Here is a 144,179-nt window from a genome sequence, read left to right on the forward strand (position 1 = left end):
CACCCATCCGACGCTGCATACTTAATTCTAACTCATATTTAATTTAGGCTCTGGTTTTTTTTAAGCTATTGATTTTCTCCAGTTTCAATCGTTGGGTACCAGAGTGGCTGAATTGTGAAACTGAGTTGATAATTTGGAGAGAAAACTGTCGCCTCTCTTTTCTTAATTGTTCAGCCCTTTTGCCAGATTGTCGTTCTGATTAGATTAGCAGAGGATTGCACTGTTCTTTTTGGATCTCCCCTTCCCCACCTTAAGAACAATTTGTCACAGGATGCCTTTAAAACATCTAGGCTCTGCTTTTGAATTAAAGCAGACCCAGGGGGGCTCCACCTTGCAGCTCAGAGTATATGACCTGCAGACAACATAGTGCTTGGTACTGAATAGGATTCCTGCTCCTGAAATAAAACATGTCGGGGTTTGCAAAAATATCTCTATTGATTGGGCCGGTTTGCTAAAAAATTAAAAAATCAAAGCAACCCATTTTGGTATGAGGGAAACAGCTGGCAGGAGTCACTTTGATCCCAGTGTGTTTCTGGGGCAGAAAATGTTTTTGCACAGAGCATTTTCCTCCTCCTCCTTTTGCTAGAGAAAGGCTCAAACATGGCCTTGTTTATCCAAGGGCATGCAACACCTTGTGTTAAGTTGCCATGGCTTTGTGCAAACAAATGGAGGGAGCAAAGCTTTTGTTTCCTTCTACACCTTCTTCAGAGTTTTCTCTCTGAGGCCCGAGTGCATTCTCCAAGTTTGCTCCCATTCAAGAATTGGTTTCATCACTCGGTTTTCAGTCTGAGCACATTTCTCTGAACCAATGGCCAGCGAGTAGCTTCACCTGCATGGAAAAGTGAGGAGAAAGTCTGATTTTTGGAAGAGCTGTTGCGGGCTGATTTGAAGAGGGCCAGGGGCTGTACAGAAACAAATCCTTTCCCACGGAGTGTGCATACCTGTTGCTGAGAGATCAGGGCTATGTTAGACAACTACAACTCTTCAGCGATGGCACCATCTCCATGGTCCCAACACGAACTCCTCTTTGGAATATAGATGCCATGCTACTAATGTGGCAGGTGATGAAATCATTGACTACTAGTCTGGACTATCCATACTTCTTTGGAGATCTTTCTTCTGCTCTGGGATACTCCTGGCCATGGCTGGAAAGGCAGGTGAGCCCCGTGTCCCTGCCACCTTGCAGAAATCCCGCCTGAAGGCCGAGGAGAAGGTCCTGGATTTTGACTTCCAGCTGGAGAGCGTGCAATTTAATGAAATAGGGAGGTACGCCCTGCGGCTGACGGCAGAGAATCCTCTGGTGGAGGGCTCTGGAGCTGGGGTGCAGCTGCGGGTGAATGAGGGAGAAGTCCTTCATACAAACACAGCCACCACCGATGTGGTGGAGCAGACCAACCTCAGCGAAGTCTACATGTTTGAGAAGCGGAGGTTTCTCTTCATCCTGCCCAAAGGTAAGAGGAGCCGGGGAAATGGAGAAGAGGCAGAATCTGCCTTCAGGGGGCTAGAATGGGCATAGGGAGACAACTTCAGGAAGGGAGTAATCAAGTCTAGCATTGCAAAGCCAAGGCACTGCAGGACTTTGGTGCTTTGTGAAGTCTGGAACTGACTGACTAGGGTTAAGGAGCAGGGAGATTGAAAGATTGCACTGCAGACCCAGAGAGTAAGAGACCTCTTCTCTTCTCTTCTCTTCTCTTCTCTTCTCTTCTCTTCTCTTCTCTTCTCTTCTCTTCTCTTCTCTTCTCTTCTCTTCTCTTCTCTTCTCTTCTCTTCTCTTCTCTTCTCTTCTCTTCTCTTCTCTTCTCTCCTCTCCTCTCCTCTCCTCTCCTCTCCTCTCCTCTCCTCTCCTCTCCTCTCCTCTCCTCTCCTCTCCTCTCCTCTCCTCTCCTCTCCTCTCCTCTCCTCTCCTCTCCTCTCCCTTCCCTTCCCTTCCCTTCCCTTCCCTTCCCTTCCCTTCCCTTCCCTTCCCTTCCCTTCCCTTCCCTTCCCTTCACCCTACCCTTCCCTTCACCCTACCCTACCCTATCTTTCTTACTTCAGACACCAACCCCTGGCAGTTTATACACCAAAGCAAAACAAGATCAAACCATAATCTTGATTAAACAAAAGCAAAAAGAGTATCATAATCTCATAACGACAGCCAGTTCGATGTAGTAGTTAAAGGCACTGGAACTAGACACCAGGAGGTGTGAGTTCTAGTCCTGCCTTAGGCACAAATCCAACTTTGGGCCAGTCCCTCTCCCTCAGCCCTAGAAAGGAGGCAAGCTCAAACCACTTCTGAAAGATCTTGCCAAGAAAATAGCAGGGACTTGTCCAACAGCAGCCAAGACTGACTTGAAGGAACACACACACACGAACCCCCCCCCCCAACTACAGTACTGTTTTATCTTGGCATTCAGCTTTTTTTTCTTGAGCTAAAATGAGCAGACACTATTGGCAAACCTTGTAATAGAGACAGAGGAGAAAATCAGGTTATTCCACTACCTTGGCTGAAAGGTCATCTGTCTCTGGCTTCCATCAGGCTACCTGAACCATGTCTTCAATCGAGGAGTGCTGGAACTAGCTTTTTTGACCTCTTCCCTCCCATCACTCTTTCCTTCTGCATTTGTCTTTTGTATCAGAGGCCTGAGGGCAGGGACGATCACACTGCTCATCTTTGTGGGTCATTTTCACAGCCGTTTTAGGGGGGCAGGCAGGCTGAAGAGAAGAAGAACGATGCTTTAAGTGACAAGTGTCGCTATTGTGAGATGGGTGGCCGTGTACATTATTTAAATAAATACATGTAAATTAAAAATAAAGGAAATAGAATGAGAGTTCAGTTCTGATGGCCTACTTGCTAACTTTTGCAAAAAATAGATAGCTGTTGCCAGAGAAGGTGGGAGGAAAAGGGGGCTCCCATGATCTTCCAGCTATACTGCAGATTTTTTCTCCCTTCTGCAAAAATATAGGTTTCTGCAAAAATGATAAAAACCATGATGCCCGGCTGCGGATTGAAGCCTTGCGCCTGCACGGTTCTTTCCTGAAGACCGGCGTGAAGACGGGGGAAGCATTCTTTGCTATTTACCCCCGCACGAACCAGCCCAGGATGAACCTTTTTGCTAGCAAGGAAGAAGATTTATATCGTTATAGCGATATTATGGTGCTGCTCCGGGCTGGGACCGATGACCTGGCCATGCACTGTGGACGGTTGGCCTACACGGTATCGTTCCATGAGCACCGGCCTGGTGCCAAGAGAGAGAGACCCATCACGCCACGCCACCTTTCTCCTTTGCTACCCCGCAAGGAAGGAAAGATGCAGATGGAGGTTGGAACCACTTTCCTGACTCCCTTACACCTGTTGGGGGTCCCACCACAGACGACCCCAGGCAGTGCCTTCGAAGGACCACCTGTGGTGTCACCAACGGCAGAATTCCAGACTTGTGGGGTAAGGCGTGTCTGGCTATCGGTGTTAACCTGACCTTTTTTCTTCAGGGGGGAGCGAAGGAACATGAATCAAAGGGGAAGGGGCGGTTTTCATCTCCTCTGGGACGGAAAGCTTGGCTGTAAATGGAATGAATGCATCATTGTTAGTGTTGGATAAGCAAAGTAGAGCGAAGTCAGTGAAGAACCTGTCATGGTCTGTGGGAATGACCTTGGGAGACAGGAGGGAGAGCTGCAAATGGGACAACCGGTGTGTAAAAGGTGTCTCAGCCCACAGAAAGAGGGAGGGGGTGGGAAACATCTCAGAAGGGACCCTCCCCAGTTTTCCGGAGAGTAAAAGGAAAGGAGGGGAGAAATGCTTTCAGTCTGGCAAGATTCTGTTAATGTAACCTTAGAAGAAAGACAGAGATAGTACTCCTGGTTGTGCTTTTTGCCTGGACTACCTCGCAGGGCTAACAGACCTCTTCTGTGAGCCAATCCAAGCCAGAGAAAGACTTTCTGCCCAGAAGTCGTTTGAGCTGATTCAGAAGCCGCAGATTCAGTTCTTCAAATTGGCCTGCAGATTTGATCCAGAAATTTCGTCCTATTAGGCAATTCAATAAAATTCAATAAAGTTGATTTCAAGATCCCAATCGAATGTTCGCCTCCTGCTCCTTCTACATACAGTATCACGGGTGGCCCCAGAGGAGGTCAAGAAAGTCAAGAGGGTAGCCGTGACACTGCAGTTGAAGCCCCAGGGGATTCAGCTGTGGGACTGTGGTGGCCATTTTGTCTTTTTGGACCCCTCTGCAGATGCCCTGGTACAATCGTGCGGAATTCATTTCCTCTCTCTTTTCTTAGCACTCCCCGTACGGCCCACCCAAGTCGCAGAAAGAAGTCCCCAACAAAGGCATCCGAGACTTTTCTGAGGAGCAGCAATCTTTCTGGCCGGCTTCCTCTTCCTCCTCCTCCTCCTCGCTCACACCAGCTTTGCCAAGGAGATTGCCAAGCGATGCCAGTCTCCACTTGCCTTCTCCAGGGAACAGCCCAAAGCTAGCTTTGGCGGGATCTTTCTTGGGGTTGCTGGTAAGTCAGGAATCTGCACAATCAACCATGAAAATGGAGCATTTATCTGCTTTTGTTTGTCATCTAGATCCAAACTAGGTTCAGCCAGCAACGTCCAGAAGCTGTTGCTCCTTGGTGATAGTGCCAAGGATTCATTTGTTTTATTTATGTATGAATGAAAAAAAAATGGTTTAATTCCCTCCACTGAGAGCTTTGCAAGCCCTCAGTGGCGTATTCCAGTAGCTGTTGAAGTAAACCATGGCCCTTCAGGAAATCTTTTCGTTGCTCTGGGCTTGGGTTTAATCCAAAACGTGCCCAGGATGACTTCCAGAGACTTGCAGAAGTGTTTACAAAATGGAAACGTTTCCCATGGCTGAAAGGGAAAAGGATTCAGTGCCTGATCAGAGAGTCATTGTGTTGTCTAACTACATTGGTAGTTAAATGGAAATGGAAATGAAACAAATTCAGGTTTAATTTTTGTCGAAACAATGCCCACTAAGTTTGGAGGGTGGTCCCAGGCTGCCATTCCAAGGTGCCTGTTGCCCTTAGCCCCAAAAAAGTTGCATCTCCTACAGGAGTGTCTGTGACCCAAATAAAAGAGGGGGCAGGGCTGCCCTGGGGCAGTTGTGGCTGCCGTCTTGACTTTTTTGACCTACCTGTGGACACCCTGACCCCTGCTCTGTTTTAAACCATCTGTGTCCAACAATAACAATACTTCAGCTTATTGCTGGGTGACACTCCTGAGGAATAGCATTTTTCTCCCAAGTGTGTATGTGTGTGTGTGTGTGCGCGCACACACTTCAGTTATGTATTTTATATAGCCGTTTGCTTTTCCAAAACCATTTGGAAAAAGTCCTTGAGATCTTGAGAGAGCGCACAACTTCCATGCTCTTTATAAAGGCAACTCAACTTTGTTCAGGCTTCTCCATAAGCCTGAAAAAGAGGCAACCATTTTAAGGAATCCACTAAGTAAAGTGAAGGCATCTTTTAAGACAGTAGCATCTTTTATTTTATTTTTTTTTCCTTAGACGGAACAGAAGCTTAGAAGCAGAAGGTCCTTTAATGACTAGCAGAGACATTCTGTGCTTAAGCACAGTCTGGAGAAGTTCTGAAGGATGTACAGCCTTTGTATTTTTTATTTTATTTTATTTTACTTTCAGCCTTTGTATTTTAGGTTAATTGGATGGTTTTTGTTCTGATGCTATGAGCTGCATCAGAACAAAATGAGGCATGAGCTGGGGTTAGGATCAGTAACATCAAATTTGAGCCAACAGATGAATAATAGGGGGTTTTAATATAGTCTAATTGCTGCCCAATATATAGTTCCCTCAAAATCTTCTTTGCTTTCACTTCTTCCAGATGGGATTACTACAACCGATTCCCAAAACTTTTCACTGGTCCCAAAAGGGTTAAAATGTACATGCTTCCATATTTAAATATTAGCTTGTTTTATCTGCCAGACTGCTTTATCTGATGCTAAAACTTTTGATGATATCCATACCTGGCTGTTTGGAACTTTTGCTGGTCACAATTGTACAATTAATAAACAATGAATGAATTGTAATGTTTATGTCTGCCCAAAGTCCCAAACAGCAAAGTACGGATACAATCAAAAGGTTTAGCATAAGGTAAAACAGTTTGGCAGATAAAACAAGTTAACAGATATTGCAGAAAACCTTTGAAAACTCAAAATGTATTCCTTTATTACTAAAGACCTTGTTCAAAAGAGTTAAAAATCTGGCTGTTGCTGCTGCAATGTTAGGATTTTTATCTGAGAGTAAAAATTTAACATACTCAAAGATGTCTCTTCCTAATCTCTATTTTAATGTTTGCGCTTGGAGTTTTTACGGGATACATTTGAAAGGAAATTGATGAATTTCAGCTCCACGAACGGGGGACGAGTGTCTCGCCTGATGGTGAATGAAAACACGTCCTTGTCGTGCTTTTGTTAGAGTGACACTGATTGTGAGCTCGTAGCTGGATGGCTGAGCATGGACAAAGGAATACAAATGTTTCTTAATATCTGTGGATTAGTGTCTCTGATGGGACAGTCCCCATATTGGGAAAATGATCTACATTGTAGTGTGAAATGGCGACGTCTTTTCTTTACGCCTTTGAAGAAGGCCACTTCGTTCCATGATGGCAAATAACTCGTTCTATTTTTGCCTTGAGCTTCTTTGATCTTTTGTTTGTTCAAGCGGCATAAAGTGTAACTTCTTTTTCTTAAAATTAGCACCCTCATCCTAAGTTTAGAGCAATGTTTTAAGGAGGTGTGAAGCTGAAGTTAGCAGTGATGATCCGGGCATCTTTTATTTTTTTTGGCTTATATGAATGATTACTTTTAGTCTACTTGGAGAAACATTTGGGAATGCATAGAGTCAGCCCCAGTGTTTTCCCCAGGGACATATTGGACAGGGAAGTTGTGTGTAACACACTGAAGAGTGGGTTTCCTCCTTCCTGCTTTCTATCTCTAATATGAATCTATGTCTCTGCTGCAGCCACTAACCAAGTTAACCAAGTGACCAAGCCACAACTGAGGGTCCCAGAGAGCTCCTGGATGCAAAAGAAATAGCAATTAATTTTAATCAGGCCCTACTGCAAGGGCAAGTTAAAATCTCAGGCTGTGGTCTACTTAGAAAGAGGGCACGGGAGTGCAACCTGTGAAAATGGGGCTAAAATTTTCCCATGCTAATGCTCTGTTGGAAAGATCAACCAAGGTCACAATCTTTAAAATGGAAAGGAAAGTAGAACCCCTGGACTGAAGGAAACATGTGCTTGATTTGCTTAGCATGAATGATGACTTTGACCTTCAGAACAATTTCTTGCACAGAGCCACTGGCTTGACTTGATTTAAGAACTGGGTGGGAGTGGTTGTGCAAGAGAATTTCTTTCCCAGCCTGGGAGTGGCAGTGTGGAGGAGTGTAGACTGAGGGAAAGTGCAGGTGGAAGTTGTGCATGAACACGACGTAGGAGGTGATAGCACAGGAGAAGAGATTCACGTGGGGTTGTTCCTCCAAGTGGACATCCATGCTGAAGCGATGTAGAACCAATACATGGTTCCACTGAATATTTGTGCTATTCGGAACTGAAGCCCTCTTGGGATCAAAGGCCCACAGAATGAGTATGCTGGAGAAAAGAAGTCACATCCTTTATATTTGGGGAAATGGCTAGCAAGAAGGCACGCTAGGGTAGAAAAGGCCTGATCAAAGGGATTTATTTGGAGAAAAGAGTAAGAAGGAATACAGGGTTTGGGGGCAGATTATTCTCCCCAGATCCCCAAGTTGCACCCTGACAATTAAATGTACTGAAGTCTGAAGACATGAGAAGTGAAATAAAACAGAATAAGAGAGTTCTGTCCCACCTGAATATTGAAGGAGCTTGTGTATCCACACCTGAGCTGTCACATGTTCACTGATAACAATGAAAAACACCCACAAAAAATCCCTGTTTGCTGCCATGTAGTGAGAGTCTAAGATCAGTGTTTCTCAACCTTGGCAGTTTGAAGATGTGTGAACTTCAACGCCCAGAATTCCCCCGCCAGCCATGCTGGCTGGGGAATTCTGGGCATTGAAGTCCACACATCTTCAAGCTGCCAAGGTTGAGAAACACTGCTCTAGATATTTGCAGCCTAGATATGTCTGTCTTGGTTTAGGGCTGTTCAAATCTACAGTGTTCAAATCCCAACGAAGGTCTACAATGTTCAAATCCCAATGAAGAAAAATCTCTTGAAACTCGTAATAAGTTCAAAAAGAAGTTCATTTATTGCTGGGGGTTCTGACATGCTGCTACCAAGATGTAGAAGATCAACCAGGGTGATTTACACTGAGGTCTACTCAAAAGTAAGCTCTATTGAGTCCAATTGTTTTTCTTCTCCAGGACGGTACCTATAGGATGACACCCTTAATGCAGAGCCTCCATACTTCTAGATAAAGAAATGCATTGTAAAAGTATGGAATGGACAAGCAACTAACCAGCCAAAAGATTCCATTTAAAAAATCTCGTTAATTTCATTTCATCATAGTTACTTTGCATTCTTTTTATTTTGGCTTTTGGGCGTTGTGTTTTTGTGAAAACTAGTCCTACCTTCAATTATTTGTAACTCTTCATTTTCCTTCCCTCTTTCTGTCTTTCTGTCTTTCATTCAAAAGACTTGTAATTTCAACTATTTCCTCTCTGAACATCTTAAATTTTCAGATGATTCAGACACAAATGAATTCTTTCTCTCTATTCCCCCCCTATCCCTGCATTAATTTTGGCTTTTCATATTTGTTTTTATATTAAAAAAATAAAAATTAATAGAGGTCTTTTTGGTTGGTTTCATTTAACTTGTAAAACATGCTTTTAAATGAATGCACCTCTGCATTTCTGATTTAAGTCTTCTCTTAAACAAGTTCGTTCGTGATATGGTGATGTTTCTCCAAAACAGCATTTTTAAATTTTACTATGGAAGGTTGGCAGATGTAGAGAACCAGCAAATTTGGCATAGAACCTTCCAGCATTCCACCCATATTGATGGTTGATTGACTACAGGTCAAAAATGACCAAATGGGAGCCCTAGATTTACAAGGGAAGACATGTTGACCAGGAGCAACAACAGAAATGAACTCATTTTAATTCTCATCCAAATTTCCAATTTGCAGAGTACAACAGCTCCAATCTCCCACGTCAATATGAAACCTATAAGGTGCAATTGAATTGCCAGATAAATTAGCATAAAAGTTCTAAATTCAGATAAAATGATCATGTTTTGAAAAAGATTAACCTTTGGGGAGCAATTAAGTTAGTGGTGCGTTTGTCAAGGCAAGACATTGTAAGTCAGCTCTTATAAAGCCATCAGTGTGAAATAAAACTCCAAAGTTGATGATTTGTGATATTGCACATCGGCCATAAAAAGCGAACAATTACACATTCCTCTTCAATACATTTGGGGTTCTTCAGCTGAAGAACAAAACCAAAGCAAACATCAAGTAAAAACACTTCAATAGTTTAACCCTGAGCCTTGCTTGTAATGGACCAGAACAACCTTTTTGGCCTAAGATCTATATTTGGGCATGGAAAGCAAAACCCTCATGTGAAGTAGGGAATGGCTGTTTTTTCCTCTCACCCTGTTCTTTCAGCAACTCCCTTTCTTTCTAACGCTCCCTTCTATTTTCCTTTTCTTCCCTAGTGGAGGGGCTGATGCTTGTTAGGGTCTTGATGGCCCCACATTTGTCAGACGTCTGAACCAGGCTTGCAAACAACTTTTGAATTTAGACCAAGGGTATACACCCATGTAGTGTGTACTCCCGTGATGCTGCAGTTGCAGGTCCTACAGACTAGAAGGTTTTGGGTAATGCTTCTGAAATACAAAAGATATCAAATTTCCAATTTGAAGTTGGAAAAAATCAAAGTAAAAGATCTTGGATCACGTTGGAGACTTCTGATGAGTTTTGGGGAGAAGTGCGATGTTAGAACAGATGTTTCTCCAGACACATCTGTGTGTGTCTTTTTTCATGTTTTCTTTTATTAAAAACCTCCCCCTCCCTCCAGATGAGTATCAGCTTCAAGACATTAGGGTTATTTCAAGAGTATGTGATCTAAATTAAGACGGTGAAAATGTTAAGATGATTCTGTAACAAGCAGGTGGGAAAATAAAAAGAAAGAAGGAGAAAACAGGTGTGATAAGGAAAAAGGAGAAGAGAAAAAACGCTTTCTAGCAAAGACAGAATTGCAGAGTCAACCAACTGATTAAAACATTGGTTGGAAGTCTTTGTTCTTGCCTCTTTGTTCAAAGAAAACTCCGTCAAACATCAACAGAAAACATGGCAGGTATTTACTAGCAAAGCTTTTGTATGTTCATGGTAAACAGCAGAACAATGCTTTGGCCTGACCTATAATTAACCTCATGTTGTCTTCAGCTCTACTTTTTGGTCCTTCTTTTGTGCAAAAGAAGAAAAAAGTGCATGGACCAGCTTTGCTTTGGCTCTCTGCCATCGAAAGGGGTTGGAAGAGCGGCCCGTGGCTCCAGAGGAGTTAAACCACACATGCTGGGAAGGGGGGAGAGGGGGAAAGAGGCCTGCTTTGAAAGCTAAGGGAGATGCTGGTAGAGGAGGGCTACAGATGGAAAAAAGGGAGTGATGGATGAGGAATTTATGGGCAACGTTATGCAGTAATTGACTGATTCCTAAACAATGCCGTGGAGGTCAAATGTGGGGTTAAGCAAGTCGATGGATCAAGTCATCCAGTGTGGCAGAAAAGCAGAGCCAACGTGGATGTGGCCCAAATGCACCTTTAAGGGAGCCTCATTCATCTCCACCTCTTTCCCCTTGCCGGCCTCTTTCCTTGGTAAAGGCAGGGCCCCAATCCTTTGTGTGCATTTGCAACCCAGCTGTTTGTGCTGTTCCTCGCTTCGGTTGGTCACGTGGACCCGATGGTCTCAAGCTTTTCATTGGGACCTCATTGTACGTGTCAAGAATCAGAGGTCTTTTGCCAGAATGTGCCGGAGAGGGGAATTTACAAAGGCATTAACAAAAGAAGCAGAGGCCGGCTGAGAGATCGCTAACGAATTTTTACTTCTTCATCAAATCTGTCTAGATAATGTATTTCCAGGCACGAGCAGGGAGGCTGAGCTGGTTGCAAAGGTGCCACTTGTGGAGACAGACATTCGAAATTAGTCTCTTATTACAATGTACGAGAGAACTCTACCATGAAACAGAGACGTCTTATCCTAACCCTTCTGCACGCTGAGGAAAAGACAACTTCACAATAAATCAAATTGTGGCATGAGAGTTTTGTGCAGCAAGGTTCAAAGTCTTGGTTCCTTCAGACGGGAGGGCTGGCCCTGATACTCTCTGCTTCACCTGTCTCCCCCACAGAAGGCACATAGACCATCTTCCAATGCAAGGTTTGGTTTTCTCTTTGTTTTTGTGAATCTGAGAAATTAGCCATGCATTTTTTTCTGGTTCCCTCTCCAGAGAAACCCAGGCTGGGTACATACAAGAGATTAAAACCCTAAACTCAGATGATCAAAACACACTTCTTGTATTTACCTAATGTGGTCTGCATATTAGAAAACCTTATATGTCAATACTACAATAAGTCAATATTAAAATCAGGCTCCCCACCATCTCTCCCATGGACTCACTTTTCCTTATGGCTGGCTGAGGAGTTCTGGTAGTTGAAGTCCACACGTCTTAAAGTTGCCAAGGTTGAGAAACACTGCCTTATGGTTTTCTTAGCAAAGAGAAGAAGACTACCTCCCAGATATGCTGTAGCAGTGAAAGGTCGACATTGCCAGGGGTTGAGCTGGATATGACCTTGGAAGTCTCTTCCATCTCTTTGATTCTGGGTTTTCTACATCACCCAAAGAGTGAGAAAGCCGGCTATCGCTCAGTTAAATAAATGGCATCTCTGGAATGGATTAAGTTAATGTTTCAGTTTAAATATGTACTTAGAATTTAAGTGGATCATAAAAGGAGTCTCATGACAAACGTCAAACCTTTCCTAAGCAGAGGGATGGGATCAAAGCTGATAGATGAAGGCAGGATTTATGGGAACTTTCAGCCACTAAACCCAAGTGTTTTCGGTCCTTCTGTGCAGATATGTGAGGGAACCATTACTGCCCTTCACTGGAGAGAATTCTCTATTAGGCCCGTGATGGATGATATCCTGTCTCTTGTTCCCCAACCAGTGTTGCCTTGTTGATGGATTTCTCTAGCCTGTGGCTGTCATTCATCAGGCCTGTATTGGCCCTTGGGCCTTGGTGGGTTTGGTAAGACTCCTGGGCTGTTCAGGGATTTGTCATGAGGAAGTTGGCGTGAGGCTTGGTGGGGATGCCCGAGAGGCAAAAGCTCCAGCTATACACCAGGAAGCCCAATGGAGCTAAAAAAAACACGTCTTGGCCAAATCTATGGGCCCCGCTTTCTCTGGGCTGCTTAGCGCATAGGGAGAACAATTTGCAAGCCTTTGAATGGCCGTCAAGCCCAGGAGATGGATTGATCAGCAGTAGTTCCAGCGCTGGGATAGAGAGGATGAAAAGGCAACCACACGACCTCTTTGTAAGACTCCCCCCAAAGGCCAGCTTGAGCAAATTACTATAAAGGCTGAGTTTATGCTACACGCCCTTTCCTATATTCCAATTTTTATATACGAAAGCAGGGTGGGAATGAAGGAAGGCATAAGGAAGAACAGTCCTGCAGGTGAAGAAGAAATCTCCAGAAGATGGAACAGCGGTTAACCTGAACAGGCTGCCTGGGGAAATGCTCACTTCCCTGATGCATTGAGCTCTGGGTGGAGGGGGAGACCCCCCCGAAAGAATCAGTTGCAAAAACTGTAATACATTAAGGAAAGGTAATTATGAGGTATTCACCACCAGCTTCTTTTCTCTATAATAATCGCTCAGCTAGTGACAAATGTCTGCCCGTACAAGACACTTAAATGGGCTTAAAAGGGGGAAATTGCTTTCTTTTTTAATACATGGGGGGGGAGGAATGATTTCTATTATATAGATGATGGGATTGAGAGAAAGGAGGGGTTTTGCAGGAGCAGGGCTGACAGATGTAAGAATGGTAGAAACTCGCTGAGTGAGGCAGACAATGGGTACGGCACTTAGCCGACCCTTTTAATTATTTGCCAGAGAAATTGGGGCAATTCTGCACAAATGGGTTGGAATGAATGCCACAAGAAAGGTTACCCTGAAGGGGTCCAGAGATCACAGCTGTTTTTCTTCCTTGGATAAATGGCTTCGTTCCATCTTTCCTCGGGAACCTTCCTTTTCCCTACAGTTTACAGGGAGAGGGAGCAGCATTGCCCAACTCCAGCGCCAGGAAGCTCTAGGGAGCTCCTGAAAGAGATGGCGCAGAGGGCAACATTTTATGGAACCCACACCCTTCCGGCCATATTACACAATCCCTCCCAAGTGATTAATATGCAGAATAGCTCTCTGGAGGATGGAAGCACGAGCTCTGTGGCAGGAACGAGAATAAGCCCATCAGTGTATCATTGCTAGGTTTAGCAATCTGTAGCAACATATATGCACAACCTACTTGTGTAAAATATTACTCTTGATGCAGTCCTCCACAGCACGCCAACTTGTATAGAATCAGTGATGTAAATGAGGTGAATCGCCATCCAGACTTACATATTTCCTATTTTTCCACCTTTGGCATGAGGGAAAGGAATTTAGAAGCCTTCTGAGTGTTGGCCAACCACAGTTCAACATGACAATCAAAGCTTATTCTGTGGTTATTCCTAGGTATGGTTTCTAGAAACAAGCCAACCCAAAAAAAAACACACTTTGGTCTGTTTCAAGTCTCATTCGTATTAAGCAGAGCTTATCAGAAAGCGATTCTTGCCCCCTCAAAAGGTGAGCAAGCAACATTTCAATTGAAACAGTGGAGCAGCCAAATTTTTAAGGCCAAAGGCAGTCTTGCAAATTTTGCTGGGTTTGAATCTTTTTTCATGAGAATGAAAATCTTGACAGAGACACCAAACAGGTCTGGGATCAAAATAGGTTGAGACATGAATTATCATCATCATCATCATCATCATCATCATCATCATCATCATCATCATCATCTCCCAGTGCATGCTTTAAAAGATTTTTAAAAAATCATGAAGTATGTTGAAAACCATGACAAAGCTAACCAAATGCACTGAATGCGAGAGACAGTGGGGAGGCTGGGAAAGGAATGGAAGAGAGACATAGATGGGAAGTCCATGGGAAACTTCTCTCATAAATGGTGACTTAGCCCAGGTGACGAGAAACCTGTGAAAAAGCATTGGAAATCATTCAGAGAGGGTCTGCCTCAATGAATTCAGTATAAACGAAGGTTGGGAATCCTCTTGCAGTCTACAAGTTGATGAATTTAGCCCAAAGATAAATGACTGAAGTTGGTGTAGTTCTTGCTTTCTTGACCCTGGGTGGGCTTGTCAGTGAAACAGTGTAGTTGAATAGATGTGCACTTAGCTCTTAATTTTTTTTAAAAATAAAAAGTGTCCAGTCTACTTGAAATATAAGCATGGGATCCTGGTGTCAGCTGAACTTAAGTCTTCTTCTCACAAGCATTTCACCACCACCAAACTAGGGGACGTTATCAAAGCATTGATGGTGTCACCTAGTTTGATAATGAAACATTTATTTTCAGCCAACACCAAGATCCCAAAATTTCAACTCTGAGCTATACCATTTTTGGTGTAAGTGTGGGCAAGCTGAACAACAGAATCCCATCTCTTGCTTGGTCAGTCTCTCAATTGCTTGTCATGGTGGAAGGAACTTGAATTATTGTAGAACAGAAACATGATGGAACTTTTTAAAAATGTACATTGACATATATCCTCCAAAAGGCTCTATTCCTTGTCCTTCATTCACAACAAATGTAGCCTGCAACTGTGCTTCGTCCCTCCTTTACATATTTGCATCCTTCTACCACTTCGATTGCTAGTCAGACAACATGGTTAAATTCATCAGGAGTAACTAATTTGCATTAAATTATCTCTCCTTGGTGCCCCCAGCTATTCATCGATGCTGGCTCCAATTATGCAGCATTTATAATTGTCGTATCATCTGTTTTGTTTTCGGAGCTGGCATCCAATGAGGTCCCAGTGTTTTGCTAGCCTGTTCCCAAGACCCATTGATTAATTTTTTCTTTTCCTAGGTCAGACGCTGAAAAGGGAGCAAGCATGTCAGCCTGCTAATTGCTTTCTGCAAGAAAGTGCCTGGAAGTCATATTTTAAGGACCTGATTCTTGGCTGGTTGCTTTGAGTAATTCAGGGATTTATCCCACCTCCCTGGAGAGGGGAGAGGGGAATCGATAGAAAAATATGGCTCTGATTTTTTTTTTTTAATTTCCCTCCTGAAGTTAATTGCTTTCTGATTCATCCACACCCTTTCTTCGCCCTGTTCCAAGTGGTGGATTCCTTGATGAAATTGCTTCCTATGTTTCAAGTAAGTGGAGACAGGACGGGGCCTGCGTCATTCCAGCTATGCATTAATAGACCTTCAAATGAGATTTCACAGCCTCAAATCTGATTATTCGGAGAGCTTTGGTTACCCTAGAGAGCACAGAGGAATAGATGGAAGCCTACCCCTCCCTGCCCGCAACTGTCATGTTTTGCAAAATTGAACCGAATTGTAATGTAGGCCAGGCGACCTTGCTTTTTTTGAGAGAGAAAGAGAGAGGAAGAGAGGAAAATATAGCAGAAAATTGAGTTGCTAATATTACTTTTTGCACTCTTGGAAATAATCAGCTAAAATGAGCAATTGGAAGAGCTTAGAAATCTGTTGTAAGCCTATCTGGGGGGAAATTAACATGGCAACTTGCTATCCAACAGAGATTAAGAAAAATGTTTTTGCCACCCATTGCTATTCTATGATATGATTTGCATAGAGTTAGAGGGGTGGAAGGAACATTGGAGGTCTTGCCCAGACAAAGGGCCATCCACTTTTGTTTGAAAACCTCCAGTGATGGGCCATCATGACTGCAGGAGATAGGCTGTTCCACTGTTTCTAATGGTGAGGAAATCTCTTCTTAGCTTGAGTTTAGATCTCTCTCTATAGAGCTTCCAACCATGGTTCTTGAACTATGAAGAATAAATCCATATCCTCTTCCCTGGGATAGCTCTTGGAAGGCTGCTATCAGGTCTTCCCTCCGCCTTTTCTTCTTTAGGCTAAACATACCCAGCTCTTCATAGGATTGACCTCCAAGCCCTTCACTAACTTTGTTGTTCTCCTCGGTACTCCTTCTAGTTCCTTAGTATCCTTCTTGTTTTGTAGAGACCAGAACTGAACAATGTATTCTAGGTATGGTCTGACCCTTGCAACAAAGAGCAGAAATCCAAGGACATCTTCAATTCTATAGTCAGTCTTGATGAACACTGACACATGCTTGGTTTGCACTTGTATGCAGAATATGGGGCACAGCTCAGCTTGGTTGCATGATGAAAAAGCTCAGAACTTTCTTCCAGCATTTGTGGGACTCAGTGATAATGGTGGGCATAAACACTTAGTCTCTTAGAAGTCTTGCATTTCCCATTCTCACTCTTATTGTTGCGTTTGTAAGCTGAAAATTGGACCACTCAAATTTGGCTTGTTTTGCTGCTGAATTTTAGCAGCACAACCTCAGGGGCCTTTGAGGACCATAAACAGATGTTGGAGGCCACGTGTGGGCCAAGGGCTTGGGTTTCCCATCTTTGTGTCTTGGAAACCATTCACAAGAAGAGAAATTAGCATGCAATACAGTAAGCATCCTGTTAAAAAGGTTTTGTTTACTGGAACCCATGTCCACCTTGCAGGACCATGGACAATGAATGTCTTCAGGCTGGACAAGGCCTTTTAAGCTAGTGTGTCTAATCCAGGTGTGGTCTGCATAGCGCAGAATTCCACCTTGCAAGGGACATCTTCAGCCTATAGCCCAGCGTTTCTCAACCTTGGCAACTTGAAGATGTGTGGACTTCAACTCCCAGAATTCCCTAGCCAGCCTTGGACCCTCTACATCAGTGTTTCTCAACCTTGGCAACTTGAAGATGTGTGGACTTCAACTCCCAGAATTCCCCAGCCAGCCTTGGACCCTCTACATCAGTGTTTCTCAACCTTGGCAACTTGAAGATGTGTGGACTTCAACTCCCAGAATTCCCCAGCCAGCCATGCTGAGAAACACTGCTGTAGCCAGTCTTCATGAAATTCCTCCACAAAGCAGGAATTTAAATTCAAGCATCCCTGACAGATGTCTGTCCAGCTTCTTCCAAGGGTGCATTCAGTGAAGAGGAGTTCACTCCTCCTGTAATCATCAATTCTGTTGTCAAACTGCTCTTAGGATGATTCTTCTTGTGGTTGTTTGCAAGCTGAGATTTCCGCATCAAAAGCTGTCAACAAGGTCACTCTTACCATGCTAATGTTCTTGAGACTTTTTTTAAAATTACCGTAAAGAATTTGCAGATGGATGCAAAATTGGGAAATAGGCAAACTTTGGACAGAATGCAGGCAGAACTAATACAGATGAGTAATAGTTATTCACCCATGAAAACATTCTCAGGGATTCTGTTGTTATTAATCCCTAATCTTTTTTGCTCTCCTCTCCTTCCTTGTAGGAAACCGAGATTGCCACCATTACTGTTCAACCGCTGTCTCTCTTGCTACATGACTTATTATGGCCTTAATGTTTTTGTTGAAACCTGTCCTCTGTCTAAAGGTTCTGGATTCAGAACCCCAGCTTCCAATCTTCTTTCTTTCTTTCTTTCTTTCTTTCTTTCTTTCTTTCTTTCTTTCTTTCTTTCTTTCTTTCTTTCTTTCTTCTCTTCCTCATAACATTCAACAATCATTAACTGGCTGGAGCAAAATAAGAGCAACAAAACTTCGTCATCTTCAAGGCAAGGCCCACCATTTTCCACAAGGCGAACACGAGAAGAAGTCTGGTAGCCCCTTTTCCGACTCACAAATTTTATTCAAGGACATATGCTTTCTGAAAAAGTGCTACCAGATTCCTGATTTTTGGCTACTGTAGACTAACATGGTTGTCCTCCCGCAATGTTCACACCAAGGTAGGGAAACAAAAACACAGCAGTTGTAAACAGACCAGACCATCTCCCTGCTACTCTTCAATAGCCAGACAGATGCAAAGAAGAAACAATAATATTTGAGTATGGAGATTCCACTTTTATGTCAAAAATGCAAACTCTTTCCTCCCCTTGTTTGTGGGATCCCCCATTTTCAAGCCATCTAAAGCACCGGCATCGTCACATCCTATTGCAGCAAATGCCCCAAATCAATTATGTCATGAAGTGTTTTCTTTGGCTGTTGAGGTGATTAATACTGTGGGCTGATGCTGAGGAGTTCTGATATCACGAGAGAGGACAGAAGTGAGAAAGAGAGAGGAGAAAAAACTCTCCCTCCCTTCCCTATCTAGAAGGACTGCTTCCTATGCAATCAAAGGCCATTGTTATGAGCTGTGCACTGAAAACTGCAGCTGTGTCAATGAAAAGTGAGTGGGGATGAACAAATGCTTTATGTTCAGTTTTGCTCTGTTGCTCTCTTAACCCAAACGTCTGTTTGTCCTGTGCTGCCTTTATACACATTTGCCATTTTCTACTTTCTCAACAAGGTTTACAGGAAAAGCATCTCAGTGCCAGTTTGATACTGCCTATCTCAGACAGAAAGGCCATCCATCCATCTCATTTCCCTGCTGTTCCTTCTTACGCACGTCTCCTTTAGAGAGGACCTCTAAGTGGGAGCAGCAAGACTTTTAGCAGTCAAGGGCCACATTTAACTTTTCTTGGAGGAACGAGGGCCATGGTGAGCAGGGTGAAAATTTAGATGGTTGGGATTATATCATTCAAAGGGCAGAGCAAGGATTTTCAGGAGTTCCCCACTGAGTTGGGGGGTGGGTGGGGAAATTTGAAGGGGGTTCTATATTTTGAAAACTATTTTAAGCCAGATTTAGAACTGACACTACCATGATGACTACATGTTTCCCACCTCAAAATGATTTTTAGCACTGGTGGTTGGGAAAGGCTAGAAAAAGAAACAAAATCAAGAGAAGTATGTTGACCACCGCTGGCCTAACATAACTTTGTTCTCTTTGCCAGAAAATGGACTTTTCCCCCCTCTTTTTTGTCACTTATTTTCTGTTTGTTTTCTATCTGTTTTGGCTATATTTAGTTCACACAGGGGCTTTTCATCTGATTTTACAAGTGCCCAGGGAACCGTTGAGTTAAGAAAGCTTACGCTGCAGTCACTTCATCTTCATATTATTTTATGAGGTCTCCAGAGAAGGATAAAGCTGGTGTGTTGCAACAACTGATCATAAATCACATGTGGGGGAAGGTCTAGGTCTTGTTGAAGGAGATCTAATAAGAACAGGCAACTCCTTGCTCAGTGAAGCACATTCTGATGTAATGGTGATCAAGTTGGAGAAGCAGATCACCAAAAGTCCTGGAATTAATGTGGGGTGAAAGAAGGTTTGCTGCTGGATGGTGTTAGCCTGCCAGTTGATAAAGATTTAAATCAGGAGACTCACAACTAGTGCTGTGGCTTCCTGAGCAATTTGATATGTTATCTCCCCACTGTGATTTTGAATATGACAGAGGACAGAAATGATGAAACACTTGGGGAACTGGCATGCTGATTCTCATGAGTTTGATGTCGTTTTGATTGTGTTTCAATTAATTAAAATGAAAATTGTAGTAAACTCCCCACTTTTTGGAGCATGACCTTGACTACTCCTCTCTTGGGCCAGATGTAGACTAGATGGGACAAAGGTTCAAATCTGCAGCTTTCCAGGCATGGCTGACTCACGATTCTCTATAGCCCTAGCTAGTTTGGCAGAGTTTAGAAACCTTTTCAAGTCTTGAGTGTCATTGTGTGGTTTTATTAAGGTGGAATGGGGAGAAATAGTAATATTAATGAAAACACAGTGGATGAAATGCTATAAAGTGTTAAATTTCATGAGATTTCTGCATGCTCAGACCCAATATCTTGTCAGATTTTGATGTTCTCGTCCACCAAATCTTATGATACTTTTAGAGTCAGAACCGCAAAGTATCATAAACGTGGTGGGCGAGAACAAGATGTTGAGCTATACAAGATTTGAACATCTTGCCAGATTTTAGTCTTTATAAATAAGTATTTGTTTATTCAGCAGACCCCAACTCAGGTGGTCACAGGTGGCATGACATTTACAGATATTGCGCTGCCAAGCCACCACTGATGATAGAGTTGAACAGCATCTGAGGCATCCATTAGAAGCCACAGTGACATCAGAACAACATCACACATATCATGAGATCATCGGGCATGATGTCCTTTGTTCCTTCTGCATCCCTTGTAGATGTCTACAGTATATCTGTGGCCAACCAAGGTAGTCCTTTGCACTTACTTCCTTATGCTCCCAGAAGCAAGGCTGCATTGAATAATGTGTTTTGGCCCCTGAAAATTTTAGAGCACTGTGTCCCCTTTTCATTTCTTGACCTTCTTCCTTAACCAGTCATGCTGGAGGAAACATTTCAGACCACGTCAAACAAAAAGTTTGACTTGGAAGCATTGGCTTCCAATGATTGTCTGTCATAGCTGTCTGGGGTGAAGGAGAAATGACCCTTCCTCAGTCCATTCCATACACTTCAAACCAAACAGGCTATAAGTATTGGCAATTGGGTAGCATCCTCCATCAAGCCTCAAACAGGAGGCTCATGAGAAGCACATATCTCTGTTCGTTGTTGCCCATTTTGCTAGGCAACCCTTTAAAAGTCTTTTTAAACATAGATACTCAAAATGCCTTGGTAGTTGTCAGGGTGAGATCATGTTGGCCTCGGAAGAGTGAAGCTGATGACGTCACAACCAGTCAGTTGTGATGGAATGGACATGCTGCAGTTCAGCTCCATGGTTCAGTAGGTACATTCACTCCTTTGCCGAACCTCCACTTAATGATGGAGAAGCTCCTTAGAAGCTAGAATGGAGCAAGTCCTCTTCTCTTTTAAAGTGCTGAAAACAATCGTAATGATAAAAACTATAGCTGGGTCTCACTGTCACAAAGGCCTGAGAAAGTAGTAAGAAATTATTCTTAAATAATAGCTAAGAACCCAGAGCTGCCTGAAGAAATGGCTGATGACACGGATGAGGAGTCATCCAAATTGGAGGTGAGTTGCCCTGATTCCCCAAGATGCAGATGAATGCCACAAGAATGAGAAACTCAGGACTGCACAGTGTCCAAGGATGGAGAGAAAGGTTGCATTAGGACTACCAACAACTTCCCTGGCAGTGTAAAATAACAACTTCAGAGGTTGACTTTTTCTGGGACCCCAATAACAGGAGAAGAGAGAAAGACATGATGACATTCTTCCCCTTCTCTAGAATGTCTTTTCCCTGTTAGCTTTTGTAAAAAAGCATCTTGGATACACACAAGCATAATATTTTCAAGGAAGTTTGTTAGAGGGAACCCCAGGGCAGGAGAAGGAACATGGAGACGATTAAATCTGGGCATCTCCAAGGAGAACCAAAAGAGATGGTAGCTGTAATTGTATGACACTGGCTGTCTTCTTGACTTTTGGCACACATTCACACAAACACACACACACACACACACAAAACACAGATGCCCCTGTGTTGGGCCCAAGAAATATATGTATATCAGTCAAGTTATTTTACTAGACAGCACAGACCTGGCTAGAAACACTGGAAGTCACCTTCAAACGAAAGACTGTTGGTTCTATTAACTCAGTTTCTGCTTCTTTCTCATCTCTGACTTTTATGCACCGCCTTACTTGATGAAGAATCTTGGCACTCTTGAAGGCATGCCAACTCTTTTGGCGTAACTGGTTTGCAAAATCTTGAAAAGTGTGTATTTCAGCACATGGGTACCTCTCCGAGTCTCCTATATATTTTGCAGACATGGAATGAATTTCTCATCCGTCCCTCCATTAAGGAAATCCAGTTAATTGTAGCATGAGATCTCCCTTTTACCAATGCATGGCACTGAGAATTCTTTTCTGTTTTGCTTTTTGAACCTGGTGACTTCAGAAAAAATCAGAGCACAGAAAATCCAGCATACGAAATCGATTCAGTTTATTTTCTTGGGGAACCAAAAAGGTAGGTCCCAGATTAGAAATATAATGTAAAGTGGGGTGTCTTGCATGTGTTTTAGGATTGCACCAAAAGGACCAGGATTTTCTTCTTTTTTCTTTTTTTTTCATTCCTCTCAAAAATCAAAATTTCTGTTAATTCTTTTTTTTTTTTTAGGAGTAAGGAAGAGATATTAAAAACCCCTACCATTTTTTTAAAGGGAGGAAATTAAAAAATGGCTGCCTCCTTCACTACTGGTGGATGTATATCTGCCATTTTAATGGATAGCCATTGAAGATTTGTGTGATACATTATGTAATGACAGGGCAGTGTTAAATTATCTGGCATAAATAGACATGATCAAATATGATTAAAGGTATACCATTATGGTGGACCATTTTATATAAACTGATTTATCAAGAGTTTGTTTAAGAGTTAGGTTTAGTTTTTTAAAATAAAGCTTATTTTGCCCCCCCCTCCCCCAAATGAATGCAGACTTAAAGGTATCCAGTTCTTGGCTTGAGGCTTGAAAAACAGAAATATAGTGCATTTCTAACAGGTTCAGTGGGAATAACCTATTATATAATGGTGCACTCCAGTGTAGTTAGAGGTATATCAACAAAAAGATCTGAAGAAACTAGGTTTGATCCATTTCATAAATGTTATGGCCTCCTCTGTCTATTTCCCAAATGTCTGAACCTGCTTGATCAGTTTCGCAAATGCCTCCAGTTGCTGTGTCAGTTATGCAAAAGGTTGGTTTCTCCTGCGCTTGAAACATTCCTTCCCTCTCTCCTTTTTGCGCATACTTTAGAGAGGAGCACTAAGAAAACTCACTGATGCTTCCCATTTAAAACATGACCCTGGGAAGGAGAGAGAGAGGAAAAGATAAAGCTGGAGGCAAGAGTAAATAGAGAATATGCATTCAGCTGTTATATGTATTTATGCTTGGCTTCTTACAAATTGGTTGTGCCAAAAGGAATGATATAAATGCACATCTTTCGGAGAGAATAACGTTGCCCAAACGTTCTCAGAAGCAGTTCCACATCTAAACAGGCACCAAGAGAGAAATATCAGAGTAATTGAAGGGAACCAAGGATTTTGTTAAGTGGGAGGATGGAGAAGATGGAAGACTGAAGGTCCAAAGTAGGGTTATCTAATGAAGCTTTCAGGCATGGATATTGAGTGTGACTAGCCAAGAAGACCTTGGAATGAACCCAAAAATGGATAAGAGATGGTAGCTTTGCATCTGTGGCTTGAATATTAGGGCTTCCTTCCCAGCTAGCAGAGTATGTCCTTTGATTTTTTCAGGGTTTGCATGCTGCCCAAATAAAAGCGCTCTGAGGTAGGCATACAATAAGCATTGGGAGATTGATGCCACAATAACAAAAGAATATTAAGAAGGGCATCCTAGAACAGGTTAAAAAGTATTAAATTATGCTGCAGATCTAAAGTACCGTAAATGTGGTGTGCATATAGCTCCAAGTATACTGGGGGACCAAAAAGGGTTTTGCCCACAGTACTGAAGAGTATGAAATGGACCCAGAAGTGTCTTTATGGGAAGAGCACTCCATAACCAGGGAATCATAAATGAGAAATGTCTTTCTCCAGTGGTCATTAGTCCTTCCTCCACACCCTGAGAAGGACCTCCATAGATACTTCTCCAGGGTTGTCTAGAAGGAGGCCCTCTTTTAGGCAACTTGTGTCCTCTTCAGGTCTTCTACAAAAGAAAGTATAAGGAGAAGATGGAGACATGTTTTCCATCTCCATTCCTTCCACACTGTCCTCCTCAAGTTGATGGAGAGAAATTCTCACTGTTATAACCCAAAGGATTGGAACAGCATTCCATGAAAGAGCTCCTTTTTGCTTCGCAGACCTCCCTGTCAAATGGGAAAGACGTGGAGGATGAGGCAAGCGTGACCAACATCTCCACTTTCTTTTCCTGTCCAGGTTTTTAAAGGTCAGAAGTGTCACTGAAAATTCCCTGTGTCTCAGAAGCACTGCAATTTGCAGACAACCACTAGCCTGCCTTGGAGAAGCCTGGGACTGCTCCCCATATTGCTCATTTGTCTCCTGAAGTCTTCCCCCTCCCACTGCTGTCCTTGGACAAATTGCCATTCATCACAGCGTGTTGTCGGACAGGATTCTTGTCCCCTTGATTGCCATCACAGGAGGATTACCATGGTCTTCTTAGTCTTCTTGTGTTCAGGCAAGGGGGCTTGCCAATTAACCTTTTCGTTTCTTCTCTTGGCCTGGTGGAGATCCAGCAGGGCAAAGCTTGTTGTTGGGCCACTCAGCTCCTCTTTCACTTTCTTATCAGAGAGAGATTTTCTCCACATTTTTATGAAGTCTTCGAATCATACGTCCTTGTCTTCTCCTTAATGAACTGGCCCAGCCCTACCATCAGGCAGAGTGAGTAGGTGGCAGAAGCCAAAAATTACCAAAGGTAATAAAAGTCCTTTGGCTGTTTATTGCAGTTCCCCTCTGTTGGAGACAGAACTCTAAGCATGTCACACAATTCACCTGATTCCCCTGAACTTAATCCCCTAAACTGCTTCACATGCAGTCACATGCATTTACTTCTTTGTTATGTCCAAATGCCCGCTTAACGGCATATTTTGCAGATTTCTCTTTTTAAACTGAGGAGCAGAATGGTTTGGTAGTTTGGATGTTGTAAGTGACCTTGGGAGACAGGAGGAAGAGCTGCAGACTAGACAACTATCATGCAAAAGGTATCTCAGCCCACAGAAGGAAAAGGGGCATGGGAAGCATCTCAGAAGGGAATCTCCCTAGTTTTTGGAAAGTAAAAGGAAAGGAGGGGAGAAATGCTTTCAAACTTGCAAGATTCTGTTACTGTAACCTTACAGTAAAGGTTAATGTTAGTACTCATGGTTTGTGCTTCTTGTCTGGACTACCTTGAAGGGCTGACAGATGTTGGGCTAAGACCAGGAAATCTTAGTTCAAGTCCTTCTGCTAAAAGATGTTGGGAGACTTGGGACCAATTTGTTACCTCTTAGTTCCATCAACCTCATAGGGTTGTTTTTGGAGATGTCAAATTGGATCAGGGAGGTACTATATGTGATCCTTTGGAAGAAAGGCAGCACAGAGAGCAAATACATAAATACATAAATAAATAAATACATGTTCCTCCCTGTTTCCTTTAATGTTTCATCTTTTATTCATTTTTCTCCCAGTCAGTGCCAAGAGGATATCATGCTTTCATTTGACCACGACTTTATTAATTGCAGAACATGGGCTAACCATGGCTAGAGGGCTTCCTGGGTACTGACGTTCTTGCTCCCCTGGTGACTTACTGGAGTGCTTGTCTAGCTCAGCTCTTGCACAAGCCGTAAGATGGGAGCTTACAACAGAACCAGTCATTGTCTAAGAGAACCGGAGGCTTCGTTCTGAATCCACTAACCACTGTTGCATAATGCAAAACTTCCTGGCAAGGACACCCAAGAGATGAAAGCACTGTGTGTGTGCGTGTGCGCGCACATGATATGTAGAATGTAGCTACGGACTCCTTCAGTACATCATGAACTGCAGAGGCGGCCAGCTTTTGGTCTTACAACTCTCATTTCTTTTTCTGCCCACATCTCATCTTCTGCTTCATTGTGGGCTCCACAAAAGTGAATACTCTGTGTTATCTCTTCAGGAGGCAGGCATGATCTTTTTGTGTTGTCTCACATAACCGTTGGACGTAATCTAGATGTAATTGCTTAATGCAGTCCAGAAGCTCTTAGCCTCATTTTTATGGTTGGCTGGATGGGAAACAATGCGTCAGGTGAACACAAGATGTGGTGGAGATACTTCAACTTGAGAATTTGAGAGAGCGTCCCCTTGAACATGGCCAATTCTCTATCACTAGAGCTTTGCTTCTTGATCAGGAACTTGGGAATCCGTTTGTTTTTTGTTGTTTCAACTAACAGGTTCTGAGGCCTGAAAAAGTTTGGAAAAGGTTTCCTCGCTCCTTTTTTTTTTTTAATCAGTGAATTCCTTTTTATCTCGTCCACTGAGATGCAGAAGACCTTTTCCCCCTGCAAGGTTTGGGAGAGGGGGCAGGGCCGGGTGCTTTCTACACATGCTCAAAAGGACTGATGGCTCTTTGAATTAAAGGAGGCACACTTTGCAGGGCTCTTGGGAATGCTTGTCGATGAGGCGCTAATGAAAAGGTGATTGAGAGCATCTCTGCCATCCTTCATTTGCAAGTCAAGAAGGTTGAAACATTTAACTCTTGCCTTCCTTTTCAGTGTGTGTGTGTGTGTATTTACAACATTGTAGTTAGGATTAGCTTTCACATGAAGCAAAGCATTGCCCTTCCTTCCTTCCTTCCTTCCTTCCTTCCTTCCTTCCTTCCTTCCTTCCTTCCTTCCTTTTCCTCCCTCCCTTCTCCATCCATTTCCTTCCTTCCTTCCTTCCTTCCTTCCTTCCTTCCTTCCTTCCTTCCTTCCTTCCTTCTCCATCCATTTCCTTCCTTCCTTCCTTCCTTCCTTCCTTCTCCATCCATTTCCTTCCTTCCTTCCTTCCTTCCTTCCTTCCTTCCTTCCTTCCTTCCTTCCTTCCTTCCTTCCTTCCTTCCTTCCTTTTCCTCCCTCCCTTCTCCATCCATTTCCTTCCTTCCTTCCTTCCTTCCTTCCTTCCTTCCTTCCTTCCTTCCTTCCTTCCTTCCTTCCTTCCTTCCTTCCTTCCTTCCTCTCCCTCCATCTTCCCTCCATCTTCCCTCCTTCCTTCCTCCCTCTCCCAGAAAGATTTACACACCACTATAAATACAGCGTGTTTTACTACCCATGTTAGTAATCTCTCTTCTGGTTTGAGCAGTTTCTTTTCCTTTTACAGATTATTACAAATCAAAATAATCTGGAAGCATTTTTTGTTTACAACTTTCCTCCAGTTATGGACATGTTGAGAAAGTCAATTTAGGAGGCCACAATGGGTAATGGAAAAAAGTGTGTGCAGGATGGTTGTGGGGGAAGTAAAACTTCCCCAATGTAAAAGGTGTTTTAAAGGCAACATTCAGAAAGGAATGATTTCTGGCCATTTCTAGCTGTTGCCTTCCTTTGTTACAATGGGGGTCCTTTAGGCAGGGAATTCTGGGAGTTGCCATTCAAAACACACAGTGGTGGGCAGCAGATGACCTTCCATTATATTACATGCTAAGATCTGCCTTGAGCTAGGCTTGACTTCTAGTGACCTCACGGGCATGTCCATATAGTTTTCTTGGCAATAAAACAAAGGGGATTTGCCATTGGCTCTGTGGTTTTTGGTTTTTGACCTCCTAATTTAGCTTCCAGTCTTGGGATATCCTGGTGCTTTCCTATCCAAGTCCTGTCCAGGTCCACCCTTAGCTTTTTGAGATTAACCCAACTCAGCTAGCTGCTGCCATCAACTCTAGTCCTTGGTCTGAGGAGCTCATGAAAGTGTTCATGGCATCTTCTGCTTCCAGAAATGGAACTACAGATGTGATTGACCCCAGTGCGGGAATCTGTGGGGGTTGCTTCAGTGAGTTTGCCATTCCTTCCCCTTTTTGATGGAGGAACAGGCCTCTATCCATGGTTTTCAAAACTTTCTCTTGCTTCCATCTGGCAGGTGAAAGAAGATCCAGCGGAACCAGGACAACCTATTTTGACTTCACACACAAATGACTGGCACCTGGCAAATCCCGAAAAGGAATCCATCACCATTGTACTGCACAGTGCCTCCAACCTGCCCTCAACCCGCAAGGGAAATGTTCCCCGCCCGTACGTCATTGTGTGAGTATATTTTCCCCCAAAACTTCTGCAAAGATTCTGAATTGAGTGAAGGACCTGTGTTAAAGGATGATTGCACTAGGGGCTTAAATGGTTCTGGTTTTCATGTGGGCAAAACCTGATCATCAGATGTGTTTGTTTCTCGTTGCATATGAGCAATGAGTTGGGTCATAAATTCAGTATCCATGGGGTTTGAAACCTCAATACTTTTTATAATACCTGTAAAGGTATGTGGGAATGACCTTGGGAGATGGGGGGAAGAGATGCTGCTTAGGGAATGAGCAGATAAGAGGGGATGTACCCCACACAGCTGCATAACAGGAAGAGAAAGAAACTTGGAAAGGAACCCCCCTAACCTCTCAGGCTGTAAAAGAGACAGCAGGAGATTTGTACTTTCAGACTTGCAAGATTCTGTTAATTAGACTTACAATAAAGTAGAATTAGCCCAACTGGTCTTGTTTCCTGTCTGGTCTACCTGGGAAGTCTGACATCAGTCTTGCAAGTCTGAAAGTACAAATCTCCTGCTGTCTCTTTTACAGCCTGAGAGGTTAGGGGGTTCCTTTCCAAGTTGCTTTCTCTGTCTGTTAGGCAGCTGTGGGCTACGCCCCCTCTTATCTGATCATTCCCTAGGCAGCATCTCTCCCCCCCCGCCATATCTCCCAAGGTCCTTCCCACATACCATTACAATATCCCACGATGGTCTCTGGTTGTTTACAAATAAATAAATTCTAAATTCTATGAGGAAAAAAAAAAGTAATGATACAGACTCCCTTCCAAGGTGCACTTTGAATGAAAGCCCCAGTTTTGACTGTTGGGCTGAGATGGGAGGGGGGGAGAGAGCACAATGGCACAATTCCCACATTATGAGATTATGAACGATTGTACCTGATTTGCTTTCTGAGGTCAGAGAGAGAAATATCAGATGCTGGAGGATTTAGAGGACCCAGTGATGCTTTTGGCATTCTAAATTTTTGCACTGAATAAATAAAATTGAGCTGCCTGTAGTTTTCCTCTGTTGTGTGTATAATCAGGGCATCGTGGGACTCAATTATAGTCTGGCAGTGTGGGCTGGGTGATTAATTGAAAGGGCATTGCTGAGTTGGTTTGTGATCAGATGGATTGCTCTTGAAAGCAGGAGGGAGCTGGGGCTGAGAAACCTAACGGTTTGCAAAGCTTCCTGAGACTTCAGACGTGAGGTTGATTTTGCTGGCCCCAAAGCCCAGAACTGGGAGCATTCTGGAACCCCAGTAAAGAAGCATGCAAGCACAGAATTTTGCATTTTCAGTATGAAAAAACATCCTACTGAGTGGGGCATAATTTAGGGCGGCTTTAATGATCTGCACAGGGATAAACAAAAGTGAAAGGCAGACATTTATATTAATAGAGAATAAATATGGCCAGCAAGAAAAGTGATCTATTAAATAGTGAGGTTTGATTGATTCAGATCTTCTCTTCTCTTCTCCTGAAAATCAAAAGGAAAATAAATCAGCTCTTTAGCAGGCTAGAAGGCTACAAAGGACAGGAGAACTCACCACATTTTGAAGTAATTAAGAAGAAAGCTTCGTTTGTTTGTTTGTTTGCTGGGAACCACACTGGGCATTTTGGGAGAGAGCAAGAGCCCCCATGGGTGCGGTGATGAAATGGGAGTGTGGCCATTTCTCCCTTTTGGATTGATGGGAGACTTCTTCTTCTTCTTCTTCTTCTTCTTCTTCTTCTTCTTCTTCTTCTTCTTCTTCTTCTTCTTCTTCTTCTTCTTCTTCTTCTTCTTCTTCTTCTCCTTCTCCTTCTCCTTCTCCTCCTCCTCCTCCTCCTCCTCCTCCTCCTCCTCCTCCTTCTCCTTCTCCTTCTCCTCCTCCTCCTCCTCCTCCTCCTCCTCCTCCTCCTCTTCCTCTTCTTCCTCCTCCTCCTCCTCCTCCTCCTCTCTATTTTAGGATTTACATGACCGTCTTATGTTTCTGGCCTCAGAGTGTCATGCTGGTGATTTTCATAATTATGATTGGTATAAAAGCTAGTTCTCTCATGGTCCAAAGCAAACAACCTGATATTAAATCAGGCTGTTAACCCAAAGCAAGGAACAGAGCGTATATAAAGCTGAAAAGGCAGGAAGAAAAATGCTATGGCTTGCTTCTCTAGCTATCATGGAGAAGTGGGATTTTCCTTCTCAACAGAATTCTGCCCCTAAGCACTGAGCGGAAGGGATTCACAAAATGCAAAACCACAAGGGTTTGCAAGCCCAAACGAAAGTCTGACAAAACTTTGCACCGTTGTTGTCCTCATTTTGCGTGCACGCTGCCCAAAGCTTAAAGTGTGGTTGTTGATTGTGGTTTCCCCCCCTCTCTCTATAATGGAACTCTGAGGCTGAAATGCTGAACAGAGGGGAGATGTGTGTGTGTGTGTGTGTATGTCTGTGCATCCATGCATGCACACACATACACTTGCATCATAGGATGTTCTGACAGTCACATTCAAGGCTTTTGTGCGTATTATTTATATAACATTTGCAAAAAGATGATTGCACAGTGTTTACATGCTGACAACTAGCTGGGCTATGCCACCAAAAGCAACAAGAACAGCCACGCAACCCGCCCACCCTTCCCTCCAAAAACTAAGCAAACCAACAGAAAGTGAAAAGAAGAGAGCAGAAGGAAAAGGCATAAAGAAAGAACAAAAGAACAGTTCCCTTTGATTAGGGACCATTGCATAAACAACCCTGAGCACATTAAGAATTAATCAGATACTAACCAGATACGTTTAACTTTAGATCTTAACAGAATCTATAATAGCTCCAGTAACTGCCTGCTGCAGTTTTAGAAAGCAGTTTTCCAAAGCCCATCGTGCTAATTGCAAAAGTCTTTTGGAAGTAAACCCCTGGGTATTTCATCTTCTGTTTGTCTTGTCTTGCTTAAAAGCTGATAGGGCAGTTTGACAGATATTTCTTTTCTTCTGAAAGCCACTTCCCTTTTGTACATCAATGCGAGTCTGGGCAAGCTTTGGATGGCCAGGGGCTAGAAGTGCTCCGGTGAGTTGGTGATGTCATGCTGCAAAGAGGGCGGAGCTATGGGACATGCAAGGTGGGTGGGGGCAGGTTTTTTATTTTCCTGGGTTTTGAGAAGTTAAGCCTAAATTAGTGGGAGATGTTAGGTGAGGGGGAAGGAGATGAATTTATCACTGAAAAACAAGGCACGTTATTAGAGTGTTTTTTCTGACTCATCAACTTGGCCATATCTAGGTTCCTTTTTGGACTTTTGAGCTTTCCTTCAAATTATGCTCCTAGGACTTCATAGATAGAATGCATCTGACTTAATCTGTAAGATTCCCATGTAGCTTGTCAACCCAGAAAAGTCGTGTTTAGTTACCTTTCCTTGAGATGCTCAGTTCAGAATTACACTTAGGTTAATCATGTTGCCTAAACGCAGCCATGGTGTTGGTTCAATGGCATTGTTTGATGTCCTTTGGTTCACCTCTTGCATTTCTTGCGTGTTACCCAGCATTTTTTTGGAAGTTTGTGGTTAGAATTTTTACACTCATTGGGAGTGAGGAAGGAAGTGAGTGGGGAAACTCATTTATTTGAAGGGAGTCAGGGAGCACGTGATGAGCAATTCAACTATGGTCATCTCAGTGAAGGACCTTCAAAGCCTTGGACTGACTCCACTTACTAAGGGTGTCCACTAGATCTTCCAAGATAAGAAGGAAGAAGGTACCTTCAGTTTGTCTTGAAGAACACCTTCCAGAGCTTAGGAGTCTTTCAACATCTTTTGTAGTCCTTCAGTCCTGATTCCTGATGTTTTTATTCTTTGTCTTTTGGTTATTCTTTGGTTCCTGGTTATTTTTTGACTGTGATCCCAGGCTTGTTGTATATTTCCTGTTCTCCAGGCTCAACTCAGCTTGCTTTCCACAACCCAGCCCAGACACTAGAACCATTCTGAGATATCAAGGATTCTGAATAGTTGTTCAGTGCATCACCAGGTCCTAAAACACACCAGGACTAAAAGCAAAAGACCTTGTTTCATTCTATAGCTTATTTCTAGATGAAACAGTAAGGAAGCTGAGAGACAAATGTATATCAGTGAAGGAGAGTGCGCAGTTCCAGATCTCTTGAGCCCCTCGTCTTTGCATCTGTCTTGTATCATTTATACAGTTATGACATTCCTCTCTAAAGCCACGCTGGGGAGGAGGGGGGGAATTGCACTTGAGCAAAAATCACAGGAAATGCTTGAGTATGAAAGCAGAGCTTTTTGGAGGCAGAGCTTTTCGCAACCCAGGACTTGCCTGTAGGCACAGATGACATTCAAAACAGCAGGCGAGTGACAATGTGTGAGATTAAAACCAACAGTACTCCAAAGCAAATCACTTCCTGCTTTTGTTCCTGTCCAAGCAGAGCAAACGTAAGAAAAGAAGGATTCCCTCACCCTCCTGAACTAAAGTCTAGACGAAGTAGAGAGGAAATAACTGTGTTTTGATCCCTGGTCTGCCACAGGCTGAATAGAAACTCAGGACTGCCAGGTGTGACTGCTTTCAAAGCTATTCTAGGCCAACCCTATTCACGCTGAATCAAAGTTCCTCCGTACAGGCACAAGAGCATGCTGTGATTAGGGGGTAGAATCCTTAGGGACCACATTTTGCAATGACTCCTTGATTTTAAAATAGCACACTGGGGGAAAAGAAGAGTGAAAAACCCTCGAAGATGTAGGCAAAACAGTAAAATACTTCTTAATTCAAATTACAGAAGGGGAATTGTGTGAAACACCCCAGCTTGAGCCTCTAATCTCGGATCTGTTGTCTGTGTCCACCAGAAGATCTTCGAACTGCCAAATCTCAGCCTGTAAGACCTGAAAAATTCTCCATCTCTGATTGAAATTAGCTTATGGCATAACAGAGGGGAGAGAGAGTTGGATGTCCATCCCAGCTTGCATGCTTGGAGCTCTGGAACTCAGCCAATTTCTAGGAAACAGGTTTACTCCAATAATTTTGGCAGACCAAGGCTTCAGTTGCCTTAGTGTTTTGAATGCTTTAAATCAATGTTTTTCAAACTTGGCGACTTTAAGATGTGTGGACTTCAACTCCCAGAATTCCCCAGCCAGCATGCTGGCTGGGGAATTCTGGGAGTTGAAGTCCACACATCTTAAAGTTGCCAAGTTTGAAAAACAGATTTAAATCTAAAATATTCCAAATTCAAAGCAGCTCCTTTACAGTTGGAAAACGTTGCTTTGAATCAGAATGGTCCCAACTCTTCCGGAAAGGTTCTGAGCACAAAACAGCTCTACTTCAAGTCTCCAACAGGTATTTTGGCTCTGAAAATAAGTCAGACTTGAGCACTTTGGAAAAAGTTGGAAGAAATATTTTGAATCTGAACAGGGGGGGATTGAACTCAAAACATCCCAAGTTCCAACCAGCTTACCCAAGGCTGTTGCAACTGCTGCATTTCTCTTGCTCCACCTTGCGACAAAATTCCATCACTCTCTCTGTTTCACCATGGCAACACAGGCTGGGATCCTGTTTCCCATCCCACCTGAGCTGGAAGAGGGCAGAAAGGAACCCAGGTAGCCCGGGAGGAGGTTTGCAGGACCTTTGTGAAGTAGTCATGCAGTACGCATCAGGTGTGTTTTTCAAATACATATATTTCAGTCACCATGGTGAAGAAAGCAAGGTGGAAGGAACTCTGTTGTTATTTGAAAGGATGCTGATTTGAGCTCCAGGAGTGTGAAATGGGGCATTAAGGGGAGTGTCGCTAAGGCAAAAGGTGCCCTGGCAATGGCCTTGGAAGAGGAGAGCATCTCTAATGAGTCAGTTGCTAGGCATCTGTTACTAGCAACGCTTCCTTCTAAGCTATATCCTTTAAGCATGAGGAATTAGCAAGATGCTAATGATGAGTGGGAAGCAGGGATGGAGCTGGTGTCATCTGGAGACTAAAGATGAAACTGGTGAATATATATATATATATATATATATATAGAGAGAGAGAGAGAGAGAGAGAGAGAGAGAGAGAGAGAGAGAGAGAGAGACTCTTAAAATAACCCCTTTTAAAGACTTTCATCCTGATCAGCCACAGAAACAGGAGTGTTGATTTATTTCTTGATGAAATTTGCTTTCTTTTCCTACAAGAAAAGCAGATTAAAGATCTATTAATAATAGAACAAAAGGATCCTTTGGACCGGAAAAAAAAACTTTTAATGGGAAGACCAGAATGAAGCATCTTTAAACATCCAAGTATTTCGAATGAAGGAAGGCAAGAAGGAGGAACAAGTTAACACTACAATAACCATAGATCCTTAAGAAAAGTGTCTGGTAGTGAGAAAGCCAGGGGATACCAACTTTTATACTACCCACGCCAAGGCTGTTGATCACAGCATTGGTGCAGAAAATGCTTTGGATCCATGAGTGAACACAGTGCAAAAGTAATATGGGCTAGAAAGCAGATAATTCACCTTTCTCACATTTGAATCCTTCCATCTCTTTGTGGTCAGTAGGAACTGATGTATCTCCCTTTATGGATGAAGATGCAGACAGCGATTCCTTCTAAGACATAATTTGGTGCAACCATTTCCAAAATTTCATCTCTGTTCTAGTCCTCTGAGTGATTTCCATTCTCGAACAGCCGCTCCCTTCCTACAACCAACCAGATGGTGTATTTACTGGTTCAATAGTGCAAGTTTGCAGAGGCTCCGGGCAAACCCTGAGGCTTAATGAGACCGGATTCCCAGGGGGTTGATAGTTTTTGAAGCAACCTTCCAAGTGGTTTCTTTGACTTGCAACCTACTTGCCTTTTCTCACACGGTCTTTTCGTCCCAAGGAAAAGTCACCGCCTGATTTCTACAGGCTGAACCAGTCCAAAGTTCACAGAAGATCATTCCCCTCCATTTTGCCCAGTTCTTGAGCCAAGAATATTTCAATGTATTTATATCCCAACTATCTGCGTGAAGATTAGTTCCCTGAACACCTTACAGTGATTTTATAAGGGGCAGAGGGATGAACACAAAAACATTTGGAAAAGGTTTGACTCGGGTGATAAATGGGAAAGATACGCTCTCTTCCAACGACAGAAGCTATTTTGCCATGTCTGCTAGCCTTAACTGTGTATGTATGGAGTATCTGTCACCAAAATTGTGCAGTTAATTCCAGGGCTGAAAAAGAAGGTCAAACAACCTGAAAGTTGACATTGCAATTTTGGTCTGCACCAGAGATGGGCAATATTTCTCCTCCAAGGGCATGCTTTTAAACATTATTTAAGATGTATTTTATCCCTTGATGGCAGATGTGGGATTTAGAGCCTGTTTTTCTTCTTTTCCCAGGTGAATGTGGGTCTGGGTGTGTGCAGGTGGGTGGCCTGGATAAAGGTCTTAAGATAAAGTCTCTTTCGAGGTGCCCTGTTGGTGACTTCATGAATACACAGTTTGCAGCAATCAGAAGTGATTTGCCATTGACTTTTTCTGGTTTTTTTCCCTTTGACTTCCCACTATAGCCTACAGTTCTAGATTTTTCTGGAAGTCTCCTAGTAGGCACAACCCTGTTTAGCTCCTGAGCCCAGACAGGTTCTGCCACCTGCTGAGATGTGGTCTAGATGTCTACTTTTAATGCAAAATTACTGTATTATTTCTCAATCGTGCCATTCCAAATCAGGGGGTTAATACTGAATTTTAGGCAAGCAAACCTGGAAAACTCTAGGGTTGCAGTAATAGGCTTGGAGAGCACAGACTGATGGATTCTCCATCTCTGGTCCAGCACACTTCAGATTTTATGCATGGAGGTTGAATTGATCCCAGAGAGACAAATGAATCAGTTCCACCCTTGGAGCTAATTCAGACCATTTGATTATAATCTCTGCTAGCCCACAGTCTTCTGGCTGTTGCATAGGTTGGGTAAGATGTGTTGCTCCAAAAGAGGGTGCAACATTTCCATGCAAAAAAATTATTGACTGTGGATATCAGTGCCGAAGAAGTAGAAGACACAGAACAGCAATCTAAGAATTACACCCATGGTTTTCTAGCTTTCAGTTACGTATGTCCCTTCCAGTTCCTGCCCATCTTAATTTTTATTCATCGCTAACTTCAGTGGTCTCGACAGCATTTGGTTGGTTGTAAAAGTTGGCACCAGGCAGCTGTTCACATCTCACTGGAATGAGAAATGACTTGCACGCCTTTTGCCATATCTGTGGAATGAGGGCATTGGAGAAAATGCTGCAGTGACCTTCTACCAAAATTGAGTGTGAACAGAAAAAGAATGAGGGATAAATCAGAGATGCCAAACCTGGAGCCTTGGGAAGAATTAGAGGGTAAAGGGGTCTTCTTCTGATGCAGTATGATAATATAACAATGCTTAGATTTGGGCCTAGAACACTAGGGACTCCCAAATTACAATTCTCCATCCCATAGAATAAAGGTCGACAATCTTTGCGGGTCTAAGGTGTTACAGTGGGTGGAGCCCAGATAATGCAAAATGTGGAGGGAGGTGGAGATTGAGGAGAAGTTCGGAGAAGTTTTTTTTTAGTTTCTTAAAACTGTGGTATGGATATTTTAGGTCTTACATTACTGTCCTTCCTTATTTCCTACCTGACAATGTGGGAAGAATGTGTGTCATCAGCCCACACCAGTCTGTTTTGTAGGGTCCCTGTCAAGGTCAAGCAAGCGTCTGTGCATATGTCTTCATGTGTGTGAGAGAGATCTAGTCTGCAGACGACGGGCGGGATAAAATAAATAAAAATAACCCAAATTTAAGCACTGAATGATGGGATTGCATTTTCAAAGTCTTGAGAAGCAACTTCCTGCAAGCTCCGTGTCTTCATGCACCATCATAAGTAGATTTGCTTATGAGGTTTTTTCTTCTTCTGGGTGAAAGGCCATGAGAAACCCACAAGTGGAGTAGAAACACATGTGAACTGATCAGTGGAGATGGAAGTGCAGGGTCTATTAGAGATGCTAAAAAAATGGCATCCCGTGGTGGCCACCACTCAGCCTTGTGAAAGCTGAAGACCAGATCAATGCACACCGGGGAAAGTTGCATAGGAAGAAATACATTTCAAACTGAGTTGCATTTCAGTGTGTGTTGGGGGAGCAGCAGAGAAAACCATCACTGCCAAGCATTAGGAGAATGGCATACGAAACAGCAAATACAATCAGTGTTTATATGAGTACAAAAGAGCCCATGAACATGGGTATGTTGAGGACTTCATAATCCAAAACCAGTTTGGGAACTGTGGAGGGGTGGAGAGGGCATTAAAAAAGAGAGAATGCTTTGGAATAAGGTGGCACATGAGCAGGGTGAGATGAGTCCCCGATCTGCCCATCTCTCCTTCCCTGGGCTGCTGAGAGATGTAAGAGGAGAAGGAAGCTCCTTCCAGACTCCTGTTGTAATCATTAAGCTCAACCACTCCAGTCCAAGTGAAAGAAATCCAAGGTCATTGCAATGATTGTCTTTCTGTTTCGGTGGCCCAATTGCCGTGAAAGCAGCCGTGGTCAGGGCTATCTAGGGAAAGAGGGCGGCTGGGGTCTCATGGAATCAGGATGCTAATGCAATAATGAGCTCTTGAAAAGAAAAGGAAGCTCGTGCTCATGATTTTTAATGGAGCGACTGAGGTCGGAATTAAAATGTAGCATTTGGAGCACTGTCTTGTCAAAAAGCATTACTATAGATGCACAGCCCGTCTTGGGTCGCTTTGACCTTGGGAAGGGTGAGCAAGTGGTGGCGTGAGGGGGCTGGTGAAAACGCTCCTGGTTGGTTTCAGGCAATTTTCCCTTGAGTGTAGAAAACATAGGGGTTTTTTTTTTTAAATTCCAGTTGCACATTAAAGTCAATACTTCCCCCGCCCCCCATTGGTGAAGTCACTGTGAGCACTACAGATTCTGGTCACTCACCTAACTCCTTAAGGGAAATTTCAATCTCAGTCAAATGGATATTTTCCTTGCCATCAGAATATGGGCTTCGCTGGCTGAGCAATCGAGTATTTCATGCTCAGTCATCCAGCTCTCTGCCAATCAGCATCGTTCCTTCACTGTCACAAGAGGAGCAAAATCAATATATTTATTGGGGTCTGGCTTTTAGTGGTTGCAATTAAGCAGGTGGGAGCGGAAAGCTATGGTTGCTTTGTGGTGTCCATTTTATGCGTAGATTCTGTCATCAGCTTAGAGACATCATTTCCTTTGGCCCTTGCATCTCAAATATGCACAGATTGGCTCTTCTCTGTCTCTCGTTGGAGAACAGCTGCATTCCAACTCAGTGTTACTTCAGTGCTGGTGTGCATGAATGGCTGATCTTTGATGTTTGTTTTTGGGTGTTCATCTGCAAAGTGGCAGACAAAAAGCAGGCCATCACAAGAGGAGAATCAGTGAGGTTATTACTTGCTATGATGGCTGGGGTAATAGGTTTCTTGTCCAGTTCAATGCCTTCAGGTGATCTGCTCTTGCAATCTGCGTCTGAGATCTACTCCAGCAGAAGTGAGATTCTGTTGGCTTGAAGAGCACCTAATTGTTGAAAAACCCTGGCCATGATGTCACCACACGATGAGTTTTGCATTTTCTTAGTGTTTCCAAGAGTAAACAGGTAGCACATAGCCAACCTGGTTTGTACTCAGAAGAACTAGGACTGGGTGTAGTTAGACTTGCATGAAGGACCATCAGGAATCCCTAGGCAAGGAAGTTGAAAAACATTCCAGAAAAAAGGAACGGGCAAACCATTTCTGTGAAAACTTCATGGATGTGTTTAGGAGTTGATTTGACTTGGAGGCATCATTATCTTAGTGTTTCCAATGAACCATCAAACTCTATTCTTGCTATACTGAATTAGAACTGGGTTAGAGATTAATCTCTTGCTCTTCATTTTCTCTACCCCATCCTTTCTCTAGCCTCTTGTTTGTATATAAGGAGAGAATAGTTCCTTCTATACCCAGAATGAATATATTAGAAGAGGGAATTCAGAAGAACGCATACTCTGGGGAAAGTTCTTGCACATAAAGTGCAAACTTCAAGAAAAAGTGTGTAGGAAAAGGAATGTAACTTTTTATAATGTTCTTCAAATATGAGGAGAGGAAGGCAAATGTATTGGTATGTGGGAATGATCTCGGGTGACAGGGCAGAGATGCAGAATGGTCAGATAAAAGGTAACTTAGCCCACAGCAGGAATGCATACGGGGCAAGAGGCTCAGAAGGGACCTTCCCTAGTTTCTTGGGCTGTAAAGGGGACAGGGGGAGAAATGTACTTTCAGACTTGCAAGATTCTGTTAATGTAACCTTACAATAAAGTAGAATTAGCTCATCTGGCCATGCTTCCTGTCTGCTACCACACTGACAGCAAAGGTGTATTGAAAATGGATGCAGATTTTGGTGATGATTCTAGACATATTGATAGACTAATGCAGAAGCTACTGTAGATATAGCAGACTTTAGGATGGAACCATGAGAATGAAGCTTCAAGACCAAACTGGTCCATCTAGCCCAGTGTTTCTCAACCTTGGCAACTTGAAGTTGTGTGCGCTTCAACACTGATCTAGCCCACTCAAGATAAGTTAGTTCAGAACTCAAGCATGATATAAAGAAGCTCTACCTCCTGCAATGTGCTGCTCCCTGTTCAAGAAGTGCAAACATCTTTCTTTTTCAGGCCTTCCAAAAGTCAAGTTGCCAGATAGCCCTAATGAATAAGAGGCAGGATTACAGATCTGTCCAAGCCTGGGGAGAAGTGAGTTGTTGTTCCTCCAAGCAGTTGATGACATGTGAGAAAACCAGTTGCTCCATGTATTGCAAGATCAGGGATAAAAATAAGTCAAGATGCTCTTTGGTGTCTTTGCAGTGAAGTTGCTCCTTTGATTTAGAGAGAGAGGAATAGAATTTCTGAGCAAGCCCTATTGATCATCGCCCGCAGCTCTTCCCAACTTTTGTTCTCGGTTCAGGAAGACTTCAGCCTGCTGTTTGCTGCCCAGCTTTCTGTTGCAATTGATTCAACTGTTTGTTTGCAAGGCTACAGATATCTGCCTTGTCCCCCCAGTGGAAAGAATGGTGGGTCAGGGGACTATCCATTATTAATGCACTGGTGGTGCAGAAAGCTCTTGGGGGATAGAGAGTAGGAGGGGAGGATGCAAGATGAAAGTGGGGGTCATGTGATCAGGTGATCTGTATTTACCTAGAGGGTGAATTGCTGGCTGAGGTAACACAGAGCCAATTATGAGTTGAAATGCCAGCAGCTACACTTAAGAGGCCAGAGCAGTTAAAAAAAAAAGGAGTGGGGAGAGAAAGAATGGAAGTGAGACCAAGGAGGGGGACTAGGAAGATACAGAGAGCTGTTCCCTCTGGCTCCTCAAGCAAGCACATCATTAACACATCACGGGAGGGCGAACCTGAGGTTCCATTAAAACAGTCTCTTCAGCGATGGGTGCGGCAGCAGAAAGGCGATATCAAATGGCTTGAAAGAAACTGTCATTAAATTTTCATGGGCTGATTGCTCAAAGAAGAGGCAATCTGGGCTGAGTGTATCACAGGGGAGGTGGCTGGCAGAGGGGTCTGTGTGTGTGTAGAGATGCAAGAAGCTTTGAAAGAGACAGCCGCCCAGGACAGCAGCTGGGGAGATGTGCAGGCCTGGTTCAAGGCAAGCTCTTGACCATGGGTGGTAGGAATCATCTCACCATCTGCTATCAACAGCTCCAGTCCAGAAGACAGCAGGGGCCCAAGTCAGCCAGCTACGTCCTGTTGTTTTACCTTGGAGCGGTTGGGGGAAGCCCAGCAGCCTTTTTTTAGCCAGTAATCAGCTGCCCCAAGAAACAGATTTCTCTCCTGGACTGGATACCGGTTCCCCAAAATGAGAATTGCTAGGCTGCAATTGTTTCACAAAGAACAAGTTTCACCTATGAGTCCAGTCACATACTTTTATTTTCTTAAATGCTTTTTATGAGAGCAGCTGGCAAGTGGCATCTTAAAAGAGGTATGGCCACCTACATGAAAGAGAAGTAAAATGTGATTTAGCATCTTCTAAGAAGCTTTTTGTTACAGGATGGAATATACAATTTAAAAACACAAGAAAATTGCCTTGTTTTTTTTTAGAAGAGCTGTTTTTTCCCCCTTTCGTATATAACTGGGGCAGCATATAATCCAGTGTTTCTCAACCTTGGCAACTTGAAGATGTGTGGACTCCAACTCCCAGAATTCCCCAGCCAGCATTGCTGGCTGGGGAATTCTGGGAGTTGAAGTCCACACATCTTCAAGTTGCCAAGGTTGAGAAACACTGATATAATCTAAACTTCCTTCCTTCCTTCCTTCCTTCCTTCCTTCCTTCCTTCCTTCCTTCCTTCCTTCCTTCCTTCCTTCCTTCCTTCCTCATATGCACTGCAAGGTAATCAACTGATTTGAAACACAAATAATTAAATGACTAAGATTTCTGTAACTGCCTGTCGAAAACAGCTTGTAGACCCAAAGTTCTACTTCTCATTCCTCCTACAGACCTCTGGCTTCGACATTGTTCTGTGTTGAGGTTCTTGCAGAATTCAAGAGGAGAGCCTTACTTATGAATAAATCTTTGCTCACAAGGACTCTCGCTCTGGATTCCTCAAACCAGGTCTTCTGTTCCTCACAGATCATGAATGAGCCTTCATCCCCTGATGCTGGCTTTCTCTAGGGTAGCATGGAGGTTTGGCTTCTTCCTTGGAACCAGAAGGGGTAATTCTTCATCTTGAGGAGGTGAGACCAATTGAGGAATTGCGATCTTCCTGATCCATCTCAATGTTTTTGGAGCAAACTGCTTCTTAGGAAAGTTTGAGGTGGCATGACCGGTATTCATCACCAGGTTAATAGATTAGAGTCAGCATCAGAGGCAGTTATGATTCCTATAGATGAGCATCTTGAGTAGACAATATGGAACCAAGAGGATGGAAAACTGCCATTCAGAATTGCCCCTAAGAGCTCTGAGATGCTGGTTGCCTTTTCATGCTTGCCATTGAAGGACATAATGACCTTACCTCTATCACCCTCTTCCAGCACATTGGTCTGAAGGAAGTTGTAAGTTCTGATCTACTCTGGAGATAATTGGTACCTTTTAAGAATCTGTAGAGGAGTGCAAGGGGAAAAAAAGCATAAGCAGAGATTTACGGAAAAATTATATTTCTGCAGATGTATGGCAGTTAACACGCTCCTGGTCATGATGGGATCTGTGAATGGTTCTTGATGACTTCCCCTCCACCTCCTCTTCCTCCCTGTCCAATCTACTTGCCTCTTTCTTGATTCCTTCAGGGGATTTGTTCTTCTGTACCTGGTAACAGGCATTCATGCAACTGCCTAGTAACATGCATAATAATCACCATCTCCAGGGAGTTGAAACACTGTGGTGAGAATGAAGTGTAAATGATGGAATTGATTAGCTGGAATCAATAGGAATCCAAAACTAAAAAGCAGTCATGGCAGACCAGTGAGACCTAGGTAAAATATGGATGTTTCCCAATAAAGCATATTTATAGATTTCCTATTGCCTGCATGCAGATAGACAGGGATAAGTATAGAAAACTCACAAAGACTCATGTCCAACATGCCACACGAGCTAGGTGGGTCCATCCACGTGCTTTGCTTCTGGCTAGTCACTAAATCCAAAACTGGTCATTAGGAAAGATGCTCACACTTCCCTGGAGGTAGACCAGGAGGCACAACTTTTTCCAGGCTGAGGGCCATGCTTGGTCCATGAATGGTGTGTCAGAGTCCACGCTCCCCCAAAGCAGTTGGTGGGAAGGATCAGGATAAAATCTTCATTTCATTTCGACTGAAATTCAGTTAAGTTAATCTAATTACCCAGCAGTCAGGCACTGAATGATGTTCTCTTTTGGGTAATTTGGCAATAGCTTTGGAGGGACCACACCTGGAGACTTGGGCTGTCCTGTCACATGTAGACTTTTTGTCTGCTTTGAGGCTGGGAAACACAGAAGGGCAGAAAGAGAGTGATTCTAAACATGTTGGTGGAAGGCGAGATGATCGCTGAGCGTGCGATCCTCAAACCCCATTGCCCTTAAGCCCTGTCTGTCTTGCAGCAAGGAATGGATTATAAGGCCCGGATCTCTCAAAAGAAGGAGGAAAATAGGAGGAGGAAGAGGAGGGAATCAAGCAATTGAAAAGTCCTTGCCTCTGATCCCATTAAGAAAACTTACAGGCGCCATGTCACTAAAGAGAGTCTATTTGTCATTCCAAGGTGACTTAGATGTTGTGGGCTGGTCCTTGTGACTGAGTTTTGCAGGGGAGTTATAATGGCCTACTTGTAGTCCAGCTTTGCGTTGCAATTAGCAGAGGATGTTTGAAAACAAACTGTTCAAGGTGTTGGGTGCCATGATCGTTCGGTTCCATTTTTTAGGGTTTATTAAATTTGTACTGCAGCCTCTCCTCAAAAGAATAGTGATGTTAAAAGCAACATACAGAAAAATAAGACACAACGCCTCCTGACCTTATTGTTCAAAGAAGTGTAGAATTGGGAGGACCCCAAGGAGCATCTAGTTCTTCAGGATTTTTTTTTAGCAGAAAGAAAATATTTCAGATGCTTTTTCTCTGGGAACCACTGCAAAATTCAACCACACAAAAACGTAGGGATGAGGATTCCTGATGTTTCAGTTTCATTTAAGAAGCAAACTCAGAACTCCCAGACTTCAGGATCATTTCTTAATAGTTACATGTAGTATCTGCTTTTGGGTGCAATAATATCTCGTGTGATACTATTGCTCCTGTCCTAGAGCAGAAAAACAGTCTCTGTCCTTTTCCTACTATTTTTTGCTCTCAAATGAAGTTTTGCAAAGCATCTCCTTTTTCGCTTCTTCCCCCTCATCATTGCCCACAGGAACCTGGATGAGACACCACCCCACATTATTTTAAAGCAGACCCAAGTGTGATTGGATTAAGTGTTCTGAGTGTGTATGTGTGTAGGATAATCAGCACATTAGTAACACACTACAACAGGAAGAATCATGATACAAATGCTTGATCATCCTGAATGCTTTTCTGTAATGTTTTCTCAAGGGCCCTACCTGACAATTATAAGGCAGGGATGGGGGAAAGAAAAAGTTAATAGAAGAAATAGAAAATGAGGGTGTAATTGAGTCTTCTCCCATTTTCAGACTCGGTCTTTAAAATCCTTCCTCAGTGAAATGAAATTTAAGTGGAATAGAATAAAAGCTTGGGACTCATAGTCATAGATAGCCGGTTTCTAGGGGCTGGCCTGGAAACCAGGAGATTGTGAGTTCCAGGCTTCCCTTAGGCATGGAAGTTGGCTGGGTGGCTTTGGGCCAGCCCCTCTCTCTCAGCTCAATCCACCTTGCAAGGTTGTTGTTGTGGGGAAAAGAGGAGGAGGAAGGAGTATTAGGTAAGTTCGTAGCCTTGAGTTGATCTATCTATCTACATGATATCATCTCATCATCTCATCTCATCTCTCTCTCTCTCTCTCTCTCCCTCTGGATTATTACTATTATTATTCACAAAATAATAGACAGCAATTCTCTCATCAAGAATTGGAGGGACAATTTCTTTTTGAACCATCCAGTTTTACAATGAGAGAAGACCTTGGAACTTATTTAATCCAGGGCAATAAAACCTTGGAATTTGGAAGGACTTCTCACTACAAATATGACCGGGAAACTCAAAGAGGTTGTCCACCTTCCCAAATACAGCTATTCCCAGTGCAGAGCTGAGATTCTGAAACGTCTGACTAAAGTGGGGAATAGCCATCACTCATTTTCAGAGCACAGCTTTGCGTGCGGGAAATCCTGCATCTTAGCCCAGCATTTCTAGGTGGAGTTGGGAAAGACTTTCATCTGAAACCCTGGTGAGCTCCTGCCAATCAATGCAAATTACATTAGGGCAGTAAAATAAATTATACTCGGTAAGTTATGGTAGGGGTGCAAACTAAATTATTCTATGGATGGAAATAAATTATGCTAGGGATATAAAATAAATCTGCAATAAATGTAGCACAGGCAGCATCAGGGAAAGTCTGTGGGCATCTTTCATACTTTGCAAAATGGAATGCTGATTTGACAAGACTTCGTTCAAAAGAGCATCCATGTGCAAAGTTGTGTGCAAAGTCTCTGTTTGGGAAATTGGTCTATAAAGAAATGTTGGAGGAGCTGCATACAAAAATTAGAAATGATACCATACATAGCTGCATTAGAATATGAATGTGAGGGTGTTTATTCAGGCAACTGTGTCTATCGAAGGAGTACACATTAAGAAACTGTTCAATGGTAACTGCTGATTGTAGAAATCAGCAAAAACTATTTACTGGAAAAAATGATGGAAAAAAAAATAGGATAGAAAGCTTGGCATTGACATTTTGCTCTGATCTGAAAATCCCTAGATGATATTAGTTGAGATGGCCAATAATAGAACAGCCTATGGCCAAATTTGAATTTAGGTGTTTCCTGATTTGAAGTTCAGCCTAAGTTGGTACATGATTTGGAAGGTGTCTTTTGGACATCATGGAAACCTGCTATTCCTTAAGTCATCCTGACTTTTTTCAGATTTTTGTGAGAGGAAGTCATTCATTGAAGTTAACACAACTCTTAAAGCAACTTCAACTTTTTTGTTTTCAGTTTTATGTGGAAATTGGGTGGTTTTGATGAATAGTGGAGTGCACGCACGCAAGATCTTCTGAATCCCTTTTGAAGCATCTCTAGCCACCCCACTCATTATTTCTCTCAAAGGCAAAAGTTGACTTTGTCTCGGTATGGAAGGGTTTCTGCTCTGCTGTCTACTAGGCTCCCAAAACATGTCATATCTTCCCTTCTTCTCCATTTGTAGCAAAACCACTTCAGATGAAGACAGCAAACAGCCAACTCAGGGAGTGACCCATGTCCCTGAACAACCAACTTACGCTCCAGCCTGGGAAGAAAGGGTGACAGTGGAAATTGACTCCATCAAGGCAGGCGAAGAAGGTGAGGCCACGTTGGAAGATCTGAGAAGCTTGGTGGGAATGAATGTCACTTAATGGAAAGAAAGAGAAAAAGGGGACAATCCCCAACAAGGAGGATAGATTTAATGACAGCAGCAACAGGGGCAGCATTGGAAGCTCTTAAGGATCAGCTTGGGAATAGAGTGTTCTGGAGAAAATCTGTGTTGACACCCGCTTGATGGCACAAAATCAATCAATGGAATACAAGATTTGAAACAGCTTGTGTGCCCAGCTGAACGGAATTCAGTGGCCTAAAGACGTGATGTGGTACACAATCTTTCTTCCTTTCTGCTCTCTCTGAACCAAGCATATGAGTCTATATTTAATCATTGTCTACCCAATAGTCCTGCTTATCTGCCAGATAGGAAACTGGATCTGTTGTCTGGTGCCTCTGGGCTCTTCCCTCCTAGCTCCGTTGCCTACCTTAATGGGGAAATGATTATTGATAATTGGGGTGTTTTCCCAAGACGGTGGCCATTTGCCCTGGTGACTTGATCTTTATTGTTCCAAGCTGAGCAATGTTATGTGGGTAATCATAATAATACTAATAGCATTAGAGTTAGCAATTAGATTAATGCTAGACTCTGGCGGAATGAAGCCAGCGGCAGCCAGTCGTAGTGCTCCAGGTAATTCCATTACAGCTCCTTCTTAAGTGAAATAAAACAGTGTTTGATGTACTTTTCTACCTATCTTAGTTCCAGAATGATCGAAAGAGACAGGGCCTGTAGAATTTAAAGGTTAGGCCCCTTTGGTCTAAATCCAATTTGGGGAAGTGATTTGTATATGCAGGCCAGGAGCTGGGGTAGGGGCATCTACAGGGGAGGTCACAAAAGTCAAGATGGTAGCCATGACTGTGTGGTCAAAGCCCTGCTCCTTTAAGGGCATCTGAAGAAGCTGATTGGATGAATACTTCTTTTGTCTTTCGACATGCTTTCGACATGCCCAAACGTGTGTGGTAATGGAAGTGTTAGTATCATTGGATTTGACCCAAATAACTAAATGAGATGACTTGGAATTCTGAGAAATGAAGTCATGATGTTAATAGCTTCTTACAGACAGGGAGCAATGCTAGGAAAGCATCATGGCCCATCCCCTTTTTTAAACAGTAAGTTTTAAGTTAGATCTAAGTGGGTGAAAAATGCAAAGTCTTCTATGGGGCAGGAAAGAAGACCCCTGCTCAGTGCTGGAACCCCTCCTTTTCGAGCCAAAGATTCCAGTTTCAAATCCTGCCCTTTCAGTGCCATAGGAGGTGATAAGAAAGACTTTCCTTGGCTTAGAGTCTTGACTGTGCCCCATAAATAGAAAGACAGGTTATAAATAAAAAATTATCAAGACACCAGAACAGGGCTGCTTCAGTTCGGCCTTCAATCCATGTGGCCTTTAAAATAAATGGGCACACCACACAAAAAGGATGCCCCAAAGAGATCTCTCAGCTGGAGATTGCTCCAAAAGAAAAGATTCTTCAGCAAAAGATGTGCCAGATGCTTCTGCCCTGGTAGCAAAGGATGGGTCCCTAGGTTTAGGAAAAGAGGAGTCGAGGTTCCATCATTTCCTCTGTGATCAGAGTATAAGACGTTGTGATGGGCGGTCACCATCGCTATGATATCTAGGTTGTGGCTGAAGTCCCTGAAGTTAGTGATTGCACTCGGGAAGAGAAATGAAAAGATGGGAGGGATGTCAAAAGAGAGATAGAGAAGGGAAAGACAAAGAAATTCATGCATCGGGCAGGTGTTTGGCAGACTGTTGCTCCGTGGATATCTATTCAGCAATAGTTGCTGCGGTGACTCTGCCCCCTCCCTTCTCCAATGGGGTCACACAGAAAGCAATTGGCAACTAATGATTGAGGAAATGAGGCCCTATTCTTCTGTTGTCAAGGCAGGCCTTCCCTTTTGGACAAGGGATCTGAGGGACAAAGAATAATGGCCAGGGCGAGAACAAGACTGCTGGGGGGAGTTAATGAGACAGGCTCGCAGGCTGGAGAGCATCTCCAGACACAAAGCAACAATGTCTCCCTGCTTGGGACTTGCTAATGAGGTCAGACCTGAGCTTCAGCTGGGTACTCAGGAAGCTCACAAGATGCGGAGGCGCCTGAGCAGAAGATAACAAGGCCGGTGATGTGGTTAAGGTAGAAGAGGGCATCGGCAAGGGGCTGGGGCCTATGTATCCCTGGTTAGTCCATCACCCACTATGCCTTCCTGGTGCTCTTCCTCCATCAGACGTTCTACCAATGCTTTCTCCTTCCCCTTTTATCTCGCAATGGTGCCAACGCCTTTTTTCTCTGCCCTTTAACTTTGGGAACACCTCAGAACCCAGCATCTTGACTTCTCTGCAGGGCCTCTCAAAGAAGGGTAGGAAGAGATAAAATAGAATTTCTGGTGTTGCATAAAATTTGGAGTCTTCTCTAGGTTCTGCATGTTTCTTCTTTCTGCTCCCCAGCCTCAGGGACTGGTTGGGTGGTTTAGATGCATTTTTCATGGTCTATACAAAGTAATTCTGGAAGAGAATGCTAGATTTCCAGCACAGGTTGGCTCAGCAGAGTGGTCAGGTCATCCCAGATCAACCAATCAGAAAAAATAAGGCCCTTTTGAACTTACTAAAAGAAGTGCTATCTTGGCAGGCCAAGGAGTGAGAAAGGAGTGAGCCAATGGTCCACCTACATTTGGAGGTCTTTCTTTTTTTGTTCCAGATGAAATGGCAGAAAAAGCCTATTTCAACTAATCAAACTCTGAAACTCCCATTTTGGGTCCGCTAAAAAGAATATCCCCCCCCCCCATCATAAAAGTTTGGTTCAGCCTTCATTGTCTGGTTTGGTTTTCATATCTTACATGATTATGTGCCTTATTCATTGCAAGAAAACTTAGCTATTATGGTGTTCTATATTTGATGGTTCATTAAAAAAAGATTTTAATTCTATAATGCCCCAATTCTCTACAAAGCCTTTTTTTTTTTGCTTTAATGTATGAAGTTCATTTTTTATTTTAACAGAGCACTATTCCACCACCTTCCCTTCCCTCTTCCTCTTCCTCTTCCTTTCCTCCCATCTCTAACAACATACACAAATGTGTCAGAAAAGAAGAAAGAAAGACTTTAGATGAGAGTACAGCTAAAGGCTGTTTTTTGCACACATAAACAGAAACATTTATCTCATTTGGAGGAACTTGAAGGATTTTTTTTAGTTCTTCTGCCACAGCCTAACATAGCTATTCCCCATGGATACTTACACACACAGGATGCAAATTCCAGACCAAAAATGTATACACCATTACAAGAGAAGGCACCAACAGTTTGTCACACCTTCCTTTTCCCTACAAATAGCGCCTGATTACAGTTCAGCACCAAGGACAGAAGCTTCCTGCTCAGGGGATGATGGGGGTGTCCCCAAGGACTGAAAGCAACTCCCGGCGCTTTTCACACGTGAAGCTAAGAATAATGAATGTTATCAAGTGAACAGGAGCTCATTTTCCTCACATGGGCCTTTTGTTCCACATCGCTTTTAAAACTTTGCTTAGCAAAGTCTATCTATCTATCTATCTATCTATCTATCTATCTATCTATCTATCTATCTATCTATCTATCTGTATATATGTATGCTGGTGGAGTTGCAAACTGTCAGAAACTAACAAGGATCTGAGGTGGGTTCATGGGAGGGAGATTAATGAAAACACCAACCAATTTTGCAGGAGCTAGGGAAAGGTACAGAGGCCTGTACTTTGTTCTCTTTTTAATCTGAAAACAGGCACTCTGCTCTAATTTTTATTAGAGGAGTGTCTTCTAGACAAGGGGTATTAATCCTCCCAGCTCCATTATTTTTTGGATCTCAATCAGCTGCCACCACCACCACTGAAACCTGCAATTTATCCCCAGAGCAGGGGAAACAATATAAAAATGACCAAAGAATCCACATTGTTTTTTTCCCCCTTTTATGCGGCTAATAGCTCCCCTGGGGGAGATATTTAAATTGGGAAAATGGCATGAAGGGATGGAAGATTAAATGTCACTGCTCTGATCAAAAGCAGAAGCCTCTCCCATTTGCTTTAAAGTAAAGAAAATAAAAACAGGGAGATCTGATCAAGACTCTCCCACGTCTAGCTCGGTTTGGCTCACGGGCATTTTTGTTATGTAAAAATGACTGTCTTTTCCCACCCTTCCTTTCTCTTTCCAGATGTGTCTCTCACTATAGCTGACAAGGACACCAAGGAAGTTCTTGCAAAATACAACATTCCTGTAAAATACCTACGTCCCTTTCATCATTATCACTGTGCCCTGGTGCTGGTGAGTCCCAGAATCTACCTGTTTAGACTTTGCTTTGCTTTGCTTGTAGACTTCATGGGGGTGGGGGAGAAATTGACTAGCTGGATGGAGTTTATGGCAGTCACAGACCAGAGTTCAAAATAAAACACGTTAAAAATAAAACAAGCATGAAAACACAAACCAGGATAAGAATTACAATTGGCAGTAGATTCCTTGGTGGGCAGTGAAGGGGTGTCTAATTTTACAGGCAGTATAAAGAAGCTGGCTCGATTCAAGGAAACTCAATCCTGCTGATCTGATCACGGTACATAAAAAAGAACAGAATTTCCTGGGTGTTTTACCAGATAAGGAATTATAAAGCAGGATCCTTACAGAGCAGTATTTCTTAACCCTGGCAACTTGAAGATGGGTGGACTTCAACTCCAGCATGACTGGCTGGGGAATTCTGGGAGCTGAAGTCCACACATCTTCAAGTTGCCAAGGTTGAGAAACACTGTTATAGAGGGTTACTGACTTGCTGGTTTGAAAAAGGGGGGTTGACTGTTCAGAAAAACATTGTTGAGTAAAGCAAACTGGCCCTGTTGGGCTTCTAGATCTTTCATACATTGTTTAAATGCACTAAATGCATTTAACACTGGTAACCCATCGCTAAGAATGCCTCCCTTTGAAATCGGCTAATTTCATCTCTTAATGCTGACTTAACTGCATTCACACTTACTGATCCAATCTATGAACTAAAAGCCAGCTCTCCTCCATAATTCACGCTTCTACCGATGGTTTCAATGGAATTCTCTGAACGATGCATATGCGCCCTAAGAGGATCTGTTGGGGGAAAGTCTGCATGAAATTGGTGCACAAAAAATGCATCGTAACAAAGGAGATGTCTCGGATGGGGAAATATGTATGGAAAATGTATTCGGAACCTCATATGGATTTTTTAAAAAAATTGTGAACAGATGCAAAAGCTGGATGAAACGACTCTTAAGTTTGGGAATTGAGAAGATTTCTCTTCCCCTAGACCTCATATTCCCTGCAAAGAGCATTTGAGAACAAGACATTTTCGGTGATGGCACCTAGGTTTGGTAGAATGTAGTGCTCTGCACTGTTTTTCCTGCTTTTCAATGACAGGTTAAAATCATCCAAGTTCTCATTTACTGAGATTTTCTCTCGCAGCCATCTAAACATCTGGTCTGCATCTGCTATTTTGTTCTTGTAATGGCTTCTCTTTGGTGTTTAGATTGCAAGCTGTTTTGTTTGCTTTCACCATGAACATTAGCCATCTGGAAGCACGCCCTCTCCCCCCATCCCTGGATGGTAGGAAAGCTTTGTAGTGAATAAATAATTGTGTTGCCCAAAAATTCCTATACAAGTAGAAGGGCTCAAATGTTAGGGCAGAAGCACTCTCATTTAGCTTTTTCTTGCTGAGCTAGCTTGGCATCTGCAAAGACTTTGGGGAACAGGTTCCCACTTGGATTGTATGTTTGCATTTACACAAGGCTACGGAACGTCTCCTGAGATAGGAGACGTTCCGTAGCCTTATTTGCTGTCTTGTTTAGACTTATGAAGAACACAAGAACCTTTTCCTCAAACTTGGCAGAAGTCAGGATAGGAAAACCTTTGCAAAACAGAAATAATCCATGATAGGAAAGGATTTCAGATTTTCAGAACCGCATTTCAGATTCTGAAAACCTCAAAGTCAAAGAAACATGCTGAAGGAATCATCAATAATTCCATGTTCCTGGGGTTTTTTTAAAAGAAGGGAATAATTTTTCCCCCGTCTCGCCATTATTGCTTGCAACTATTCATATCCAAATAAAATCTTATCCTATTTGGAAGGTCTCTTCTTTGATCAACCCATTCTGCTGCCATTAAAGTAGGATTTGGGGGTGAAGCCTACACCTTTGTTCAGCAAAGGGCTCCAAATGTAATTGGTCTGTTTTACCATATTTTGAATGAACTGAAAAATGATCTGAAGAAGCTGAAAAAATGTGTTTGCTGTCTAAACAGATTCCCCCCTCCAAAATATACATTGATTGATTGATTGATTGATTGATTGATTGATTGATTGAGCAATCAATTGATTATGTGCCATCGAGTCATTTCCAACTCCTAGTGACCACACTGATAGATTTCCTCCATGATGATCTATTCCTGACTTGGTCTTTCAGGTCTTCCCAATGGTGCACTCATCACCATTGCAGCTGAATCCATCCATCTTACAGCTGGTCAAGGTTCTGAAAATCAATCTGTTTAAGAGCTCTGCTTTTCCCTTACCCTTCCCACCCTTTGCCCAATATTTATTTATTTATTTATATGTCACATGCATACAGCCGCCCCTCTCATGCAAAGCGACTCTTGTTAAAGGATTTTTGTTACAGATGTCACATGCTTTGCTTACTTTAAGAAGCTTTTGTTGCTCAGCCAAGCAAACGGTAGAGACAAAGTCCTGCCTGGCCTTTGTTTCTAACCTTTGTGGAGCATCAAAAGCATGGAAAGGAACAATTTGACATTCAAAGGTAGCTAAAGAAGCAACCTGACATATTTGCTTTTCTGCATGAGCAGTGAAAGAGAAGGGGGGAGGGTGCTGCTGGTGGGGTGTGTGTGGAAAGAGAGTGAATGAAAGGCCCAAACTGGAAGAAGGCTAAAATAGCAGTGGGAAAACACGAATGATAGGAAAGGAATAATAAAGACTCAGATCTCTCTCTCTCTCACTCTCTCCATCCATCCATCCATCCATCCATCCATCCATCCATCCATCCATCATCTATCATCCATCTATCATCATCTATCTGCCATTGTATGTACAGTATTGTTTTATCATTCTATTATTCTATCTGTATTGTTCTACAGTTCTATCTAGCACTCTATTGTTCCATTGTTTTATCGTTCTATGGTTCTATCTAAACTCCATTTATGTAAAATACATACTCTGTTTTCCTATCTTCAAATACTGCTCACTGTTTCTACAACAGCAAACTCAAGTGGTGAATGAGAAATGAGGTGAACAATTTAGCGTGTTTCAGGACTGAAGAAGTAAAAAAAGAAAAGAAAAAGGGGAAAATCTAAAGGAGGTGGTGGTGGGGACCCCATAGAATATCCCAATGAGGACTGATTTGGTCTTCAGGAGTGCCTCATGAGTAATTTCCCCAAATTTGGCTGAATGCTGGAGAAAGCTTTTGTTCCACATTGCAACGATACAACCAACAGAGAAAACTCTTGTCCCAACCCTTTGATTGTATAGGAAAAATGATCTACAGGTTTCCATTCATCCTGAAAAACTAAAATGCCTTAAAGGCAAAAAATTCTGTTTCTTGACGGCATTGTGCTGTGCAGAATGTAACTAGCGACTTCTTCTTTCTGACATTTTAAAAAATCCGACCTTTACGCTTTACTCTGTCCCCTTCATTTGCAGAGAGACTGATTTTTTTAAAGGAAAGTGCTTGTATTGATGACATGATAATGATTAGCTGTCTCGTGACGGTTCAGGAATCCATTTGGGGGCTCTGTTGATCTCAGTGTTAGCCTCCAACTACTTCTATAGGGCTGAATTGCTGGTGATTCTAACATTTATGGAAGCTTTTAAAGGCGGGTGTTTTATTGATCATTAAAAACAGGGTGATTGAAAGGTTTCTGTCCTGCAGTGCCTTGCTGGAAATTCTAAGCCATGATAATCCAGTTCAATGTAGAAATATGTAAAGAATCACTTTTTCTGAATTTTTATATAGGAGACAAATTGATCTGCATATTTCAATACAACCGGCAATGCCTTCCATTCAGTTTCACACTTCTCTGTGCTGTGACACAGTTCTTGAAAAGTTATGATGATAAAGTGGTTCAGAACTTTGAGAGGGAGGAAAAAAATGGGAAATACAACTATAGAACTGGAGGGGGTTTAGAGGCTATGTAATCCATAATCCTCTGCTTAATCTAAGAAGTCCAGAGCTCGATCATTCCCCAAATATACCTGTCCAACCTTACCTTAGAAACCTCCAGTGAGAGAGAATGAGAGTTTCTCTAGACATCCACTGATCAAAAGGGATTAGCATCAATAAAGCATGAAAGGTTTTTTGGATGTATAGGTATCTGGTACCAACCACAGTGATGAGAAAACAACAAAAAGCGCATTGTGACATCATAACACAAACTCCCGCCTTTTGTATTGTCAAGTCTATTGGCCATAGCCCTTCCCAACAGCCACACGTTTGATGTTAGCATAGTTGAAGGCCACTTTTCATGCTACCTGGCTTCCTCTGGAAATGCAAGTGTTCCTGTATTTACTTTTATACCAGACAGAGCTGTTCATGGTATTGAACTTTCTAGATGATTCTCCAGGGTAGCATAAACTCTAATGAACAACTCCTGATTTACTACCAATTACAGTTCCTTGGAGCCATCTCAAGAACAACCCAGTTTACCTTCATCTTAACTTCATATGGCTTGGTTTATTGTCTTGTTTCCACCTTCTGTTCTCTTTTCATTCTGTGGTTTGGTTTTTCCTCAAACAGCCTCGGAAGAAGGACCCAACAGGAACCAAGTTATATGCTTCCATCATTCGTAAACGCAGCCTCATCCCACGCTATGCTGGAGTGACCTACACAGGGCTGGAGGTGAGGGCCAGGTCAAGGGAGGGTTATTGGACTCATTGGGGAGATGAGTCAAAGAGAGCTTCATGAGTAAGTCAGTTGTAGCTAGACATGGGATTTTTTTAAGATGAGAAATTCCACCATTGCTTCTCTTGGAGTCAAAATGTGTGCCTTCTGGGGCATCTGTAACTGGTCAAGAAATAGTTGCTTGTCAAGCAATTTTTTATAGTGCCAGAACTTGGTGGTCATCCAAAGAAACTGAATTTCAAAGCATTATAAAGAAGAACTTTTTAAAACATCCATAATGGATAGGAATTAAGTGTACATCAATACATTATTTAATGTATGGAAATCAGATTCAGAAGACATTCCAATGATAGCCCAAGCCATCTTTAAAAGAGAGATGATGAAAAATGCTGCAGAATAAGTTCCTCATGCCTAAAAGTCATGAAAGCTACAGTAGATATTCTCTCCAGCAGCAGATGTAGCTGACCTCCACAGTCAGTCTGTTGTTATGCTAGATCCAGCCAGATCTTTTAACAAAATGTTTAAAAATGTTTGAAAGAGTAACACTGAAAGACTCTTGTGGTTCCCCTACCCCCACCCCCATGACACCAAGCCAGCAATACATTGTTCCAGATAAATGCAATTCTTTCCCCTTGTAGGGCAGCCTTCTCAACCTCCTCTCCTCCTGATGGATTGTGGGGAGCAATTCCCGGGTGGCATGGGCCAATCTGGCAGTGAATTCTGGGAGCTGGAATTCTAACTCAACAGCTGGGCACCAAGTGGAGAAGCCTGGGCTCTGGAATGAATTGATAAAAGCAAATTTGCTTCAGTTATTAATCAGCCTGGCTTTCTGTAAGGACACTGGGAAAAAACAATCTTTGCAAACTGCAGTCCAAAATGCCCACTCTGCATCTCCAGTGGAATTTAATTTGGGATCAGATTTCACACCTTCCTGGGTGTTCCAGTGCAGCCTTGGGTTCAAATATACTTATCAAAATCCATTTGTGTGTATATTTTGCAGGGAAACCTATACATGCACAGCCATCAAGTCATTTTTGACTGCTAGCGACCACATAGATTTTCTTCATGATGATCTGTCCTCAATCTGATCCTTTAGGTCTCCCAACAGCGCACCTATCCCCACTGTAACTGAGTCCATCCACTTTCCTGCTGGTTGTTCTCCTCTTCTCTTTTCTTCCACCTTTCCCAGCATCAGAGCCTTCTCCAGAGATCATAATATGTCTGAAGTAGGTTAATCTGATCCTGGTCATCTGTGCCTTGAGTGAGAACTCTGGGTTGATTTGTTTGATGATCCATTGGCTCATTTTCTTGGCTGTCCACAATATTCTCAGGAGTCTTCTCCAACACTAAGATTCAAAAGTGTCAACACTCTTCCTATCCTGCTTCTTCAGAGTCCAACTTTCACTTCTATAAGTGTCACAGGGAATAATACCATGGCTTGCATGAGTCTGATCTTTGTAGGTATAGAGACATCAGAGCATATGAATATCTTTTCCTTGGATCCAAGATTGACTCCTTGGATGATCAGAATCCAGTATTTAAGAAACCAAGTTCCCAAGATGCAGTTCTACAGGGAAGGGCTTCAGGGAATATTCCTCTCCAGAGTGCTTCAGGAATCTGTTGGTGACCTTTCTCTTTTTTGTCCCAATGTTAGGTTTTCCTCAAGGGAATCAATGAGCCTCTTTCACATCCTGATGGCAATATCAAAGCTGTTGCTAGAATAGTAAACAACATTGGAGCTTACACGTGAGTAATAGATCATGAGTAAGGAGTGTGTATGTATGCATATGTAATTAGGATTGTGTGCTAACTTCCTGAAAACCCAGAAAAGGAAATTTTAAGTTTTCTAAGAAAGGTGCCCTCTAAATGACTAGTGAATGGGGATTATTGCAATTCACTCTAAACCATTTGGTTTCTGGAGTCATATGATACAATGATCCCCTTCTAGTTTTTCTGCCCACAGATTGGTTCAAAAAGGTCAAAACTGTGTGCAGCCCTAAGTGTATCTTACAGCAGGACTTGTCTGTAATTTCTTTAATTTGGGTGAACTTGGTGGAAGTTACTTCTGAACAGCCTACATTGTGCTGCATGCATACTAGGGAGTAAGCCCTGTTGAATAGTATAGGACTTACTTTTGAGAACATGTCTACATGTCTGGGATCATGCTGCAATTAGAATCTTCTTGCCAGCAGTCAGACTGTATCAAGCGGTAGATACCAATGATTCCTCCGTGTTTTTCATTCTTTCTAAAGAAAGCAGATGGAAGCTCGGTTACCGGATGCTCCGGCAGTTCCCTTGACTGTGGTGAATTTCCCAGATCCTGTAATAGAGGATTTTGATGTCCCACGGGTCAACAACCATGGATACCCACAGGTATGAGGGAACAGGGAGAGAAAAGATCTGGTTAAGTAGTTGATGGAACCCAGGGGCTTAGAGCTGGAGAAGGAAGTGGAGAAGAACAGGAAATATTGTCCATCTCTTCCCAAGCCCTATCAGATTATGACATACAGTATGAGAGATGGAGAACAGCTTTATTGGACTTTTGGACCAGGAAGATTTTTTTTTGGAAAGAAAAAACTCTGCAATTGAACTACTAGCAAGGAAGCCTTTGTGCGGGGATAGTAAGTCAACGTTCCTTGGGCGTAACAGTCCTCATGGGATATTTTGTGGTTTCCCCACAAGTCCTCCCCACTCCAGTGAAGAACTCCCCTGCAATTGCTGGTACCTCTCTCTGATGAGGATGAACCCCATTATATTCAGAAAACTGAGCTGATCTGCTTAACACCAGCCTGGATTTTAACACTGAAATTCTAACAAACGCACAAGGGACATCCCTCAGGACTGGTGAGTCATAAGGGAAAGGGAAAAGCCAGACATGATTGTCCTTTTCATTCCAAATGGATGAAGGCAACAGTGGGCAAACCGATGCCATTGTGTTGATTTTCAAAGTTGGTGATGGACATGCTATTCCTGTGACCTTCGGAAAATGAGAAATGCCATGCAACGTTCATGTCCATCCCTAGTAAAATAATGTAATCCAGAGACTTTCTTGCTGCCCTTTGGAGCTTGAATGGATTGTAAAAGCTATGATAGGATATATATTTTTAAAGGCTGTCCACACAGGTCCACAGGAAGAAGAAAGAGCTGTAGACAATGAGTAGAACACAAGGACAGCAAGTAGCAGGTCCTAGGTTCATCTCCCAGAATCACATACAGAATGGAAAGGGTCTGATCTTCCCTTGCGGACACTGCCTACCTAAGAATATGGGAGCAATGGATTTTGAAATTCAGCTGATTTGCTCTTCCTGGTCTAATAGGATTCAAACACTGTCATGCTTTGCTTTGCCAATTTCTCCAATTTTTGCTCAACAGTTCTTGGCTCAAAAGTTGCCAAAGATGCACATAATAGGGGATGTTGCACTCGCGCTGGACTCTGCTATCCATTATTGCAGACCGTTAACATGCACTGGTGAGTTGAGGAAGCATCAGAAGGAAGCCTTGCACACTCTTCCTTCTCTCTTGCTGGGGGAAGAAGCAGAGGAAAAGTCAACAGTAACAGGCCAAGATGGAGGACGGCTTGTTCAGGGAAGAGGGATCATGGGAATACTTTCCCCCAGTACCTGTCTGTCTGTCTGTCTCTCCAATCTCTCTCCTCTCTCTCTCTCCTCTCTCTCTCTCTCTCTCCTTTCTCTCCTATTATCTATCTATCTATCTATCTATCTATCTATCTATCTATCTATCTATCTATCTATCTATCTATCATATATCACAGAATGGTATATCACATATCACTTCCCATCACCAAACCTCAAAGCAATGTTTTCTTTCAGCAGAGCAGACATATTTTATTATTTTCATCTCCCTCCTAACCACCGACACCAGAGTCTTCGCAAGCCCTCTCCCACCACAGCCTTCTGCTGAAAGGCCCCCAGTCTGATCTGTTTCCTGCCAGTCCTACCATTTCCGAAGGTGGAAATCTTCCTCACCCATTCTGAATTTCCCCATTTGCAATTCCTCCAGAGCTGTTGGAGGGTGCTGTGAATGGCACCTCCCTTCCCTCTTGGATCTTTCCTGCTGTGAAGCAAGCAGAACCCTCCAAAATGGACGTCCTTTAGTTCATGCAACTGAAGAAATGTTTCTGCTCTTCCTCAGGGAGCAGGCCTAGCCCAAGTCAAATATTAGCCCCTGGAGGGGAGGAAAAGGAAAGGAAGAAGTTTGAGAAGCTCCTGTTCCATCCTGATTTGGCTGACAGCCCTCTGGTGAGGCACGTTGCCAGCTGGAATTGGCAAAAAAGGATAGAGGATGTCGATAGGGTGTTATAAATGATTCAATGGAGCCATCTGGGCTGAGAAAATATATTCCCTTTCCTCTCTTTTTATCAATTTTGTTAAAGACCTGAAATGAAAGTTGGTTTTGCAACAGAGACAATGTGCTACCTACGGACGGGGGTAGAAAACCACCAGCCCAGGGCTTCCCTTTAGATTTCATTTAGATTTTCTATTTTGGTTGACTCAGTTGATTTTCCCCAAGCCCGATGCTTTTGATGAGGAGGAAGTCTATTGGTGAATACATTTAGCTATCCTGCTAAGAAGAGGCAAAATTGAATCACCAAGCTGGCCCCAGACCTTGAATTTCATTCAAACACGGCTTTGGTCAAGTCCTGTACATTTGTCCTTAGGAAGTCCAAGGGAAAGGACACTGATCTATGCTGATTTTGTCCCTTATAACTGTGAGGGGGGGGGGATTGATCTCTTCATTTTGGTTGGAAGAACCCCAAATGGGGGTGGAAAGGCCCTTCATAAGGGACAGTTTGTAAAGGCTCCTGTCTCTTACTCCACCTTAAAAGCAGCAAGAAGTCTTCGCTTTGGGGCTGGGGGCTGGAGGAAGAACAGACAGGAATGGGGAGAAGCCCACCCCACCCAAATGGTTTGCTTTACATACCATAAATTACACTTTCTGGGCATCAGGACTGCACTTAGCAATTGAATTACAAATTAATCCTCAGGAGGAATTGAACTACCATGGCACTCCCCCCATCCCACACACAATCTTTCTTCCCTCCCCACGTCCTTTTTGCTCAGCTGTTTAACCCTTGGGTGTCTGTGCTCAGCTGTATCCATTTGTTTATTGCAGTTCCTTTTCTTATTCTGCTAATCAAATTTCTCTGAGCAAGATCTACACTGAAATCCATTCAATTCCAGGTTTAAGGCATCAGTCAATGACTCAGTGAGGTACTATCAACCTGGATGTCCACAAGCAAGCAAAGGATTGCAAAAAGCAGAAGAAACCCTAACAACTATATACACATAACCTTGGACAGTTAAAAACCAAACAAAATGCTGATCATTACTATACTTATTCCTTAAGGCTGGAACAAATTATCTTTGCTTGTATCCACAAGTTAAAATCAGTGCCCTGGGAGTCTTGCTAGGCATTCTTCATGAAAAAGCCACTTTTGAAAAAGGACTTCCTTTTGCAATCCCCCATCTTTGCCTGCAGGAGACATTGAAGAAAGGCCTTGAGATGATATCAGGAAGGGGAAGTAGGAAATTAAAAATTTTCAGCATAGCCAATTGTGGGAATTGTCACCTAAAATATCTGGGAGACAGCAGGATGTCCACTCCTGTTATGGAGTTTGGATACAGACAAAAGTGAGGCTACATGCCTTGCCATAAGGAACTCTTTCCACATTGATTTTACTCTGATACCCTTTGAATTTTCCTGGGTTTGAGGGTGGAATAGAATCTCCACTGTTGAACTGCTCAAGAATAGGAGTTTCCGCAGCAAAGGTATAGGACAAATTATAGCAAGCCCCACCCCACCGTGATGTCACTGTGCTAGCCTGTCATTTACATGCCTGTGTTGCGACACCAACGCAGGGTGGGTCTTGCAAATTTTTCCTTTTTATTTATTTTATTTATTATTAAATTTGTATGCCACCCATCTCCCCCAATGGGTGACTCTGGGTGGCTCAATAATGATGTCATTGCACATGTTCAGAAGCCATGAAAGCCCATCTTGTTCCTTGCTTGCCAGCAAAAAAACCAGCCAATCAGCTGGCTGGTTTTCCACCAGTAATTCTCAAGAATTTGCCAAGAGATGCTGTTGCTGGTCTGTTTTTGGCTAGCAAGAAACAATTAAAATACTGTTAATTGAGTTGGGGATTTCCATCCCCTGCTTGGATTTTTTTTTTTTTTTTTAGTTTTCTGGGAATCCAATTATATCATTGGATTCACTGGCTATAGTGTGAATATCCCTGCTCCGGAGTTCATACATGTGTGAATCTGGGCTTCTGCATTAAGATGCTCTTCTTTGCTAGACAAGGTATGGATCATCAGAGACCTTGCAGTCATCAGATCTGAAGAAGTAATTCCCCAAGGTTTATTCTGCTGTTCTGCCCCTCATTTTGCTTGTGTATGACCTGGTTATCACGCTTCGTTGTTCTAGCATGTGGTTCCACTGCTTTGCATAGACTCAAAACCCCAGTGTCACTGATCTCCTAAGAGGCCATTTGTATGGTGCATCGGGAGATTAATGGCTTTATCTGGGTGAACATATCTGTTGGCTAATCACCTTCGATCATTCTGCTGTCCTGGCCTGCCTCTTTACCTGTCATTCCCCATTACATCCCCAGATAATGGCTCCCAATTCACTTTCAGTCAAGGCAGAGCTGACACAGGCTTGGGACACTGAGGAAAAAGGCAGTTGGTGCCAAGATGAACTCTTTCTCAAATTGCTACGGTCATTTTTCCACAGCCTGAAAGAGAGTCTTCCTCCTACCAGCAACCCTTGGAACACAAAGGTGGGACCTGGGCTCCCTCTTGAAGAAGAAGGAGTAATATAGGACCAACCATCCAGGAAATGCTTTAGGGCCTTTCATCCTACAGTGGTTTTCCAGGAACAGCATTTAGTGAGAAGGATAAATCTCTAGCTCTATCTCTATCCACACACACACAAATATGTGCAAATGTTCCCCCCACCCCCAACAATTACCAAGAGCCAGGGCAGACAAACTCAAAGCAAGACACATTTTATATTAAAATTAACCTCCAAGGAATAAAGGGTCATAGTAGTGATGTACAGGTAGTCCTCAATTTATGACCACAGTTGGAATTGGAACTTCCATCACTAAGCGATGCAGTCATTGAGTGAATCATGCCCGATTTTATGACCTTTTTTGCCATGGTTGTTAAGCAAATCACACACTTGTTATGCGAATCCGGCTTCCCTCATTGACTTTGCTTGTCGGAAGCCCCCTGAAAAGATCACAAATGGTGATCACATGACCCTGGGATGTGGCAACAGTTATAAATACATGCCAGTTGCCAAGCACTCGAATTTTGATGACGTGACTGTGAGGATGCTGCGATGGTCGTAAGCGCAAGGACTGGTTGTAAGTCACTTTTTTCAGTGCCGTCGTAACTTCAAACAGTTGTTAAACAAATGATCGTAAGTCGGAGACTACCTGTAATGAGGTTTTTAGAGGAGCTAGGGCCTAAAGCATAATCTCCTTTTTTGTTCAAATTTTTAAAAGCCAGAGAAATGCATTAAGCTCAACAGAGAATTGGAAAGCATGCAGAGCATAGCTTTGGGAATTCTTCGCCACCCCTGAAAATCACTCAATTCTGTGCCCCATGACTAGGAAGGGGGAGGAAGGGGGCATAGAATGGAAGAGTTGGCAACATTCTGATTCATTGCCCAACTGCCCCTCCCATAGGATTGCAAGCGAGGATCTTTTTTCCGGATTTTTTCCCTCTGTGATCCCTGGGGCCATTTCTGAACTCAATCTTTCTTTCACCGCCTTCTCCTGCCATACCGATACGGTCTCATTCTGTCTGGGTTTCAGAGAGTCATTGTGCTGATAAACAAAAGTCCTGACCATCATTTCTTTCCAACATTCCGTTGGGTCGGGAAAAAGAGCGAGGACCTATTGAGCTGAACATGGGAATGTTTGTCCTTACTAATGATCCTCCTGTGCTTCATTTTTGTGTCCCGCTACGTATATGCCGTAAACCCCAAACCTTTCATTTGTCAGCTGCTCCCTTTCATGGGCTATTATGATGGCGCTTGGTTGGAATATTGCCAAATGCCCCTTGGCCTCCATAATCTTTCCTGTAGTTGGAACAATAGAAGAAACTCATACAATAGGAGCAAGATTCCAGATTAGTTGGCCAGGGTGGCCATTACTCCAGTTTTGTAGCATTGACCTCAACAGTTCAATGGACCTCAACAATTCACTGGCATTAAAGTTGTCAGAAGACATTTGACCAGGATGTCTGTGTTCCATGCTGCCATGGGGGTTGGAGAGGGGGAGAGAGCAAGTGCAGCGGATAACCTTCAGGGTGTGCGTGGGACTAAATCACCGAGGGCTAAGATTTTATGGATTTTATGTCTCAGCCTTTTGTAAATCACTGGAACTCCTTGTGGGGCCAGAGGTATATAAATGCTATTATTAAATGAATAAATAATGATGTGGCTTTGATGCTTTGCCTAGGAAAGCTCTGGGTTGTGCATGCGTGTGTGTGTGTGTGTGTCTGTATGTGTGTGAGAGAGAGACTGTGTTCAATCAACATGCATAACCTGGTTATTTAATGAACCCATTATCTGGGTTTGTGCTACACAGGGAACCACCAACCAACCAACTGGTAGAGAAAGATTAACCAAAAAAATAAAAATAAAATCAGTACTAACCAGGAATAATAGCATGTCCTGTGGATGCAATCATAATGTTTCTATCTGCCTTTGTTAAGCATGTTGTGTGAATGCAGCCTCTGTGTTGGTATGTGTAGATACGAATGCAAGCAAGAATATCCGCAAGGACTCTCTTCCTTGGCTCATTCCCCTTCTTCCTAGTTTGGGGGAGAGGGAAGAGAATGTCTGCTTCATTTTCTAATTGTCTGTATGTTTGCCTTTCTAATATATTTAGCTTGATTACTGGGGAATGTATCGTTTAATCAATATTTGGCTCATTCCAGATTTGTGCATGCTCATTCTGAAGTCAGTTCAATCAGGTTTCAACATCTTGCTGCCAAAACAAAATAGAAAATGCACAACGATGCAATTTTTCCTGATCTACACATTTGTACTCTTAATCTTCTTCTGAGGCACATTTCTGTGTGCAGGAACTGCATTGCCCCAGTCCTGAAGCAGTGTCTGTTAAAGGACAGCAGCTTTCTGATCCGCAGAGAAGTCCAGAATGTGCCAGTTAAATCAGTTCCTATAAAATATACTGTATAGGAATGAAATGAGATCTCCTGGCAGTCTTTAAATCCTCAGGCTTCCTTGGTGCTACCTCCTAGGCTTATAAGAACATCTTGGATTCTGCTATTTATTTATTTACAGGACTTATATGGCCGCCAATCTCATACAATGACTATAGGTGGTTCACAACAATCCATAAAACATAGTTAAAAACAAAGGTGCCCTTCCCCCCAGGTGCCAGACCAAACATCCTCACAATCCAACCCCCATCCTAACCCAATGTTTGGGGGAAAAGCCAGGTCTTCACAGCCCTCCAAAAGGCTAAAAGAGTAGGGATCCCTCTGATCTCAGGTGGGAGGCTGTTCCAAAGGGCTGGGCAGCCACCGAGAAGGTGCGCCTCCAAGGTCCCATCAGATGTCAATATTTAAGGGAGGGGACCTGGGGCGCACCCACCCTATCTAACCTAGTAGGATGGGCAGAGAGCCTCAGGGAGAGGGGGTCCTGCAAGTTTGCCATATTCTACTGCGTCATGTAGAGACCTGTAGCTTTTGATCCATCTGCCTGCTGGCCTAAACTGTTAAATCATTACTTACTTGGGCACCAGTCAACAGGTTAGCTGTCTGCCTAACCAGTGGCCTCCTGAAGAGGAAAAAACAATAACAGGACCAATAGAAGAGAATATATGTAGCTCAGGGTTGAACTGTGGAGTCCTTGGGATTCTCTGAGCTTGGTTGTTTTCTTGCAAACGTCTCGTTACCTGGCTAGGTAACCTGGCTAGCACTGAAGATGTTACCTAGCCGGGTAATGAGATATTTGCAAGAAAACAACCAAGCTCAGAGAACCCCAAGGACTCCACAATAACAGGACTTTTTCACACTGTGTAGAATAAATGTGTGGAATTCATTGGGCCAAGTTTTGATAGTGGCTGATAGTCTAGCTGGTTTTAAAGAGACTATAGATAAAGCCACAGTGGTTGGGTCTGTCAATGGTTACTAGATTCAATGGCAAAGTGAAATCCTGAACTGAAGAAGTACAATGTCTCTCCTTGTTAAGGAGCAAAAACAGAAGATGGTTATTGATGTCACACCCTCTTCCTGTAGGGTTTGAGGGGGGACGGTTGGAGACATCTGGTTAACCAGGGTAAGAAAGAGAATGCTTGATTTGTTAGACTTTTGATCTGGTCCACCATGGTCCTTATGTTCTCTCTTTGAGCCATCTATGCGGAATCTGAAAAGTAGGATATTGTGCAAGTCTTTTATCTATGGCTCCCTGTGCAATTAAATTTTATGGCGAAGCTGTCTGTTATGCTGTGTAGGATGCGAAGCTTTCTTCGGTTTTATTGCCTGTTTATTTTTTATTGCCTTTTTCAGCAGGCTGTTAGAAAGACTGGCAGTCTTCACTGTGTGAACTCAACCAAGCACTCCATTAAGGTGTCTTGGTTCAACAACGATGTTCACAATCTGAGATACCGACTGAGCTGCCATCCTATCTTTTCCCAATCCTTAGGTTTCTTCACTTGGTGGGCCTCCTAAACAACCCATGTGGAATACATCCTACTTGTTTCAAGGAAGGGATGGTGCTACTGCTTTCTCAGACGATACTGCCTTGCTAATTGAATACTACAAATCAAGTACGTTCCAGTTTTGCTGTGTCACAAGGAGCTGGCATCTTCTTTTAGGAGATAGGAATTTGCTCAAGAAGTTTGCAAACTCTCCCCACACCACAGGTTATCATAAATACCAGATTGCAAGGCATGGTAGTTTCTAAGATGGGGTCCAGAGATAATAGAAGACCCCCCAGTGGCTAGATAATCAGTTCAGACTTGGTTAACAAGCTTCACTGAATGGTATCCCACCTAATGGTCCATTTGGTTAGGGATGCAAATGTTTCCAATGCAGAACATTTTAACCCCACAAGTATTTAAGATGAATTTTTGTACTTTCATCATCGGTCCACTCCTAATTCAGCCTCCCCAGGCATTGGTTCAAGGTCGAAACAATGCATCCAATAGCAACTTTAAGATCCAGAATGAAGTCTGCATGGGAAGAGTTTGAATTCTGAAAGCAACGGGTTCTGAGAAAGAGGAATAGCTATTTTTATTTGATCTTTCATCCTCCGCTGTGAAGTAAGGAGAAGCTAATAGACTTTTTATTCCTCTCCAACACTGCCAGCACCAGGAGAAGATCTGGAAGGCACATCAAAGTTTTTAGGTTTCTCCGTGCTGCCACTGACCAACCGGGTTTACCGAAAGCTTGTGGCAGATAGCAGCAGAAATGGAATTAGGGTAGAAAACCTACCCATCCAGGTAAGAATGGATAGATCAGATTATATCAGAATAGTATTGGTTTTCTATGGGTGAATTCCATCACATTTGTGCTCTCAGTCATTATCTTCCAATTGGGGTAATTTTGAGATGTATGGACTTCAACTCTCAGAATTCTTAGCAAACGTCATGTTGGTTGGGGGATTCTGGGAGTTGAAGTCCACATATCTTCAAGTTGCCAAGTTGAGAAACACTGCTGTAGACGGAAGCCATTAGAATTCTGGGAAGGAGAGGTAATCTAGTTGAGGATTTCAATACTCACTTGTTGCCAGGTGTACTACTTGTCAGTTTCTTCCTATTTTACTGATTGTGTATCAATAGCTCCTTGACTTTGTCTGGCTTGAACTGCTGACCTGTTGGATGGACTGGACAGTTCTGTCTGGCTTAGAAAGCTAAACCAGGACAGACCACTGAATTACTTTACTCAAAAGAAGGGTTTTATGTTAGCTTTCCCAGGGAACTCTCTAGTTTCAATAACTGATTGATTGATTGATTTGCTTTATTTTCCTCAGGCTTATCAGCCACTTCGGTCAAGATGTGACTCTAAGCAGCTTACATCTCCAGTCACCATAAAAAGATTAAAACAAGAAATGTACTACAAAATAACAAAAATGTACATATGTACCATGCTAAGCAGCAACACTCCAGAAAGAGAAAGAGAAAAACATACTGTAGAAGAGGTTGTCATATTTTTCTCCAAAGACCTCCTAGAACAGCCAAGTCATAATTGCATTCTTAAACCCAGTGGGGTTGGTGCCAATCTAACCTTGTGGGGTGGGGGTGGGGAGTTGTTTTCCAAAGATCAATGACCCAGCCCACCAGTGGATCTTGTCCCCCAATTTGAAATGTGGTATTTATTCTGGCTTATACCGTATTGGCAATTTAAATGACATTGATATGTCTTTGAAGAAGTCCAGCTTACAGTCTTTTGAATAAGTAGACAAATGAATGACACCCTTCATTACCAAATGAAGTTCTGCCAGACTTTTGAAGATCACTTTGTGGAGAAAAATAGAGATGGGTCCACGTTCCCCCATGCTTCTTGCAAACTTTTTGAATGTCTCCTTTTCAGGAAATGCATCTTAGATCAGCTGTCCCTTTAATCTACTCCAGCAAAGCAGTTCTTAATGTTAAGAAGGAAACTTAAACTCCTTGAATAATGAATTCTACATATGGATTGTATTAATTGACTTTGTCCTTTGCCTATTATTTCCCCAGGATACCAATATGAAAACCACGTCTGGTGGAATCCCAACTGTCCAACTTGGTCTTCACTTGATCAATTCAGAGGTAAGGTTAGGAAACAACAGTTATTAGTTCATGATGACTTGGTAGATTCCTACTAGAATGTCAAATTTCTTGGCTGCAGTCAACCCTTGGGCCTCAGGGGTCATAATCCCTATGGGACTGGAAAATTTGCAGTTCTAACTTCATATATCTCAGAAAAATGAGGGTGTAGAGAGAGAGGAGAGAGAGAGAGAGAAACTGGGCTCACACAACACATTAAACCCTAAGGCTAAGTTAAGAAAACACTTTAGCTGTGCTCCCATTACATTCCATGCCCAATGAAATAAACCATTTTATAGCTTAATGTGGTGGGTTCTTGTTAATGCCATGAGTGGATTCCCACAACAGGCCGAATCACAAACTACCCAATCTCATTTTAGCCTAGTCTCCTCAGTTTGGGAAACTCAACCAGGAAAGAGAGAGGGGATGGTGTTGAGAAAAAAAGGGAATAATGCAACAAGCATTCTGGCGTCCAAATCAAGCTGTGCTTGGAGTTCAATTCTTCTCGGGAGAAAAATAATTCATATTCAGCTGGTGCGCTGGAAACACGTCTGTTCCAAAAATCGATGCATTTCCAAGGTTGTGTGGTGCCTCTTGGCCTCAGAAAGCTATGCAAATGTGATATTTGTCTAAAAATGCATCCTTGCCATGGTAAATGCGTGGCATACTCAATGCATGTCCCTAATCCTACTGCTGTTTTGAACCTACCATCCCACTAGACCCCTGCCTGTCTCACACTCCATTGCTGGATTCAATTAAGCTTTCCTCCATCTCCTTCTTGCAATTCTGCCCAAGTGCTGTAAAAACATTAGAAACCCCAGGCGGCTGGACAGCTGACTCTACTAGAGATTGGTGCCTCCTAAATCCATTTCATGAATATAGATGATGCTTGACATGGCCTTGTAAAGCGCCTCCTCGCCCCCTTCCTCCTCCTCTCCGCACACTCACAGTCTTGAAACAAGAGAGGTTGAGAGCAATTCTTAGCTAGGAACCAGCTTCAGCTTGTCAGGCTAAATTACATTGCAAAGGATGGGGTGGAAATAAGAAAGGGAAGAGAAAAAGGTACAGGAACGACGTATAATAATTTTTCAGCCAACAACTGACCCACGAATAACAGGGCCCAACAGAACAGTCTGCAGGATGGGAGGTTGTCTTCAAGATGACCCAAGCAGCATTGTACCATTGCATCACAAATTTTACCTCTTTCCTATGTGCATGTGATATCATAATTCATATACAAAAGGGGCGGAGCTTGCCATGCAATGACACCCTTCATACCCACCCAAACACCTATGGATGCTCCTGGGAACCAAGGAAAAATCAAGTCATTGCTCCAAAGTCCCCAGTTATGTTTCTCAGCTGACTTCAGGAGCCAAGCTGTGTGGGTTGTTACTCGTGGGAGATCAGTTTATCATCAGTGGAACCAAGAGGGTTACTGAAGGTGGAGCCAACTAGATGTAAGGAGGAGACACAGATGGATATTGGTGGTGACTTATCTACCAATGGATGGAAACCAGGAGTGGGCATCCTGTTATGGATGATTTGTTAGAAGATGCCTGGGGACCTATGGCTGAGTCACTTAGGGGTGGGTCTAAAAGCAAAAGGGACACCCGTTCTCTCTCTGGCCACTCTTTTTTCTCTATGTATCAAGCCCCAGGGCGTAGGGGAGGGACAGGCCGCTCTGACTGGAGGTCTGAACTGATATGCTGCAGAGAAAATGTAGAAGGGAGATTGCTGCCAAGCTTGTAAGCCAAACAGATGCAGCTCAGACCTACAACTATTACACTGATTGCAGACCTCCAGTTTTATGAGCCTCTACAAGAGGAACAATTTGGGACCCTTCTTGATAGGGATGCTTTGAGATATTCTTTACTGAAGAATCTCCTCCAGTTCTGGATTTTTATGGCCTAAATCTGAATGGCTCGTTCTCTTTCACCAAATGGATGGCCATTTCATATTATGTTGGGATAAATGGAAGTCAGTAAAACATCCAGGAGATATAGCTTACTCCACTTTTTAATCTTTGTGTGTGTGCGTGCATGTGTGCATGCCTCCAGTACATCCTTTGTAGGTTCTGGAGCTTCCTGAGATCACCCCACTGAATAATGGTGGTGTGGTTTTCTGTAGTTCCCCCCCCCCCCACCGCCGCCAACTTAGAAGTGGAAGAGTGCATTAAGCTTTGAGGAGGCTTAATGCATGTATGTATTTTAAAGGTGCACCAAAGGAAGGCAGATTGTGATTGAGTGTTAAGAGAGAGAGAGAAAAACCTTGCTAACAAGAAGGGCAGTTGGATAGGAGAACCAGTGACTGGGACAGACGGCCATCTCCTCTCATTGGATACGTTCAAGCAGAGGCTAAGAGAGTCATCATTCTGGCATGCTTTAATCTGGATTTCTGCATTCAGCAGGCAGTGGAAGGAATGCCCCAATGACTCTCTTTCGTCTGTAGGATTCAGGGATTGCATGAAAAGAGGAGGAAAGGACACCAAGCTCTTGTGATATCATGTCCAGGGATATCAGTAAATGGCCTCCACCACTGTTGTCTGTTCCAAAGATGGGAAAGAAAGGGAGCTCCTGGACACAAATGCTTGTCTGTCCCAGATGTAATGGGTTACCTTTCTTCATAGGTAGCTCCTTCATTAATGGATCTTCTGTGAGCTTCTCCACCACTTGAGATTTATCAGGAAAAGGCTGGGAGGGGCGACCTTTCTATTTGCAGTGAGCACGTTTTTCTTTTTCCAGGCCTTTATTTTTCTTCATGTAATTTGAAGCGATTGTTTAACTATTGTTTGCTTTCCTGCTTTTTAGGGTTTGATGGTTGGAGCTTCTAATTGTGTGTGTGCATTTGTGTTTGTGTGGGTGTGTTGATTAGAGTAGTATCATCTTTTTCCTCTAGGACCTCGAGATGATGTTCATAGTGCTCCTACTCCAATTTTTCCCCATACCAACAACTCTTGAGGTAGACTGAGTTGAGAGAGAATGGGGTGGACAACCTTCTGAGTTTCTGCAGCTGAAGATAGATTTGAATTTGGTCTTTCCCAGCCCTAATCCAACAGCTTCACCAATACATCCCTGCGTCTACTTTAACCACTTCATTTAAACTCCCTAATATGATATTTGAAAGGGAAGAGAGAACAGCAGCATCTACAGGACCTTGCCACGTTCATCAGAATGCTAAAAGCAGCATTATGGAATCCCGGCATAACCTTCGCCCTTGGGGTCTTGTGTACGATGTCACAATGCATGAAAAAAGGTGTGGGGCTCATGTCCCATCTGCTTACCGTGTCTCCCCCTTGGAAGCTGCTGGATGGAAAACTCAGCTATAGGAATAGTAATGAATGCCATCCTTCCTAGGATTAAACCTAGCCTATCTTCTGACCTGAAAAATGCTGAGGATCAGGGCATTAGAAGACCAACATTGCACTTGTGGGAAACAGCGAGGGTTCTGCATTCTTTGTTTCCCCCTCTGCAAAGTTTAATTTGGGCCAGGCTTAAATCTGGCAGGTTAATTCCATTGCTGTTTTCACCCAGAGCACCCCCATGATTTGGGCAGGGCTGTCTGGTGAAGCACTTTGGAGACGGGGCTGCACGTGATGAATTATTCACAGGAGAGTCAGTAAGTGCAGAATTAATCCCCTTTCTTCCAGCTGGCTGCTGCACTAAATTATCACTCCTGGTCATGCGGGAAAATGCTGCGGAATTCATTTAGCTGATTATTGTTTTGATCTCGGAACGACTGTTGGTTCTTGCTTTCCACCCCCACTGCTATATATATATATCTGAGAAGGAGAGCACCAGAAATATCAGATGATTACCTTGGCTTCTCAGTTGTCTTCTTCAAGCTTGTTTCAGCAAATCGGCCCCAGGGACAGTGGAAAAGAAAGGACACCAACTTAGAAATGAGCAGGGGCTTTTCAGATGCAGCCTACATCTAAAGGACCAGCTACAGAGACACTTGGCACCTGGGTGCAAACCATTTTGACGGGTGCAGAAAGAAAACTCAGAAAATTCATACTGGTGGAACCGAGTCTTTGTTGATCCTGGAAAGCTCTTCGTTGGCCAACTCTGGACAACGAAGGCTGTTTGCTTCTAAGGGGCTCAGCCGTTCCTCACCAGCTCTACAGATTTCTGCACCATCACTGGAACTGGATAGTTTCGGCAGTTTGGTCTAGATGTGTACAACGGGAAACAACCATCTGTGGTGATGATACAGGATCATCTGCTCCGTGCTGTGGATCCCATTTACTTATTTATTGAGAAGGTTTATATGGCCGCCCATCCTGACACACACAACTCTGGGTGAAGAACAACAATGATAAAATCACAAACAAGAAAAACAATAGCATCAAACATCAAGAAAAACCAGGCACCTGATTCATCAGTTACATCCATCCACATCTATCTATCTATCTATCTATCTATCTATCTATCTATCTATCTATCTATCTATCTATCTAAATTTTATTAAAGGTTTTTTTTTAAAGGAAGATTAAAAACGAATACAAAGTCAGAATAAGAAAGAAATCAAAGAGAAAGCTAAAAGTGCAGGAAAGGAAAAAAAAGTAAAAGAAAAATAGAAAAGAAAGAAAAATGGTACAAAGGAGCTTCTGATCTTCTTTACCACAGTTATAAGTACAATTATAAATTTACCTCTTACTCTGTGGTTACAACATAGCTCTCTTCTTTCTATAAGCTATCCCAGCATTTCTCAATCTTGGCAACTTGAAGATGGGTGGGCTTCAACTCCCAGAATTCCCCAACCACTGCTGGCTGGGAATTCTGGGAGTTGAAGTCCACCCATCTTCAAGTTGCCAAGGTTGACAAACACTGATCTATCCTGTCTAATCAAGAAAACCATAAGTTTGGTTTTTTTTCTGTTTCGTGCAAAAACCCCATAAGGGGTTTCCAGTCAGCGATAAACATAGATATTGCCTTTTCTCTGATCAAAGAAGTCAGTTTAGCCATCTTGGCAAGTTCCATCACCTTCACCAACCATTCTTCCGTGGTGGATGGTGCCGATACATCCATCCACCTCTTCATGGCTTTTTGGGTGGGCGCCTGCCAGGTCTTGGGGGAAAGGTGTTCCACCGGCCAGGGTCTGCTATAGAAAACACACGCTTCCTAGGTCCCTCTAGATGGCAACATTTGAGGGAAAGGACCAGGTCCATTGATACAACAGATGATTTGCCCCTTCTGTTAAGCTTTGACCCAGATGTTTGTTTCTTTTAAACAAACCATATCTAAATTTCATCGTGTAAAGTTAAGAAAGAGATTGGGCTATGCTAAGGATGATTCAGGCTGAAGACCACAGGGATCTTTGGAAGCTCTCTTGTTGACCTTAGGTCTATCTTTATTATCTTACCCAGAGTTCCTGAAGGAACAATGAGATACACAAATTTACCAAATGGGAAATCTAATGACTATAAAGTCAAGTTCAAATGCATTCCTGTCTCTCTGTGTTTCTTCTTTTCCCTAGTACACATTTCCAGCCATCAATGTCCTCAGCCTTTACAACAACAACAACAACAACAACAACAACATCAATAATAATAATAATAATAATAATAATAATAATGATAATAATAATATACCTGCAATGATACCTTTAATATTATTAAACAACAACATCTGCCTATCCCAGGTCCTTGGGAAGGACTCGATAGATGGACAAAAATGCCAAATCCAGGGTAAACATCTGGCTGACACCGGACTCCCAGTGACTCTGGACAGGACATTAGGTCTTGCAAACTTCTGCCCATCTCCCATTGAAAGCAAAGACTCCATAATCTGTATTTTAATTTATTTCACCCCCACACAGAGTTGCTTGGCTCAGGAACATCCACAAAGCTTTTCAAAGCCATCCAGGGGGATTAATTAATTCTAAAAGGAACAGTGATCTTAAGCCATCATTTCTTTTTTCATGCTCGCTGTCACGTTAAACTGTTTTAACATGATTCCACCCACTCCCTTCCCCGCCCCATCTTTTCTTTTCATTTTCTTTTTAAATACACAAAAGGAGAAGGAGATCTTGGCTGATCACGATGAAATTCAATATGCTGCCATGTGTCGTGGAGCTCCTTCCCCCATGACAGGTGCTGATGGATTGCTAAGTGCACGGTGGGTGACGGAGGGAAAAGAGGGGGGAGTACATAAATTAAAGGATAATGTAGGATGATGTACAGCTAGGGTGGTCAGCCCACCAGCTGCATGCAGCCCCCCAAATGGTGGATTTTTGGGGGGGGGGCGTCCTTCTGAGCTCTCCCAATTGCAATAATGGATAGTATTCTATATGAGAATAACCCTCCAGGAGCAGACCTGGGCATTCTTGAGATGGCCACTAGGTGGCAATGAAGAGTTACCATTCTGTATTGCTTTGCTGCCCTCTAGTGGTCAGACAAAGTCTTGCAGCTCACGCCTAGTAGCTGTACTTTAATAAACTGACTGCTCTGCACACATCGTGAGCAGTCCCGCCCACTTCTCCATTGGCCCCTCCCCTGCCCCATCCAACAATAGGTTGGCCTCTTCTGGTATAAAGAAGTGCCTTAAAAAATTAAAAAAAAAAAAGAATGGGATCATGAAGCATCTTTGGCAAAGCACATTTCAGATTCTCCTCGAAGTAAACCTGTGCCTTCTTATGCCAACCCTGCTTTTTCAGCTGCGGTGCAAATTGGGGAGTTCATACCTGATCCAAGGAGTTTATTTTTATTGATTGATTTATCGGATATATAAAGCTGCCCATTGCACAAATGTGACTCTGGATGGCGTACAACGAGCAACCAGTCAAAACAAAGCCGCAGCTGGTGGCTACATTGACTTCCTTGATCAGAGAAAAGACAAAATCTATGTTTATTGCTGACTGGAAACCCCTTATGGGCTTTTTACATGAAACAGAAAAAAAATGAACTCGTGATTTAAGGTTTTGATGATTAGACAGGATAGATCAGTGTTGCCCAACCTTGGCACCTTGAAGATGGGTGGACTTCAACTCCCAGAATTCCCCAGCCAGCCATGCTGGCTGGGGAATTCTGGGAGTTCAACTCCACCCAGCTTCAAGGTGCCAAGGTTGAGCAACACTGGTCTAGTTTATGGGATGTTAAAACAGCAGAGCACCCGTTGCTGTGTCTTTGTTCATATGTAAGTGCTTGTAACTGAAAGAGATTGCATGTACACCTATATAGATACATATATACATGTGGGCTCTTACATCTATTACTAAAGGTTGTTTCCTCTGCAGAATTTCGTTATTCTGAGTTGCAACCCTTCTCCTGGAACCCCATCCCTACCCCCCACACACACACACACGCACACGCACACACACCCAGCATCGTTAGAAATCGTGATTGCTGTGGAAATTATAGAGGAGCGATAGAATTACTACTGAGCGGGATCGACGCACACTGGCCTCGCTTTGTTAGACAGCTAATGAGTGGGAGACAGCGAGGCCACAGCAAAGTGGAGCGGAGAGAGAAACGAATGTCTTTGTCGAAGAAAATTTGCTGGTTTCCGCTGGCTGTTCCCAGAGGAAGTTTTGGGGGGGGATTAATTGAATTAGGGGCAGACATGGCAAGTGTCGTTGGCCAAATCTTGCTCCTTTTCATCGGAGGGGAGAGCAATCATGATTTCAGTCGATTCTGGGACCCATCTGTGTGGTCGGCTTGGCGCAGTTTACAAACGGGTCTGCGTTTTGCATGAAGTCTTTTTGGGGAGCATCTGGACCTCGTGGCCACCTGCCAGCCCAGAGCCCGCTCTTGTTGATGCTGAGGAAGGTTGGCTGAGGTCATGCTTTGCTCCACAGCTGAATGAAGTATGCAGGTGAGGAACTGGGCATCTGATACCCTGAATTCTGTGCTAATCAGCAAGAGACACTGGAAAATCTCAGATGTCTGTCTTCCTGCTTGCCCATCTTCTCCAGGACCAGAGGGAATGGAGGAGTTAGGGAGAAGAATCCAAGAAGAGGCATTTAGGCCCAAAGTCTGCAGTCCCCATTAAGACTCAAATAAGCTGTTGCTGCCTGGAGTCACGGCTTGGGAGTGGATGGGGGCCACTTTGCTGCCAGCCACATGGGGTGGCCAATTTAGCCAGTTAGCCATGGGATTATGGGAAATGAAGAAATCGTATTGGTGGGCACGGAGATGAAGGTGGGGAAGGTGCAGAATAAGCCTGGCTTTGCCCTTGTTGGAATTCTCCTTAATTAGCGGTCCACCTTTGTTTGCTAAGGACCATCTGCTGGCCATCATTTCTGATGCTGATAAGGTGCCTCCCTGATGGCAGATTCATAATGGATCTGCACAGCTATGCTTGGGGAGGACAGGCAATACCTCTAGAACCAATGAGATGGTGTTGTGTGGCTGCCTTGTCAGTGAGAAGAGGGGAATTGTGACTGGGAGATTCAATGGCAGAGGGTCTCAGATTTGGAAGAACAACGAGCTTATACTTCAACTGCCCAGTCCTTGTTTTTCTGACCCAGCAGCTGGTTCTTTCATAGACATCTGAAAAACAGACCTTTTTCAAATAATGGTTTTGCTGAGCAAAAGGTTGAGGACACCCCAGCTTTTACTGGGAAATCTATGGGTGTTCTTCCTGGAAATTTTGCTAAATAGCCTTGGTTGAGGTTTATGCAGCGAAGGGTGGTGTGTAGAAGGGGGCGAAGCCACTTTTCTCCTCATCTGATATTAAAAGACCTTGGGGTCACCCATCAAAGCAGAAGATTGGGACAGAGTAGAAGTATTTCTTCATGTAGGTTCAACTGGGAATGATGGAATGTGTGCAATAAGATAAAGTCAGTAACTTTAGTGGTAAAAGCAGGAAATCCATGCAAAATACAATGATCAAAGCCTGCTGGTCACGATAGTGTTGCATTATCTTCAGGATAGGAGGTCATTTGTCTTTCAAAACTAATTGCAAATAAATGCTAGGGAAGACCATGAAACAGATTGCCTGAGGATGGACCCAGAAGGCTTTTTATATTCCCTGAATGTAGCAAATAAGCACATTCTACTGCAGAGCTGGTGATAGAAATCAAAGTCTATTTTGTCATTCTTATCCAGTTAAGGTGATACTTCGACCTGAGTATGAAGTGCTCAGTGAAGTCTCAGTTCTTTACCAAAAAATGCAATCTTTCTACAGTCGGTTGGACTTGGAATTTTCCAACCAACTTAATAGACTTTTGTTAAGATTTAAGAATTTGTCTGGGTATGTGGATAATTTCTCCAAATATTGGAAGTGCATTTTACATAGCCAGTTTAAAGGCTCCTCATAGATTAGAAACATGTCCAAGGTTTTTAAAGCATCTTCATGGCTGGCCATTGTAATGTCTTCTTGTTTTTTGTACACAGAGGCCAGATGTATTTTTGACTTCATCAACCACAAGTGGTCTTCCCGTCCTGGATCCAAAGTTGGTGGGACAGCTTGGGACTATCAAGGAACCATGGACAAGACCATCTTCCAAAACCGAACAGAAGACCTCTGTCGTTTCAGCCATAGATGATGTGAGTGGCTTCTTTTCCTAGTTTTTTATGCTTCCCATTTCCTAGAAGCCCCACCAACAACATCATATAGCAAAGCTCCCTTCGGTTGTGAAGACAGTAGAAATTATGTTATCCTTGTGATATCTGGTTGTTTCCAAGAATAAGCACCAGAATGGGTTGCATGGAGGTAGGCTCTTAAAGCAGACACTTTAAGGGCTAATCCAACATCAGAATCCTAAAATAGTAGCTTGGATGGTATGCAATGACTGCAAAACATACAAATGCAGGATCTATACCAGATATTTAAACACAATCTGTTTCTAGAAGCCGAAATGTCATAGGTACATCCATGCTGGAGCCAGTAATAACTTGGCATCATTGAGTATATGCCAAGCTCCTTCCCTTCCCTTCCCTCCCCTACCCCCACCCCCAAGTGTGTTGGAGTCTCTTGGTCCTTTTCTTCTGCTCTTCACCTGCTTTCTCCAATTATTCAGGAAGAGATAAGAGGGAATAGATGAATGGTTGTATGGATTGGTGAACTCAAGGGAAAGAAAAATTGGTGGGCATTGGCAACCGTGACCAAGTGCAGATGAGGCCTATTTGTAGAAGAAACCCACCAAAGAAATCATGCCCAACCCCTCCTGCCCCCCGAAAAGGCCTGAAACATGTAAACAGTAAGGGATGGGTCACCCCAAAACTAATTTTAACTGTTGATGCGATTGGGATCATCCCATCAATTTGATTCAGTAAAAAAAAAGGGGTCTATGTGTAAATGCTGTGCACGTTCAAAGTCCCACAAACTGATAAATCAGTCTAAACGCCTCCAGTCTGATCTGATGCATTGAACGGATTTGGGGATGTGATTCAAAAGTGGGAATGAGACCGCATCCCCATCTAATCCAATCTTCGAATTGAATTTTCTCACGGCCCGAGAAATTCTTCTCTGACCTCATTCAGAGAAGTAACTCGGCTGCCTAGGTTTCAAGGCTTTCAGCGAGATAACAAGTATTCAGTTCTGAACCCATTTAGCCCATTCTTAGCTATTACAGCTACATTACCTCTAGACCTCAGGCCCACTTCCAGCCCATAACTGTCAGCTCCATGACCATAAGGCTGACATCAGCAAAACCTGGAGGTGGATAAAATCATTTGTCTGGGCTCCCAGACCCACCACTGGCTAAGTGAAGGCCTACATTCCATCAATGTGAATGTAAAAAACAGACACGAAAACGTAACACGGTCTTATAGCCCAGCTATTACATATCTAGGTGGACTCAGAGAAGCAGGAAGGAGTTACAGAGAAAGCAAAGAGGAGGTGGCTGTTACGTAAAGCCCTTGGAAAGGGAGAGGTTTCTACACCGCACAGAACGTCTGTTCCTCATGTTGGTCAAGCTCCTCCATGTTGCCATAAAGCTGGGTTGGCTGCAATCACTGTCTGGGTCAGACTGTAGCAGTTGCAAAGCCTAACAGAACTGGCATGATGGGAAGGCAATAGAAAGGTTGGGTGAAGAAAACAGCACGGGGGAGACCCGGAGCCATGCTGGCTGAGCAAGCGTGTTGAGGCAACAGCCAATTTGCAGCCAAATTTGGGGAGATCTTCAACAGCCCTGCGTACGCAGCCTTCTGGTACAAACTGGGATGGTGAAAAAAATGACGAAACGTGAGCCATCCAAAGCCCAACATTTCCTAGTTGTGTCCCAGCATGTAAGTCACAGATTTGCAGCATGACATCACCGATGTCCCAGATGCTTACACAACTTAGCTAGCAAGCAAGCTGCTATTGGGTACAACCTGCCATTGTAATGTTCAGTATGGTTTCCCATAAATTGCCTATATCCACCATGCATTTTTGTGAAATATATTTGGCCTCCTTTCACTCTTCTGGGTCATCATCTGATATTAGTGATGGATCACTCAGACTGAAATCTGGGAGAACTGGAGAAGGAGAGAGGGGAGGAGTGATTTTCTTTCCCAAAATGGAGTGTTTGCATGAATTCCCTAAAACTGTGTGTGCAGGCATATGGGAGGGTAGTAAAAAAGGACAGGAATTTTCCAGACACACACATGCTACTCTTCTTTAAATTACAGTTTCTTGTGATGCTTTTAGGTAGATAATTTGTATTTCCAATTGATAATGTGGCCTTGAGAGCCACATTGGTGTAGTGGTGAAGGCATCAGGCTAGAAACCTGACCATGAATTCTAGTCCTGCATGAAGCCAACTGGGTGATCTTGGGCCGGTCACTCTCTCTCAGCCTTAGGAAGAAAACAAGAGCAAACCACTTCCGAAATCTTGCCAAGAAAACTGCAGGGACTTGTCCAGGCAGTCGCCAAGAGTCAAGACTGACTTGAAGGCACGAGAAGAGAAGAGAAGAGAAGAGAAGAGAAGAGAAGAGAAGAGAAGAGAAGAGAAGAGAAGAGAAGAGAAGAGAAGAGAAGAGAAGAGAAGAGAAGAGAGAGAAGAGAAGAGAAGAGAAGAGAAGAGAAGAGAAGAGAAGTCTTGGCTTAACAAACTCAACATGGACAATTCCAAATGGAGCTTTTTAAAGTCTTACCTATTTCAACCCCCCCTCCCCAACTGATGCTCAATATTTTCACTTCTGGGGTCAACCAAGTATCTCAAATGGGCCCAGAAAATCAGGGAAGCCTTTTCAGTTCCAGCTTTGTTTTTGCAGTGAGCACGTTCATCTTTCAGCTTCTACCCTTCCTGCTATTCAAGATTTAAGGACAAAGTTTTTGACTTGTCCTCTGTCCCAATCCCCAGAGGTTTACCTTCCCCAAGAGGGCTCCACCTGCTGCTTGTTTGGTGTGTTGGGTGTGTCTGGATGGTGAGAGGGCTTGACCAAAGCAGAATTTATCTGGTTCCTTGTGAGCACAAATAGCAATGTGACTCTGCAAAGTTTCACACTGTGGCTGCATGGCCTTTTGCATTCTGGGTAAAAACAAGGGGACCACATGTCCTGTGTATACCAAGACGAAATGAAAAGCAGCCAGTCGGTGGATCATGTTCCTGAAGAGAGAGAAATGCAATGATTCACATTTAATGCTTTTAGCTGTTTTTATGGTGCTATTTTTGTTTAGCTTTGTACACTGCCCAAAGTCCACTGGAGTTGGGCGGCCAATAAATATCACCCTATCAATCAATCTTTGATCCTCTTTTCCAACTTCATGGTCACAAAAGAAGGGTGTGTGTAAAGCAAGGCAGAGTCATTGGAATCATGGCGTAGGATGAACCCCATATAGACATATGCCACGCTTCTAATCCCACTCCCCCCAAATGCTTCTTGCCCCTTCTTTTTAAGACACGCTAAATTAACATTACATATCATTTTGATTGTGTCTGCCTAAAGCACAAACCCTGGCAGGAACACGTATCTGTTTCAGAAGTTAAGGTGCAAGAATCGTAATTGGATCATGTCCCGCTGGATTGTTGGATTCTCAAGCAGCATGGCACCATCCGGCAGGCCTTCTGTGTGCCTGGCACACCATGGCCAGCAGATCGCCTTCAAACTGTGCTGAAGTTGTGAATGGCCAGGTGGACGCCTTGAGAAAGCCGGGGACCATTTCAAGATTTTTCCAAGAGATTCTTCTGCATGTGGACTCGCTTTGCAGTCTTCCTACCACCATCTAGTGGAGGATACGTATATAAACAGGAGCCATCTGCATGTCTTAGATGTTCTACTAATACTGCTTTCATCCAACCTGCCTTCCTTTAAATCTATGGGCAAGTTGCAATCCCCTGATGTCTCAGCATGCTAATTGGGAATTCCTTTCAGCTGCAGTCCCCAAACATCTGGAGTGTGATGGGTTGGAAGGTTTAAGTGATGACCTTTACCTCTTGTACAGCAACATTTCTTTTGACTTCTGCTGACTTCACAGACCTGTCCATATAGTTCTCTCGACAACAATAGAGAAATGATGGCCATTGTCTTGGCAGGCTTTTATCGACTTCCCAGTCTAGCCTACAATCCTTGCATTTTGTAGCTGTAGAGTTATCTTCCTTCCTCTCTCTCTCTCTGTCTCCTCCATCTTCCTTCTCCTTTTGTGTTATGTCATAGGCCAATTTTCTTCCATTTTTAAGAAGCCCCTCCTATTTTTCTGTATTGCCAATATGACTTGGCATTTTTCCTACAGGGAAGCAGCCATTTTGTGCTTGATCACTGGAGGAGGGAAACTAAAGGATTATCTCTGAAAGTTTGTTTTGGAGAATGGTGGCTGCTTGTAGACTCAATGTGGAATTCTCCTTGGTTAACTGAATACATTCATGTTCATAGAAACCTGTGGCAGCTTTCTTGCACAAAGTGAGTGGGAAAATGTTCTACAAATGGCTGATAGTGTCTCTTCCGCACCCTGATTTCACTCGCTAGGAGGGAGATGCGATACAAGCTCCTTAAACAAATGAATACTCAACCAAGAATAATTGGGAATAAATGAGGGCCAACCATCTTTTCTGTTTCATGGACCAATTTTTTTGAAATTGGCTTAGTATTCAAATACAAAATGTAGGGTTTAGGGTGTAGAGTTTTACCTCCCAATATACTGGATTCTTTGTCTCTTATTTTCTAAAAGTCTCCCCCAGACCTGCAAACAAAGAAAAAAAGAAAAAATGAAGAAAGGACCTGGATCCCTTCCTAGACACATGATCAAGATATTGTCTGCAATAAAGATTTGAAAGCAGTCCCGCCCATTCAGCCTTGCTTCAAAAACCTTGTTGCATTTGTCACAAAACACTTGATTGCTGAATGATGTACGGCTAATTCCACGAGCCAAACAGAGCTTTTAAAGTGCTAATTAACAGCCCCAATGAAAGAAACTCATTAGTTGTTGTTGTAGCTAACTCATTAACGAGCCTAAATTGTTTGGAGCTAATTAGAATTCTGAGCCAAGCAGGATATGATGGCCAAACCAGACAGACAGAATTGGGCAGTGCTGAATAGCGAGAGACAGACATACAGACAGAGAGAGACAGACAGGGAGAGGGTTCAGTATTTTTATTCCTTTCCTTCTTCATGAACCAAATCCACCATCACGAGATCAGTCTGAATAAATCAAATCTTGAGCAAGTATTACTAACTTACCCATTTGTGTGTGTGTGTGCCCAAGTCAGTTTTTGATTCCTGGACACTGTCCAAGTCCTGTAGTTTTCTTGACAAGGTTTGCCATTGGCTCCTTCTTAGGGCTGAGAGAGAGTGACTGGACCAAGGTCCACCAGCTGGCTTTGTGCCTAAGGTGGGACTAAAACTCCTGGTCTCCTGGTTTCTAGCCTGATGCCTTCACCACTACACCAAACTGGCTCTCTCTAACTTAGCCATGTATTGAGGTTAAATGAATAACCTAGTAGTCTTAAGGTCAGTAAAAAGCACATTTTGCATTAGCTGGCTGAGGAATTCTGGGAGTTGGAGTCCACACTTTTTAAAGTTGATAAGGTTGAGAAACACTGGTCTAGACACTTAGGTGTCAGTAGTGGGGACTTGTAAGAGCTGGATAAATGTGCTCTTTGACCATCCAAGGATCAATTAGCAGGCAGCCCTTCAGCTAAAGAATGATATATTTATTTCCTGGTGCTTCACATTCCTCCTCAAACTCCCTTTTCTGGTCCTCTGTTTCTGAAAGTATCTTGAATGTAAGGGATCATATGGCCGATGTCATTTCAGTGCCAAGCAGGAGAGACTGTGGCCCTCAAAACCTCACCAGAGGGACATGATACATTAAGGGACATGAGAATAGATCTCTTTGTATCTGGTGGATCCCCTCAATTTTTCTTTGGCCAAGCACAATACACTAGCCAAGGTGCTGAGTTTGGAGTTTTGTGCAGTCTTTTGTTATAAACCTGGGCAGCCTTCGGACTTCTGAGATCTACTAGATTTCTGAAATCCACTGAACAGAGCCACCTGGAAAACTATGAGTTGGGCAGGCAATGATGATGATTACATACCATCAAGTTGTTCTTAGTCTTTGGCTCCTACAGGTAGGACATTTTCTCATTTATTGCTCCTCCCGTTAAGCATGGTGGGGTCTGAAGTCCGTATCATGCAGGTGGTTCAAGCGGTGTCCTTTCTCAACTGCTATCTGCCATATTGTAATGCTAGGGAACCCTTTACCGAGAGAGAAGGAAGAATGCAAAATCATCTGAAAAAGGTGTGTGTGTGTGTGTCCTTTCAGCTCTTTTCTGCATCTTAGATTTAAAAGGTGGTCTGCTGATTCACCTGCTTTTGTGATTCTGGGGTGGGGAGGAGATGGTACACTGTCTGAGCCTGTATTTGGTGCCTTTGAACATGCTCAGTTAGAAGTGGTGGGAAGTCATTGGGTGATCTGCAGGTCACCCCACGGGCAGGACCGTTTGAGAAATGCAGTGCTATGAAATGCTGGTGGTGGAACTGGGTGATTTCTATTTTCTAGCATGCTTCCTTCCTCTACCTTATCTCTGAAGAACAGGCTGAACCAAGCTGACCTGAACTGAGTATGCTTGTCTGTTCAGAGAGTTACGTGTGTAATCTGACAGCTTTTATTTTCTTGCTCAGTTTCCTATCAGCATTTGGCAGCTGGGACTGTGACATGATGGTGATGGCCATCTTCTTGGCCTGCTTAAAATCACCACTTTTGAATGGGAAAGAAAGACATGGAGGGGTGGTGCATCTCTATTAAACCAGCTTCCACAGAGATTAAATGCTTTTCGTTACAATCCAATTAACTCTCAAATTGAATAGCAATGTGACAGGAGGATATATGGCATCCTTTCTTCCCAAACACCGTATATATCTCCTCCCCTCCTTGCTCATCTGCAAGACCGTTTGTAAATAGCTGGTGAGTTCACCTCTAGTTTAATCAGATAAAGAACAATTAATTACAGCTGACTTCCACCTAGGTGCGTAGAAGCAAATGAGATGGGTAATTCTCAAAGAATGCATGTTCAGACATGGGAAGGGGAGCTGATTTAACATTCAGAAATGCACCCCTCCAGGAACCTGCAGCTGTTCAGAGTTAAATCCTCAGGGTTGTATTTCTCCCACTGATAGCAAGAGACCACTCACAAGATTGGAATCTGACCCATGAAATTTGCGTTTGATTTTGGATACTTGAATCATTAGCTGGAATTAAGGAGATTTCACCAAATTCCTGTGTGGGTCAAATTCCCAAAAATGCCATTTAGCCTCATCCTGTGAGTAAGTTGGAGCCATAGCAAAATGTTGGAGTGTGCTGGGGCAGTTGCTTTTAGTCTTCTAGTAACTTTATCCCCAATACTCAGCCAACATTCCTTGGTTACTGGTCATACTCTGACTATGAAGTGATTTTGAGTTTACCCCATTTAAATCCTTCTCCCAAATATTTTGTAATTTTTACAAATGTTGGATACCCGAAATGTTATGAGACCTTCCTGCTTGGGCATGAATAATGCAGCTTTGGCAACTCAAACTCTGAATGTTGGAAACGAAGAGAAGGTTACTTAGTTCTTAATAAGAATCATGATTTTGAACACTTAAACTCCTCTCCAAATCTCAGTCCTTCAGTCTTATACAAGATCCTGTAGGCAATATTCTGCAGAGATGAGAAGCTCCTGAAATGCCAGATATTTTAACAGGGGCGATCTGTGGCCCATGTTAAGGCATGGTGCCTTATGCATGAGGCTAATTCCTAAATCTACCCAAGCAATTCACAGCCCAAGTCCACCCCTTGCCTTAAGTTCAAAGATTTGTCCTGGAATAATGGCTAAAGAAAGGCCATTGGGTCAATTCTATGATCAACCCTCATTCCTAAGCAATTATGGTCCTGTCTCCAAGGAGAAGCGTGATGGGGTGTTTGTAATTAAAGGCCATGAAAGCATAAGATTTACAGAGGCAGTGCTACCACTGAAGGCCACTTGGAGAGATTGATTAATGTACCAGATGTGCTTCAGCATTGCTTACTATGCTCCTTGGTTTCAAGAGCAAAATTGCCACCTGCCATTCTTAGGTTGTAAGCATTTGAGAAGACACTAATCATGGCCAAGTTGTCACAGGTCATCCCCTCTAGCCTGTCCTTTCCTCTTACATTTTTGTGCACATATTTTTTTTCTACTTGTGTACACACACACACACACACACACACACAGCATTTTAGGTGCGCACTGAGTTGCAAATATTGGGGGAAGGTGCAGGGTTGGGCATATAGCCATCTACCTGTTGGGAAATGCATGGCTAGAAAGTCCATATTAAAATGTGATTTAAATGTGAATTGAACAATTCTATGTGTCCCTCTCTTCCCACCAATAATATTTCATTCATTTTGGCACATTTTCTATTTATCCTCCAGTTATTTTCCAATCCTACTCCTGCATCATTTTTGATCAGCAAACACAACAGAGCTACCAATAACCTAGGAACCACGATTTCCTTCTTTGATCCACCTTCTACTGTGCTCCATAAGTTGCATTTTCTGTCTCCAAATAACTTCATCATATTCAGAAGCATCAACGTTTGGATATTTTTAGTTTCCTCTGAGATTCTTCCTTCCCCAGTCTCTGAACCTTTGTCAAATCCCTTCTTCCATTTCTTGAAATGTCCCCTAATGCAGACAGTCCTGACATACATGCTCTGTGTATTGTTGGTTTATTTCTTTAAACAAGATAAGTTACCCTTTGGAGCCATCATGTCTTGGGTGCTCTCACAAAAATGGCTATCACAGTGGGAGCTTGACCAGACATAGAATGGCACCATTGTGGAGCTTAGCAGTCACAAAACATCTGTTGTTTGGAAAAAAAGGAGGTTCAGAAGACAAAGGAGGTTGGTCCTTGCCAGCTCCTCTTCCCTCTCCCCAAAAGATGCATTTTAGTCTCTCTAGCGTCCCATCGGGTAGCTAGGTATTGATTGATTGAGTCGATGCCATAAAGTCAGTGTTGATTATTAGAGACCTCATAGATAGATTTTCTCCAGGACACTCTACCCCTAACCTGTTCCTTCAAGTCTCCCCATGGTGCCCCCATCACCACTGTAACTGAGTCCATCCACCTTGCTACTGGTCATCCTCTTCTCTCTCCTTTCAAGCTAGGTATAGATTCATTTGTAAGCTAGGGGTTGCAGCTCCCCACTATTTTTATTTTCTAAGAATGTTTGTGAGGTCAGCATGGGACCCAGATCTGTTCTCTGCTGCCCTAGATGGCAAGAGTAGAAGTGATAAGCTTAGGTTATAAGGGGAGAATCTGGCTGAACACTGAAAGCTTCCTTAACAGGATACCGGAGAAGCTGAAAATGGGAAGAAACTTATTTAGAAGAACCTTAGGGGAAGCTGAACTTAGGAGAAGTTTCTTTAGGGGAGTATTAGAAGCAGCTAAACTCTACAGGCAGAACATTAGGATAATTTTTTTTGCAGATTAACTTGGGACATGCAGAGTAACTTTTGCTTGAGGCCTTCTTGGGAGTAAGTGAAGGACCTCTAGAGTTTTGACACTGAACAAAGCAAAGAGTTGGATTTGAATCTTGAATTTGCACCTTTCACTTACTCATGGCTTACTGAATCATGGTTGATTGGATTTAGCCAATTTCTGGATCTACATGACTCACCAAGACTTCCTCTAACCACACAAGCTATGTGAGCACAACACTGACTAACATAGTTGGCTGGTTTTATGTTTCAGGGTGTTTGGGAACGTGCCCATCACATTATAGGAAGGGTGAGTGGAGGGATAGAATAACATGCTTGCAAATTCCATTATCTCTGTTTCCACATTTATTTGCACCCTGTGGTTTCCTTATCAGGGGAGAGAAAGCAAATGAGACCATGTAAAACAGTTTTCAAATTCTCACATGTTCCTTTCAAGCCACTGGGAGATAAATAAGTTCCACTGGTTGAAAACTCATCATGCTGACAGCAAAGAGTCTCAAAGCAATTTGTAAAACCAACCAACAAACAAACCAGCATAGGCAAAGACGGGGTGGAGTGTGGTGGGAGTGGGCTGAGGTGGAAAAGAATCTCCTTCCACTTCCCTATATGAAAGGTTTGTGCGAAGGCAAAAAGGGAACTTTGAAAAGCTTGCAATTACACACAGAGCGAAAATAAACCTCCAGGCTGGCTGGCAGGAAAATAAAGCTTTTTCATCCTTGGCAATAACCATCAAGGAGCAGATGTGGTCTGGTTTTTGACTGTCTTGCCTGTTTTCATGAAATGGAGTTTGGTTTTATTTCCTTATCGCTTTAGATATGGGAAGTATCAGCTCTTCCACTTTGTCTGGGGACTAATGGGGTTTAATCTTTGATGTCACTCCATAATTTTATTTGAATCCCAGTTCCAAAGGTTAGGGCACGATCTGGTTTTTGCACCTGTTCGCCTTGCTTTCATGGCTAGCATACAGAACGCCCGGGTTACAGACGACCCATAGTTAAGAACGGAGCCTATTGTAGCCAAATTTGACTTAAATACACAATGATTCAAGTTAAATAAACAATGATTTGAGTTAAATACCCAATGGTTTGAGTTCATTACACAATACAGTGGTACCTCTAGTTACGAACGCCCCTCCTTACAAATTTTTCGAGATACGACCAGCGCCGGCCCCAAAAATTTATCTCGACGTGCAAACTCCGCCTCGAGATACAAACCAGATCCGCGGCCAATTGCCCTGCTGCCACGCGGTCGCGGCTTCCTGTGGGTGAGATCGCGGTAGCAAGGAGACGTTCGGTGAGACTTTTGGGGTGTTTTGTGGCGTTTGGAAGGTTTTTGTGGCGTTTGGAAGGTTTTTGAGGTTTAAAAATAAAATGCATATGTTTCAGAACTGTTTAGCCATATTTACATTGAACCTTATGGGGGAAATTTACCTCGGAGTGCGACCAAATTCGGAGGGCGGATTAGCCGTATTTACATTGAACCTTATGGGGAAATTTGCCTCGTGGTGCGACCACATTCGGAGGGCGGAACGGATTAACCGTATTTACATTGAACCTTATGGGAAACTTTACCTCAACTTGACACCAACTCGAGTTGCAACCAGAGTCACGGAACAGATTAAGTTTGTAACTAGAGGTACCACTGTACTACTTATACAGTATTATACAATGATACTGTTCCAGATTACATACAAATTTGACTTAAGGACACACCTTGGGAACAGAATTGGTTCTTAAATTGGGGACTGGATATGTGTGTGTTCCCCATCAATCAAAACAGCCCTGTTCTTCATCTAAACATGGCCTTTCTACCTAGGCAGAGATGCACAAAGCATGTGCTTTTGGATTCTGTCTTAGCAGGATATAGTTAGCTAGTGACTAGGCTTTGCCCATCCATATAATATTTGACCTGTAAATAAATTTTCTTTTGGTTATAAAACTTTACTAATCCTTGCTCCGCTTGTATTTCTGGTCTCAGGAATGCTAATATGCACACACAGAAGGCCTCAACCTCCAACACTTCTGAGTTCATTGGAGTTACTATAGGCCAGTAAAAATGTCTGGCTTTGGTCCCCAAATCCAGTCAAGACTCAAGATTCTATCTATGCATATATGAGGGAGAACCTTTTCACCACAGTCATTGATGGGGTATAAAAAGTGCTGAACTAGATGATCAGATTGTGTAATGGTATGTGGGAAAGATCTTAGGAGATGAGGCCAAGAGATGCTGCCTAGGGAATGGTCAGATAAGAGACAGCATAGCCCACAGCTGCATAGTGGGCAGAGCAAGAGGCTCAGAAGAGACCCTCCCTAGTTTCTTGGGCTGTAAAGGAGTTATGGAGGGGCGGGGGAGAATTATACTTTCAGACTTGCAAGATTCTGTTAATGCAGAGTTACAGTAAAGTAGAATTAGTTCATCTGGTCATGTTTCCTGTCTGGTCCACTTGGTAAGGCTGACATCAATCTTGCAATTATGACTTTAAGAATCAAGATTGCTAATTGTTCATCTGATGTAGCCGAGAGAGCATAGCAGAGAAGGGAGTCAAGTAATCAAACAAAGAAGGGCTTTGGAAAAGCTTGAGACCAGAAAGGCACAAAGCTTTCTTTACCCCTCTCTTGTAATGCTGAGCTGCACTACAATGTCTCCAGGTCCTTCTGACCAAGTTGAAGGGACAGCCAGACTGAGTCAAGATATAGGAGGCTACCGAGACTGGCTGTTGAGATCCAGGTGATACAGAAAATACTTGGGAAATCAGGACCAGTTTCTGATCATCCTTTGCTACATACTTGCCCCAGATTGTTGATATCCATGCATTATGTGCTTTTCCTTCACTCCTTCTCTTGGATGTTGAGATACCCCAAGCTTTGGAATGAACACTGTCCTTGGAAGAGAATGACAGGAAATCTATTCTCTATTTTTAAGGGCTCTTACATTGAACCTGATCGTAAGTCTTCCTACTCTGACCTGGTAGAGGTGAGTACAATATATATCATTACACTTTCTGTCTTCAGCAAGGAAAGGACTGGAATTCATCCCACAGTTTTCCTCAATGGATGTATCTCCTGTCTTCTCCAGTGCTCTGTGATCAGGTCATATCCCTTGAGGGCAAACTACTTGCTTCAGCTCCAGAGGCAATTTCTTCTGTATGGGTCCCATCATGGTGAAGTTCACTCTATTGTTTTCAATTCTGAAAATGGGACATTTGAAGAAGTTTGGTAGCTTAAGAAATCCAGAGCAGCTTGTGGGTCACACTGCTCTTCCCTAACCTTGTGGCAACCTCCCACTGCCTATTGCTCTGGCCACCACGATATGATCATCTGCATCTTTCTGTATTTATAGTCCGCCCTCGAACCCACAATAATCTCCACTGAGTCAGTTTGGAGGAAAGCAAACAAAGGTAGTGGAAGGAAACTGTTCAGTACTGAGTGGGGAAGGTAATGTTTTAATTCTGAAGAAGAGTTAGAGCAAATGTTAGAGCAGTAAGGAAGTTCACTAGAGAGAGGGTTAGGGTCCCCTTCCAAGACAGACACAGTAAACATGACTGAATGGATGCCCAAATAGGGTCAATATGTCACAGAATAAAACATTTGGAAAAGTCTGGGAAGCTTCAGAACCAAACAGGGTGTTGTATCCCAGCTTCTAAGATTCAGGTGGCCCCTCCCTCATTGCCTTCTGGGCAATGAAAACCTGAGGTTCTAGTCCAGAATATTAGTGGAGCCCACTATGCGTGGCTTGTTCTATGTTTTGAGGCAGTTTTTGAGACTGAACTTTAGTTGTTATAGTTGATGTTGTTTTAATTCTGTGTTTTTTATGACTTTAATATTGTGTTCTTTTCCCCGTGTGCCTTGTTAAACATCTAGAGTTATTCCGTTAAGATGGGCGGCCATAAATATATCAAGGAAATAAATAAATCTGTGGCCCCAATGTAGGCAATCATGAGCTAAGTGGCTCCAGGCTGATGAGCAGAAATTGACTTCTTGGGTCCTGCTAACATTCAAAGGCACACTGCAGGTGGTCTAGGCCAGGGTTCCTCAACCTTGGCAACTTTAAGACGGGTGGAGCAAGGCTGACTGGGGAATTCTGGGAGTTGAAGTCCACCCATCTTAAAGTTGCCAAGGTTGAGGAACCCTGGTCTAGGGGATTGCTGTGGGGTGAAAGGAGGTCTCATCACTGGGATCTAACTCCTGTCTGCGTTGTTCTCAGACCATCCATGGCCAAGGGAAAGGTGTTTCCTCTCTCTAGCAGGCCGTCTGTGCTGTTGCCACCACCTGGTAGGCAACATTCACCCGATGTTGCTTTCCCATCACTCTACAACATCTCTGTGGTCTTTAGCTTGCAGCCTAGTTGCTAAGAGAAGCTCAGTCTGTTATAGCAACAGCTGCTACCGGAATATGCTGTCAATGCATAGTCGAGGAGGAGGAGAAGGAAGCAGATACTTACAAACAGATCCAAACTTCTGGACTGCTCTGCTCCCTATAAGAGCCTTTCTCCCTCCTTCCTCACTGCCTGCTGTAGATCCCCTCTTTTAAGTTGAAGCTCTGACAGATCTTCCTTGCTCGGAATGGGTCCATGCCAAAGTCCCCGCAGGGCATTTCAGCTGGAGGAAATGCAGACACACCTGTTTGCTTTGCTCTTCTGGAGTGTGCATGGTTCCTTGGATGTTGCCATTTGGAAATGACAGGCACCTGGCAACCAAGACAGAAGCTTGGTAATCCACTCTCGGGGAAGCAGGAGGAGCCTGGAGGAAATGTTCCACCTGCTTCTGAATGTTGGAGGAGTCTTTCATCTGGGTAGAAATTGGCTGGAGGCAGATCTGGGCTGCTTAGATTCTGCAAATGGCACTGTATTACCGGCCGTTCTCCTCAACAGTGAGTAACCAAGGACTCCCTGGCTCTTTAATTGGCACCCAGATTTCCCCCCCCCCCCCATGCAATAGAGGGATAGACCTATTCACACAAAGGAATCCCATTGAATAATGTGGGATTATGCAATTGAAGGGCCAAAACTTTCTTGCCTTAGCAGTCCATTGCCTTCCACTGTCCACTTCCATGAGCAGGTTGATGCATCTCCAAAGATCAGAAGGGTCTTCTGGAATATGGCAGCGATACAATGAGCAGAGCAATGCTTTAATAGATTCCCCAGTTTCCTGAAATGGGAATAGCACTCACATTTGACAGCTATTTGCAGAACAGAGTTAAGGTGGCATGGCCAGGTTATTGCAGCGAGGAGTGTAATTTGCTCATGCTGAGATTCTATGTTCATAAGAACCTTTTGTCAGGGGTCAGTCTGTTTGGGGAACAATAGGAGCAAACAGATGTTAGTGCAGGTCTTAATTGGAAATAGACAGTGCTTCTGGAAAGAGCAGGGATATATGTAGGAAAACCTTAGACCTAGTTGCAATTAATAAATCACTTTCTGCTTAGTGAAATCCACTGAGGTATAATGGTTATGGTAAGGTCAGACTATTATTATTCAGGTTTAAATCAACTCTCAGATTTGAAGTTTCCTGGCTTAAACCCAGTAGAAGCCACAGTGAAGCGATGTGTGTCATGGGACATCAAGCGCACATCTTCCTGGACCTGAGGCTCTGAGAACCAAACCTGCACGTGAGCATAGCCTTTCTTGGTCTCTACATTTTGCAAGTGACCACTTGCTTCCTGTTTCACAGATGCAAAAGAAGGGGTTGCCATCACATGATGCTGTAGCCAAGATCCTGCCTGAGAAACATATCATCAGGTATGTCCTTTCTCAGCCTGTGGGCTCTGCAGAACAGCAGTAAACATTGGACTCATGCAGTGATTCCACGTCCGTAGAAAGTAGAGGCTACAGACAAGCCAGGATAGTCAGCCAAGTCAGATAATCAGAACTGTAGTCCAGAAACCAAAAGAAAAGGACAAGTCAAAGAATTAGATGGATCAGAGTCCAGAAAACTGATCTGAAGATCAAGAGCAAGCTTTGAGATTGTTGGATACAGTTGATACACATTCCAATGGAAGCTGTTTCCAGCACTGGGTTATCTCCAAATTGAGAAGACTTCAAGCTTCCATCCCCAACAAAAAGCCATTTGTTGTGCATTTCACCCCCTGGCTGTATTCACACAAATGATTAGTCATTGAATTAATCCATTTGCAGGGTTCACAGAATACAGTCACTCATCAACAAGCCACATTGGTTGCATTACTCCCAGGTAGACGATTATTTCCAAGCAGCTTGTTCTTGCAAGATTGCATTTCTATGCATCTCAGTCCTTTGACCCTCTTCCTAGAGAGGCCATTGCTTCTGAGGGCTTGAACTTTGTCCCAAGGCATCTGGATCACTTCCAAGGGCCAACACTTGTGGATTCATTGCTTGTGAGTTCTATACTGGTTCTTCTTCCATCTTCTGAGAACAATCGTCTGCAAGGAGTACAAAGGATACATGTTTAGGATTGTACAGTTCTTTCTTATGAATTTTCTGTCACGTGGTCCATCCTAAAGACTAGTTCAGAAGCAACTGTGGGCCAAACTACATGTTACAACCAATACAGTTTTCTTAGAACTACAAGATCTGAGCTGCAAAACTCCAAATGAGTGCTAGATGGGCAGCCAAGATGTAAAGTTTCTTGTATCTCTTTACTGCCATCTAATGGACATTTGGACTTTTGCAGCCTGGATCTGGAATCTGCAAGTCTAAATAGGAGCTTTTTTTATTTCTGAAGAGCAAAACTAGTGCATTTATAGTTTCACATTGCACAGAACTACTGGGTGCACAATATACCGTGTATACATGGGGAAAACTGCTTGCAAAAAACTTATGCTAGGGAACACATCTTAATAAACAACAATTAATTAACTGATAAATTGATGTGTGCGTATTAGCAGAAATGGCATAGAAATACGAATCTTTATGCAGCTTTTTTTCCCTTCTGTTTTGCAAGCTGCTGAAGAAACAGATCAAAAGAAACACATGATCAGGAAAAGAAAGAACTAAGCTAAACTGAAACTGAAGGATTTGTCCATCTCTTGTTCTCATATATTCTTTGCTAATTTTGCAGGCCAGTCATTGAAGAGGTCCAAGAACTGGTAAGGCAATTATTATTAATAATAATACATTAATAATTACTATTTAAAATATTACAATATTTTCTTCCTTCCATCCTTTCTTTTATCTTTTTTTTTTTTTTTGCTTTTGAGATGTTGATCAGCATAACATATGGGCATCCATTTATTTTGCAATGAATCAGAAATGTCGACCCCTTTTTCACGGCTGCCGTGAACAACCTACAGAACGTTTTTCAAAAAGAGGGAAGAGAAAAGCAAAGTGTTTGACAAAACTAATCCTTTTCCTCTGACTTGAAAGAACTGCAGAGCTGATTAATAGCATGGCACTAATCCTGCTGTGTGTCTCGCCCTTCGAATTTGTAAAACTATAAGAGAACGTGGAGTCACTTGAAAGGTTACTTTAAAAAAAAAATGGAATAAGATGTGAAATGTTGCCCTCTGCAGCAAAGAATTAAATTAGCAGAAGGGATCTAGCAGGTTGGTAAAAAGAGATTTGAACACATGAAAATCAAGTTTGACTCAGATCAGTAGAAATGCTTGTGAAGGAAGGTGAGAAAGAAAGGGTGGGAAAGCCAAACTGAGGAGAAGAATTTGACTGAAACACTGTTGGCCAGAGTAGATATGATCAGGTTTGTTCATTGTCAGGATTGTCCACAAGGTGTGGTCAAAGAATCAAGATGGTGGCTGCAACGGTGCAATCAAAGCTGTTCGTTCTATATTCAAAGGGTTGTCCAGACCAAAAGGAAGGGTATGAAAGAACAGAGGCCTTCAAACAATTGACTCATAAGGAATTATTTGGATAGCAGATTGCACAGAAAACCATATGATCATTTGGCCCTAGTTTTCTCCTTTGGGGCGAAATGAATTTTGTCTCTTGATATCAATCGCTTCTATATTTTCACCACTTCAAAATCCACTTGTTAAGGCACTCATCAAGCTGCTTAATCTTCCCCAACCCCCCCCAACCAAGAAAAAAATACGAATGAAATGTAGGGTTTTGGAGACCCTAAATGAGGTGCTACATGTGGTCTCTGGATTACTAGTGCCTGACTTAGAAGGATGGGAAAGCATAGTTCTTCAGATGTTGGTGAGCTGAAGTTCTGAAGTTCTCTCACTATTGATCATATTAGCTGGACAGTTGGGCATTATTTATTTGTGATGTACTGCCACAATCAGCTGCAGACTCCATAAAAGCATTAAAATATAATAACGTAAACATATGAAACTTCTAAATCATTGAGTGAAACAGTCAATCAGTAATCACCATATATGGTCCCAAACCCCATCATCTTCCAGCATGAAGACTGAACTCTTCCTCTTAAATAATGATGCTGTGTCCTGATTTCTCTCCAAGAAAAAAGTAGGGAGGACATTCTGGGTTACCAACAGCCTACAAAGCAGTTTTCCCCAGTCTGGGTTGCCTTTAATTCCAGAATTCTCAGCAATGGTCATGTTGGCTGGAGAATTTGGAGAGTTGACCCTACTTCTGGAGAGTTATCCAGTTCAGAGTAGGCAATCTCAAAGCTAGAGTGGAAAACTTAAATAATCCGCTTTTCTTCTCTTGAAAGCAGCCCAGCCTTCATAAAGATTATAGACACAATGAGGTGCATTGGTCTTGACGTTGCACACAACCTCTTGCCTCTTTCTCTATTACCTTCAAGTTTTGAAGGTGTAACACCATGTGGTTGGTTGAAACCTTGGAAAAGGTGAATGGGGAAAAAGTGGATTCGGTTTAAGAAAGAAGCTACTTGGAAACTTGTTTCGACCTTATCTGCTTTCTCATCTTCCCAGCCTGTGGCACTTTTCAGCAGAGGCACAGGGCCACAGGCCAAAAAGGTAGATCCATGAAGCAGCCTGTCTGGAGGAAGGCTGTGCCAATGTCAGAGTTCTGTACCTGTATCAGTTTCTCTCTGGAAGAAACCAAGGATTTTCGCTGGGATGCTCAAGCAATGGGTCAGTATGGCCAGGGTGATCCTGCAGCCAGCAATCTTCAGCAGGCTGCTGCCTTGTCCTAAAGAACAGAAAAGGAGACATCATCCCCATAAATTCCAGGAGACCAGTCTCCTTGGTCTGTAAACAAATAAACCAGCCTTATCTCTTGTTGTCCTGTGGAAGATTTGGCCGAGGCCGAGAAAGCAGAAGGTCACCAGTTTGGCACAGGGAGAGGTCTCCTATGGTCTCACAGCCGTCTTTCCCTAAGGCTGCAGCATCAGCCAGACACCAAGTTTCCTTTTGCTGCCTTCTGCTCCTAGTAAGGGGTTACCTGCTCATTTTGCAATTTTACCTGGGCAGGTACGCTGAATTTCCCTGCTTGCCCAGAAGGATTTTGCTGATCTGAGATGGTGCTAAGCATGCAGGCTTTAAAGGAGTGCAAACCTACAGTTTAGAGCAGTGTTGTCCAAACTTGGCCACTTTAAGATGAGTGGAGTTCAACTCCCAGAATTCCCCAGCCAGCATGGCTGGCTGGGGAATTCTGGGAGTTGAACTCCACTCATCTTAAAGTGGCCAAGTTTGGACAACACTGGTTTAGAGGAAGAACAGAATTTGATCCCAAATTGGAAGAATTGGAAGAGGGTGAGAAATGCCTTTTCTGCAGCCTCAAAGAGCATGTCTCTTAATATGGATCTCTTTTTCTTTTTAGCAATCCAAATAGCAGACATATAACCCCCCAGCCCCAAATCAGGGTTAAATGTAGTGCAAAGGGTTAACCCTAGTAATTGGTGAAAAACCATCCTGCATTTACAGAGTCGAAGGACTAAAGTCAGGGGTAAATTGGCTGTTTGACTCTCTCAGAATCCATTCTAATGTTCTCATGGAGGTTTAGACAAATTTGAGATCCATCTGCAATTCTTAAGCAGGATATCTGAGGATGGAACCTCCAGAGTTGGAGGCAGTATATCTCTGAGTGCCTGTTGAAGGGAAGCAACACCAATGAAGGATACTGACTTGAAGTTCAGCCCAAGGCAGTTCTTAGAGGCCTTTGTTCAGCCACTAAGGTCCCCTGGACTTTCTCTCTGCTTTTTTCATGAGCTCTTCCTTTTTCCCATCAACCCATGTCACAAGAAATCCATGAGAGAGAGAATAATTTCTGGAAAGAGCGACAGCAGTGAAAAAAGGGGTCTCTACTCGAAAGCTCAGTTTGCATTTTCACACTCTGAGTTCTGTTTCTTTCTCTGTTTCGTGTTCTGCTTTCCAGCAACCTTGATTGTACTTACAACGCAGTTCTTTGTTCTGAGAAACAACCGATGAAGCAATATGTTTCTCTGTAGTCTGGATTTAACCATAAACTTAAGGATTAAATTAATTTTATATTGCTATCAATAGTTATTAGATGGTTCTTTTTTCCTCTTTTTATGCTGTTAATTAGCTTTCTCTCTCTCTCTTTTTGGTCATGTTTAATTTATTTTAATTTATTCGGTACTGAAGCACCACTATTTACTTTTTCCCCTGGTTGGCAACATAGTTATTTTATTTCAATAAGAACAGCAATAATGCTGTAACAACCAGCAGCCAGAGATGAGGATTGGGAAGGCTACAGGGAGGGAGAATAAGAACCAGCCCTCTAAACAGGGGGCTGGCAGACCTGTTTGAAGACAAAATTCTTGCCATTTGCTCGGCAATAACATGGGAGGAGGGATGGTGGGGGTCTAACGTAATTTACAGCTAAAGGCCAAGGCCACTTGTGCATCTGCTGGAACCAGAGCTGAACAGCTGCTTTAGGATCCAGAATGCAGCCAAGGTTAGAGGTGGAACCTGCAGGTTCTTGCTGATGTTAAGAGAATGAGGCACAGAGGTGAGAGCCAAATCAAAGCGGGGATCCCAGCAAGGCATCAGGAGTAACAGTCTCTTGCTATATTTTTAAAATTTATTTATTTAGCAAATTTATATAGTCACCCCCCTCCCAAAAAGTGACTCTGGGCAGCTTACAACCAGAACAACAATTAAAACCAAATTACAATATAAAAAACATCAGACTTAAATAACAACAAAAATAAAAAACATATATGACAACTGCAGCGAGATTATTATACAGGTAGTCCTCGACTTATGACCACCATTCAAAGTTATGACAGCACTGAAAAAATGACTTGCAGCCAGGCCTCTCACTTATAACTGTTACAGCGCCCCTGCAGTGAGATTATTATACAGGTAGTCCTTGAGTTACGACCATTCGTTTAATGACTGTTTGAAGTTATGACGGCAGTGAAAAAAATTACTTATGGCCGGTTCTTGCACTTATGACTGACACAGTATCTCCATGGTCACATGATCAAAATTCGGGCACTTGGCAACTGGCGTGCATTTATGACAGATTTTTTTTTTAATCCATTTAATCATGTCTGATTCTCGGAGACTGCCTGGACAAGTCCCTGCAGTTTTCTTGGTAAGGTTTTTCAGAAGTGGTTTGCCCTTGCCTCCTTCCTAGGGCTGAGAGAGAATGACTGGCCCAGGATCACTCAGCTGGCTTTGTGCCTAGGCAGGACTAGAACTCCCAGTCTCCCAGTTTCTAGCCTGGTGCCTTCACCACTACATCAAACTGGCCGTCTTAGGATAGGCTATCTTAGGAAAGGTTTAGGCAAATCTGTAGAGCAGTGTTTCTCAACCTTGGCAATGTTAAGATATGCGGACTTCAACTCCCAGATTCCCCAGCCAGCCTGGCTGGGGAATTCTGGGAGTTGAAGTTCACATATCTTAACATTGCCAAGGTTGAGAAACACTGCTGTAGAGGATAAAGCTGTCAGGGGCTAAGTTCCTGGGATGGCTAGATGTCTTCTCCTCAGCCAGAGCTGTTGAACATCATTGACTATGGAACAGCAGTTGAAGTGGCAATGGCTGCGTTCAAATCTTGCCAGCCAGATCCCCACTGTAATCTGCTTTGTTGCTCTAGAAAACACAGTCCTGGGCTGGATAAAGGTCTGGCCAAAAAGCGTTTGTTGGGTATTGGTGTCTCTGAGGACCCTTGGAATTTCTGGTATCCAAGAAATGTGCCGGTTGGTTTGAAGGCTTGTTTTGGCAGCGGAGCGTGAAAAGCTGGATCTAGGGTTTTGACTGCTTAATCTTCGGCTGATGGGGAAGGGTGCATTGGCCAGAGGCTGAGCGTTTTCTATCACTGTTTCATTTCTGACCCGTATGTAATGTAATGTGTGCTAGAGTCTGATGATAGAATTGAGCTTCCTTTTTGATGCTGTGTAAGTATAGAAGTTCTGTTCCAAAAGCAAGTATGTTCCACACAAGATGAAAAGATCAAATTTGTAGAAGTTTGTTTAGTGTCTCCCTGATGTTTCCCTCCCTCCCTCCCTCCCTCCCTTCCTTCCTTCCTTCCTTCCTTCCTTCCTTCCTTCCTTCCTTCCTTCCTTCCTTCCTTCCTTCCTTCCTTCCTAGGAAACAGACAATTACCGCACAGCCCTGCAAAAGATGGCGGATGACATCATGTCTTTGCGCCGTCATGTTTCCACACTGGAGGCGGAAAACAGTGCATTGAGGCGTAACCTCTCCTTGCATGAGGATGTCGGCCGGGCCCTCTTTCAAGACATTGACCTGGATGTTATGACCAAGGCAGAAATAGTCGACAGAATACGTAAGGGAATTGTCTCCTCCTGTTTTGCCCATTCAGTTGGGGGAAGGGCTCATGAAAGGTCTACTTGAAGGAAAGGAATGAAGGCACCCTAGAAGTCTTAATTTTCTTTGAAAACTTGCGTAACACCTGTCCATACAAAGAACCTCTCCCTGCAAAAGTTCACCTTGGATGCATAAACGGCAAGACTGCCAGTGTCATCCCATCATTTCTGCTTAAACAGGAACATTAATTGAATTCAGAGTGTCCTCATAGGTCTAGATTAAACCAGGATGGAAATTTCTATGGCCTACACTTCCCCCAAGGAAACAGGCCAGGTTATGAAAATAGCAAAGTTTCTGGCCTTTTCCTGTTATATTGACTGCAAGGAGACAGTATGGGACCAGTTTAATTCTTATTGAGACTTGCCAGACTGTAATGGAAAGAAGGAATGACCTTGAAGGACAGGAAGAAGAGCTGCTCTCAAGGCAATGGTTAGATAAATGAAATACGAGTCCAGGGCAGAACTGTAACCTGAGAAAATGTCTCAGACAAGACACCCCCACCCCCCAGTTATACCCCTCTAAAGGTGGGGCAGGAGAGAAGCAGATTCAAACTTGCAAGATAACTTTAAATTTTGCTTACTGGGAGTTTTGAGAGCACATTTGGAGGGTATGAAGTGGTGGAAGGATGATATACTAGGCTGGATGAACCGATGGTCTCATTTAATATAAGCCGATTGCTTAAATTCTATGACTAATATGTCAGAGAACTTAAGAAAGGGTATCCACCATTGGGTTGAAAGAAGAACTCTACCTTCAATGGAATTTTCACATTTTTTTTCTTAGTGCTTCTCAAGCACAAATTATCTTCTGGGGCTCGGGAGATGGCCCGGATGAAGGATCGGGTACAAAGACTGCAAAACGAACTGATTCGGGTAAGCATTCTTGGGGTTCTCTCTTGCTGCATCTTACATCAGTCTTGCCTTCTCCAACTTGACAGAACAACTAATTTAGTCATCGGTACTTGAGAAGGAGAAGATAGCAGTCTTTTCCTCCCATCTACTTTTTTAAAAATATGTAATACATAGGAAAGTCTTGCAGCTATAAGTAAGAGGACTCTTAATGCCTACTGTTGTGTTGGGAACTTAGTGCATATGGAAGGCTGAGTAAAAATTCTCAAAAGTCAGCTGTCACAAAAATGCTGTATGCTGGTGGGTGTGATCATAATTTCCCAGAATGCCCCAATACAGTACTCTATGGCATCTTGGGGAAATGGATGGTAACTATCAGGAAGCAGGCAGCCAGAAATCTTAGGCTACTTGCAGATGTAGAAGAAACTCCCATCACCTTTCACTGACATGTTAGAAACTAGGTAATGGGAAATACTTTTTGCCTGAAATGCTGGAGATGGACAAATGTCCATGGCGACTGGTTCCTATGAATTTTTAAGGAGAAATCCTGGCTCATGTAAGTCATCTTGAGTTCCTGAGTCTATGTCTGGTAGCCCAGAGGGAAGTGTCCTCTGAATTTATGTGGATTTTAACAAGCAAGATTCACAAATGTTGCCAATTTACTGCTTGAAGATCCTCCCATTAGGGAACGTTTGGGTGAAATCACATGGATTTTCCATTCCAGGGCAACTTGGACATTCTGGTATGGGGATCTTTCTTTGACTACCCCAGAACAATCTCAGATCCACATTTGTTCCAACTGGGACAAGTGGTCCTGACCTCAGACTGATGGATTCCTCTCCTCTCACTTTTTTTCCTCCATCAGAAAAATGACAGAGAAAAAGACTTGGTGATGTTGCAAAGAGCTCATCAACAGCAGCAGATGGTGCTTCGGAAATACCAAGCCAAGATAGCCAAGATGCAAGCCCTTGAGGATGCAGTCAGACAGCAGGAAAAGGTGCAGGGCTGCTATCTGATGCATTCAGGGAGGTCCTTAGGAAAGAGTGAGAGGGCCTCTTCTGCACAGTCACACTCATCCATTTCCACAAAAGGTAATCGAGAGGATGGAGAAGATGCTGGAAGAAAAGATGAAGGAACAGTTCAAAGAAATCCATTTTGGAGATTTATCCAGAAAGACTGGTAAGTAAGCCACAAGTAAAGCAGATCTTCTCTTATTCATTTCCAAGAGATTTGTTGCCATTCTGAACAAAATGCCAGGCAACCCATTTCTTTTCCAAGTAAAGGAGGGATTCCAGAGGTCCAATTCTTTGATAACTGAGCTGCAGTTTCTTCCCTCTTCCTTCCAGAATGGGAACAGTGATTATGACATAAAGACAACCCCAGATCTTGGAGGGGCAAAATGTCCTCTGGCATGCTTCTTCCTAGGCCCAGTGGAGCAATGCCAGTCCTCTGAAGAACCACCAGATGTCACTATTTTAATTTCACACAATGCACCAAATGTAACTTTGGACTATTATGGCATGTAATACAGCCAAGAGAGGTGTCTGAGTTACATGGGGGTCAGCCTTTCAAGACTAGAAAATCAGAGTTATGAATGCTAATACTACTTTTATTCTAAGGTTACAGTAACAGAATCTTGCAAGACTGAATGTGCTTCCCCACTTCCTCCCTTTATCTTCATGAGAATTAGGGAGGATCATGTCTGAGACACTTTCTCAAATTCCATTTCTGTCCCAGATTCAGATTTCATTTATCTGACTGTTGTCTTGGTTGCAGCTCTTCCTCCTGTTCTTCAAGGTTATTCCTACTTCCCATTACAATGGGTGCCTGTGAGCATTACTTGAAGATCTTGAACATTTACAACCGTCCAATCACCTGCAATTTGCAATCCTCAAATCCTAGTGAGGATCTTGCTTTGTTTCTTTTTTTAATGGTCAGTGGTGCTTGCAAAGGTCCTTCCTTCTTCTTTCGTTGAACATCACACATCTTACCTGTTCTCAGTCTCAGGTGACAACTGGCCCAAAGATCTCTACTCCACCCTGTTGATGGAGAACATGAGGCTACGGGATGAACTGGGGAAATCTTCTTTTCGTTCACCCATCATATTGCAGCAGCAGGCATTACCAGTAAGACTCTTTGACTCAATAACCATTTCCCTCCCTCCCTCCCTCCCTCCCTCCCTCCCTCCCTCCCTCCCTCTATCTACCCCTCTACAGTATCTTCTATTTCTTCCCTCTCCCACTTCTATCTATCATCTTTCTCTCTCTCTTCCAACTATCTATCTATCATCTATCTATCTATCTATCTATCTATCTATCTATCTATCTATCTATCTATCTATCATCTACTTATCTATCTTTCCCACCTCTCAACTGCATGTACTTATGTGACGGTGCCTCTCACTTGAAAAGATGACTTCCTATGGGTCTGCTCCAAAACACAGTCATACTCTGGTCTCCCGTGGAGACTTTTCCCATCATCTGATTCTTTTAACTGAATAGATGGGCACTTTATAACCAGGAGCCACATGGGTCTCTCATTCTATTTCTTGGCTTTCTCCTCCATCCTTGAGCCATAAATCCTGATTTATGTTCCCCCAGGAGGCGTTTTCCAGCTCAGAAAAGCTCTCGTTGATCTCAAAACTGGAGAAGGCTGAGGCACGCATCCTTGCCATGGAATGCCAGGTATGGTGACCTCCCTACCTGAAATCTTCCCTGGCATGAAGTTTTGATATGATCCATCCCCAGATGTTCTCCTGAGGCCAGAGTGAAATCCAGCCACTGTGTTCAAGTAGAGCAGTGTTTCTCAGTCTCAGCAACTTTAAGATGTGTGGCTGGGGAGTTCTGGGAGTTGAAGTCCACACATCTTAGAGTTGCTGAGGTTGAGAAACACTGATATAGAGCAGTGATTTATAACTGGTACTAACTATTAGGGTCTTCAGTTTACGGGTTTGTTGGCCTTTATCTTCTAACTTAGGTCTCCTCGTCACCCATAGTCAGCCATTGCTTTCATATTTGATGTGATCTTTGGAAATTGTGTGGGCTTTCAGACCCTAGTTTTAATTTCCAGGGCCTGGCTGACCTACTGGTTTTTGATGTCACCATGACCTGGATGGTTTTCTTCATTCTAGAACTGATTCTTCTGAATTTGCACTTCTCCAAGTTATGTCTTTAATCAACAATGCATGTATTATAAATGCTTTGTTTTAGGGGTGGCATTGGCCAATTTCAGTGTATTTTCTAATCCCCCCCCCCTTGGAATTTTTGCGGGTCTCTTGCTGATTTTAATTACTATTAGCTACCCTGTTCATTGCATCAACATTAGAAGAGTAGGGTATATATTTTAATATAAATGAAGTAACATAAATACAAAAATGCATCAGTGCCAGGAAGGGCTTGGGAAAAAAAAAGCATATAACAGTGCAGATTAATCCATGAATGTGCATTCTATTTAGGTTTGTTTCTTCGGGTTACTTCATTTTCTCTTAGACAAAAAAATGGATTTTTAGAAATGTATGTGTGTGTCTGTGTGTGTGTATGTATGTGTGTGTGTTTCTATATATATAAAATATTTATATCTGTTTGCTTTTTAGAGGATGAAGGGAATAAATCTGATAGCTAAATCAAATTGCCTGGCAATGCTCAGAAAAAAAAGTCTAAAATCATGGTTTTTTAAAGCAAAAGCAAGTTTTACTAGGATTGGTACCGCCAAATGCCCTGTGCTGGTGATAGTTTATTTTATTTTATTTATTTATTTATTTGATTTATATCCCACCTTTTTTATCCTATCCCCACCCCCACCCCATTACAATCTGTGAGGTGGGTTGTGTTGAGAAGAACGGCTGGCCCAAAGTCAACCTGCTTTAGGGAGAGCTAGAACTCACCATCTCTCAGTTTCTTGTCCAGCTCCTTAACCATATCCCTCGCTCTGATTGCCAGCCATCAAATGCTAAAGCAGGTACTGTGTGTAATAATTTGCTCTAAGTGTGTAAGCATTTCTCTTCTCTGGTACAGCTGGAGGACTCTGCCAGGAAGTGGGGGCGAGAGAAGCAGAATTACAGCACTCGTCTGCTTGAAAACGACCTTAGGTTTGACCAGTCGCCATCCTCGATCATGATTCATGATCTTTTTCTGGTGAGCAATGGACCTAAACAACAGGAGCAGTCTACCAGGGAAAGCTAGATAAGCCTTCTGGGTGCCACCCATGTGGGCAGGACCAGTCCAAGATGATTCCCTTCTTTGGGTGAAGGACAGCTTCACATTGAAGTCAACCAGACAGGAAGCTGAACCTTCCTTCAGTATTAGTGATGGGACAATGTCCATCATGGCAACATATGCCACAAAATCTGAAAACATCTATGCTACAGCAAGGGGACCATCTGCAGTTCTACCCCCACCCCCCTTTTTTACTACTGTCTCAGGTGGACATCTCAATCTGTGTTGTTGTGAGGCTGGCCCTGCCTGAGTGGCCACATCTCCTGTGGCAAAGCACATTTTCTTCCTTTCTAAAGGTGATGAGGTTGGGACTTGCCTTGATTGACACTCAAAGTGTGAAAGGACTTGGATCCTGGCAATTCTGTGGCTCAAGAATCAATCCTATTTTATTTTTTTTCCCATCAGTAAAAATGACCCTCCCTTTTGCTTCCAGTTAAATCCAGCATACCAGAGAAGATGTAAGATTACTACTCAGCCACCACAGAGAGGATTCAACAATGGGGCATGATCCTCCAAAGGGGAAAGTAGAGAATCAGAAGGGAAACAAATCAGAATTTGTAAGAATTTGGGAATGGAGACCAGCTTTTGATTTGAAGGAGAATGTTTGTTCTTAGCCCATTTACATGCCTCTCCTCCATCCACAGGATGAGAAGGAAGGGAGAGGGGATGAAGAACAGAAGAATGCAAAGTCAGGGAAGGACACACAGAAGTAGTCAATTATGGGGCCGAATCTGCTTATAGGTCAGTGTTACTTCTTAGCCACATTCGTAAGCCAAGGTTGCACAACTTTGGGTGGTGGGACTCTGAGCCACATCTGTCCTTTCAGGGGTGCCTTGTAGACCAAATTTCCAAAGGTGAAGGAATCAGGACAAAACGTGAGCAAGGAACGTTGTCCTGAATGCTTATTTTTTTTAACCAATGTGGAGATAGATGGCAAGGTGATTAATCTCTGTGTTGATAAAGGTAATTTCTGGAGGTGAACACTCCAAACCAACCTTGTTTTGTATCTGAGGTTTTTCTAAACCACTTTGCTCTTTTTTTGGATGTTTGAAAAAATGAATCCCATTGAAACCAACCACCTTTTTAATGAAGGTGTTCATTAAAGTGGAAGTATTTTTCAACAGTCCCTACCTCTCCACTCTCTCAAAACCAAAACCATTTATAGTTTCAAACAAGAGGCCCCCAATTTTCCCATTGTACATGTTTTCTCTTTTTTCCTTCCATTGGTTACAGAAAATGGCAGTTCTTGCCCAACACAGTCCATCTGGGGGTGGTCTCCATGCAGAGAGGTGGACTCTCAAGAGCCCTTTGGTGTAAAGATTTGTAGGCAATGCTGGAATATCTGTAATATTGCTATTCCTGAGAGAGGAGAAAGAGGCTGGCATTTTCCTCCCATCAGAATTGATTTGTTGCAGTATACCCAACCCTAGCTATGTCTTGGACCTTAGCCAATGAGTGGGAGCAATCGCAGGGGAAAGAAATTCCTCATAAGTCCTCTTTCTGCCCACAGTTGTGGTGGTGTAATACTATCAGCATGTCCTCAGCTCAGCCTGGTTTCAATGCATTGCTATGAAGTTGGACTTGGGTCAAAGGCTGTCCACACCCATTGGCACAGGATGTTTGGGCTGGGCCAACTGGTCCTCAGAGGGGAAGGAAGAGGAAACAGTGAATGGAGGTCTGACATCTGTTCTTCCATCCTTCCCAGAAACCACATTCACCAATACAACTCATCGGAGTGCACACCCTTTGACTTAGTTCTGGGAAACCCTGGAATTCTACCTACTACAGCAGGACAAAATATCTATTGCAAAATATATACTTCAAGTTATATACCTCTTTCCTGGGGAGATGAGCTGAATACAGGCTTCTCTGTAAAACTACCTTACAGTGTTGGTGCCTGTTTTGTAAATGTTGATGCTTGCAAAGTTAATAAAAGTTTATTTAAGAGGAAAGAGATGATCAGAATGGGGAGGAGCATCAAGGAAGGCAAGTATTGCAGAAGGGAAACCAGGGTCTGTGTTTCCTGTATTCTGAGTAATATTAAAATCATACATCAGCATTATACCTTATTGACTCATGGATAAGCCGAGAATTTTAGGTGCCAAAATACACACCAAAAATTGGGTTCGGCTTATCTGCAGATGGGCTTATCCACGAGTATATTTGGGAACACTTTTTAAAAGTACCCGTATGTCCTATATATACTCATAGATAAGCCCATCTGTGGATAGGTGGACCCTTGAACGTTTAATCCAAATACCATAAAAAAATTGATTAGGCATATCCGTGGATGGGCTTATCTACGAGTATATAACGTATCTCAGCCTTTTGAGCTTGTAACAGTAGGTGGGAATGACTTCGGGAGACAGGAGGAAGAGCTGCAGACTGGGCAATGGTCAGATAAGAGGCAGCTGAGCCCGCAGAAGGAATGGAGGCATGGCAAACATCTCAGAAGGGACCTTCCCTAGTTTCTTGGATTGTAAAGGCGATGAAGGGGAGGGGGAGAGATGTATTTTCAGACTTGCAAGATTCTGTTAATGTAACCTTATAACAAAGCTAGAACTTCTGGGTGTACTTCTTTACTGAACTACCTCGCAAGCCAGACAAAGCTTCCTCTCCTCTTCTAGCAAAAGCATCTGCTCCCACTTTTAGTTAAAACGTGGCTTGTTATTACATGTCAACTCAGGCAGTCATTCGTTTTAACCAGCAATAAGAGAACCAAGCCAGTTCCAGGCAAGTTTTCATATCCTAATTTGTTCCCTTATACATAGATAAGACTAAACACAGTACTGAGTTCACATATACCAGCAAATCATAGTTAGATGAAATCATAGAAAACAGAAGTGAAAGAGCAGGTGAACACAAGCTTGGGTCTTGTGTTGAACTATGGTTTAGCGTTATGAGATTATTTTCTCCCAGTTCTGTTCTCACTGATCTGCATTCTTAGCCCACAGTGAAGCCAATGGCCCTATTCTGAAAAGTGAGTCAGTAGCAGTCATGTTTCACTGACTTTATTATTACTTTAGTTTTCTGACTTGGCTGCAGGACACTACATTTCAAACTTTATCCAAGCATAAAGAAAAACCCTGGTTGGATACAAATTGTGGAGACATAAGCTGTAAGCAAGGGAGGTGCTGGCATCTATCCATGGTTACTTTAGCACTTGGGCTTACCATCCATTATTTCCTATGTTGGCCTAGGGTTTTAGGACGGACTGACTTTTAGGAAGTGGATAGAAGTTTTACTCGTCTGATAGAGGCACTCAATTCAGTGGTTTGGCAGGAGACTCAAAACCAGGAAAAGAACTTTTTATTTCATCCAGCCACACATAACTGACATATAATCACTCAGGAGGTTGTGATGGCCATGGCTGAGATGTCTTTAATAAAGGACTAGAGAAACTGACAGAGAAGAGGTCCACCAAAAGTTGTCCTTGGAAGCTCATTGCAGCCTCTATCTTCAGAAGTAGCCTTCTGCCATTGCTCAAGAGGAGAAATCAAGAGTTGAGAGACCCTATCAATGTCATACCTTTTTTGCAAGCTTCCCAAAGGGAGCTGGTTGGATATTATGGAAAATATAAAGATGGATGAGATGGGACATCTGTCTAGCTAGAAGCTACTTCCATCCAATGAGAAGGGATCTTCTTATGTTCTTAAATCTAATAATATCAAATCTAATAGAGTGCTACATGTACAGGAAGATATGGACAGGGAGAACCTTCTTTCTTCTTAGCTAAATTGTACTGCATGAGTAAAGAACAAGGCAGAGAGCCAAAATACCCGCTGCAAATGAGTTGTCCCAACTTTGGTTTGATTTCTATATTTAGTAAACATTTGCCATTGGGACACCATTGGACTGTGATCCATATCAGCTGGGCAGGCAACTGCCATCCTTTCTCCAAGTGTTTTAAAAAAGGGACCAGGTACTTATGGAAAGTTGTACCCAGCTCATTGATGGGAATAATGAGGCCGTAGCGTCAAATAGATTGGCTTGTCTGGAATCAGGATAAGGCCGAAAGTGGTACCGACCTCCACTCCCCTCTTCATTTCAATCTTGAATTTTTCCAGCATCTGAAGGAGAAGGAGGGAAAAGACAACAAGAAGTCACATGGGGCTGCCAAATCATGGGCCTCAAACTTCAAAACCTGTCTCTACATAGCAGGGGTTGGCCAGAGCAGTGTTCCTCAACCTTGGCAGCTTGAAGATGTGTGGACTTCAACTCCCAGAATTCCCCAGCCAGCATGGCTGGCTGGGGAATTCTGGGAGTTGAAGGACACACATCTTCAAGCTGCCAAGGTTGAGAAACACTGGGCCACAGTATATGACGTCCCTGATCTATCAAATCATGACTCTTATACGATCTTCTAAAATGGTAGCTGAGGACTTTCTCACACATATATGTGTAACACAAAGGACCAGCCCACCCTCTCAGTATTTCTACATTCTGCATCTTCCATTATGAGATGGTGGCAGAACTGGACTCACGTGGATCAAAAACAGTTGCATCTCCATCTCAGCAATCCTACGGCCAAGACACTGACGTGGCCCAAAGCCGAAACTCAGCCCTCTGAAATATTTGGAGTCCTCGGTATTAAGCCACCTTTCTGGGTTGAACTGCAGAGGTTTGGAGAAAAATCTGGAATCCCGAAACATTGCATAAAGTCCTACCTGGACTAATGTCTGTGAAGAAAAGATGGGGTGGAAAAAGGGATCAGTCAGGCTTTATGAGTTGAAGAGTTGTATCCAGACAGGGCTGAAAGTAGTATCACCAAGAATGATTCTAGCATTTGCTAGATATATCCACCCATCCTTGTCTTGACATGCTAATAAGGAGGACAAGCTTTATCTCACCTCCACAATAAGTTAGGTGATGCTAGAAGACAATACAAGTCACTGGTGGGAACATGGTCACAGGCTAATATGCACTGATTTATTTAAGCTGGATTCAGCGATACTCATAAATGAATAGTTACTCGTTCTTTATTCATAATCCTATGTTCTTCCTTGAGATGGCGGTGTCAGGAAAAAAAATAAATCCTAGCTAAGCATTGAGGCTTAGCACAAGAATTTTCCACTCCCCCTTCTCAGCTTTTGAAAAAACACTACACACAAAGGACTGAAAATTGTGATTCCACCAAGCCAGCAAAAATTGCCTGTTTAGGATAGGGAAGCAAATTGGTGATCACTGATGATCACTCTGAGAACTCTGAATTAACTGAAGCCGTTGTGTTTTTAAAAGGTAGTACAGTTCAATCAATCAATCAATCAGTCAACCCAAATCAATCTACTGCAGAATGGAGGCCTATTCATCTGCTTTCCAACTGCTTCAACATACCACAAATTATTTCCAGTTCTTTGAACTGAGTTACATCATCTGCCCGGTGTGTCTCTGGGCATTTTCTGGGTCTATATCATGAATATCAGAATGTATTCCAATAGTATTATAATATTAATAATATAATAGAAGGTGTATGTGTGCGCATGTGTGTGTGTGCATATGGAATATTAGAATGTATTCTTTCATGCAAGTATGGAATGATGTGCTGCATTGGTTCAGAATGTGGGATGCTCCTTGTGTGATCTCAGGTGAATGACTATCTTCACCAGCTTCAGAACTTTGAGGAAAGGCAGGGTTTGAAAATTGTTAAAAACCGTTGTCGTCATCATCATCATCATCATCATCATCATCATCATCATCACTGATTACTCACATTGGCAGGGATGCAGTAATTTTGAAGGGCAATCTCTTGGGTCGTATATCTCTGTAACGTCACTGCAACTGGATGGAGCCTTGGGTGAAATCAGAGGAAGAAGAGAGAGATTCATGATCTAAAAAGTATTTCTCCAGCCCAAGGAGCTCAAATCCCAGGATCGTGGGTTGCCTTTTCCACATCACTGCAATTCCCCTGGTTACTCAAAATGTACAAAATCAATACACAACTTCTCTAGATGCTCCATGCTATCCTTAATACCCCATCATCATGAATGGGAGCCAAAACTTTGCAGTTTCCATTTGTGGAATGGTCACTGTGGTTTGAGGAGAGAGGGTTATCAAAGTAGTTCTTCCCTCTCCAAGTTCTCTCCCCCCACTCCTTAATTCTTTAATATATTTATTTGGAACTCCCATTGTATTCAATGGACCTCTGCTTCCATGAAATATTTCCCTGGGTCAATGGAGTTGGCCTGCTACAGAATTCCAAAAAGGGGTTAACTGACCCTATCAGCCATCCCTAGGGAGTTAGATTCAGCCCTGAACGGATATAGTCCTACATAGGATTAAACAATAATTATAACCTATATATATTTGATTAGTGCTTTATTTTGAGTAACTCAGTGTTGGCAACTTTAAGACATATGCACTTCAACTCCCAGAATTCCCCATGCAAGCGAAGTACCATGTTACCTTAGTGTTTCTTTGATAACCGCTTTGAGGAGTGGAATGGATTTCATCATTTTCACAACATCTCCCTGAGAAGATGCTCTGGCTGCAGAGATTTCAGACCGTAGTTGTTCCTGAAGGTGTGGCACGCGAGCAAGTTCATACAGAGCCCACTGGAGTGTCATGGAAGTCTGGATGAAAATATGCAATATTGAGCAATGGGTACAATGTACCTTCTCAGCCATTCCTGCAAGAATATGTGTGTTTCCTTTAACACACAATGTTCAGGGTTCCTAACTGGACTGAAGCATCTCTGGGCCTTCTTAGTGTTTATGGTTGACCCATTTAGCAAGGAAGAGGGGCCATCTCCCTTGTTTAGCTCAGAAAGAGGGAGAAAATGTTTGGAGTTGCTGGAGGGAGAGAGAGGGCATTGAAGAACCCATAAGTGACCAGAGGAATGCATGGAGTCCCATTTAATGGCCAGCAGAATGCAAAGGTCACCCATTCCTCAAAGAGTTCTTCAAAAAACTGAATAGAACCAAAGCCACAATTTGAAGGGGACATCATGCTTCCTATCAAGAAGGAACTAATTGGTTGTAACACGGTACCAAAATCTGTCCTAGAGTTGTCCAACTTTTCTTCCACTAAGAGACTTCTGTTCTTCTTCCTCATTCTCAGAGTTTTTTAGAATGTCTAAACCTGCAGTGTTTCTCAACCTTGGCAACTTGAAGACGTGTGGACTTCAACTCCCAGAATTCCCCAGCCAGCCATGCTGGCTGGGGAATTCTGGGAGTTGAAGTCTACACGTCTTCAAGTTGCCATGGTTGAGAAACACTGATCTACAACTTAATTGGCTTTGCAGCTTCTTCTCACAGGCACCACTCCAGATTTCTTTCCACATGACCACAGGAGAAGTAAGGACTGGCAGGGCTGGTTTTTTGTTTATTATTATTATTTGATTTTATTATAGCTACCCACTTCAAAGGACTCTGGGAAACTTAAAGGCTAGGCAGCTGGGTGGATTGCAAGCAATGTGAATGGGATGAGAATGAAAGGATTTTAGTGATTTCAGAGTAAACAACATTCTTAGCTCCTTGTTCTCAGTGTTTTGAGTTCAATAGATGTTGAGATAATTGTGGGTTGCAGGGAAGATGACCAATGATAGTGTAGAAATTCCCAAAGTCCTTGGACATCATGGATCTTTAATAAAGGAACAATTTCATAGATGTCATATATATGGATAGATTGTATGTGGCAGGTACATTTTAAGAGTCTTAATGACAAGAAGCTTTCGCCTTACCGTGTCCACCCCTCCTGCCATCATCTCGGTGATGTTGGCTTTGATGTCTTCAATTGGCATCTTGTTCTGCAGTAAAAGGCTGCACAGAATGCCTCGGTATTCTTTGGCATTCTTCTGGTTTAAACAGAGATCTTGGTAGATGTTCTGTATACATTTGTCCGCTGGTGAGATGGAGAGGAAGCCATGCGCATACAAATAAATACAGATAGCTTGAAACAATAAAATCACTCTGGAAACTTGCTCACTAAGTTCTCACCAGACTAGCAACTTTCTATTCTGTCACTGGGTAAGGCCTGGAAGTATGCAGGATCACACAGCCACCAAGGGTACACTCACCATGCATGAAGATGACATCCCAAGCATTCACATGGTCCTGCCAAAACTTGGAATTGATCCTGCGCAAAAATTCTGGAGGTATGTACAACATTGGTGCGGTGGAATTAAACATCAAGGTGATGGCATCAATGAACCTCTGTGCCTCAGGGTCAATGAAATCCTGAAGAAGTCCCAAGCGGGTACCATATAGGACATTGCATACAGCTGTGGGAAGATAGAGATGGAGAAGATGGATAAAATTATCAAGACCATTTCTCCTCCAGAGGTAGAGATCTCCATCTAATTAATTTGCTGCACATCACTTCCATTTCTCAAGAGCTGGATAGGTCTGTTCATTCTTAACCAGGTTACTGTAATTGTGTATTTTCTGGGTTTGTACACTATTTTATGGCCTTGCACACTCCACTGAACCGTAAACTAAGCCAATGGGCTGTCTCTGCAGATCCAGCAAAGCATCTTCCCCCATGCACACCAACAAAACAGAAGTTAAAATTACCCAAGTATAGTATGGTGAGTAGATGAAAATGGGAGGAGGGGACAGGAGGAGAAAAAAAATACGTGGTTGCCTAATACTTGAGCCAAGCCCCCATCACAAACAGCCCCTCTCCTCCCACTCACATTCCAACGCAAAACGGAACAGCTCATGGGTGAGGTCGGCTGTCAATTTATCTTGCGGGCTGGTGCCAACCTTCATCTGCATTCTCTTGACAAAATCTTCCCCCACTTCGTTCAGGAGGGGAGCAAAGTTATCCACAATTTTGAGGGACATTGCTTCCCTGTTCAGGGCCAGGCGGTCCTGACGCCAACTGTCTCCTTTCCTGGAAAGTAAAAAAAGAAGTAAATTCAGCATGGAAGCCAGGGCCGTTTCAGTCATAATTTCTCCATCGTGTCAGCTGTTCTCCTTCAGGCTGGTGGAGAAGGAATTGTTCTCAAAAGGGGTGAAAATGTCAATGAAATGTACAGGGATTGGGGGAAGGCCTGGTATTTGTAATTTAGCAGATTCCTTTCCTTATACAACCTTCTCCTACAAAGGGCGAGGCTTCGATCCTGTAGTTGCACCGACCATCTTGACTTTTTTGACCCACTGGCAATGTGTCTATGGTTTTTTGGGCTCCTCACATTTCCATTAAACCCCAAGGGGAAACTGTCATAAAGGAAATCCTTCTATGGCATATTTTTCAGAGAGAGACAGGTGAGTAGCCAAGAGAAGTATAGAAAGAGAACTGGTGAAAACCCCAATCCCTTTGCCACTACAATAAAGTGAGCTCATAAATTGCAAAAGAAGTTCTAGAGAAATTCTAAAGTGACCTGAAGAAGACATGGAAAAATAAGATAATCTGGGGAATTAACCATTGTGAACAACTGAGTTCTGATTTCCCTCTTTCTGAATGATCTCCAGCCCCACCCTATGGGTATGGTGTGGGGTTCAGTTGCTTGATGGCAATCATCAGCAAACCTGTGGGCCAATCCTACCACGTCTTGCAGGTTCTTACTTGAGGAGCACCCCACAAGGCTTGTTACGGAAGTCCCGATAGGCGATCCAAGGGGGTACAGTAAATCTCTCCGGGTACAACCCTTCAGATTTGAATAGGATAGCAGCATCTTTTGGATCAATAATGTTGACACTCTCATAACTGCCCAGTTTCTCCCTGTGAAGAACATATTGATAAGCTGTTAAATACTGAATGGTGTCACAGGTTTAAGTTACTTAAAGTGAAATCTTGATGCAGTCCTGGGTGCCCAATTTTTCCCTGCAATATCAGCAGTATTGGGTTAAAGAATGAGAAAGAAATTCCCCGATACTTTCACAGAAGATCTCTCCAGCTTGTGGTCCACTTTGTTTTAGAAGACAGGCCTCTACCAGGATCCTTTCCTGTGTAAGCTTGGTTGCAGAGGTAGAAGAGGTAGTGTGACTAGGTTGGCAACTTGCCGGCAGCTGAAAAAATGGATAACAACATGGACAAAAACTGGTGTAAAATTGGTACCTGCTACTTATGGGCCATGATGCAAATTTAGAAAGAATTAGTATAATTTGCCTAGGAAATGCAATCCATCTTGCACAATTGAAGAAAATTGTGGTCAGATAGCAGCCTATGTACCAGCTTAGTTGTTATCAAGGAGTGTTGAAGGACAACCCAGGGTTGCCAGACTTCATCTTAGGTATTTTTTCATCTTTAAACAAGACTTGGACCTGACAGTCCTTCAAATGGAGTACATCTTCAACCAGAGGACAACTCAACCAAAGGAGGACAACATTTTGTGAAGCAGCATGGCCATCCTAGATATCTCTGACAAGGTTTGGACACAACTCAGTGGGTAGTTCTCAGATCATGAGGATCCTCTAGCAATGGTTTGGAGCAAACAACTTTTTCTCCCTTTTTAAAGAATCGTTAACTGCCAGTAGAGTCATAGCACAGGAGTAAAATGAAATCTTACCATTGTTGTCATTTTAAAAATATTCATCTTCCTCCCCTGAATCTAATGCTCTTCAGCTTACAGCTTTTAGATATTTGAAAACTGATTGCAAGGAGATACCAGGTGTGTAGGAGAGAAGGAGGAGAAGGGGAAGGGGAAGGGGAAGGGGAAGGGGAAGGGGAAGGGGAAGGAGGAGGAGGAGGAGGAGAAGGAGAAGGAGAAGGAGAAGGAGAAGGAGAAGGAGAAGGAGAAGGAGAAGGAGAAGGAGAAGGAGAAGGAGAAGGAGAAGGAGAAGGAGAAGGAGAAGGAAACAAGCAGACAAGGAATGTACAACTACTATAGGCAAGCAAGAAAGCTATCAGTCAACTGCCAGGACCACAAGCTACAGTAAGCAGCCCATTGTGGTGTGTTTCCTGCCTGGAACTTGGCCTGGATCTCAGTAGCAACCAGAAGAGGAGCAACCACGGTGAGGCAGCCCCTCGTCCCAACAAGTGCAAGAACTTTTGGAGAGAGGCGAAGGTTATATGCCACTTTACACCCTTTAAGACTTTTATTTGTTATAAGGACTCACCATCAAAGACTTATTTGCATGGCTCCATCAACCTGCAAAGCCTAGTTAACCCAGGGCCACAGGAAAGAGGAGTGCTACAATAAAGCATTTTGTACAGTTATCTGCTGCGTAGTGGTGGTATGTCCAGTCCTTGGAAAATAAAGAACCCTCACAATCATTAACCTGCAGTCCAATCTACTTCACAAGCTCATTTTTGTGGGGCAATGCTGGGGCCAGGGAGTGGTGCGTACTTAGCTTGAGCCCCTGGAAGAATGGGGCAATAGGAATCCGGCAAATAAATCATAAGTCTGTTGCCATCCGCAATCATCCGTTCTTTGTGCTCAGAGATTAAGGACTTATCATAAAGGGAGCAAACAGATGAGAAATGGGGGGGGGGGTCTTATGGTAAAACGAAACTAGGCCCCCACCGTAGATAATGAAGTTCTATTCTTTATGTCTCAACGGGTAACACAGGGGTTATAAATCCCATCATAAAACATAGATTAAAAAAAACTCTCCTAGCAAATGACATGTGGGTAGATGAAATATGGATCTATGCAATATTTGTCTTTCAGATATATAGAAAATGATAGCAGTCCTAACCTTTTATTCCCTGAGAATTGGTAGTCATAGCAATCTAACTGCACTGAGAAATTCAACTCCAAAATACAATGGCTGGGTTCACATAACAGACTAAACCAGAGACCCTGGTGGACCCCAAACCCCAACAGTGGCTGTGTTCACATAACTTCTCCCCAGCCCCAAATCAACCCAGATATGGCTTCCTATATTATCCTGGTTTGTACCAGATGCTCAGACAACGGTTGGGTTCCAACAGCACAGTGAACTACACATTACCCAGCCTTATTCCAGCCTAATCTAACATGTTTGGTTCTGGGTGCTAACCTAACCTAGCCACAAGAAATAGACCGCCTGTCCATGTTTCCTTAGACCAGTGTTGTCCAAACCTGGCCACTTTAAGATGAGTGGACTTCAACTCCCAGGATTCCCCAGCCAGCATGGGGATTCTGGGAGTTGAAGTCCACTCATCTTAAAGTGGCCAAGTTTGGACAACACTGCCTTAGACTGTAATGATTAGAGATAACAATTTCGAACAATAATTAGCAATTTAGTAGTCCGTAAATTAGTAATTCACTTTAACAATCATGTATTATTAGAAACAATAAGACTTCCAGATGCTAGTTAGTAAACACCCCAGTGGGCAATTCCCCTTGACTCTAGTACATTGCAATACAGGGATACCTGCACAGAGATAAAAAATGCTTTTCCATCTGGGTGTATTGCAAGGGCACTGAGTTCTCTGCCCTGATGTACTCCGTCAACCTACAAATAGATTTTGGAGCATCAAAATGGTCACTCTGCGCTAAGACCTTTCACCCAGAGGCTCATTAAAGGTTGTCCCCTTTGCATCCTTTTGAAGTGAAAATGCAGGGACCGAATTGGGAATGTTTGCACTCACAACAGATGCTTGCTGTATTTTAAGCCTGCCTGCTTTCTCTCTGTAGTATATTTAAGAGCCTTTGGCTATTTGATCATGGTTGCAACAGAGTTTTGGGACAGATAAACCTTCGGGAGTTTGCAGGTCTATTCTATTTCTTAGCGATAATCTGTATCTTCAGGAGATAACATCAAAGAAGAGAGATGAAAAGGAGGTAAATAAAGGGGATGCTACAACCGGTCAGGTGCACAGCCCAAGCACAAAACATTTGGTGTTGCAAGCCCCCCCCCTCCACCTTCAAAAAAAAACTTCAATCAGATTTTTAAAGAATGGTTGGAACTGATTGCTCTTAAAGGATCCTAAATGTTCATCTGGGAGAATGACTCCCTGATTTTCTGAATCAGAATGTTATTTTTAAATATTGTATGTCCCTGCAGACTAATAGAGGAATATTTAAAGCAAACGAGCAAAACGCAGTGTAGGGCTCAGAGGTGAGAAAGAGAAATGAATTATTGCAACCGTCCAGAGGAAAACCAGCTATTAATTTAGAGCAAGCAAGAAAAAACCCCCTGTTTATTAACACCTGCAAACCATCCTGATCAAAGTGATACAATTGGAACAAAGTTTTGTAGTTTGAGGAAGAAGAGTGGAAAAAGTTTGGGAAAGGAAGCAGAATTCCACCAGATCTAAGAGACCCCCTTACCTATAAATAGGACCAAAAGTTTGGAACTTGTCCACCATAATGTTATGAAGGTTGTGGAAACCATCATCCTTCCAGAATTGATATAGATTAAACCAGCTGGTTTTCCAATTTCCTGGCAAATCGCTGAACGGCTTCAGTCCTCTCCCCTGGACAGGAGGTGAACGTATCTCCCTGGCAGCTGTGTGAACTTGGAGAATGCCGGGGCTGGGTGCGTCTTCAGGGCAGAATAGGATCCGCAAATGATTGGAGATGCGCAAAGCAGGAATGAATGGACGGTGCCTGGGCAACATAGCCACACAAAGGAGGAAAAAAATGGGGAAAAAATTAAGGAGGGAGGGAGGTGAGAACTCAGAAATCTGCACTGAAGGCAAAAGTCCTTGAAAATGATATGAGACCTCCAAACTGTGATTCTTATTGTCATGGCATGGTTTGCTCAAGGATGCAGACTGTCCAATACGGTTAGTTCTGAAATCCTAGCCTATCTTCCCATCACATTTTTTAAAACATATAAATATGAGTTCACGCACACACACTCACACACAGATCACAAAGAGACTTGTTACATTTAAAGCTGTATCTCCATGTATGGCATGACTGTATTTGTGAACGCACAGTTTTATTGGCAATATTTTTTTCTCCAATGCAAAAATATATATATATATTTTCAATAGTCCAAATAAATATAGGTTTATTGTGACTCTGCTCTAAGGCAGGCTTCAGCTAGCAAAGCATTGACAAATGCTTGTTCCTTGCTAAATGAGCTCTGTGCTAAAAGATGAAAGCTGTTAGGTTACATTTAAAGCTGGCCTTTATTATAGAATATGAGCTCCATGGAGTTGGGTGCCCAACTAGTCCAACATTCTCCTTGGTGTAAAATCAGCAGTGTTGATTGTCTCTGTCCAATCTCCACTTTAATGACTCCATTGGAGCAAGACCACCATGGGGAATCATCACAGTTGTTCTGGGTCAAACACCAATGCCCCTTTCCCACAATTTCCACCCATCTCTACTAGCCTTGCACTTTTGGTCAAGAGAGGTCAACTCTGTTCAGCATAGCAACCTTTCAGCTATTTAAGACTACAGTCACGTTTCCCCTTTGGGGTCACTGGGGCGTTCACATGGGCATATTTTGCCAAGTCTTTTGTTCTGGTTTGGGTTTTTTGCAGCTTAGAGGGTTGTGTGAACCAGTTCAATGGGTTTGTTTATGATTCAGGGTCTCATGCAAACCCCCCAGATGGGTTCACTCAACGCCATTCCACACGGGACGGCTGTATCATTCTGAGACTGGCCTATCCTTGCATATTTCTCCATAGGGTTTCAGGCCACCTTAACATATCGATCCGATTCGCTTCAGAAGTAACTCCACTGTTTCCTTCTTCTCTGCCTCCAAGGGTTTGACTGATGGAGGAACTGGGACACAGCACCTTTTGTTGACCAAAAGACCTAAGTGTCCAGTAGCATTTGGGGACATATAAGAGACCTTCTTGAGCATGAAACTGAGCAAACTCAGGGAGGCAGTGAAGGACAGGAAGGCCTGGCGCAATATGGTTCATGGGGTCACGAAGAGTCGGACACAACTTAACGACTAAACAACAACAACAACAAAGAGACCTTCTTAGTCCTTCAGATGTGGACCAACCCAGCCAATGCAAAGGATCCATCCTCAGAGTGAACAGTTGTGATTATGTCCACAGCCAATCAGCCTGCAAAATTTTCTTGGACACACATAAACAAACAAAAGAGGTGTGGGGGGGGGGTTGTTTTTTTTAAATTTCTTAGCGGCAGAGCAGAACAGAGAATGAGAGATTCCAGCAGGGACAGGCTTTGGAAAACATGCCAGAAACTGAGATTTGTGTGCATGTATGAGAGTGTGCAAGATAATGGATTCTATTAATGTTGGGTTTAGATGCAGGCTTGCATGTGGACACTCAGCAAATCTATGGCAGATCTCTAACTGGATTCTGAATCCACCAGGTAGGCACTACTGACTTTTTTCCCTATGCTTATAAATCTCAACAGAGGAATATTCACCTATTCATGTAGCTGGAACCCCTGGCATTGTATAGGGTTTGGTAGTTAAAAATAAAATTCATAAGTTCAAGGCACTGGGTTTTTTGTGTTTTAAGAGCATTCTTGGTGTAACTATTGTTTTGCATGCTGAAAACAATATACTAATATGAAAATAGGCTTCTCAGCATAGTGACCAGAACAGGATCTTTCTTGTTGTGAGAATATATTTTCCACTAGAATTGTTCTGCTTTTTCTCTGTGTTTAGATGAGATTTAATATATATTTTATCTAGTCAAGGGCTTATCCTTGCTATTCAATTGCCCTATTGCCCAAGCAGACAAGCAATCATTTCTGGAGGGCAGGAACAGATAATGTTTTTTTGTACACACCCCTTCCTTTATCAAATTTGACCTCTGGATATGTTTTCAGCCGCAGTTTTAAAATATTCATTTCCCCCTTTATGTTACCTTGAGCACTTCTGCATATGCTGGCTTGTGCATTTTATTTATTACAGTCTAACCCCACCATTTTATTGGTTACTTTTCAGAAGAAGAAATGTCCCCTTAAATAAGTTCATGGTTACCCTGATCTCTAATAGCTTTGAGAATTTCCTTTACCAGGAATTGTTTTAATTACTATTTTTCTTTCCCTGAGCTAGCTATCTTTCCCTGTGCTTTTTTGTAAAGTCCCGCAGTATACTATTTCATCCTTCTTCCACACTTGAGATAGAAAGATTTCAACCCAACTCCCAAATAGCCCACCAAGGGAAAAGCAGATAACTCGGAGAAAGAAAAAGAATAATTAAAAACAAAACACAACCACAATGACACATTTTTGCCAAGGTTTGAATCACCAATCTTCTGTTCACAAGACAAGTGTTATAATCGTTATGGAGTGTGAATGTGCCCTGAGAATGCCCTGGAACTCCTACACAGCTTGTTACAGGTCCTTTAAGTGCTATTTAAGAGCTGTAACATGTTTTAAGGCTATCATGCTGTTTTTCTCAAAGGAGGTAGATCTTTTCTCTTGTTAAAAGTTGGAGTTTTGAACAGATATATTATTATCCCCCCATTTTGCCTGCTTTTCTGCCACAACCTTGCCTCTTTTTATGACTTTATCCCCTTTTTGAAATAGTCCTCTGCTGTCTCCCCCTCAAAATTGCCATTTTCAGCCACTGAAATATTAACCAGGCCCATACATTGATTGACCTCTGCATCCCAACATATTTAAAGAAACTAGTTTCCAATGAATATATTCAAACTTTTATTTCTGATAATCTTATACTTTATTACACAGACATTCAAGAAACAACTTGATCCTGCTCCTCCTCCTCCTCCAACTTTTCAACGTCAAGCACTTATTAAAATAGCAATTTTATATGTACCTAGCACATTACATACCTTGCCAGTTTTATTTACTAATTTAGAGGAATAAATAAGTTTTTATTGTACAAGACAATGGCATGGGTAGAAATTCGAAAGCTGCCTTCTGAGATGTATGCTTTCCACAAATGTTGGAGAGAAAAGCCATGGTCAAGGTATGTTTAATATCCAATTATTTTGCACTAAACTGAGATCTTTCCCTACGTGTTTAGCACAGATTCAGGATTCAGAACTGCATTAACTGAAGAAAGGAGACAATTTCCTTCCCTCTTGATGCAAGAGCACAGGGACCTCCAATGAAATAGTAGGAAGGGGATTCAAGGCAACAAAAATGCTCTGATTTCATTACACAACGGGTCCATAATTCTTGTGGTAGTGGCTACTGGTTGTTGATGTCCTGAATGGGAGATCAGACAAATTAATGGAGAAGGGGTGAATCAGGAACTGTTATCCTTGGCTCTTCAATAAGGTCTATATGCAAGAGTTGTCTCAGATGGGAGGAGCCTTCTTTGTGACCTTCCCAAGGTCACACTTGATGATGGGAATCAAGAGGCCATAGAATAAAGTAAATTGTCCTGTGTGGCATCCGGACAAGATTAAAAATGGATTCGACTTCTTCTGTGTTCTTCATTTCAATCCTGAATTTTTCCAATGTCTGGGGGCCGAGGGGTGGGAAGCAAGAAATACACAGAGTTTTCATGGCCTCACAGTTCAGATTGTAGAGACCATTGTTTATGCTAGCTGGAAATTCTAGAAGTTCTTACACTAAAGTATCTAGAAGGCAACCAGTTAGTTGAAGAAGGCTCCTGTAAATATTTTATTTAAATTAATATAATATGTCAACCCTCTCTGTACTTCACATGTAAATACTGTCGTCTTTCACTGAGATAAAACTTGGGAAGAAACTATTTCTACATGTAAGAAGAGAGAAGGTGTATCTTCACAGCAACAATTAGCCATAATATGTGGTGCAACTGAAATGACAAATCATGGTTCTCACCAACTTCTAAACTGGTAGCTAAGGACTCTCCTACTCCCTCTCTCCCACATACACACAAGACGAAAGGCCAGGACCTCCCCCTGTAATTCAATTTTGGGTCTTCCATAATGGGGCAGTGGTAGGACGGGACTCACATTGACCATGAACAGTTCCAACTCCATCTCAGCAATCCTACAGCCAAGACACAGATGTGGCCCAAATCCAAAGTTCAGTCCTCTGAAACAGCTGGAATCTCCAGTATTCAACCACCTTTCTGGGTTAAATTGCTGAGGTTTCTTTAAAAATCTGGGATCCTGGTACATTGAATGAATACCTACGTGGACTAAGGTCTGTGAAGAAAAGGTGGAGAAAAAGGGTCAATCAGGTTTGAATCATGCCTCCTTCATTTCTGATCTTTGGGGCTACAACAATAATATAACTATTTTATTTATGTTGTTTCAGATCCATTACATATCTTAATGGAATCATATTTTGCAAAGACTCTTAAAAATCAGTAGGAGTTAAATTAGTCAAGACAGGCTTACATTCCATTTAGTTCAATGTTTTGATTCGGTTGGCAGAACAATCTGGGTGTTCTCCTTGGAAAGCTCTAATATCAGTACCTCCAAGAAGTACAACTTCTTGTCAACATCCTGCTAGCTGATTAAAATAAAGGAGGCATACTGTAGATCCCATGACTGTTAGAATGCAGATCAAACGACAGGGGGATTGTAGATCCATTAGTCTTGGCTATGGACATTAGATCCTAATGCATCTAAAAGGCACTCATCTGGGGCAAAGCAGGATTAGTAATTAGACCATCTGATGAAATTCAGAAAGGAGTGGTTGTGGAGGTCACATTGCATTCCAATTCCTTGACAAACATCTCCAAAAGAAGGACACCCGTGGACTTAAAGCTGATTAACATTTAGAGCTAACGAAGCAATCCTGGTTGCCAAACATTTTTTCACTTTTTCTAGCATGCCATCTAACCCAGACTCCACATTTGTTCAATCAGTCAGGGGAGCACATCTGTTCATTATAGATTCTCAGATCTTCTGATTCTCTTTTCTGTCTTCCTCAGAGCCCTCCTGACTCCATCAGTTTAGGATTTTTTTCAGAGGGATAGGGATTAGTTGTCACATTAATACACAGCGATATGGCTGTGAATGCACAAGCAGACATGGTGGGCCCTTGGCACATGCGGAACTTGTTCCTATGTCCCAAATGCATCTTCTGGGCCCAACAAGCTACCTGCTACTGATCAAACCCACATCTTGGTTATGCCTTCTTACTGCAGTAAAAATTGCCACAATGAAAAAAAAGGGTCACTGTGTTCTCTTAGCACTCAATAAATGCAGAGCAGAAAAACAACCACAGCACAGAAATGAGAGGGAGTATAGAAAAAGAAGACTTAAAAAAGAGCTAAAGGGGGTTGGGTAATTGCCAAAAAGCATATAAGGAGTCTAGGAAGAGGTGAAGGACGTTAGGCGCTTTGCAATTAGAATTTCAAACAGCCCAACATCTGCTCATTAAAGACCAAGAAATACTAAAAGCTTTCTATTTGGATTCCAGAACCAAGCTTATTCCCTTTGCTGTCTTCAAACCCTGCTCCAGACTCACTGATACAAAACCATCTCTATTCCAGGAGGTCCATATTTTTTTCAGATCCAGTTCCTCTTTACGTCTGGTCAATATTTTCCACTTTTTGCAAATAGAAAATGGAAGTGTTTTCTTCCTTTGATGTTCTGGGGTTGGGCTAGTGGTGCACATTAAAAGAATGTTCAGCTGAAAAATGTCGTAGATGATCTTGGCCCAGCTACGATCTCACTGCCCTACCTTGCAAGACAAGAGTTGCATACTCCCACCCCTACCACCCCATGAGCTTTTGGGGAACTGTGAGTTTAAAAAGAAGGTAGTAACTTCCTTAAAAACTCATAATCACCTTATGCATCATGCTGGTTACTCACATTGGCAGGGATAAAATAATTCTGAAGGACAATGTCTTGTACTGTGTATCTTGGTAATGTCATTATAACTGGGTGGAGCCTTGGGGGAAATGGGAAGAGAAGAAAGTTATTTATCCAAAGTTTCTTAAATTTCCAAGTGAGAACATTGTCACTGAAGAAAGATTTATTATGACTTGACTGTTAAGTAGCCCTAATAGCTCAGCTGTAGAACTAGAGCTGGCGAGAAATGGCATTTTTTAAAAAAAAATAGACTGACACTGTTTTTCAGAGGAATGGATTCAGAAAATAATTTCCCTTCCCTTCGTCTTTGCTGAGCTCATCTGCTTCACTGATTCTTCAGCATATTTAGTCAGACGGTTCCCAGTGAAGTCAGCATAAGAAAATGGTGAGGGGAGTCCGAAGATTCATTCACAAATCCATCATTGCAGACATGAAAAGGTTGCTGTGCAAATAAATGCAATTGAGTTAGAGGGCAATAGGACGGTAGCTTCTAAGATAAGAAATTAGCAAGGGAAGCAGAGACTTTTAACTCTTGGTTTAAATTATATATATATGCTCCTTGGGAGGAAAGCTATGGCAAACCTAGATAGCATATTAAAAAGCAGAGACGTCACCTTGCCGACAAAGATCTGCACAGGCAAAGCTATGGTTTTTCCAGTAGTAATGTGTGGCTGTGAGAGCTGGACCATAAAGAAGGCTGAGCACCGAAGAATTGTTGCCTTTGAACTGTGGTGCTGGAGAAGACTCTTAAGAGTCCCCTGGACTGCTAGGAGGTCAAACCAGTCAATCTTAAAGGAAATCAACCCTGATTGCTCATTGGAAGGACTGATAATGAAGCTCAAGCTCAGATACTTTGGTCACCTAATGCAAAGAGAGGAGTCTTTGGAAAAGACCCTGATGCTGGGAAAGATTGAAGGCAAAAGGAGAAGAGGACGGCAGAGGATGAGATGGTTAGAGAGCATCACTGAAACAATGAGCATGAAACTGAGCAAACTCAGGGAGGCAGTGAAGGACAGGAAGGCCTGGCGCAATATGGTTCATGGGGTCACGAAGAGTCAGACATGACTTAACGACTGAACAACAACAAATATATATATATGATATATATATATATATATATATATATATCATACACATATATGTATATGTATATGTATATGTATATGTATATGTATATGTATATGTATATGTATATATATAACAAGATAATTTAAATCAAGAGGTAAGGGCCCCTGCAGATATATCATTCAGTGAAAATTCTTATTTATTTATTTATGCAATTTTTATAGCCGCCCATCTCAATCCAAATGACTCTGGGCAGCAAACAATTTCAATAATTAAAACCATTAAAAACAATTATAAATATACATGTATGTATGTATGTATGTATTAAAAACTTAATTGAAAAATCAAAAAATTAAAATTAAAAAACGTAATTAAAACCATTAAAAACAAATATATATAAATCCTATCAGTGGCTGGAAAGGGCTGGACTAAAAGACAGCACTGAGGCACTGATCATAGCAGCACAAGAACAGGCACTAAGCACCAGATCCATAGAAGCAGGGATCTACCACACTAGACATGACCCAAGGGGCAGATTGTGCAAAGAGGCTTCAGAGACAGTCCGACACATAGTGCCAGGGTGTAAGATGCAGGCAGGAACAGCATACACTGAACAGCACAACCAAGTAGCTGGCATTGTGTACAGGAACATCTGCACAGTGTATGAGCTAGACCCCCCCCCCCCAAGTCCAGATGGGAGATTCCACAGAAGGGGGTGGAGAATAACAGGGCTAAAATCCGGTGGGACTTCCAGATCCAGGCGGACAGGCAGGTACTGGCCAATCAACCAGACTTCGTGGTAGTAGACAAAGACCAGAAGACAGCGGTAGTGATAGATGTAGCGGTGCCAAGTGACAGCAACATCAGGAAGAAGGAGCATGAGAAGCTAGAGAAGGGCCTGAAGGAGGAACTAGAGAGGATGTGGAAAGTAAAAGCCAAAGTGGTCCCAGTGGTGGTAGGAGCACTCGGGGCCGTGACTCCTAAGCTGGGAGAGTGGCTCCAACAGATCCCGGGAACAACATCAGAGCTCTCTGTGCAGAAGAGCGCAGGGCTAGGAACAGCTAAGATACTGCGCAGAACCCTCAAACTCCCAGGCCTCTGGTAGAGGACCCGAGATTGAGGAAGACACGTACCACCCATAGGGGTGAGAGGGGGATTTTTTATATTTCAGGGGAATATATATATATATTTCAGGGGAAAGAACAAGAAAGGGGGGAATTCCCCTTGTTTTTCACCCATATACCCAGGAAGAACTACTTTCATCGGAACATGTGATTTTCTAATTGGGGAAGAAAACAAAATCCCATTCAGTTGCTGGCTGTTGGCAATGAACCATAAATGTGTATTTTCAAGTCAAATGTAGCTTGGACAGTAGAGACCCTCACCTGATAACCTTCATGTGAATCAGGCCCCAAACCCCATAAGCTCAGATAGTTTTTGGGCAGAATCCTGGGGATTTCCCCCAAGCATTTGGAGGACAACAATTTGGAGAGGCATTTTTTTTTTCTTCAGAAAAGTAATACACTCACAAAATAAACTCATTTGCAAGAAAATATCTGCCTTATCAAGTTGTCAGTCCTTGGGCCATCTTTATTTTGAGTTCATGGAACCTGGAATGTATAGTCTGTTGCTGTGATTTTCTAATTAAGGAAAACAATGAGAAAACCTTGTTGTAGCTTACACATCCTGGCATCTCAAGGAAATCAAGATTAGTACCAAAAATCAGGCTTACCAACAGACAGACTTGCTTGAAGAATTATGCAGGAGATAAAGATGTCAGAATGTGCACCTTCACTAACTGAATATTTTGTCATACTATCTCATTCCAAAGTAGCCTATTTTGGGTCCAAATGCCATCAGTCTGAGAAATGGGAGTGTCTTCCTCAAGTAAGGTCCAGGTATTTTTGGACTGCAGACCACAGCTGCAATCAGATTGTAGACTTTTTAGTCCAGAATGTCTGGTCACAGCTTCTTGAACAACTTAATTCATACTCTTCATTCACTTAGTCCATTCTGAAACTCCTAGTACGAACAATGCCCTCTCCCTTATGCACACTTATATTTCCTGTGGATTCAGGAATATGCCATACTGAATTAAGTCTAATGAAAACCCTCAGAAGTCTTAAGCTACTTTCTCTGGAAAGATAATTCACCAGCTCCCAAAGCAAAATAGAAAAACAGATGGAAACCAACTAAAAGAGAATCTATTTTCATTCAGAAGAAACTGGTGCCACAAAAACCATACACTGAAAGCCTTTATGACTAAATGTTGTCATTGGGGAATCCTTGATAAACTTTCAGGGACTCTAAAGTTTTTAAGAAACGCAGAGTTCCAAAATACAGTCAGAAGATCATGGTCCTTAAACTTACCCAATAGCTGGATAGTGACAAGAACAATCTGACCTGCAATAGCCATGTTTGAAGAGAATTTGTTCTATCAAAATCAGTAGTTATCATGTTTTTGTGTCATGCAGATATCACTATTGGCTCATATTTGCTCTTGACATACAATAACCCTTGCTGATCTATTGGAAAAATTCTAAATTCCAAATTCTAATGTCAGAGCTCAACATCCCAAGGAAATTATACAACCTGGGCATTCTCCCTGCAAAATCCCCTGTATTTTTATCTCTGCAGAAACTTCTCCTACAAAATCTGACCCCAGATTGAATGGCCATCCATGAAGGACCTTGGTTAAGCAAGCTTGTTGGGCTTCACATGAAGCCACCAAATAAGATGGTGTGCATGATAAGTGGTGCTGGAATCAAATGTTGGCCTTAAAAGGTTCTTTAAGGCCCACATTTGATTCTAGCACCACTTTGTGGAGCAAATGTAGCAACATCTCATCATCATCTGCCATCTGGCCTGGGGTGGGGAGGGAGGTTGTCAGAAATGGGGTTGGCTAGCCTCCTAGAGGCCTAGTGTGGCTTCCATCAGCCTCTTGGATTGATTGATTGATTGATTTTCTCCTCTTTCCATCTGTGTAGATGTGTTCGTCTTTTTATAAATTTTAATTATGTATTTATTGTTTTAACTTGATGTAAACCACCCAGAGTCCCCCATTGTGGGGAGATGGGCGGGGATAAGTCTATGTATATAAATAAATAAATAAATAAAATCATCATCATGGCAAATCCCAGACACGCAGGAGCGTAATGCCAATATCAGGGGCTGGGAATGGAAAGTGAGGAGAGAGAAGCATTAACATAGACAGCAAAAATCACACTCACCTTCAGTTCACTGATGACATTGTGACTGTCAGTCATAATGCTGAGAAACTCAGAAGGTCTTAAATGAGCTCAGTGAGGTGAGTAAAGCCATTGGTCTGAAGATCAACAGAATCAAAACTCAAGATACGTGCAACCCGTGTGGCCAGTGCTGTGAAATGAAACTTGGAGATGAGCTGGTATAGTCTTACATCTCTCTTGGCCAGAAAATCAATAACATACACAAAGAAGATCAAGAAACATCATGCAGAAGAATAGCAGTAGGGCGCAGCTTTAATCACATAAAAAATTCTCCGACAGATGAGCAACACCAAGACAAAACCCACATCTTCCACAGAATGCAGAAAAGCTTCAGGGCACTCCGTGTGCAATGGAAAGACAAAGGCTAAAGACCTCGCTCCTAAAATGAATCAGAAATTAGGAAATTTCACAACATCCTAACTTCAAAGAAATTTAACGATGTGCTAACTTCAGAGAGGTCATAAAAATAGCATTAAAATGGGAATATAAGCAGGCAGGGCATTTGTACTTTTATCTGACACTAGGTGGACCCAAAAAGTGAGATGGTGGTGGCCCTACAATTCCTCACACCCCCTTGGATAGCCACCTACAGAACAGACTACAAAAAGATCTTGGTCCCAACTGAACACTACAACAAAAGACAGAGTGAAATATAAGTACAGGAAGTCCTCAACTTACGGCCACTCATTTAGCAGTCATTCAAAGTTACGATGGTGCTGAAAAAAGGGACTTATGAGTGGTCCTCACACTTATAACCGTCACAGCATCCCCATGGTCATGTGATCACAATTTGGGCACTTGGCAACTGTCATGGATTTATGACAGTTGCAGTGTCCTACGGTCATGTGATCGCCATTTGTGACATTCCCAGCCTGCTTCTGACAGGCAATGTCAATGGGGAAGCTGGCAGGGAAGGTCACAAGTTGTGGTCATGTGGTGTCTCATTTAACAACTGTGGTGATTCACTTAACAACCGTGGCAAGAAAGGTTGTAAAATTGGGTGCGTGTCACTTAATGGCCGTATTGCTTAGCGATGGAAGTTCCTGTCTCAATTGTGGTTGTAAGTTGAGGACTACCTGTATCTGTTTGAAATCACCACTTCTGATATCAACACTATCTGACTGAATAAGACAATAAAGTAATAAAGTGAAAGTTAAGTGGGGATGGGAAAAAATATGAATGGAAATAAATGCGGAGAGGGAAGACTGCAGCTTCTCTAGCAAAGCAAAGCTATTGGTGTAAAGAACAAATGCATCTAAGAATGTATTTTTGGTTTGAGGGCTGGTTAGCTTGAAATCATCCACATGCAACCTCTCTCACACTCTCTGTTTTTACAGGAGCTGGACACATGCCACATGTTTCAAACCTATGGAGCTTTCCTGGCATCCCCAGGAATGGGGGAGGGGGAAGAACCCAAGCAATTCTTTGGTAATTATTGGGGTTGAGGGGCAGACGTCCAGCCCGTGTGGAAGGCACCAGCTGGAGACCTTTGCTCAAGAAGATCTGCCCCCTCCATCGACCCAAAGCTGGAAACTTTGCCTTAGCTAGAAAGGTGCATTTCTGGTTGCAACTACCTTCCAAAGGTAAGAATTCCATGAACACCATTGCATGCTTTGGGGTCTGGCTGCTTGGGCCACTTGCAGCTGCCTCTCCTGCCTTCTTTGCGCCAGGAGAATGCCAGATGAGAGATAAACACAACCCAAGTGGGCTCATAAAAATACTGCAACAACAGCCAGCCTCTGCAGATTTTATTTCCGCTGTTTTTCCCGCCTACTCACCAGCCAAGCCATCAGAGAGTTTGCTTGGTTTGGATCCGAGTGTGTTTTGAACCTAGCCATTGTGGTTGGTAAACCATGATTGATGGCTCAGCATGCTGGGTGAATCTAGCAAACTGGGTCATATGCAATAACTAGCATTCAGTGAACCGTAGCTTAGTCTGACGCAGGATCAGAGCGGTCTCTTTCTCCTTTACCACTAGGTGGCAGAACACTTCTGCAGAATCTTTGCTAATAAAATGTCTTGAAAATATCCAGAATCTTTACTAATAAATTTGCAAGGCTGTACGTATCTGCTACTCAGGCAAGAATAGGTGTTTTCGGCTAATTTATTGAATCCTTTTATACACGGCCGCAAACTCTAGGCAACGCAGAACCACACAGTAAATGCATTTTCAAAACAAGATCAGAAAAATACAGTTCATACCAACGTGCCTTGCATGCGTGCTATCATTATCAGATTCTCCAACGTTGCACAAATCGCTTTTGATTTGTGCAAATGTGGCACAAATCATGGAACTTTTTCTGATCCTCTCCCCAGAAAATTAGGTTGCAAGGTTTTTTGGGACAGAACTTTGTTGACTGAAAGAGAGGTAAGTAAGCCATTGAGAATTCACAAATAATATTCAGTTTCATTGCTTTACTTCCCCATCCTCCCCAAGGCACACACCCTCTTTAATTTTTTTCCTTTCTTCATAATTTTAGTCCAGCCTTCTGAACAATGCTGCTAATCATTAGAGGATCTTTTTGTTGGACTTTCAATCTCGTTGTTGCTCCTTGGAGGCATTAGGAACTGGGTGGCCCAGAAGCAGAACAATTATCGCTTTCCAGAGATAATGGGAAGTGACCTTTGTCATTCCAAGATAAGCAGGAAGAAATGGAAAAATTGCATTGAACTTTGGAGGGGTGTTGATTTATCTTGTTTTTAGATACAGTCTAAAAACAAGATAACTAGCAGATGAAACCAAAGTGTGGGTTGCTTGTTTGGGCTTAAATTGTTGTGTGAACCAAGCCAATATGGCTTGTCAGCTATGGTTTATGGCTCTTTCTTTTTAAACCCAGATAGTGAAAGTTTCTTTAGTCAACCATGGGTTAGTGTGAGCCATGAACCCACCAGTAGAATTGAGACTCGTTATAGCATTGATGCTTATATATTTGGAGGGCACCGGGCAAAGGCTGGCCTAGGATTTGATCAACATTCAAGGACCAGGAGAAACAGGGGGGCTAACCAAGCAGTGTAAAGCAATCAGGGGCAGGGGTCCCATGCTGCAAATTCCTGAAAGCAACATTTACCAGGTTAGGAAGAAAATCAGATAAGAAGAGAAGGACAGAGATCCAGCAGAAAAGCATAGCCATCTCCGTGCAAAGTTGGTCAAGAAGTCAAGGAGAAATTAAGATTGAGTACATTCCTATAAGAGAGATCTATAGGTAGTCATTGTTTAGCGACTGTCTCATTTCGCGACCATTCACAGTTACAATGGTGATGAAAAAGTAACTTTAAGATGAATCCTTGCATTCACAATCTTCACAGGTCTGTAAAGCAAAGGAAAGTTGAAGTAAGAGCATAAACACAGTTGCAGTTTCATTTCACTTAATGACCAACTTGCCAGTCCCAGTTGTGGTTGCCAAACAAGGACTGTATAAAAGAGGCAGTTTGGTGAGATGGTTAAAAGCCCTGGGCTAGAAAACAAAAGACTGTAAGCTCTAGTCCTGATTTAGGCATGAAACCAGTTTGGTTGATTTCTCTTCTTTCCCATATGCTCAACTAGACCCCTCCAGAAAATTCAACAGATCAGGGCAGAAAAGCAATGGGGTCTTCAGGAGCTGGCATTCAGAAGAAGATGGTATATTCTTGGTACTCTACAGAGAACCCATTTGGTGTAGTGGTTAGAGGCACTGGACTAGAAATCAGGAGACGTGAATTCTAGTCCTGCCTTAGGCATGAAGCCAGCTGGGTGACCTTGGGCCAGTCACTCTCTCTCAGCCTTAGGAAGAAGACAAGGGCAAACTACTTCCAAAAAACCTTGCCAAGAAAACTACAGAGACTTCTCCAGGCAGTCACCAGGAGTCAACACTGACTTGAAGGCAGCAAAAAAACACCCCCCACCCCAACCTATAAACTCAGCTGCTATAGCAATGGGAGCATTTTCAGTAGACTGCAGAGAGCCTCCTTCCAGTTGGAAGAATCAGTAGCAGCAGGAATGTCTGCAGGATTTGGTCAAAAAAGTCAAGGTGGGGGCTATCCTGGCCATTCTGGTTTATTATGGCAGAAATGGAAAAAAGTGGTCGGAGCTCAGAGGGGAGAATACAACCCACCCAGGCTGCCAAGGCTTTTGGTGAGCTTTCCCTGCAAGCCGTAAACCCCTCGGCTCCCTGAGCTACCGCGAGCGTCAGATCAGGTTCAGAAAGTACAGTTCAGACATGTGCAGGGTAATCGTTTCAGCAAATTATCTAGATTTCGTTTCAGTGACAGTGGCAGTCCTTGCAGGAAGATTAGCTGTCACTCACCGTATTTCTTTTGTAGTCGAAACTCGGAAACTTTATTTTAGGGAAACTTTATGATGGAACTTAAGCAAGTGAAGCAATGCAATAAAACATGCTTGCTTATGAAAGACAAAAATACCTAACCGTTCTTGAGATCCTTAAACATTGACATTCCTACTTCCACCCACGTAATAAATGGACTTTATAAAACTATTTTCATTTATCCAACTTCAAGGGTGTGTTCCTATTTTTAGACATCTCCACGTGGCTTCCTTAAATATTTTCAAGTGTATTATTATAATTACGGTTCTTCTTTTTGCACAGTTCCTTTAATGCAACATTGAACTTAGAGCCCTTCCCAAGAAGAACAGGCATCAAAATAAAATCACCTGATTGAAACAGCATCAACTTCACTTCCCTACATTTAAAAAAAAAGAGGTAAAATTAAATTAAAATTAAAACTCAGCTCCTGATGATTACGTGGATACAACCATGCAGTTTTATTTATGGATTGATTGATCAATGGCAATACAAAATGAATTTATTTATTTATTACAGGTACTTAGGGTTAGGGTTAGGGTTAGCAATAATAATAATAATAGCAATAAATAAAATGAATGAATGAATGAATGAATGTATTCATTTATTACAGGTACTTCTATGTTACTCTAAAGCAGTGTTTCTCAACCTTGGGAACTTTAAGACGTGTGGACTCCAACTCCCAGAATTCCCCAGCTAGCCATGCTGGCTGGAGAATTCTGGGAATTGAAGTCCACACGTCTTAAAGTTCCCAAGGTTGAGAAACACTGCTCTAAAGACAGAAGTGACATTTGGGGTGATGTTTTTCAACTCCCCAGCCTAGCCTCTTGCTCTGGGACTTCTTTGTGAACTTCCACCTAAAGATCAACAAACCCAAACCCAAGTGAGCTTCCTAGTGTAGACACGATTGGCCATGTGCTGTACACTATCACTTAGGACTGACCCTTCCTGGTATCCCACAAGACAGAACTGTAAACAGAGGGAATCCCATTCCACCAAAACTATTTGTTCTGGGTGATCACAGCTGGACTCGCCCAGATTCCAAAGGGCTGACTTCAATGATTCTTCAGAGAGATCACCACTATTTTTCATGGACTCAGTTTATTTGTGCAAGACACATTCTACCTGCTGTCGGTTGGCAGATTTGCATCACCAGGCAACTAACCAGCCCTGTGACTGTTGTGGTGCCCCTTCCAACCCATTGATTCTGTCAATCTCTCAATCTTCCTCTTTGCTGTTATGGACATTGACTCAACATTTGACTCAAGGCATGCATTCTTCTATATTTCAGCCATTCTAATCTAAAGTATTGGAATAGTTTATGAGTGTTTCAGTTTAGAAAGTGTGTATTATTATTGTTGGTGGTGATTGTACAGTCAGCCAGATGTTTACATTGGATTTGGCATTTTTGTCCACCTATCGAGTCCTTCCCAAGGACCTGGGATAGGCAGTTGTTATTAGATGGTGTTAAAGGTATCATTGCAGGATGGAAGCTGTTCCAAGTAAATCTGCCTTTTGCAATTGACTGGTGATTTTGTCAATGCCAATGGTCTTCAAGTGGTGCTCCAGATGTTTTGGGATTGCACCCAAGACACCTGTTACTATTGGTACTATCTCTGCTTACTTTTGCCATAGTCGTTCTACTTCTATTTGCAGGTCTTTATATTTTGTGATTTTCTCCAGTTCTTTCTCTTCTATTCTGCTGCCTCCAGGTATTGCAATGTCCACTATCCAGACTTTTTTGTCTTTCCTATCAACAATTGTTAAGTCTGGGGTGTTGTGTGGCAGATCCTTGTAATTATATCATTATTATATAATGATATAATAATGATAATTTGGACTCAGGAAATTCAAGGCAGGGTGCATAGCATGACCTCCTCTATTTTTTTCCCCTGCAACAATCCTGTGAAGTAGGTGGAACTGAGAGCTAGTGACAGATCTCAAATCACCCATGGAGACCTCGCAGCTGAGAGTGGACGAGAACCTGGGTCTCTCCACTCCTAGACCCACCTCTCAATATTACAAAGGTGAAACATTCAACCTGACCATTTCTGAATCAAATCCCCAAGGTGATTCAAAGCATGAAACTTTCCACTAGTTTGGAAAACACTGAGCCCAGTTTGAAGTTTTAACAAACATTTGCTCCTGCGCAAATGTTTTTTATTTGCCAGAAGTCCATCAGATCATTGATTCAGAAGTACAGATGGATCAGACTTTTACATTGATTTTGGGACTTTGAATTGGTTGAAATTAGGTTGGTTCACACACCACACTCACAGACACATGCACACCTACTGTTATTGTCTGTGGCCCTGGACCTGCAGGCGTGCCTAGAAAGCTTTAGGAAATAACATTCTTTCTTCATGAAAAGCCTTCAGGAAGTATCCTTTGCTCAGATAATAGAAGGAACAATGGTCATTCTATAAGTATCTCCTTAGTCAAATTAACAGTGCAAAGCAGCTGTTTAGAGACAGAGGTCAGTGGGCAGAGAGACATTGGCACCAGCCAGGAAGAATATGTAATTCTGAGTTACATGATTACGTATCAACCTATTCTTTCACTGTGTGAGCTGGTTCCAAAAAACCCTGTCGAACTTATGATGTGTTAGTTTGCTTCTTTCTTATTGACAGAGGGTGAGGCATTCTTTGTTCATATAGTGACACAGAATCTCATTTTACGCAATTGAAAAGGAAATTGAAAGGGAAATTCCATTTTGTCCTGTATTCCAGAAAGCCGTCAAGCATTTTCTAGAAATCCAAGATGAGGTAGACAAGGAATTATATATTTTTATCATTTCTTTTTTCCTTTCATCCTTTCATTTCCCAAAAGTAGGCATTCAGGTTGAGTTATGCCAATCTATCACCTCACCTGGTTTGGTAATCTCACTCTGACTCAGAGAAAGACTCTACTTGAGATAAGATTGCTAAATGAAGAATATAGGTGTAAATTGGGGGATAGGCAGATACTCTGTTTAGGTGTGAGTTTCACGGGAAGTAATCTAAGGCTTTGTGTAGATTTCATTAGTAATCTAGGGCTAAGGTAAAAAAGGAATGATTGATTTGACAAAACAAAGCACACTGAAATCTGGAGTAAATGCACTCAGAGATATCTCCTGAACATTTCCTACTCAATGAATGCTCTCCACCATCTCTATCTAGAATGCTTCTCAGTGTCAGGTGTTGGGGAAGACAAGAAGGAAGGTCCACTTTCCTAGGAAGAACCACCCCCAGTGGGCCCCCATTTCTTGCTTGTCAGCCTACACAATGGGGAAAAAAATGTGAGATAGATAGTCCAAGGGTATGATCTAGGTTAGTTCTTTCATTCTCATGAGCTCTGGAATTGTAATGACTTAGTTGAGAGATGCTGTGATCTAGTCATTACAATCAAATGCCAGCTTGTTTCCCTAGGATTAAGTGCACAGGATGGATTTTGTATGGCCTAGAGCAGGCTAGGAATGATGTAGAATGGATGTCTCCTTACAGCTGAGTCTGCTTGATGACTCCATCTCTGAAGGTTCTTTGCTAGGGGCAAGACACCTTTTGGGAGCCACAGCTAGGACCCAGCAGAATATGATTTGCCTAGGACCCACTCAACCAAAGAGCAGGCCAACCATGAGGTATTAGACTTATTAATCAGATACAACATGTCAGCAGAAAAGTTCCTCTTTCTCTGAAATAAGAAGATAAAAGTGGAAGTTTCGGGAACCCTAAGAACGAAACAAGTCAGGAGTACTTCTATATACCTTCTTATCAAGGAGATGGTTTCATGCCCCCTGAATTTCAGAATCAGGATTATTTATTTCCTGAAGAAAAACAGAGAACATCTGATAAAGAAGACATGATCTCTGGCCTGAGACCAGGCTGATGCATGGGTCAGCTCTTTTCACGGGCACTGCAGCAGTTGAGTCCAGCTGGTGTTACAGCTGGATGTCATTTTGGTTTTAGGGTTCTGCCAGTGGCAGGAAATTCTCAGGGAGATCCTCAGAAGAGGAAACGCATAGAATGCAAAGCAGCACCTGTCTCCAGTGAACATTAAGAGGAAGCGTAGGAAGAGGAAGGCCAGCATGTCTCCGCACAGAGGGAAGTGCGGAAACAGAGCACAAAAGATCTAAAGCAGAAGCGGGCCTTGGGTCTAGTCCTCTCCCCACCCGCTCATGCTCTGGGGAGCCTATAGTGTAGTTCCTGCCCATCTCAAGAGAGCAAAGGCCACTGATAAATTCCCCAAAGAGTCAAAATCACAAAGTTCCCAGTGTGCTTTTATTCGAAATATTGAGAGGCATCTAATTCGTTTAGAAGTATCTAAATTTCAATGAATTGGAACAGCGGTTGGGCACTTCCTCAAGTCCAGCATGCCGTTGTGTGACGTTGCACGTTTATTTTTGTTGATGTTGTTCAAATAAGTTTAAAAAAAAAAAAAAAGAACTCCGTGATTGCTAAATGTCATGAAATGCTGACAAAATCACCCCTAGATCTCAGGCAAGAACAGCCGTACCTTATGCAACTTTAGCAGTTTTCCACACTTACTTTAAATCTTCAGGTAAATCCGGTGTTCCACAGATGTTATCCAATGATGTGGTCAGTTCCTGAATTATGATGAATTTGCAATCAAGGCCAAGTTTATTGCTTCTGATAAAAATAGGTAATAAAAAGCATTGCTGTTTTGTTTTTTCCTCTTTTTAATCATGCATGTGGGCATGTGGAAGGAAGAATGACTGGATGGGACTTTTCATAATGTGAATATTTAAGAGTCATGTAATGAAACTGCCTGGCAAGAAAACGGAAAGAACCAAAGAAAGTCAAGTTTTTAACAAGTCATAAATGGAAGTCCCTGTCACAAGATGTGTTGAAGGGTGATAAATTGGCCAGCTTCAAAAAATCAGGAGAAATCTGGTAGGCTAGCAGTTTTTATTACATGGCATCGGCTTTCCTGGTGCAAATTTTATTAAAAGTTGTAAGCTTTTGCAAATTTTAATACCACTCCATGCATGGGATGGAGATAAACTGCACCTTCCAAAAGCTGATGACTTTTAATAACATGTGTTGGAAAAGGAGTCTACCAGACTCCTCCTGATTTGGAGCCACCATAGACTAACAAAGCTCTTCTCCTCCAAGGCTTGAAACTAGATAAATTCATAGGGGATCAAACTATCAATAGTGACTAATCAGGATGTCTAACTGGGTCTATGGAGACAGTATTCCACCAAATACTTCTACTTGTGGGCAACCATTGGGAAGAACAGATTGCCTTCACCTAAACTATTTAGATATACATGGTCCTCTTTGGTGAGAAGAAGAAGATGCTGGATTCAACAGACCTTTTGAACAAGCTGAAACTTATTCTAATGGTGAAGGTGCCAAGGAAATTCACCTTGGGAAGACATTCTCTGTGAGGCCTGGATTGTCTAACTTTGCTGTCCTCCAAAACAGCGTGGAAGTCCTGGTATTTTCTCCACACCATGGGCGAGGATGGGGTCCTTATACAGCATCAAGAGTTGTTGGTGAGCCCTAGAAATCTAAATCATAAATAACAATACAAATAAATAAAAAGGACAGAAAAAAATCATACTCAGATTTGCTTCTTGCAGGAACCACAAAACTAACTGCAGGGCATACCCCAAACTCTCCCTATTTGTGTTCTCCAAACGCATGGGGAATAGCACTTGAAGAACAACACAGACCTGTTCCATCTTTCTTCTGACAAACATTACGAGGGTATAGAAATTTGGGAAGTCAACAGAGCACTTGATGCAAGGACAGTGCCTGTGATAGTGTGCCTTTGACAATTTCCAAGGGTGGAATGTAATTTCTTGCAGCAGAACTGATCACTGGGCATGCCCAACCAGAAAGCAGGCTGCAATCTTGCTGATGTTAAAAGATGGGCTTCAGACAAGGTAGAAGGTTTCTGAAGTCTAACTCACTGCATTTCATTACAGGGCTGTGTTTGAAGAAGGTATGAAGAAATCACTTGGTTCAAATGGTCCTACCATTAGACAGAATATTTGAAGGAGAATAAAAGGAGGCAATAAGAAATTAAGGAATAGGACAATGTGTTCTTCATAACCTGCCCCATGCTTTCTAGTGCCTACAACTGCCAGTCTCTCCGGCACTATGTAAGTCAAGGGTGAAGACTGTGTGACCTCCAGATACCTTCAAATTACTTACATTGAGGACCCTTTTTTCTACATTTCATATATGTGTAATTCAGAAGGCAGCTGGCCTACAGACTCATAAGCCCATTGTCTTCGGTACAATTATTCCAGAGCTAATACAGGAGGGATACGTGTTCCAACTGGGCAATACAAAGACTTGCTACTATATTTAAACCAAGAGAAAGCCCCAAGGAATGTTCAGATTTAATGCTGGTGTTGTTCCATTATTACAGCTTATAATTAAAACAGGAACTTTAGTACACAATAAACAATTGCTGGCTAATGGGCAAAAGAACTAGAAAAGACTTATGAACTATGGTTTTTTACATGGTAACTGCAGCAGGATTATTACATCCACAAATATGGAAAGACTCTGAAATGCCTACAATGGAGGAAAGGTTGTAAAGAATTTGCAGAGATGGCAAAATTGACTTGTTTAGTTAGAGAAAAGGCAATAACTATATTTATCTGTGACTGGGAACCCTTTATGGATGTTGCGCTGAAAATGGAAAAAAAATGTGTCGTATGGGGTTTGATGATTAGAAAGGTAGATTATGGAAAGGTTATCACGTAACCTTAGAGAGAGAGGTTAAAATTCAAATGCATGTATAACAGCTGTAAAGAAGATGGGAAGTTATTTCTTTATATATATTTTTTCTTTTCTATTTCTCTCCTTTCTCTTTCATTTCTCTATTCTTTTCTCACCACTGTTCTTTTACTTTCCTTTATTTACTTTTTCTTTTAAATGGTTTTATTCTGTAAGCATTTCTTCAATAAAAATTAATTTTTAAAAATGGTCCCTGGGAACAAAGTATTACTTCAGGTCTGGGGAAAACAAAATCCTATCAAAGTGAAAGGTAAATTTTACAGATCATAAACTGTACATGTGGAGCAGGATGTTAATTCTACTGTTTAAAACAGGGAGGCGGCCCTGGCCTGTCATGTCCATATCTGAGAACCAGCCCCGGACCTGATTAGTGTTTGAATGGGAGAAGTCCCAGGACTGTAGCAAGACTGAGAAACTGAAAGCACATTCCAGAAGAAGGCAGTTATAAACTACTTTCATGGTGTTCCAGGAAAAAAAAAATCCTCTATTTAAATGTCTATGTGAATACTAGAAACTGAGCTCCATCTAAGGGCATCTTTATCTTTTTAATGGAAGTTATTATTATTAAAAATCTTTACACCAAAGCTACAGTATAATCAGAAGCAATTGAAAGTACCTGAATTTAACAGGTGTTTTAGGCTCTGCCTAATGCCTAATTTTCTTTTTAAGTCATCCTTTTAATACAAAGCAGAAAAGCAAACTCTCTCTTTCTATGTGAATATTCATTTGCAGAGTGTTAAAAATCCAGGGGTGGGGGGAAATCCCTGTGACTTTCAAGAGTATACAAATGGGGACGGAGTAATTTAGGAGGGTAAGATTTGACTTAAAAAGAAGAACTGAAATTTGAGACGGAGAATGTCTATTGATAGCTGCTTGGTTGGACTGCATTTTTTTTAAAAGTGAGCGTTGCTATTGTTATTGATTAGAAGTAAGTTAGTATTTATTACTCCATGGGAAAAAAAAAATCCAAAATGGTTTTCAAATCAAATTAAACCAGAATAACAATTGCCCAGGTTCATTGGATGGATAGATGACCATATAAATTGGATGCATAGACAGACAGATGATAGAAAGATGATAAAGATAGATAGATGATAGATATAGAGATGATAGATAGATAGATAGATAGATAGATAGATAGATAGATAATGATAGATGATAAAGATAGATAGATAGATAGATAGATAGATAATGATAGATGATAAAGATAGATAGATAGATAGATAGATAGATAGATAGATAGATAGATAGATAGTAGGTTGACAGATATATAAAGATGATAGATGGATATGATAGATAGATGATAGATAGATATGGACAGGACAATCCTTGGCAGTCTAACATTGGGCTGCGGTGTGGTTTCCTGTGCAGGATGTAAAGACTCTACAATGTCTCTTTGTAACTTTGCTCACATGCTATGCATGTGTCCAGTAAGGGCAAATACCTTTGGCAAAGCACTTCTGGTGACTCCTGCTGATGTCAGTGGCTTCTATCAACAGACCTGTCCAGATGGAAACGTTTCCTGTTCCCATTCCTGCCCAGCCCCAGTTGTTAACAGATTTTTGCTCATCTGTTACCCAGCCCAAGATGAGTCTCATGGCTTCCTTTGCAGTTTGAATTGGGTGACTGAGAGGAGCTGTGGAGGTCAGAGCCCTCCTATTATGGAAAACACTCCACCTTTGCAAGAACTAGCTAGGTAAAGAAATTTAGGGGATCAGAAATTTCAGGCTCTCTTCTTCATGGAGCCTCAGCTTCTCTCTTGAAGTTTGGTTTGGAGGTAAGTATCTCATAAGGGAAAGCCATGACTTTCAAGTTGCTCAGTCAACCATCCTTAGCAGCATTTGGTTGACAGAGAGGGCAAGGGGTTGCAAAAATCCCTGGGGCATTCTTCCCCACCAAAGTGAAACACATTGGGGTTTTATCTCACAGATAACACATTCTAAACTAGCCTCTGGGCCAAAATAACAAAATATTCAAATTAGTGTTATATTTTACAGTGTTATGAAAAATGTAAACAGCCAGCCTAGATGGGAAAACCCCATCCAAACATTTGAGGTTTAACCTCTTCAGTCAACACATCCCATCGAAAGGTCTGTTGGAGTCAAACGCCAAGGTAGTTAGAGTAAACGAGCTATATGTTCAAACCGTTCCCCGTACAAAGAAAAATTCAACCCATAATCAGTTTCTTTGGTTCTATCAGATGTTGGATGGACATCAGGAAAAAAAAGTCCTAATGGGAACGGCTGTTCCACCATGGGAGGTGCTTTAATAGAAGCTTGGATGTTCCTCTGTCAGGGATGCTGTAGAAATGAATTCCAACACTGGACAAAAGATTGGACTTCAGTGTTTCTCAACCATGATAACTTTAAGATGTGTGGACTTCAACTCCCAGGATTCCCCAGCTAGCCATGCTGGCTGGGGAGTCCTGGGAGTTGAAGTCCACACGTCTTAAACTTGTCAAGGTTGAGAAACCCTGAATTAGATGATCTCCAAGATCTCTTTATTTGGTTATTCCAAAATGTGGCATATGTCCCAAAGAGTTTAGCAGCACCTAAGGGCATTATCTGTCTACATAAGTGGGGAGATGTTACCTGTCTGAGTGGGGAGTTCTGGACTTGATCAACAAGTTGTCCAACGTGGGTGCGTCTAATTGAGGTCCTTCTTTTTGTTATCAGCATTCACTGCAGAATTCCTGCAATGGACAGGGTGCAAGGCTGGGTGATCGCTTTGCAACCCTTCCATTCTATAATTCTATGGTCCCCTAGCAGATTCAGCAGGGGAGGTATTTCCATCAAGGCCAAGATGCTAGAGAAAAAGTCAACTTCTTGTTGGCATTATGAGTCATCCCCTGCATTTCCTATTTATGTCTTTTTCGTTTTTTGGGGTTTTTTTTTTTTAAGGAACTGAAAAATGGCAGGCTTATAATAGCTGAAGCCATCAGCATAAGAGAGCTGTGTGTCTATTATACTAAGAACGGAACTAAGAAATCCAAAACAGGACGCATGATAAAAGCAAGACGAATTTGGAATTCTCTATGTAGTTCTAGTGTGGTCTGCAAAATACCAACACAATAGAACAGGAAAAGGAGAAGAGAACAATTCTATAGAAGTCCTCCCCAACATGCCTCTGGGCAGACTTCTGAAGAGATGTGTACAAGAGTTCAATCTTAAATAATCTATGGTTTGACTACCATCTCTAGGCAACTGACAGGGCCAAACCTTTATATCACTTTTGGCTAACCTGTCATCTCATTGCCAATTTTTTTTTACAAGGAATTTGTAACATGCAGGGAGAAAAGAAGGTGGCTTAGCTTAAGTTGCAGAGAAAAATAGAGAAGAACAAATAGGAAGCTTTTGCATTTGCGGAAAAGTCAGGCTAATTGCATAAGTTATCTAAAGTTCAAATGCAGTTGGATAACAGCAGAAGTTGGCTGGGCGTGATTTTTTTCATGTCCGTATTACCCAAATAAAAGAGCATGTGAGCGCTCGAGGCGTCCACGTGCCGATGCGAGCAGATTTGGACAGATCAAAGTATCCACAGAGGGAAGCCGCAGACTGGTAAGCTCCAGAGAGCTAAGAAACATAGACTTTACTTCAGTGGAATCCGATAGAATTTTATTCCCTGCTTTTTTTTAAAGCACTATATTAAAAAAATACATTTAGCTACAAAGAAATTGCAAGCCAAAATACAAAAAGGAGTAAGCCTTTGGTCTAGGGGTGTCCATGGGGAACGTGTGCCACCCCCCCTCAAAAAGGCAGCCGCAGCCATGTGATTAAAGCCCTGCCCCTTCTCCCACACAGCTGCCATCTTGACTTTTTTTACAGCCCACCCCCACCCCCACATAAATACCCCTGTTTTGGGTCCCATCCGTTAATAATACATTGCTAGCTTAAAGTGCACTGAAGAAATCATAAAACAACAATATCAACAAGGAAACCTACCGAAGCTAAATAAGGGATGACTCTTTTAAAAAAATTGTAGTGTAGCAAAGAAGAGTCTTCTTGGCTTGAAAGACTACGAAGAATTCAACTAAAGGAGGACAGATTCATTTCACAGTTTATTCTCAAAACAAGAGCCTGTAACAATGGTTGGGTCTTCAGTGAGCCTTGCAAAGTGACTTAAGGATCACTCTTTGCTCGCCATAGCGTGAGCAGTTTTGCACCAGATCAGGCAACTTCACTGCAAAAGTTTACACAAAAAACCTCTGGTCCTCTTTTAGGTCTGTTCTCAAGGAACCAGAGCTTCCAGACAGCAGATGGTCAACCACTGCTTATTTTTTCATCTACCACCCTGAAATTTGGGCATTTGCAGCCAGCTGTCCTAGTCCATCTTTAGGCAACTGAGAACATAGGTAGTCCTCACTTGACAACCGTCTGTTTAACGTTGGTTTGAAGTTATGATGGCATTGGAAAAAGTGTTTTACGACGGCCTTGGAAAAAGTGCTTTACTCACACTTTTGACCGTCGCAAGCTGTTGCACCACACCCTGCGGTCATGTGATTGCAATTTGCCACCTTTTTTACAACAGTTGTTAAGTGAATCACCATGGTCATTAAGTGAATCACATGGTCATTAAGTGAATTCTGGCAAAAAATGTTCATTGGGGAAGCTTAACAACCATGTGATTCGCTTAACAACCATGGAGATTTGCTTAATGACCATCATAAAAATGGTCATAAAATCAGGTCTGGTCACGTGGTGACTCACTTAACAACCACCTCGCTTAATGACCAATTTTATAGTCCCTATTGTGGTCGTTAAGTGAGGACTACCTGTACATCTACTAAGGAACATTAAACCACAACTTTCAAAGGAAACAGGTAGATTTTTAAAAAATCACAAGTGTATAAAGAAACAATTGGGGGAACAAACAATACAGGTCAGGGACAAACTTTATGTTTACAAAGCAAACAGCTGGACAGCTTTCTCTTTTAGAAAGAGAAAATATAATAAATAAATATTCTGCAACTATTCAGAAACACGACAAGTGATTTTGAGAAGTCTATGACATATTGACATGGAATACTTTAGCTGGTACTTGCCACCTTCTTCAATAAGCAGCAGTAATACCAACTGGTGGAGACTTAGAAGTGCTAGTTCCCCAAACTGGCCACATGGACAAACATAGAACCAATGGACAGGACAGGAAGGAGTTAACTTATAGAAAAGCCACTGGCCAATCTTCTAGCAGAGATCTTGTAAAGAGTAGATCTTCTAAATGCTAATCTGCTTCTACCCAACTCTTCTTCATTTTCTAGGTTAGATTAATCAGGTCTCAAGGCCACCAAAAGGTTTCCCATTAAGATGCTTCTATGTTCTCCCTGCCTGATATATTGATGGTATCAGTTATTTTCCTTCTCCAGAATCTCTTCTTCTTTGCCTCCATCCTGCTGTCAAGAAAGATCAAGGAGATGTTGCTTTGAAGACACCCTGCAATGGTCTTTGATTCTCAGGAAAGTTCAACTCTACAAAAGTCTGAATTTTGAGATGTCTTCAG

At 42.6% G+C, this 144,179-nt stretch overlaps 3 protein-coding genes across 3 annotated transcripts in view; 1 reads left to right on the plus strand and 2 right to left on the minus strand.

Moving 5' to 3' along the window:
• The first annotated feature begins 1,141 nt into the window (after nucleotides 1-1,141).
• Nucleotides 1,142-104,570, plus strand: CCDC33 (coiled-coil domain containing 33). The gene is made up of 24 exons (XM_088148180.1): nucleotides 1,142-1,451; nucleotides 2,946-3,421; nucleotides 4,258-4,482; nucleotides 27,575-27,738; nucleotides 45,471-45,604; nucleotides 49,784-49,893; nucleotides 54,378-54,479; nucleotides 56,137-56,228; nucleotides 56,735-56,855; nucleotides 65,190-65,313; nucleotides 65,855-65,988; nucleotides 67,225-67,296; nucleotides 76,628-76,780; nucleotides 89,037-89,087; nucleotides 91,783-91,850; nucleotides 93,148-93,175; nucleotides 98,537-98,732; nucleotides 99,557-99,645; nucleotides 100,487-100,618; nucleotides 100,713-100,800; nucleotides 101,623-101,747; nucleotides 102,222-102,305; nucleotides 103,635-103,754; nucleotides 104,480-104,570. Exons 1-24 carry the CDS (start codon nucleotides 1,142-1,144, stop codon nucleotides 104,546-104,548), a joined length of 3,267 nt encoding a protein of 1,088 aa, XP_088004306.1. The 3' UTR covers nucleotides 104,549-104,570.
• A 3,212-nt stretch (nucleotides 104,571-107,782) lies between these two features.
• On the minus strand, nucleotides 107,783-117,191 carry CYP11A1 (cytochrome P450 family 11 subfamily A member 1). Its single transcript, XM_007430101.3, has 9 exons — nucleotides 116,977-117,191; nucleotides 113,343-113,498; nucleotides 112,468-112,667; nucleotides 111,850-112,053; nucleotides 111,514-111,674; nucleotides 110,238-110,404; nucleotides 109,546-109,624; nucleotides 108,320-108,514; nucleotides 107,783-107,905 (listed from the first exon to the last, which is right to left on the minus strand). Exons 1-9 carry the CDS (start codon nucleotides 117,012-117,014, stop codon nucleotides 107,783-107,785), a joined length of 1,323 nt encoding a protein of 440 aa, XP_007430163.2. The 5' UTR covers nucleotides 117,015-117,191.
• A 26,799-nt stretch (nucleotides 117,192-143,990) lies between these two features.
• SEMA7A (semaphorin 7A (JohnMiltonHagen blood group)) overlaps nucleotides 143,991-144,179 on the minus strand; it is a 31,726-nt gene continuing 31,537 nt past the window's right edge. Inside the window, exon 14 of the mRNA XM_088148417.1 lies at nucleotides 143,991-144,179. This exon is cut by the window's right edge and continues 451 nt beyond it. The gene's annotated coding sequence lies outside the window, so the exon portion shown is untranslated.

The sequence above is a fragment of the Python bivittatus genome, unplaced genomic scaffold, assembly GCF_059951505.1.
Source record: "Python bivittatus isolate LINGU-HERP-01145 unplaced genomic scaffold, Pbiv_v1 ctg000530_np1212, whole genome shotgun sequence".
NCBI lineage: Eukaryota > Metazoa > Chordata > Lepidosauria > Squamata > Pythonidae > Python > Python bivittatus.

Excerpts from the sequence above, each read along its gene's own strand:
- CCDC33 (XM_088148180.1), top strand. The coding sequence starts at position 1,142 with ATGGCTGGAAAGGCAGGTGAGCCCCGTGTCCCTGCCACCTTGCAGAAA. Across the intron at positions 45,605-49,783 it reads CATCAAGGCAGGCGAAGAAG|ATGTGTCTCTCACTATAGCT; the intron begins GTGAGGCCACGT and ends TTCTCTTTCCAG. Across the intron at positions 91,851-93,147 it reads CCTGAGAAACATATCATCAG|GCCAGTCATTGAAGAGGTCC; the intron begins GTATGTCCTTTC and ends CTAATTTTGCAG.
- CYP11A1 (XM_007430101.3), bottom strand. The coding sequence starts at position 117,014 with ATGGTGGACAAGTTCCAAACTTTTGGTCCTATTTATAG. Across the intron at positions 113,499-116,976 it reads ACTTTTGGTCCTATTTATAG|GGAGAAACTGGGCAGTTATG; the intron begins GTAAGGGGGTCT and ends TGTTCTTCACAG. Across the intron at positions 112,054-112,467 it reads GTTCCGTTTTGCGTTGGAAT|CTGTATGCAATGTCCTATAT; the intron begins GTGAGTGGGAGG and ends ATCTTCCCACAG.